At 39.2% G+C, this 144,179-nt stretch overlaps 1 protein-coding gene across 1 annotated transcript; it reads left to right on the top strand.

Annotated features, from left to right (window-relative positions):
- Positions 1-17,218: 17,218 nt before the first annotated feature.
- On the top strand, positions 17,219-17,848 carry LOC133815287 (uncharacterized). Its single transcript, XM_062248143.1, has one exon. It carries the CDS (start codon positions 17,219-17,221, stop codon positions 17,846-17,848), a length of 630 nt encoding a protein of 209 aa, XP_062104127.1.
- The last annotated feature ends 126,331 nt before the right edge of the window (positions 17,849-144,179 follow it).

Here is a 144,179-nt window from a genome sequence, read left to right as displayed (position 1 = left end):
CTAGGTGGGTACGCGGGTCTGTCCTCCCATCATATAATTCTATGTGAGGCATTTTGAAGTTATCCGGGAGGGACGTTTCCGCGATCCTCCTAATACATGGTTCCGGGTCTTCCTCCTCAGAATCTGACAGGGCCCCACTTTGCTTCCGGACCAGCTTGGTCAAGGCAGCAATCTGTTCCTCGAGCCTCTTCGTATCACTTTCCAGGAGGTCACGTCCCCGGAGCTTGTCATTAATATGATTTCGGAGGTCATCTCCGCGAGGCCGGGCTTTTTCCCCTTTGGCCTTCTCATACTTGGCCTCCAACCTTCTTCTTAGGTCCACCGTGGACCAGCTATCTTCGGAGTGCGAGTTCGCAGCCCGACCGTCCTGATTGACGGAATCACTGGGGCGGTTGTTCCTTCCCCTAGGCCTGGGTGCCTTAGCACCGGGCCCTTTAGGCACAGAGTGCCCCCTTGGGGCTGAAGGGCGTCTGGGCTTAGGAGCGCCAGAGACCTTCTGCGCGCGGGGGGGGCAGTCGGCCTGGTGATTCACGCCTTTAGGAGGTGCAGGGGCGTCAGCGCGCACAGGCTCTCCAACTTTTTCTTTGCCCTTGTTAGGGGCGGCTTTGGATGGTCCAGCAGCGGCTGGATCCGGCATGGGGGCATCAGCACCACCTCGAACAGAGGTATCCTCGTCCGAGTCGCCTAGATCTCCGAACTTACTTTGGAGGCGTTCCATCATGCGTTGCATTCTTTCGGAGACGCGCTCCTGCTCAGCAAGCTTGGCCTTAGTGGCCACTAGTTCTTCGGCTACTTGGACCAGTTCTGGGTCCTTCTCATAGTAGCAGCCGTCCTTGTAATAACCGTCTTGGACATACTCTTCTTCGTCTTCTAAGTATGTTGTATCTTCGGTACTGACCTGATCCTGGCGGGATGTCGGGTCTTCACCTCGGTAGTCTAAGGGTTCGCTCTGCACCACATCTTCCATCACGGTATCGGGGTTGACCGTAGCATTTTTGTCAACAGCAGATTTTCGCGTAGTCACCATCTCTTTAGTACGAAGTGAATACAAAAAACGTACACAGAAAAAGAGCTGACTAACAACTTCCTACAGCTCTCAATGAAAGCACCAAAATGTTTACCGAGTTTTTCGGAAACGAATAACTAACAGAATAATAAAAAGATAAGAACTGTAGAAATACTGAAATGTAACTAAACAAACAGTGTTTTTACGTGGTTCAGGCGTTAACAAGCCCTAGTCCACGAGTCGATGTTATTATACTTGGAAAAGATTACAGTAAGATGGCTGGTGCATAAGAACTTCACACACTCACAATGTTTCTCTCGGGTTCTCTTGAAGAAGATGAAGCTAGAGAGATTTTGGTAGAGTTTTTGCTATCTGATCTCTCCCTCTCCCTTCTTGTAAAAGGAAAGAGTCTTTATAGCTAGGGTTTCGGATTAGGGTTTTTCTCTACGTACATGAGTCTTAATTACACCAGCCATAAATAGGGGATACAATTACTGTAGTAGCATGGCTACCAGACTCTATGTGGGTATATTTACGTGAAAGTATGGGGAACACACAAAGTCAGCCGTCTTTTCCAAGTTGTCAGCGGAACAGTAGGCGAAAAGGTACCCTTAGGCGTGCTGGGATGTGTGCGGCTTTGACCTGACGAGCGTGTCAGGCGGGATCCTGTGTCAGACGGATATCATTCCAAATATGCCTTCTCCCGGACTCGACCGTTCGGTTTTGTTCTGTGCGGGGCACGGAACTGTTTCCGCGGAGACCACTCGAAGAGCCTCTCCTGGAAGGGGCCTCCCCGAGGGGTATCCTTCGGGAGTCCGGGAGAGTTGACGAGTTTCCGTGTTGTGCTTGTTTGGAAGAGTAATCCGGATACTAGACAGGAGAGGCGAAGCCTTTCTGTCCATCCGCGAGCTCTGGTCACCCTCCGTGAAAGACATCGATAATTCTGCTTCCCCGAGGTCATCAATCTAAACGCTATCCGGAAATCTGGATAACACCTGTAATAGCCTAGAAGATGCGTCGCCTGTTCTGTCTCAGCTAGGGTTTTGAAGCCCTAGGGAACGTGTCGCCTCCACATCGCCTCCTAGGAGGCAACACATCGCCGATGCCTTTGATTTGGCACTCCAAGACTTGTCTCAAAACACCTCCAAATGATCCCAAAATTTTGGTAATGTTTGGATACCTTATTGTATCACTTTAGACCTATAAAAGTCACTTTTAGATGCCTTCTACACAATCTCATGTTTTCACTTCTCCTTAAGTGTTTTGCACCTCAATGTGTAAACATCTTAACCATTATATTTAACCTATTTCAACATTCCCCCACTTGGTATATAATCATCTCTTCTTAGCTTAACAATTTTGGTATAAAATAAAGTATCTTTCAATTTGAACTTTATCTTAGTGAAAGTATTACAATGCCTTATCGAAGTTGTTGATACGGTTTTTCGCCAACAGTGAATTATGATAAAATAGCTGGGATGGATTAGTGCTTAATGATAATCCACAATGAGAATGATACTTATAAACACTAGAAAAGAAATATTAAGAACACTTGTCTTTTTACGTGGTTCGGAGGTTAAAATCCCCTTAGTCCACGAGTCTGTATTATTACTATTTGTCTCTCTGAATTTCGACAAAGTTTTTGCATTACAGAAAAAATAGCCACATCCTCTCCCTATCCCATGTCTTAGTATTTATAGAGAAAATCCCTGGATAGGCATTGGGGTCATCACGTGAATCCAAATCCCTCGTGTGACCTGTCTCACACTAAGGATAAATATTACAATTTATCCTAAGGTATGGTATAATCATAAGGTGAAACTGATCATGGGTTATCAGGGATAATCAGATATGTGATGTTTGATCATGCACGATAATATTACGTGTCTGGGATTTCAGGGATTCATGGACATGTAATGTCTGACCACACACATCTATATAATGTATCCAGCTTTATAAAGATCCAGGGAAGTGGCAGATCTCTAGCGCACCTCGAGCTGAGTGTAGCATTAGCTCGTATCTCGGGTGCTATGCTTTATAAACGTTCCTAGTTCGTGCCTATCACTTTGTATTCATCAGCTCGTACTATTTACCTGGGGAATCGCGCTGCCTTTACAGAGGAAATATGGACTTGTGGATCATCTATTACAGTTCTGGGCTAGCCAACTGTATCTGAGCTAACTAAAAGACTTGTGCTGAATTTTAGGACGTACATTTGCCCCCTAAGTCCCTGCTCGTGTTCTATAACGTCATCTTTTGACTTACACGGCATGGCTTTTAAACTTCTGTCGTGATTATCTAGGCTTGCCCATTACTTGAGTACGGGACACGTGGAACACCACGATTGGTGTCTGTTCGGGTTTCGAGGACTACATTAATGGCCTGGTCAACTTTTTGCCGCCGTTTCGTCTTTCAAAACACTATCCTCAGATCTTGGACTGGTTTGATCGGACGGTCGACGTTGTTTTATGCCTTTTATGTATAAAAAAGGGATAGATTAATTTCACAATTCACCACCTTTCATTTGAAAAATTTCATCATCTTCTTTCTTCTGTGTTTTCATACCATCTTCCTTTCCAGAGAAAAGAAAAGCTTTCAAAAACCCCCTGTGCTCAGAATCTTCTGAAGACCCGGCCATTCAGCTGCCCAGGAGTGAGTTTTTCGAACCGTATGAAGTACATCTCTTGCATCGACGATCTTACTTTAAGTCATAACATTCCTTATGGTTTTTTTTTTTCATTATAAATTTATGCATTTTTCTTTCTATATTTCTCTATGCTTCGCCGTAGACGATACTAGGGTGCCTTCTTGTTTTTCTAGCACATAGGTTTCAACCTTAGGATTATATGAAAATTTTGAACTTCTCCTAATGTTGCGACCCTTATGGCATAGGATATTTTCTTGGTAGTTTTTAGGAAATACCCATTTCGTGCATAGAAGATGATAGGTTAGGGTTCAAAACTTTGGTTGCTTAGGGAACACGTTTTCCTTAGTGGCTTTTCTGTAAACCGCCCCCAAGGAAAATAGTGGTCGGATTTTCTGACACTCGGATCCCTAAACGCCAGGGGTCTGCTGGGAAACCTAGGCGTGTAGCGTAGGTAGCGCGTGGCATCACGCCGCGGGCTGCGATTACCTCAGCTCGTGCATTAAAAGCCTTAGCCTTCCTTCGTGCTTTCTTGCCTTTATAAAAATTCTAGGTCACCTACTAAGTGTTCCATCATTCTTGTTCGCCAAGCGATCTAATGGCGCCCAAGAAGAGCGTTCCCAAGAAAAGTGCAGCTGGCTCATCGTCTCAACGAGCCCACAAGGGAAAAGAGGTCACCTCCGAATCCCTTATCCCTCAGTTTGGCCTCGTGGTGGAGGAGGAGGTCGTGGTCGGATCTGACACATTCTTTGAGGTAGAGATAATTGTCTCCAAGATTATGACCCAAGGAAGGGTCAACAAGATAATGTTGTCCCACAACATTGAGGTTGGGACTGGCATCCTCATTGCTTGACCTCCATACGAAGGGGAACGGAGTTGCGCGCCACTCCAGGATGACTTTTCGGCCTGGAGTGATGAGCACTTAAAGGCAGGGGTCTTCCTCCACTTGATCATTATCTTCCTGACTACCTCAATTACATGAAGTTGGCACCGTTTCAGCTCCCCCCAAACTCGTATCGACTGCTGGCGAGGTTGAAGTATCTTTTCCCGAAGCACGAGTGGGAGGTCCCCACCCCGGAAGATATCCTTTACTTCTCATGCCTCAAGGCCAGCCCAGAACAACAAGGGTGAGGTGACGAGTTTTATTATTTGACCCGATTCCCGAACTCTCCCTCGGTCATCGAGCTCCCCAACCATCCCAATGATTATAAAGATCAATTCTTTATGTCGAATGGGTTCCACAACTACGAACATCGCTACTTCAATTGTCCTAGTAATTTTTATTTCCTTTCTTAGCTCGTGAAATTATTCCCTTTGTATCTGGAGTTATCTCTCGTCTGTATACTAACTGAGTAGTATTTTCATGCAGCCATTTTTACGAGGATGGCCAAATTTGTGACCCTCGGGGGTCAGTATGATACTCTATCGAGGCTTCCGCCTAGCGAGAAGGATTACCGCCAGCTCGTGTCCGACGACACGATGTTGGCGTGTAAGTTAATTACTGAAGGCCAGACTCTAGCCTTGAGAAGAACACGGGCTAACTTCCTGGTAGTCCGTTAGCTCCCGCCAATCCTCGAAGGGGGTGCTGATGTCGATGAAGGTGAAGAGCAAGAAGAAGACGAGGTACCTCACGTGTGGAAGAGGCAAGCTCCCAAGGCTGTTCAGGAACCTGATGTAGAGCGAGCTTTATCGGGGACAGCAGTCGGCCCCTTCGGCCAAGGTAACCCTACCCCTATAGGGACTTAGATAGGGCTGTCGCCGACCTTAGGTTAGTCAGGTTTAATCCAAACCAGCTCGTCCATCGTCACCCCCATGATCTCGACCGTAACATAACCCTGCTTCAGTGCGTGGATCATTTAGTGTTACGCCATGACATGGGCCATCTTAAAGGCACTGTAGTTGTAGACAATACCCTATCCTTTAGGCAGCCCTTTTTGAAGAGTACGGGACCAACCTTAGGTCGCGGCCCTCCCTGCTCAAGGGTATCCTTGCCCCTGGACTTAGGCAATACGTAGACGAGTTCAGCCCCGAGATAGAACCTAAGCCTGCACCTCCCCTAATCCAAGAAGTTGTAGAGTTAGGCTCCCTCTCTCCTATAGTGGTTCTGAGGCCAGAGGTCGTGGCAATAGACTCCTCCTCTAGCTCGGAGGGTAGGACATTTTGTTATATCGTATACATGTATACACATTTTATGTAAACTGATGACTTTGTATGTATATTAACGTCCTTCCCTCTCTTTTTCAGGCAAGGAGATGACATAACCAGGGGTTCCCGACATCGCACGATTTTCCAGGAGGGAAAATCCAGCCTGGAGCCACTCGTAAAGAAGCCCTGGTTTACAGCAAAGAAGGTGCCTCCTGCGGCAAGGACGACCTCCAAATCCCCGGCTAAGGGAAAATGCTAGAGCTCGGCAGCTCCAGTTGCTGCTGCTCAAGAGAAAATAGGTTCGCCTCCGCCTCCTCCTCGGTTTCCACCCGCCTTTGCTCGGGATCAGGTAGCACAAGCTGATCCCCCAGCACCTATCGTCCTCGCTGCCACCGTACGCATTCCAGTCAATGCCCAGGACCTGGAGAAGATCTCGGACACCTTTCGGGGAACTCTCTACGAGACAGCTAACCATACGGTGGAGCATTTTTACAAGGCCAGTCCGAAGGACCTGAGGGTGATCGAGGAGAGGATCCCAGAGAACGTCATGGAGTCTGCGCTGGGGATGAACCTTACCGTACACCAACTTTCCTTAGCCGAACATACTCTTTTGATTTTATCCCAGTGCATGTCTAAATTGCTTCCTTACTTTTTGTAGGTGGTCTTGGCCCAGCACTGCAACATAGCTTGGGCCAGGGCTAGGAATGAAGAGCTTCAGGCTGCTTAGACAGCCTTGACTGCCACCCAGACTTCCCTTACAACTGCTCAACAAGGCAAGCTGGACGCTAAGGCTGCTCTTGCAGCGTCTCAAGAGGGCGAGCAGGCTGCCTTGGCTGCTTTGCAAACCGAGCTCACAGAGGCCAAAGCCAAGCAATTGGAGGCCGAGACTGCTGCTAAGGAGGAGAAGGTGGCCTCGTTAACCTCCATGGAAGGCATGTTGTACCATTGCTGGGCCTTCAACCAAGATGGTAACTTCTCTTTCCTAGCTTCTGAGGTGTGTGATCTATACCTCGAGAAGTTCAAGGCTCGGATCCTACAAGAGCAGTCTGAGACCGGGGAGGCCTCCACCACTGACGAGTAGGATATCGAGGAGGTAACGTCCTCAGAGCGCCCTGGAGGGTCTTAATTTTCCTTCGTCTTTATTCACCTTATATATGTTTTTTTTTGTAAACATTTGCTATTTTGGCCCGGTGAGAGGTTATTTTCCTCGAGACAATTTATTTATAATTGGAATACCTACTTTTTTATCTACCTGTCTTTTCCTTGATTTTTCTTATGTTTATGACTTGTACATTCAAAATCTTAAAAATTAATTTTAGATCGGGATAGATATTTTAATTTTGGTTACAACCAAAATTAATGTTTGATTTATATCCTACCTGTTAAGTATCAGGCCTTGGACCCGGTTATATCCGGAATTTTGAATATTCCAAACTTAGTTCTTGTTAGGTTTTATTGTTATCCCGAGCTTCTAAGGAAGCCATCAGATTTTCAATTTTGCTAACTTCTAAGTCGTGGACCTGGTCATATCCAGTATTTTTAAATGGTTTAAAACTTAGTTCGTGCTAGGTTTATTGACACCTTGTGTTTTTTGCAAAAAACATTGGTTAATCAATTTTACTAACTTCAGAGTTTTGGACCTGGTTGTATCCAGGATAGTTTTGTACCTGGTTATATCCAAGATTTTTAATGATTTAGAACTTAGTTCGTGCTAGATTTATTGACATCTTGTGTTTTCCCGAAAGAAAACCTCAGTTAATCAATTTTTCTAGCTTCCAAGTTTTAATCCTTCTCGGGTTGTATGCCCCCAAGTAATCAGAAAGTGAACTTTCTTGTTTCCTTTGGACAAATGCTATTACATGAACTAATACATAAAAGAAACTATATGAAAGACAAGAAATACACAATGATTCTTTTATTTCTTAATCAAACGACTTTTATAACTAAGCCTTACATAGACGAATGGTATCATCATTGATAATACTTCTTTAGGTGCACATCATTCCAGGTCCGTGGGACAATTTCTCCATTAAGTTGAGCTAATTTGAAGGTTCCCTCATGTACGACCTCCACTATTTTATAGGGCCCTTCCTAGCTCGGACCCAAGGCACCGTCTTTGGGGTCCTTGTTTTCCAAAAAGACCCTCTGGAGTACCAGGTCGCCCAAACCAAAGATACGCCTCCTGACCTTGGAATTAAAATAACGAGTGGTTTTTTGCTGGTAGTGCACGAGCTGTAGCTACGAATCCTCTAATTTTTCATCAATTAGGTCGAGAGATGCACTGAGCAACTCATCATTCCGCTCCTGGCTGAAGGTCTGGAGTCTGTTCATGGCTATCTTTGTTTTGACGGGAAGGACGACCTTACTTCCAAAAGTTAGGGAGAAAGGGGTGTACCCCGTAGAAGTTCAGGGGGAGGTCTGGTACGCCCATAGTACCTACGGGAGTTGCTCAGGCCAGACTCCCTTGGCCTCGTCTAACCTTTTCTTAAGGCTTGCTTTTAGGGTCTTATTCACGACTTCGACCTGCCCATTGACTTGTGGGTAGGTAATCGAAGAGAAACTTTTAATTATGCCGTGCCTCTCACAGAACTCAGTGAAGAGATCACTATCGAATTGAGTCCCATTATCCGATACAATCTTCTTGAGCAGTTCGAATCGGCACACAATACTCTTGACTACAAAGTCAAGGACTCTTTTTGAGGTGATTGTTGCCAGGGGCTCGGCTTCTGCCCACTTTGTGAAATAATCAATGGCTACCACCGCATAGCGAACTCCTCCTTTTCCTGTGGGTAAAGCTCCTATTAAATCAATTCCCCATACCGCAAATGGCCATGGGGATGAGATCATTTTTAGCTCGACTGGTGCAGCTCAGTCGACTGTGGCGAACCGCTGGAATTTGTCACACTTTTGGACATAGGAGATGGAATCCTTTGATAAAGTGAGCATATAATATCCATGCCTTAATATTTTTAAGGCCAAGTTTTGCCCCCCAGCATGATCCCCACAGAAGCCTTCATGCACCTCCTATAAAATATTTTTGGCCTCCTCTGGTAGAACACATCGTAGAAGAGGCAAGGAATGGCCACGTCGGTACAACGCTCCATCCACGATTGTAAACCTTGGAGCTTGATAGAGTATCCTCCTCGTGACTTTTCGTTCATTAGGAAACTTCCCTGTTGTAAGATACTCAACTATGGGGGTCATCCAGGTTGGCCTAATGTCGATCACCTCAACCTCCATCGTGCTTCCTGCCACGCTTGGGCTCTCCAAGAATTCCACCGGTACTATGCTCAGAGTCTCGGCTTCTTTTGAGGTAGCGAGTCTCGCCAAAGCATCAGCATTGGCATTCTGTGCTCGATGAGGCCATATTCAAATTCTGATAGCTCTGTCTTCACTTTGGCTAGGTAAGCCACCATCTTGGCCCCCCGCACTTGGTATTCCCCTGACACTTGCTTTATCACGAGCTGGGAATTGCTATAGCACTGGACGACCCTGACCTTCAATTCCTTTGCCACTCTAAGCCCAGCCAACAAATCTTCGTATTCGACTTCGTTGTTTGACGCCTAAAACTCGAACCGTAGGGCGAAGTGGAATTGATGTCCTTCTGGAGAGATCAATATGATCCCAACTCTGGACCCGTTCTCGTTAGATGAACCGTCTACAAATATTTTCCACAATGTCTGTACTGGTTCTCTCAACAGCTCCTCCTGAAACCCGGTGCACTCAGCCATGAAATCAGCCAGGGCTTGGCTTTTGATCATAGTCCGTGGTACGTACAATATTTCGAACTGGCTGAGTTCGATTGCCCATTTTAAGAGACGTCCCGATGCTTCAGGTTTCTACAACACCTGCCTTAAAGGTTGGTCGGTCATGATGTGGATTGAATGGGATTGGAAGTACGGTCTAAGCTTCCTGGAGGCCAGAATAAGGCAGAACGCCATCTTTTCCATTAAGGGATACCACAATTCAGCTCTGAGAAGTCTTTTACTTATATAATATACCAGTTTTTGAACCCGGTCTTCCTCTCGGACCAACACGGCATTGGCTGCATTTTCCGTAACAGCCAAATAAAGAAAAAGGGGCTCCCCCGCCACTGGTTTAGGCAATACTGGTGGCTCAGCCAAATGTGTTTTTAGATCAAGAAATGCCTATTTGCACTCCTCAGTCCATTCAAACTTCTTATTTCCTCAGAGCAGGTTATAGAATGGCAAACACTTGTCAGTGGACTTAGAAATGAACTGATTAAGGGCTGCCACTCTCCCAGTCAAACTCTGGACATCTTTATGCGACCTGGGCGAAGGCATTTCTATTAACGATCTGATTTTTTTGGGGTTCGCCTCTATTCCTCAAGTATTGACTATGAATCCCATAAATTTTCCTGATACTACTCCAAAAGTACACTTCTGGGGATTCAACCTCATATTATATCTCCTTAAGATATAAAAACATTCTTCCAGATCGGGAACATGGTTATCAGCAGTCTTAGATTTTACCAGCATATCATCGACATACACTTCCATGTTTTTCCCAATCTGATCAACGAACATTCTGTTCACCAATTGCTGGTAGGTAGCCCCAGCGTTCTTCAGTCCGAAGGGCATAACTTTATAACAGTAAACATTTATTGGAGTCATAAAGCTAGTATGATCCTAGTCCGCGGGGTTCTTCGCGATCTAGTTATATCCAGAATACACATCCATGAAGGACATGAGCTTGTGCCCCGCAGTGGCATCCACCAACTGATCAATCCTTGCCAATGGGAAGCAATCTTTGGGACAAGCTTTGTTTAAATCGGAGAAATCGATGCAGGTCCATCACTTTCCATTTGGCTTTGGGACCAGGACAGGATTCACGACCCAGATCGGATATTTAGCCTCACGGATAAACCCGTATTTTAATAGCAAAGCTACTTCTTCTTCCAGGGCCTCAACTCAGGTTGTACCTAGACGCCTCTGCTTTTGAGATTTTGCAGGCACACTTTTATCCAAGTTCAGGGTGTGCATGATCACACTCGGGCTTATCCCTACCATGTCTTCATGAGACCAGGCGAAAACATCTAGGATCCCTTGTAAAAAATTTATCAGCTCCATCTTCCTCTCATTGCCGAGATTTTTCCCAAGCTTAACGGCTGTAGAGGCATCTTTGGGATTCGATGTTTACTTCTTCGAGCTCTTCAATAGCTCAGAGCTCAGATTTATCTTCGCCTACTCGTGGATCAATATCATCATTGGGGTAATCCCCCTACCACTGGCTTGCTGAGGTTGTTTCACCCCAGGAGCAGCCCTTACTCCCTAGGATTCCTCGCCTTTGTCCTGTATGGCCATCCTTTGCTACCCGGGTTGTGATTTTCCCTTCATGGAAATGTTGTAGCATTCCCTGGCAGCAAGCTGATCGCCTCGGACAATGCATATTCCTGCAGACGAGGGGAACTTGATCACACGGTGGCAGACATATGTTATGGCTTTGAAGTCCATTAACGTAGGCCGACCCAAAATTGCATTGTACGCGGTCCGACAATTGACGACCACAAACTCGAGAAGCTTGGAAACAGTCCATGGTCCTTCACCCAAGGTTATTACTAATTCGATTGTTCCGATAGCTGCCGATCCCTCACCGGAAAACCCATACAACATCATGGAGGTTGCCTTCAGCTCGATTACGGACAATCCCATTTTTTCTAATGTGAACCTGAATAGGAGGTTCACAGAACTTCCATTATCCACTAGTGTCCTCCTAACCCTTCGGTTGGCGAGCTGGACGGTTATGACTAGAGGATCGTTATGCGGGAATTGGACATGGCTAGCATCTTCTTCAGTAAAACTGATTGGTTGTTTCTCCAATCGCTGTTGCTTGGATAACCGCTGCTCCGGGACAAACTCAACTCCATTGTGAGATCTAAGCTCATTTATATACCTCTTCTGGGCACCTTTGCTCGTGCCTGCTAGATGAGGGCCTCCAGAGATGGTTTTTATCTCTCCCCCTGTTATCATTAATTTAAAAACGTGTCACTAAACATGTATGAGCTGATCAAACTTGCCCTTGCCTTTACCTAGACCACGTAGCACCCGTGAGCCAAGGCCCAACAAGAAAACATAATGTGCAACACAAACATCAATAACAATTAGTAAATTCTTTAAGCATGATCATTCATTAAATATCCCACATTAACCATTCAGCACATACTCAGAATCAAAGATGCAACTAATCACAAATTACATTCAAGCCTCATAATAACCAGGTCACAATAATAGTCAGGGCCAAAAACTTAGGTCGCACCCTCTGTTTACCCCACTGACTCCAGCCCGCTTAAACTGAGCTCAGTGCATAATAAGCTGTCCTCGGCTACCAGTGGCCAAGCCGCGCCCTGTGCGCTAGTGTAACCCTTGAAACTCTTAGGTCGTTGGTTCACTGTTTACATGGCATAATACCATCCTTTCAAGTATACATATTAGGGAGCCCTTAGTCCCATTACAAATACACAACCGGGTGCAGTTTTCTTACCTTTAGCTTTTAAGTTCACTGATCACGAGCGACGCTCCTCAAGCACGATCTGTTCCCGAGCCCTAGCTTTAACACCTAGTCACAACCAAGGTATTGGGTTCCATTAATATTCAAGTAAAGGTCTTCGGGTACAATACTAGCTCCTGGGAGATCAAATTCCACCAAGCACCGTGGGGAAATCAGTCCCGAGCACCCTAGGCTAGACTCCCGAGCCTAAAATCCCCAAATAATCAAGAATGCCCCTAAGGGATGCAGCCCTTGAAGCCTAGTCACGGCCTGCCTCTAAAACAGAACCAAGCCCCCTCCCAGAGAGTAGACACGCGCCGCGGCGCTTCCCTTTGGCCGAGCCTCCTTTGCATGCTAGGGCCGCTACGCTCTAGAACAGAGTCGCGACCCTTCCCTTCGTGCCCAGAAAATTCACCATTTCTAGCATCCTAACCCCATCTAAAACCATTCCAAAGCATCCTAACTCAAGATCCATTAATCACAAAACTTTTATCATGACTCTAACAACATAATCCAACAGAAATTCAGCCCAAAAACCTACTAAAACCCCATTTTGATTCTTTGAAACCCAGCAACTCTAAACACCAAAACCAGTCATGGAAACACTATAATTCAGCCATTAAACCTTAAATTCGTGCTTACCTCAGCTGCAAAACCACTCCTCCAAGAGATTTCTGGGCTAACTTCCAAAGTTTTAACTTCAATCTAATCTTCAAATCCAAAAACCCAAAACCTCTTAGAACACACTAAAAAACACAGAATTTCAACCACAAAAAATGGGATTGAATGCTTACTTCAACCTTGATTAAGTTCCTTTGACAACCCTTGAGCTAATCCTCTAAATCCCAGCTCTAGTCTTCAGAATTCTAGCCTCAATTCAATGCTCTATTGTTGTTTGCTATTTTTTTCCTTTTAGAGAGAAAGAAAGAAAGAAGGAGAGGGTCGGTCTATTTTATGTTCCACTGTTTTCTAAAATTTTCTTAAGTCTATTCTTAAGCAATAAAGCTAATCCCAAAGCTCGAGGTACCGGAAACGTCCCCGAGGGCAAAATGGTAAATTTCCCCAATATTCCCGCCTAAGCTTTCTATCCTCAAATATATCTCTATATATTTATTTCCATAACCCAATAGTCTAAATAACTACCCGATACCTAAGATACCCCTGACTTATCCAAAGTCAAATACTAAGCCTCGTTGTGACTTTTCCCGCTATCTAGCTCCCTAGGATCGCCTCAAGTCGCTCACTGCAAATCTACCCACATAATAATCTGGTTCTAACAGATATAGTATTTAACCACATTTATATTCAAATAATCATACAAGCATGCATTGAATCAATAAATTCACTCATAAGTCAATTATGCCCTCCCGACACACAAATCAGGGCCCTTAAGCCATATTAGTAATTTTGGGTCGTTACAGTTCAAGTCGGGACTTAGTTGGAAACTCATAGAAATAGTTATGAATTTTATAAGTTTAACCTATAGTTTAAGAATATTAATTATAACATAAGATTTGATTCATATTGCTGGTCCTAGGTGTATTATTTATTATAACCTAAAGTTTAGATAGAGCCAATAAGAATATAACACTTTTCATAAGCATGATTATTAGGGAATTAGAGTTTGTTATTTTATGGTTAGTTAAGAAATTTGTGGATTAGGTTGTTATTTAGATAATTAAATAGATTTTCCCGTAACTTTAGGGTACTGTAACTTCTGACCTATTTTTGACGAAGTTGTATTATGAATTTCGAAAAATAGTATTTCTAGAAAGTTGTAGATAATTGAATTAGCTTTCTAATGGTATAATGGTCTAAATCAGAGTCCTATAGCTCCAGTTATGTTGATTTTGCTACAGGTGAGTTTAGAGTTATGAGATTTAGGAAGTTAGAAGTTAGGATTCTATTTTTTTTTTAATTTTTAAAACAAGCTTTGACTCCTTAGACCTACCTCTGAACGATTTGACCGAGTCCTAAGCCTTTAACTGAAGAATATTCAAATATTTTCAATTAAATTCATTATTTTTATTAAAAGCCAAAAAGAAGATTTTTATTCCTAGAACCCTAGAAATAGGACTTAGAACCCAACCCTTCCATTCACTCTTCAGCTGTGATCAGACTCCAAGGTGCTAGTGAGACCTTTAGAGTGATAAACACTTGGGTTGGGAAAAATCTTTGCCATTCCTAAGCTTTATAAAATACTTGGGAAGTGAGGTTTAGTGTATTTCGGTATTGGAGTTAGACCAATCTATAAGGTCAACTAATGTACTCCTATTCTTTAAGTCCAATTCTTTAAAACTCCTTAGTTTTCTTTAGTTCCTTTTATTCAGATCCTAACTTTCGTTATTGGTTCTTGATTAGGTTCTTGAAACTTAAGTTCTTTCTTGGTAAGTTTCTTCTTGATGGTTTAGTTTCCGCATTCATTCTTTATTCTTTAGAAATACTCACCATTTGTATTGTTGGTTTTAGGAGTGTTCCAAATCCCGTCCTTGTTCTCATATCTCGGTGTTGGTAAGGAAAATAGGATAGATTTTATGTGCTTATATGTTATGTTATGTTTATGTTATGTTATGTTATGATATGTTATGTTATATGTTTATGCTATGATATGTATATGTATGATATGTTTTAGTTCTTGGGTATATGTTTTGTTTAGATAACAAGCATATAATTTGTTTAGATAACAAGTCCCGATAGTATATTCCTTGGGCATATGATTTGTTTAGATAACAAGCCCCATAAATTTATATGACTTGTTTAGATAACAAGCCCCATAAATTTACATGACTTGTTTAGATAACTAGCCCTATAGAATTATGGGCATATGATTGCCTAGCTGGCAAGCCCCAAGATGTATGATGACCATTGTAATAGATGTTTTTGTAGCCATATGTTTTATAGTGTATGCTTATGATATATGATATATGTTTTAGATAGTCTTATGTTCTTTTATAGTATTTGATGTAGTCTTATGCTTATGTTTACGATGTATGTTTTGTTTTTAGTAGATTTTCCTTATTGGGCATTAGGCTCATTCCTTTATTTTAGCATGATGCAGGAAAATTATTATGGAGGCGGAAGAATTCTTGGTAGCATGGCATGTGTGTTGAGGATGAGTGGAATGGATGGGCTACGTGTCGATCGAGGATGACTTTTATTTTAGTCTTTTGAGTAATTCTGCTTTTAATTTTTTTCTTTGAACTTGTTTTTAAAGCTATGTTTTATGTTTTGTAAACAATGGGATCTCATACCATATCACATTTTATTTTGCATTTTTAATAAAGACATGCTATTTCTTATAGCACCAGTTATTTGCTAAGTTCAATAAATGTGAATTTTGGTTAGACAAAGTAGCTTTATTGGGCAATACCGTGTCAAAGGATATAGTTTCGTCGAATTTAGCTAAGATTGAGGCTGTGAGATATTGGCCTCAACCTAAGAACGCATCTGAGGTTAGAAGTTTCTTGGGATTGGCAGGATACTACAAAAGATTTGTCGAAGGATTTTCTACGATTGCAACATCCTTGAAGATTTTGACACACAAGCAAGAAAAGTTTGTTTGAATTGAACAATGCAAAGAAAGTTTTCAAAGCTTGGAAAACATATTGGTATCCGCTCCAATTTTCTGTGTGCCAATAGAGGAATGACAGTTTGTGGTATACTGCAATACCTCTAAGAATGGATTAGGATGCGTATTAATGCATGAAGATAAAGTGGTGGCCTACGCCTCGAGACAACATAAAAAGTATGAGCAAAGGTACCCTACTCATGACTTGGAGTTGGCAGTTGTAGGTTTTTCTCTTAATATTTGGAGGCACCATCTTTATGGAGAAAAGTGCAAAAATAACACAAACCACAAGAGTTTAAAGTATTTCTTCACTCAAAAGGAGTTGAACATGAGGCAACGAAGGTTGTTGGAGCTTGTGAAAGACTATGACTGTGAGATATGATACCACCCATGAAAGACTGATGGTAGATGCTCTGAGAAAGTGTAGTTATGGGAGCGCCTCTGCAATTAGTGGGATAGAGATGCCACTACAAAAGGAGATTGTTAGGGTGAGAATTGAGCTAGTGACTGGGAGTAGGTCAAGCCTCACCCTACAATTGACCTTACTGGAGCAGATCAAGGAAAAATAGAAATGTGATGAAGTGTTAGCAAAGCAAGAAGTATTGATTCAAAAGGATGGCGACAATGATTTCACTATGTCTAGTGGGGGATTAATGCGTTACAAGGACCGAATATGTGTGTCGAATGACAAGAAGCTTAAGACAAGATCATGAAAGAGGCACACACCTTACCATACTCCCTACACCCTGGGTCTACTAAGATGTATAATGACTTGAAGATACTATATTGCTGGCCAGGGATTAAGAAGGACATAGTTGAATATGTTGCTAAATGCCTAACTTGCCAACAAGTTAAGGTCGAACATTAGAGACCATCTAGGTTACTGCAACTTATTAGTAGCCCAGAATAGAAATGGGAAGACATAGCCATGGACTTTGTGGCGGGATTGTCAAGGACCACAAAGCAGCATGACTCAGCCTGGGTGATTATTGATCGAAGCCCAAAGTTTGCACAATTTCTTCCAGTTAAGACAACTTATATTGCAGATCAGTATGCATAGATTTATGTAAAGGAAATCGTGCGATTTCACAAAGTAACAAACTCCATCGTATCAGATAGAGGTTCAATATTTACCTCAAATATCTAGAAGAGTCTACAAAGGGTTATTGGTACCTGGTTGAAATATAGTACCACATTTCATCCTCAAACTGATGGGCAATCTGAACGAACAATTCAAATCCTAGAAGATAAATTATGATCTTGTGTGCTTGAATTTTTGGAGTCTTGGAGCGACTACTTACCGCTAGTGGATTTTTCTTACAACAATAGTTACCAGTCGACTATTGGGATGGCTCCCTATGAGATGATACATGGGCAAAAATACAAGTCACCGCTTCATTGGGATGAAGTAGGTGAAAGACAAAACTTGGGTTCGGAAGTAAGTACGGAAGCTAGTGAGGCGGTGGAGAATATCAGGAAAAGGATGTTGACTGCCCAAAGTAGACAAAAGAGTTATGCAGACCCAAAGCAACGAGATATTGAGTTCATAGTGGGCGACCATGTTTTTCTAAGAGTGTTGCCCATGAAGGGAGTTATGCGTTTTGGGAAGAAGGGTAAGATAAGCTCGAGATTCATAGGTTCATTTGAGATTTTGGACAGAGTTGGGTCGGTGGCCTATCGTTTAACTTTACTGCTAGCCCTATCAGAGACGCATAACATCTTTCACATTTTCATGTTTCAGAAATACGTGTCAGATCCATCCCATGTGTTGAATTACGAGCTGTTAGAGTTGAGACAGGACCTGTGCTATGGTGAGCAGCCAATGATAATCTTAGAAAAGGGAAACAAGGAACTGAGATTCAAGAAGATTCCATTAGTCGAGGTCCTGTGGAAGAGTTTGGCAAGAGAAGCTAGCTGGGAGTTGGAGGAATACATGAGAAAGCAATACCCTGAGCTGTTTGGTGAGTCGAATTTCTAGGAGGAAATTCCTTTTAAGGATGGTATATTGTAATACCCGGTCACACAAATTAAATTATTTTATTTATTTTATTATTGTTCATTGACTTATTTTAATTGCTTACTTGTCATTTGAATGTTGTTCTAATTGATTTAATTTATTTTACCAATATTAATTTTTGTTAGTTTCCATTTATATGTGATTTGCGTGTGCTTGTGGTGAATTGAGTGTGTGAGAGGAGAAGAGAAGGTGAGTGTGAACTCAATTTTGGTACAATGAATGACAAGAAAGAATCAGGGATGACATTTATGGTGACTATGTGACTAGTTATTTCCCTACAAAATTTCAAACATTGGGGAGCAAATTGAAGTATATTTTATTATCTATAATTGCTAATTTAGAATTTAATGCCATGAAGATGATGAGCTGATTTTTGGGAGCTTATTAGAGGCAATTTCAAAAATCAAAAGGAAGAGGGAATCAAGTGAGTGAAATATGGAAACTAGGGAAACATTACCATGATTGATTTGATTTAGGTTCTAATGGTCATTAAGTGTGATTGAGTGATTAAGATCTTGGGTGATTAGGCCATTAAGGGACGTGCAATGCATGACACTGTGACTAGGTTCAAGGTTTTGTGATTAGACTTTGAAAGGATTATGAAAGATTGAGGCTCATAGGAATTAATGGGAATCAATCACCATTAAGGGGATAGGTGGTACCCGCCTATATAAAGAGGTGGTTGCTTCTCATTTTTCTTCCCACACAAAAAGGAGAAGTGAGCTAGAGAGTGGCGTGAAACAAAGAGAAAAGGAAAGCTAGAGGGTGGCATGAGAAATAGAGAAGGAAGGCAAGACTGAGGCTCGGGATTTTGGGAGAAAGAATAGAAAAGTAATCGAGATTTAGTAGGCTTTTGTAATTAGTCTCTTCATGATTTCTTCTTAGATATTTGATGGTTATCTAAGATCTGCCATCTTGATGGTTTAGAGGTGTTTAATCGATACAACAAGAGGGTGTGGTTGAAATCCCCTCCACCTCACTTATCCATATCTAATCATTATATTCCATTAATTTCAATCAAGAAAAATAATACAAATAAATGAAAAGTTACCCACTCAACTCTTCTCTATAGCTCATGCTACTCTCCCTCTCTCTCCATCCTTTCTTTTCTTTTAAAAAAAATAAGGAAATTAATATGCATGGAAATCTAATGCATCCTCACTATGCATACTATGTACATGCCCACACACAAGTACACAAGTCCACCACTACTAATCATGCACTCTCATGTACCCATTCAAAGCTCATGCACAAAGTTCACAAAATAATTTAAATAAATAAAACAACTGAAATTCAATTAATACATTTAACACTAAACACTCAAATAATTAAATTAAAATTTCTATCACTTAAACAAACAATAAATTAAAAAAAAAAATTGGTGCACTACAATATACCCTCCTTAAAATGAATTTTGTCCCAAAATTCTTTCTTACTAAATAACTCGGGGTATATTTCTCTCATGTCTTTCTCCAACTCCCATGTTGCCTCACTCTCTATACTATTCTTCCACGGGACCTTAACTAATAGAGTCTTCTTGAACCTCAGTTCCTTGAATCCTTCTTCGATGATACGCTCAGGCAGCTCATCATAACTCATGTTCTGCTTCAGCTATAATTGTTCATAATTCAAGACATGGGAGGGATATGACACGCACTTACGCAACATCGAGATGTGAAGGACGTTATTTGCTGTAGGGAGTGCTAGGGCAGTGCCAAATGGTACGCAACTTGCCCAAATCTGTCCAAACTCTCAAATGGACAAATATGTCTCGGGCTAAACTTCCATTTCTTGCCAAAACTCATAACTCCTTTCATTGACGAGACTCTCAAAAGTACAAAATCACATACTCACTGTTGGTACTAAAAGTGTAAATCAGAGTTAAGCAGCGGAAATTGGGTTTTTAAAAATTTATTAATACCAGCCAGGATCATACATATATAGATATATTAAATCACATACAAATAGATTAGAGATTACCTCTTGAAGCCTATCAAATCATAGGTTCGGAAATCCCTGTGTGTGGCGCCACTCAGTGTGTAATACGTTGAGTGGCGTTAGCCATATTTGGGTTTTCCTTAATTTTCTTAATTGTTTATTTAATTAATATTTAAAGTATATTTATCCCAAAATAAATATCAGTTGATTCAAAATTAAATTTATCTTAAAATACCAGTTTTAAATAAATGAATAAATATCTTATTATAAACAATATAATTATTAATCTCTCTTTATATTAATTCAAACACGATTAATATTTATTTTAACATATAGTTTTTCAAAATAAAAACTATATAGTTAAATAATTAATTCATAATTAATCAATCCCTATAATTATCACATAATTTTTTCCTTGTCCTAGAGAATTAATTCATTTGCAATTAAGTCTTTCTCTCTACAAATCTTTCTTTTGACATTCTTACCCTTGACAGTGTAGGACAGAGGTGATCTGAGGACCACGAACCTAATCTACATAGCTCCAATAAACCAGATTATTAATTAAACTCTTTAATATAATAATCTTATTTATTAATTCTACGATTACTCCACTATAAATATGGAATTGCACAAGTATTTATAGAATTATATTTACAGAGTTTTCTCTTATAGTCCATTGATATAATCAATAAATGTAGTTTTATCCTCCATTTATTGGTTCGTTAATTAGAGCTGGTCAATGATACCATTTTACCCTTCTAATTACTTCTTGATCCTTAAGTACCACTAATTCACTAGTGAATAATTAATCTATAATCAAATTACAGATTTGAGCTCAATAACTATTCAGTTTTAGAATTAACCCTTAAGGGAACCAATATTCGACCCGTTAGGAAAGTATGGATTCCATTATTGTAAATCATGTTCCCGCCTATTCATGATATTGAATCTCCAAAAAAAAAGTCATTAGACTCATTATAATAAGAAATATTAACGAGTGAATCTAAAGATCCAATAAACACAAGCAGGAGTTCATGAATACTCATGATTTAGACTGATCTACAAATGATCATCTATTATGATAAGAATTAAATCTTTATGTGAAACGGCAAGTTTATAAAAACAATTAATTCTCATCGGTCTTGTTATATATAATCTCTATTATATACAACACATTTACTAAGATGTCTATCCACATCAGTAATCCGAATCTGGATCACTCGCATCCCGTATTCTTAGTAAACCGCACTAGTAACCATTCATTAAAGATTCCCTACTTTAATATGTTACTGACTATTTTATTCATTATATATGATCTTAATTCTCTCATACTAATACAAGATCATATTCTCATGAATGAATAAGGAATTTTCTTGATATTATTATATAATTAATTCAAACATTAATTATAACATTCAAACATAATAAAATTGTACTTTTATTTAAATCAATAAAATGTCTTTACATGCTTTTAGGACATTAATTCTAACAATCTCCCACTTTCCATTAAAGCAAGTGAGGCATCTCCCTTAATCCCATGTTGAATACATGACCCATAAATGACTCTGCAGGAAGTGTCTTGGTAAACGAGTCTGCCAAATTCTGTTCCAACGCTATCTTCATAACAGTCACATCACCTCTGTGCACTATCTCTCTAACCATATGGTATCTCCTTTCTATATGCTTTCCTCTCTTGTGGCTTCTAGGTTCCTTGGACTTAGCTACTGCTCCACTATTGACATAGTACATGATTAGCGGCTTATCCATATCTAGAACTACTTCCAGATCAGTGTAGATCTTCCTCAACCAAACCACTTCCTTAGTTGCTTCACAAGCCGCTATACACTCGGCTTCCATGGTTGAATTTGCAATACTGGATTGTTTAATATTTCTCTAGACTACAACTCCTCCACCAAGAGTGAATACTGATCCAGACGTCGACTTACGACTGTCTTTGTTTGATTGGAAATTAGAATCAGTGTCTCTAGTAGGGTTTAACTCACCCCCTGAATATACAAGAATATAATCTCTCATTCTCCTAAGATACTTGAGAATATGTTTTACTGCAATCTAGTTTTCCAAACCTGGATTTGATTGATAACGACTCACAATCCCTACTGCATAGAATATATCAGGCCTAGTACACAACATAGCATAAATAAGACTCCCAACTGCTTAAGCATAGGGATACTTTCTCATGTCCTCTTCCTCCTGAGGTGTCTTTGGACATTACTCTTTGGAAAGAGTAATTCCATGTCTGGTCGGTAATTGACCTTTGTTGGAATTCTCCATAGAGAACCTTTCAAGCACCTTATCTATATAATTAGCTTGAGAAAGTGCCAAGAGCTTGTTCTTCCTATCTCTTAGGATTCAGATTACTAGAACATAGCTCGCCTCGCCCAAATGTTTCATTTGGAACATTTTGGCTAACCATTTTTTTACGTTTGACAGTGTCTCTACATTGTTGCCAATGAGGAGAATGTCATCCACATAAAGAACTAGGAAAACCACCACTTTTCCTTTGATATATTTGTATACACATGTTTTGTCGACATTCTTTTCAAATCCATATGTTTTAATTGTTTCATCAAATGTGATATTCTAAGATCTAGATGTTTTCTTTAATCCATAAATGGCTTTCAGCAACTTACACACCTTTTGATCTTCCCCATTCTTGATGAATCCTTCTGGTTGTGCCATGTTGATACTGTCATCAAGATAGCCATTAAAGAAGGTTGTCTTGATGTAACGCCCCAACTCCAGGGACCGTTACGGTGCACATTGCAAACAGTGCCAAACTCGCTAATCTAATCGTTTGGCCATAAACGTGTAACTAAGTATGATTAGCAATTTAGGGATTAAAAATTTCGGTTAAGATATAACATTTCACTAGAACGTTTACTGTATACATTGGGATCCCAAAAAATTTAATTTAAAGGTCTATTACAACAAAATATTTACAACCAGTCGATCTAAGCGGCAAAACAGGGTTTAGCCCTGGTTCCTTTCCTTCAAACCTCGGCCGTGGCGGTCGAGCAGCTGCATATGTACACATCGTCACCTAAGCTATCCAACTCAAGGATGGTCCAGCTTTCTTTTGCCTTTACCTGCACCACATAACACCTGTGAGCCGAAGCCCAACAAGAAAACTCATATGCTCATGAACAGTCATATCATGATATCAAATCATATCTGGCATGCCTAGCAAACATAACTTTATTCAAGCATGCAAATAAGTTGAAAACAATGCTGGGGTATCTAGGATAAGAAATCCTGCCCTTTCGAATGGATGACTATCAAGTCAATCCTAATCAGATGAGTGTTTCAACACTTGAGGTTCTGGTAAACCATGCTGAGTGACCAACAAGCAAGTCACTATGGGGCTCAGCACCCAAAGCCATGCATATGATGATCAAAATGATCATACAGAGCTTATAGCTCTGAACAGATGAGTCATTATCACTTTGAGGTTCTAGAAAACCATACTGAGTGATTGGTAAGCAAGTCACTAATTTAAACAGAAGAGTGGCTGCTAAGTAAGCCACTAGCCTTAAACAAAAGAGTGGCTGCTAGGTAAGCCACTTGCCTTTCATATGAGTGATTGATAGGTAAGTCACACAAGCGCTTATAATATTCATCGAACTTGAGGTCGGTCCGGCATTAATGATCTTTGAGTCATTCAATGCAGATATCGATTAGATCTAATCTTTGCTGGCTTGCGTTGAACACACTAAGGCCGTCCTGACTTATGAGTCAGCACTGTGTGACCAGTGCCCAGTACCACTGCCGAACCTGACTAATGAGTCACAGCTTCACAGTTGATACTGACACCTTTGCCAATCCTGACTAATGAGTCAGTACCATGCACAAGTAAGCAATGCTATCAGTATGTATCATATGTCATTCATCCAAGAGTAGGACATTCAACATGCTTACTTAACAGTTTCTAGCATAATTATGATCATGCACAAACACAGAGACTCAAGCTCTGATTAATCTCACAATCAATATCCATGGCATGCCCTAATCACATGTTTCTTGTGCATCACATGCATCACACTTAATCATCCAGCATGCCTCATTAATAACCATATGCAAATGATCAAGATTGCCAAGCATTCAATATGCTATCCATGTTTACATTTAAACATCCAACATGCATCAAGAATAACCATGCATGATACAAATGGGGTGCAGTTTTCTTACCTTTGGTCCAAGCACGGGTTACCAACAAACGAGCCACAAGAACGATCCCGATTCCAAGAATCTAGTCATAACCTAGTCACAACCACAAATGGTGATCCAATGAGTTCAAGTTCTAAAACCAATCCTTGAACCAAAACTTAGCCTCCAAGACATCAATCCTCACTAATCCAGGTAGTAGGAATGATCCCGAGGCTTAAAACCATGTTCCCGGGGTCAAAACATGCAAACGGGCTCAAAAGCCTGCCTGAGCCGCGGCCCTGGAACCTTGAGCTGCGGCCCCCAGCAACCTCTGAATCAAGGGCCGCGATGCCCTGCAGGAACAACTCCTACCACCAGCTTCATTAAACCAGGGCCGTGGTCCAACTTCGGGGCAACCATTTTCCTTTGTTTTAACCTTTTAAAACCTCCCAAAAACATGTCTAAACATTCCCAAATCATCAAATCAAAGTTCCCAAACTTCCTAATGGTCCAAAACCATCAAAACCTGAAGCTCAAACGTACCAAGAACTCAACGATTCACAAAATCCAATTCAAGCTTAAAACTTTTAAAAACTTAAAACTTAAAACTTGAATTACCTCCGATTGAGTTGTTTTCAACTAAATCCTCCGGCTAATAAGCTTCTAATTTTCCTTAGGATTGCTATGCCTTGATCCTCGCTTGAATCTGAGTCCTAGAACTCAAGATACCTTCGAAAATGCGATCGGGAGACAAAAAGGGGACTTTTAGGGAGAGAGAACGTACATAACGTTCTTTTTATTTCTTAAAAGGTTACTTCAAGCTTAAGTAGCTTCCAATAAAACCTAGTGCTCGGGGTCCCGAAAACACCCCCGGGGATATTATAGTCAAAACTTCCAGAATTTCCCCTGATCTTACTAACTCCCAATTTATCACCAAATATTAATTCCTACTACCCAATAACCCGATAATGCTCTAAATACCCCTTGACTTACTCCAAGTCAAGCTTAAATCCCGTTGTGACTTTCCCACTAGCTTACCTCCTAGGATCGTCTTGTGCTGAGTAACCCTAGCATAACCAAACAATAACAAAGCACCACACACATTTCACATATATGCCAAATATGCCCGAAATGGCCAAAATATGAAAATCACCCAATTACTAAAAAATGAGTTCACATGCATATTTAATACACCTAAACATGCATATTATCATTTAATAACACAATAAATAAATTATGGCCCTCCCGGCCTCCTAATCAAGGTCCTAATCCTTATTAGGAAATTTGGGGCATTACACTTGATGTCCATATGCCATATCTCATAATCATACATGGCAGCTATGGATAAGAGGATGCGAATGGATTTCACCATGGCCACAGGAGAAAAAATTTCTTCATAATCAACACCTTCTCTCTGAGTGTAAGCTTTGGCTACTAGCCTTGCTTTGAAAGTCTCCACTTTCCAATCTACACCAATTTTCTTCTTGTATATCCATTTACACCCAATGAGCCTGACGTCTTCAGGTGGGTCTACAAGTTCCTAGACAAAATTGGAATACATGGATTCCCTTTCTTGGTTCATGGCTTCTTGCCATTTCTCCTTTTCAGGATCATCCATAGCCTCTTTGAAGGTTAATGGATCATCCTTGTTTGTATAAAAAACAAGGACATGTGCCTCATATTCGTAGCGAACAGGTTGTCTCAAAATCCTCCCACTACGACGTTGCACTGGGGTTTCCTTTCTAGGAATAGTGGTTTCCCCGGTTTGTCATTTTTATCATTTAACGATGATGATAAAAGAGATGGAATCTTATCAACTGTGAGTTCCTCCAATACTACTTTGCTCTGAGATTTATAGTTATTCATATAGTCGTGTTCAAGGAAGGTCGCATTTGTTGAAACAGATACATTTTGGTCCTTGGGACTATAGAAGTAACAACCTCTTGTTTCATGAGTGTAGCCAACAAAAATGCATAATTCAGATCTCGAATCAAGTTTCCTTGATTTTGGTCTAAGAACATGAGCAGGACAACCCCAAATGTGGAAATGGTGAAAACTAGGTTTGTTTCCATTCCACAGTTCCAGTGGTGTTTTGTTTATGGTCTTAGATGGGACTACATTCAAAATTTAAGTTACTGTTTGAAGTAAATATCCCCAGCATGAAAGAGGAAGTGAATAGGAGCTTAACATAGACCTGACCATGTCCAACAAGGTCCTGATTCTTCTTTCTGAAACACCATTTTGTTGTGGCGTTCTCGGTGTTGTGAGTTGGGATAGAATATCATGCTCCAGCATGAAATCTTTGAATTCTAAATCCAAATATTTACCACCTATATCTGATCAAAGTGTTTTAAGAGTCTTACCTAATTGCTTCTCAGCCTCAGCTTTGAATTCTTGAAACTTACCAAAGGTTTCAGATTTCCTAAGCATTAAGTAAGTATGACCATCTCTTGAGTAATCGTCAATGAAAGTGACGAAGTACTCATACCCACCTCTTGCTTGTACATTTATTAGACTACAGACATCACTATGTGCAAGCTCTAAAGGTTCTTTAGCTCTATTGCCTTTCACTGAGAAATGACGTTTGGTCATTTTTCCTTCTAGACAAGATTCACAAACCGAAAGAATTCCAACTCTTAGTTCTCTCAAAGTTCCATCTTTCATTAACCGATTTATCCTATCTAGTCTTATAGGACTAAGTCTAAGATGCCAAAGATATATGTCATCCTCATTTGAAACTTTTTATCTTTTGTTTCCTTGATACTTTAAATAATTTTGAGTTATTTAGCATTTGTTCAATAAATGAAAGCGTTAAAGTCTGAATATTCATTTGTATGTCTAAAGAAATGTTAAGAATAATAAAATTATAAATAAAATATTCTAAAGTCAATACATGCAATAAAATTCAAAATACTAAAAGAAACAAATTAAAACATTATTCAAACAACAATAAAGTTTTCTTTTAATAAAAACTAAAGAATTTTAAAATAAAAGAACTTTCTTCAACGCTTTCTCTCTCTTTGATTCATGAATATCATCATCAACCTTCTTTGAATCATAAGATTCAATTATCTACATAGTAGAATAAACATTATTAGTGGACCCCGAGTGTAAAATTCAGGATGACAAATCTTTTTCCACTAAGTTATAAGAGTGAATAAATCATATTTACCTTTCACAGTCTTCATAATTCCAGCGATTATTTCATGCTTGGCCGATAGGATTTCATTCTCATAAAACCACTTATCATATGTGTCCATATGTAGCATGGATGACCTCCCATATATCATATGCAGATTTAAAGCTTTGTAGAGTAATTTTGGTCTCTATATTTACTAATTGAAGCAAATAATACATTGCCAAATGATTTATTCTCAACCACTTGGCGTACTCAAACGGATCATTCACTAATGCTTCTATTGGTGGTTCTTGAATTGGTGGTGTTTTATTAGCTTCCATCAAATTCTCTCTTAGCAATAATATATCGATATCATGTCTCCAAAATACTATATTTTCATCATTAAGTTCAATCACTACACTGCAGTCGTTTTTAAGACATTTTAACTTTAAGAAATAAAATACAATAATAGTACTATTTAACAAATATCAATTATTCAGAAAAGTAAGTATGATGCATGAATGCAACAATTAAAATACATAAACTAACATTAACTTTTCCACGATAAAACTATCCAACAAATAAAGTGCCGCCTTAGGGTCAGTCAAGTTAGACAATCTTTATTATTGAAAACTCAAAATAACTCTTTATTTTCTCTTTTAAAAATAAAGTATCACTGGTTTGGTCAATATGCTATTATCCACTGCAAAAGCTTAATTGCATCTTTGTAAGTGTAATCTATTATTTCAGAATTCATGACTTAACTTAGAGAGTGCCGCCTTAGGGTCGATCAAGCCTAAAATACATCACTCCTTCCTATCTTCGTAAGAAGTCAACCTTGATATTAATATGTCTAGAAACTTTTCTTAGGCAGACGGAAACAAAACCGCCGCAAGGCCCTATTCATATCTCATGGTGTTGTACTAATAATGGAGACCATAAGTCACATTGAGATGTTCACCTTCTCCCACTTTCTATTTTACAAATGTTGTGTTTTATTAAACTAATCAATTAATTCCAAATTAATTACTAGTTTATTAATAACCTATGAATGTAATTAATTACAAAATACATTTAATTATAAAAGAGCTTGTTTCTACAATTAATGTGATCTAGATAATTACCCATTACATTCATCAAACTTTACTAAAACACTTTTAAATAAAGTTGGTTATCTTAAAGGCCTATAATAACTATTACATTTATTATGGTGTGAGTTACCAAGTTTTAAGTAATTTAATACTTAGTAGTTTACATGCACTTGATTTCTCCAAAACAATTCACATAACACAGTTGGGACAATCCTAAATAATCATGTTTCTAAAAGATTCATGATTAATGAAAACTGTGTGGGGTTTCATTACTAACATGTAATTGACTAATGCATAATCATGTTATCAATCAAACATTAATTAATATTTATTTAAATAAATACAATAAATAAATAATAAATGATGAGCCGAGTATTATTGGATATTTCTAAATTTACAACCTATGAAAAAATAGAAATAAAATTACAAAATAGTCTTTAGGTAGTTTTCAAGACTCCAAGGATGCTTCTCCTCTCTTTTAGGCTTTTTTGCTAATCTTTAAGAAAATGTTAGGACAAATAATTAATTAGAAACTAACTTTCTAATTAATTTATTTAATTAAAATGTACTTTTAATTAAATAACCATTTTGTCATCTTTTTAATTTAGTTGAATTTAAATAATTAAAGAATCACATTCAAATAATTAATTAAACATAAGATAAAATCTTAACCAATTAAAATATATTTTATTTTTTTTAATAAAAATAAAATATGATAATTAAACTTTTAAATTCAAACAATTTAAAATTTAATTAAATAAAATATTAATTGCACAAAAATAGGATCTAGCTTTGGGCACCAAGATTGGTGCCCTATACCACTAGGGCCGGCGACACCATTGGAGCTAAGGGCTTGGGTTGGTTGCTGCGCATGTGGCTCAGGCTGGCTACAGGCGCGGGTGCATAGGGAGCCATGGGGCTGGGCTATAGGCGTACAGGGCGCGGGTGGCCATGGGCCTAGGTGCGCAGGTGGTGGTGCACCTAGGCCTGGTGCGTGCAGCTAGGGCTCGGGCCATAGGCTTGGGTCCTTTCTCTTCTTTGTGTACAGATTTATAAAATACACATTTCAAAAATAAAATTTACAAAAATCCTATGCCTTTATGGCTTACACAAAATCTAGAAAATCAACTTCCTAACAAAATAACAACATATAATTAACGATCCATCATTCAACCATACATTCAAAAAACATATCCATCCATTCAATATCTATATCAACATAGATATAACAAATGCACGAAACCCACATAATATTTAATATATATGTAGGTTTCTCTGGTACCAATTGTTGGTATTAAAAGTGTAAATCAGAGATATGCAACGAAAATTGGGTTTTCAAAAATTTATTAATACTAGCAAGAATCGTACATATATAGTTATATTAAATCACATAGAAATAGAATAGAGATTACCTCTTGAAGCCTATCAAGTATCCATAAATCTTTTTGTATAAATAAACGATCTTCCAATCCAAATTCTAAAAGTTCACACCTTGATCTTCAAGACCAATCCACAAACACACAAGGGCATGCGTGGGCAAGTAGGATTCAAAAGGTTCATTTAGGATTCTCTAGATGTACTCAACACATGAGATCTAAAGAGGTTTGATTGAGAGAAGATGTATTGAATAGTTTTCCAGGTTGGAAAAACTATCACTTTCTTTTCAGAGAGAGAGTTTGATAGTCTATGAAATCCACTTCTTTAAAAGTATCGCTTCATTTGAGGTTTATAAAAATAATTAACTAATTTAATTAATCTTTATTTTATTTAAAATAAAATTGACCAGTTATATCCTTATTTAGTTATTTTATATAAACCATATTTAAAAAGAATAATTATATATAATTAAATAAACAAATTATTTGAACTTTAAAATTCAAATCACAGGGATAGGAAATCCATGTGTGTGGTGCCGCTCAGTTTGTAATACAGTGAGTGGCGTGAGCCACATTAGGTGCAACAACCTAAATTTGCTAAGGCTTAGTGCCTTGATTAGTGTGCCGAGAGGACAATAATTGATTTAATTGTATTATTACGTGATTAATCATGATATATGTGTATCAGTACTTGATTACTCGAGTTATATTATTTTATGATTAGATATGCATGTGTTAGGTGAATTAAATATGCATGTGGGCCCGTTCGTGTTAATAAGGGTATATTTGTAATTTTGGCCCATTAAGGGCGTAAATGTAATTATGTGTGTTATGACTGAGACCACATTGTTATGTGGGTATATTTATGCCATTGGGCTCGAGGTGGTCCTAGTTAGAAGATTAGCATAATAGTCACAACAGGGTCCAATTCCTGGCTTTGGGTGAGCCTAGGGGTATTTTGGGAACGTGGCGTGTGTTCGGGATTTACCGGGTAACAGGTAGCTATTTAGCAATCATTTGGGTATGCCAGGATTAATTGGAGATTTATAGGACTACTCAAAAAATTAGCAAGAATGTGGCAAATGATGGATTTTCCCTTGGTGGCATTAAAGGGCTAGGAATTGATCTAGGGACATTGTGGTCATTTTGGTGCCAAGGGATAGACTCAAGTTTAGTACCTTAGGAGTCTAGAACCAAAAAACAAAACTTAGTCTCTCAGCTCATTCACTATCTCTCTCTCTCGTGTAACTCTCTCTCTCTCTCTCTCTCTAAGGTTGTGGGAGTTTTGATTCTTGTAGAAGAAAAAGCTTGAGGATTGGGGGATTAAAGCTAGGATTAAGTGGAGCAACTCTGGGGGGATCAGATTCTTAGATTGAGGTAAGGTTGTCTCTGAATTTTTGGTAGTTTTCAAATGTAGTTTAAAGGTTTTCTTGAGCTTTAAACCTTGGTTTGATTTTGGGTTTTGGTGCGGGTATGGAGCAGTTTTTGTGGGTAGTTATACTGATTATGTTGCCTTGATATGGATTCTAGACACAATTCTGGGTTTGGGTGAATTTAAGTGGAATTGGCTCGAACAAACGCAAGGGAGTTCTGGGTTTTGACCTCGAGCCGCGACATTGTTCTTCAAGCACCGCGGCCGGTGTGCGTGAGAGGACCCTAAAGGGTCTCTGAAGTTGCCCAGGAACCATGGCGTAGGTTGGGGCACACTGCGGCTCATGTTCCTCATGTGAGAGCCTTAAGCTCTCTGACTTGTAGAGGGTCCCGACGCCTCTAGGGAGCGTCGCGACTCAAATAGAAAATGTAGGCCAATTAGGGTTTTTAGGCTCGGGAACTCAAACTTAGGGGATGGGGAAGGATCCTATTACCCGGTTTAGTAGAATTTAAGGTCTCGGAGGCTAGTATATTATTCAGAAAGCTTTAAATTGATTTAAATTGTGATGGTTATGTATTATTATGTTGCGACTAGGTTTTATCGCTAAGGCTCGGAATTAAGGATCGCGCTCGGGATCGCCTTGCATTGTTAGCTCAGAACTCAGGTAAGAAAACTGTTTGTGCCCTTAGAGCATGGCATGGCCTGATTATCTATGTTTAGTGTTATGTATGAATGTTTATAATCGTTATGTCATATTTATGTGTTTATGATTGATCGACAAAGGCCGAGATCGGCGAAGGCCGGGATCAGCAAGGGTCGGGATCGGCAAGGGCTGGAACGACAAGAGCCGGAAACGACAATAAGCATGCTGAATGAAGGCTGCCATGACATGGCCATCTTGGGTGTCGTACTCACCTGCTTGGTTAAGATCGTGAACCTGGTGCCTAGTAACGCACCTGGATCGGCTTAGGTCGTTGTTGTGAATTGTCTGTTATATATGTTTAAGTTATGCCTTTATTGAAATGAATCGATATATGATGTGTTTGTGGAGTTTTCTTGCATGGCCTTGGCTTACGGATGCTCTATGGTGCAGGTAAGGGCAAAGGAAAGGCTGACCAGGCATGAGTTGGAGAGCATGGAGCGGTGCGTACATGTCTGGCCTACTTGGCCGCCACGGCTGTGGTAGTTTTGAGGAACGTGCTATAAACGTTTAATTTTGTCGCCTAGGTCGACTGTAACTAACTTTTGAGTTGTAAATATGATTTAGAACAATATTTTAAGATCCCAAAGTAACACTTTCATAATCTTAATGAATGTCCAAACCCTTTCTATTAAAGGTTCATTAAATGAGTCTTCACTTTAATTTAATCACACTTTTTGGTCTAAAACCTCGATTAGCGAGCTAATGGCACATTTTAAAATCACATGGTAATGACTATAGAATAGTAGGGCGTTACATTAGGATATTTCCTAATTTTCTCATTTGTTTATTTAGTTAATATTTAAGACTATATTTATCCCAAAACAAATATCAATTAATTCAAAATTTACTTTATCTTAAAATATCAATTTTAAATATATAAATAAATATCTTATTATAAACAAGATAATTATTAATCTCTCTTTATATTAACCCAAATATGATTAATATTTATTTTAACATATAATTTTTCAAAATAAAAACTCTATAGTTAAATAATTAATCAATTCCCTATGATTATCACATAATTATTTCCTTGCCCTGGAAAATTAATTCATTTGCAATTAAGCCCTTCTCTCTAAAAATATTTCTTTTGACATCCATACCCTTGATAGTGTAGGACAGAGGTGAAATGGGGACCATGGAGCTGTAATGCGAAGCTCCAATAAGCAAGATTATTAATTAAACTCTTTAATCTAATAATCATATTTATTAATTCCATGATTACTCCACTATAAATATGGAATTTCACTCTAAGTATTTATAGAGTTATATTTAACGAGTTCTCTCTTGTATTCCATTGATATAATCAATAAATGTAGTTATGTCCTCCATTTATTTGTTCGTCAATTATAGCTGGTCAAGGATACTGTTTTACCCTTCTAATTACCTCTTGATCCTTAAGTACCATTAATTCACTAGTGAATAATTAATCTATAACCAAATTATAGATTTGAGCTCAATAACTATTCATTTCCAGAATTAACCCTTGCGGGAACTGTTATCCCTCAAAATTCAAGAGATGATGTGGTGAATGAGAAAGCGGCACGTGACATCACAAGTCATGGAAAAAAGACAAAGTATTGAAGAAAGACCGATGGACAAATATGGATAGGTCTAGGACCTATAGGAAAGTCAACCAGGCATAAACCTCCTAGGGGTGGTCAGCCTAGCCCTAGCCCCCTAAGGATGGTCGACCTGACCCCAACCCCTAGGGGTGGTCGGCCTGACATGCTCAAGAACTATATGGGGTGGTCACCCCACCCTATTCTTCATAGGGTGGTTGGCCTAAACTCCCAAATACACTTTGCTGGATAAAGTTCACGTTCGTTCAAGCTGAAATCAACAAGCCTGCACCCAAAAGGTCATTAGGCCTAGCACCCAGAAGATAAACAGGCCTAGAAACTAGAGGGTCAAAAGGCTTAACACCCAGAAGGTCATCAGGCCTAGCACCCAGAAGATCAGCATAGCACCCAGAAGATCAGTAGGCCTAGCACCCAGAGGGTCAAATGGCCTAGCACCCAGAAGGTCATCAGGCCTAGCATCCAGAAGATCAGCAGGCCTAGCACCCAGAGGGTCATCAGGCCTAGCACCCAAGCTCTAAAGGGTCATCGGGCCTAGCACCTAAGTCTCATAGACCAACCAAGACTTAGCATTTTCTTGAAGGTTTCAATCGTGCATCGTCAACCACGATCAAGAGAACCAACGAGAAGACCCATGATCTCATAATCATGGGGAGGTGGACATGTATCTCCACTCACAATGATTGTGTACGAAACCACGATCCCCAGACTTGTTGATCATGTAACAACCCCTAGGTACTATAAATAAAGGACCCATAACTTTATTTAAGGTGGGTTGATTTTGGGATCAATTTTTAGATGGATATTTTATGGGGAGAAACTCTGGGAAAATTAGTGATAAGTGAACTCTTCAGTTCATCTGTACAATTTTCTATTGAGTGATTCAATACTAAAGACTAAGTGGATTAGGTTATTACTGTTCATCAGAACAGGGCTGAACCACTATAAATTTTTGTATGTTTGTTTAGATGTTTGTACTCCATCGTATATTATATTTATTTCATTCAAAAGGTGTCGTATACTGTACATATGACTGTTGGCCAATTCCACAGGTCAATATTTTGGTGCTTTCATTGAGAGTAGGAAATTAAGAAACATACTTTCACCAGTTTTACGATGCCTCCAAAACCTAGTCAGACAAAGAAGACGACTCCCAGGGATTCCACCACTCAAGATCCCATCGATCCCGTTAACAAACCTCAGGTGGAGGTTGGAGATCAACTTGATGCAGAAGATCTACAGGATGCTCACCAGGAGGAGATGGCGCAATTTCTGGTGAGGCAGGAGGTCTTTGTTGTAGAAATTTCCCTCCAGAGGGGGACCAGGGAACGCCAATGATGGGAGATAGATAAGAAGGTCCAGAGGATGATCCAAAGGGAGCAGGAAGCTAACTGGAAGCACCAGGAGGCTGCTATGGCCCTAGAGGCAGCTACCTAATTAGCCCAAGCTAACGCTGAAGTTGCTGCTCAGGAAATGAGGGAGACTTAGGCCAAAGCACCAGGGATGTGAGACAGCAGTAACTAGGAGTCCCAGGGGAGGAGTCGAACCCCAAGGACGCTCTTAGAGCCACTTTCCCAGAGACAGGATGAAGAGGCCCAGTCCAAGATGGCCTCCTCCATGACTAAGAAGAATAACACTTCCTCTCGGAGTAAAAGTGTTACCAACCCGAAGGCCCTCTCCCAGGGGTACAGACGAAACGACACAAAAGAGTAAGGTCAGACATCTGAGAGGCATGATAGGAATTGAAATGGTCACTCAAAGTCTCATAGTCGTGTAGGAGGAGAGGCTCGGGCAAAAGATCACACCGGTAAGAGCAAGGCGGACCTACCACCCCTACACCCTCAGTCTTGCAAGGGAAAGGAACCGATGAACAACACCAATACCGTGTTCGATAGGCTCAGGAAAGATGCACAACCTCAGGATCTGAGAGAAGTCATCAACAGGAGAACCAACACTCTAGAGGGGTTACCAGGGACGTCTACCCCACCTGGAGCAGCAATCCCATTAGCAGTGCATGCTCAAATAGATGCACTCACCATGGTTGTTCAGGGCCTGACAAAGAAACCTTCTGATATCGAGCTAGCTCATAGAAGTGGGAGTCCCTTTAGTGCCAAGATCCAAGCTACTCAACCACACCAAAATACAAGACCTCGAAACTTCTAACGTACACTGGGAAGGACTCTGTGCGACACATTGGAAAGTTAGAGGATTATATGGAGTTACTCGGTGTGGAGCTTGATTATAGGTGCAAGGTATTCCCTACCATTCTCTCTGACTCAGCTCAAGAATGGTATTAGAAATTCAAACCTGGATCCATCACTTCCTGGGAGCAGTTTGGGAAGGAATTTTGCAAGGTCTTCAGTGCCGGACGGATTCAACAAGTTTATGCCAATCAGCTAGCTGACATCAAGCAAGGGAAGGATGAATCCCTGAAGGACTACATCCAAAGATTCATGAGAGAGGAAAACTGAGCATCCACAATAGGATATGAAGGGAAGTTTGTTTCCATCTCGGCAGGGATAATTTATCGTAGTCCCTTGTGGGATAGCATCCACAAGAACCCCATCAACACCTTGCAGGATTTCCTAGACTGAGCAGAAAAATGGATGAAGCTAGATGACGCTATCACGAAGGAAGAAAAAGGCATAAACCATTTGACTACTATCAAGTCAGGAAAGAATGGCATAAACCCTTAGTGCAGCAATGGGGGCAACGGTAAGAAGAGGAGTACCTTAGGGGCCAAGTAGAGTGGAGAAAAGAAGGCTAAGTCAGCACCAGCTGACAAACAACCTAAGCATCAACCCTACCAACTCAGGTTCACCAACTATACTATCCTAACTACATCAAGGACTGAGATTTACTTATCAACATACGAAGAGGTACCGTACTGATAGCCACCACCCTTACGCTCAGAAGGAAAAAGGGACGAGAACAAGTTTTGTCGTTTCCATGATGACTATGGGCACGACACAAACGAGTGCAAACAGTTGAAGGATGAGATAGAGTTTCTCCTCCGATCCAGAAAACTCTTGAAGTGTCGAGTCAATACTGAAAGCCCAAGCAGGAATCCAGAGTTCTGAAGGCAAAGGAGTCAACCACTGGAGCCAGCGACCATGGACTTATTGGATACGATATGTGGGGGGGGGGGGGAGGGGTACATAGCAGGAACCGTAACAATGCTCGTGAACGATATGCAAGGAACCTAAGACATGAAGTAATGGAGTCTTCCCAGTGCATGGCAGTCGAGGAGTGGTCTTTAAAAAATATGAAGTATGAAAGTGAAGCTCTCACTTTTAGGGAGGATGACGCCAAGCACGTGAGGTACCCCCACAATGAACCTATGGCTTACCATTCAAATCACCAATGAGCGAGTGAAGAAATGCTTGGTGGATACAGGAAGCTCAGTAGATATCATCTACAAGTCATTCCTCAAGAAGATGAAGCTCACAGTCAAGGACCTAACACCTTATTCCCAAGTGATATATGGGTTCACGAGAGAATGCCTAGCACCAGCAGGAACTATCATACTACCAGACATGGTGGGGGATGCCTCTAGGCACGAGACTATGATGACAGAGTTCCTAGTGGTGGATTGCTCATTGGCTTATAACATAATGCTTGGGAGACCCCTCCTGATGGCATTACACGCAGTAGTGTCTATCTTGCATCTGTCTTTGAAGTTCCCCACAAGCACATGACAAGGATGAGTACAAGGTAAGAATAGGGAGGCATGGGAATGCTATAATGCGTCAATGATCAAGGCAAAGAAAGGATCATGCGTAAACAACATGGTAGTAACCTACTATGTAGGGAATGAAGGAACCGACGAGGTTGTCACCATGGAAGTTGATGTTGAAAGAAACATTCTACTAGATCTAGGGGCTCCTTTTAACGAAGATTTGTTATTATAGCAAGTTTCCCAAAGTGAGGGAAACTACACCGATCCTCACTTTGGGGATGATGTCATAGGGGTAGTACTAATCGAAGAACTTGACGAAGTCCTACTAGATGAGGAGGACCTGACTATAGTAATCAAAGTCGGGAAGGAACTAAAGGTGGAAATTAAGGCTCAACTGGTAGAATTTTTGAAGAAGAACCAGGACATCTTTTCCTGGTCACATAAGGACATGGTTAGAATTTTTTCGTCAGTAATAAGCCATGTCCTCAATGTGGACAAAAACTACCCACTGGTGCAACAAAAAAGAAGTCTGCTTGACAAAGACTGATCTTAAGCCCTGAAGGAGGAGGTCGAGCGACTCAAGGAAAATAGTTTTATAAGGGAGGCCTACTACCCAGACTGGGTATCAAACCCCCTGCTAGTCCCAAAACCAAACGAGAAGTGGAGAACATGCATGGACTTCACAGATCTAAATAAGGCTTGCCCCAAAGACTGCTTCCCACTACCAATAATAGACCAACTGGTCGATGCAACTGCAGGACATGAAATACTCTCGTTCATGGATGCATATTATGGGTATAACAATATAAGTATGCACCCTCCTGACGGGGAACATACCAGCTTCCGGACAGACAAGGGATTGTACTGTTATAAGGAAATGTCATTCGACTTGAAGAACAGAGGAGCCACCTACCAACATTTTGTGAATGGCATGTTTTGAGACTTGATCGGCAAAAAATATGGAGGTATATTTCGACGACATGTTGGTCAAGTCCATAGAAGCTGGAGGGCATGTTCAAGACTTAGAGGAATGCTTTGCAATACTTAGAAAGTATCGCATGAAGTTAAATCCTCTCAAGTGCTCATTTGGAGTTGGTTTTGGTAAGTTTCTCGAATACATAGTCAATTCACGTAATATTGAGGCTAACCCCGAGAAGATCAATGGGATGATTGACATGAAGTCACTTACCACAATCAAAGAAGTACAAAGCTTAACAGGGAGAGTAGCTGTCCTCAGTAGGTTCATATCGAAGTCTACGGACAAGTGTGTCCTCTTCTTTAACTTACTAAGGGGCAGCAAGAAGATCCAATGGATCGAGGAATGTGAGAAAGCTTTCCAAGCCTTGAAAGAGCATCTCTCTTAACCTCCCATCCTAGCAAAGGCAATAGATGGTCAATTACTATTCATCTATTTGGTAATCACCGAGCATGCAATCAGCGTTGCTTTGGTGAAAGAAGAGAACAGGGTACAGTACCCTATGTACTATATCAGTAAAAGGCTAGTAGGTGCGGATTCTAGGTATCCCCCTCTTGAAAAACTAGTTTGTTGTTAAGTAATCACCTCTCGGAAGCTGCATCCATACTTCCAAGCTCACTTGATCCGAGTCCTAACCGATCAACCACTACGACAAGTTGTTCAGAAGCCAAAGGCCGCAGGACGATTACTCAAATGGGCAGTGGAGTTAGGGCAGTTTGATATTACTTATCCTTTGAGGACAGCGATAATAGGACAAGCATTGGTGGACTTCATAGCCGAGGGCACTAACCTTGAAGACCCTTCCTACCAATCAGAGAATGGAGATACTGAGAAGGAAGGAGATACTCCCCGTATGGAAGCTATATGTTGATGGAGCATCTAATGAGAACAACTCAGGTGCAGTAATTATACTGATCACTCTAAAGAATCATCGAATCCATTGCACTCTAAGATTTGGATTCAACGCTTCAAATAACAAGGCTAGTATGAGGCATTCCTAGTAGGATTACGCTTATCTCGGGATGTGCACGCACAGTCACTAGAGATATTCAACGATTCCCAACTAGTAATGTACCAGGTACTGGGGGAGTATTAAGCCAAGGGACTTAAGATGGTGCAATACCTGAACAAGGTGAAGGACTTGTTGGCACAGTTCAAGAGATACTTGATTACACAAGTCCCAAGGGAGCAGAATGCCAATGCTGATGCCTTGGCCAAGCTTTCCAGTGCCAAAGACGCGAACACCTTGAATGTCGTTCCTATCGAATACTTGGAAAAAACAAGAATAGCCGAGCAGGAGGCAACTTTATTATTTTTGAATTATCTATGTAACAACCATTATGCTTCAATGAACGAATGAATTTAATTTCTTAAGTTTCACTTAATTCTTTAAATTTCTTTCAACGAGGGTCTGGTCACTTTAGACCTGTCAACCCTATCGGATCATGTTTGATTTTGGTCCTTGAGGGACCTATTCACCCATACGATTCAAAAGAGAGACAGATCCTAGGACATTGTCATCAAAATTATCGGCTCATGTTCGATTCTGGTCCTTGAGGGACCTATCGACCCATACTATCCAAAAAAGAGATTGGTCCTAGGACCTTGTCGCCAAATTATTTGATCATGTTCGATCCTGGTTCTTGAGGAGCCTATCGACCCACACAATCAAAAAGAGAGACTGGTCCTAGGACCTTGTCATCAAATTATCGGATCATGTTCGATTTTGGTCCTTGAGGGGCCTATCGACCCATAAGGTCCAAACAAGAGACTAGTCTGAGAACTTGTCGCCATTATGGATCATGTTCGATCTTGGTTCATGAAGAGCCTATCGACCCATACGATCCAAAAAAGAGACTAGTCCTAGGACCTTGTCGCCAAATTATTTGATCATGTTCGATCCTAGTTCTTGAGGAACCTATCGACCCATACGATCAACAAAAGAGACTGGTCTGAGGACCAGTCATCATTATTTGATCAATTTCGATCCTAGTTCTAGAGAAACCTCTCTACCCATACGATCAACAAAAGAGACCGGTCCGAGGACCAGTTGCCATTATTTGATCAAGTTAGATCATAGTTCTTGAGGAATCTATCGACCCATACGATAAAAAAAAAGACTGATTCGAAGACCAGTCGCCATCATCGGATCATAATCGAATTTGTTCCTTGAGGGACCGATCGATAATTTGATCTAAGACTCGTTACAGGCTCGATTAGCCCATCAAGAACTGATTGTTCCAACTTAGACACTTCTATCTACAATAATTATTATGAGCACACGAGAGATTATGTAGAGGTATCATTACTACTGAGTATGAAACCATCACCCGACTACCAATGAGGGATGGACATTTGCTACTTGCATCATTGGGTGAAAAGAATAGTACTATGTGTCTAAATGCTCAAAGCAAGGCATGGTCAAGTATCAATTGACTAAGGCTTTTAAACCCATGATCACTTGGGGGGCATATAGTACATATCGATCATGATATACACAAGCAATGAGGATGTGACCTTAAGTACTAAGCAAGCTCAAGTTTTTCTAGGACATTTGTTCAACATATGTTCCGAAAGGCATTGGTAAGGAGACTCCTAGCCATGTCCTTTATAGGGTGGTCGGCTTATCACCCATGGGGTGGTCGACCTAGCCGTTTTATTCATGGTACTTTGTGAAGTATCGTACTACCCACATTACCATGGTCGTTAGCGTGAAAAATGTAAAGGAGTAAGGTTAATATGACGCGTGAAACACATGTGTTCAGAGTATACTGATACCTGAACCAATGAGGGTTGTGAGTTGATATACTTAGTAAGCATTGGAAATAAAAAATTCAATCAATACACTAAGTACTCATAACAAAAAAATATAAAGGCATAAAATGTCATACGTAAAAACTATCAAGTACAAGGTGCCCCACCAATGGCACAAAAGAAAAGACAAAGAATTGAAGACCAAAAGAAGACTAACTAGGGTGAGGAGTATCATCTAAAAGAACGCTCCTGAGGGTGAGTAGCTTTGCGATGAGAGCCCTCGGTATACTCTCGCTGAGAAGAAGAGTGATGGGGAACTCGACTGGTATCCTGGTGCAAAGGGCATTGCGAGGAGTCTTGCTGACAAGACAGACTTCGCTGAGAAGAATGACTTCGCTGAGATGTGCCCTGAGAGCTATGGAGAGTACTATGCTGAGAAGACATCTGAGAAGAGCTGTAATGACCCAACTACTCTAGACTATGGACCATTAGTGAAAACTTAAGCATAGACACTAATCCCTAACAATACTTACAAGTGAAATAATTATACTTTATTAAAAACTTGTAAAACTAATGTTAAACTTACATAAACTCAAAGCAGGATATGGGATCCCATTGTTTAAAAAAAAACATAACTTAATTGTAATGAAAAGAGACTACATAAATAGGTGCGGAAAAATACACATAAACCATAAATAAAGACTACATCCTCGAAACCGAAACTCTCGACCCCTTGAATCCATTCCGCCTCAATACACATTCCCCAAGCATCCATGAACCTTTCCCGCCACTATAGCTATTTTCCTGCACATATAAACATAAAAGGAATGAGCCTAATGCCCAGCAAGGAAAATCTAACATATAGCCATATACATAAAAATTCATAATGCAACATAAAAACATACCATAACACTTATGTCACATACATACTATAATGGCGATTATTACTTGGGGTCCCATAAACTAAACAAGTCATATGCCAATTAGATTAGTGGGGTCTTGCTAGCTAAGCAAGTCATATACCCATAATCTATTTGGGGCTTGTTAGTTGTATAGGTCATATGCCCAAGTCTACAAACATACTTAACATAGCATTTTTCATAACACACATTCATAAGATAACATATAAAATCATATAGCACATAAATCCTATCCTATTTTCCTTACCAAAATAACCGGGATATGAGAACTGACTTGGGACCTTGGAACACTCCTAAAAACCATTTAAAAATATGGTGAGTATATTGAAGAAAAGGGATGAAAGTGAAGAAGGAACTATACTATCAAAATATATCTTACCAAAAACCTTGTGCTTAAGAACTTGGGTTTCCTAACCAAGAATAAGAATAAGGTTAGAATGAGTAGAAGACTATGAGAATCATAATACAAAAATGGACTAGAGTTTGGAAATACCTTGAAGACTTATATGACCAATCTAAACCTTGAACCGAAATGTGAATAAACCTTACTTCCTCAAGTGTTTGATAAGCTTATAATGATCAAGCTTATAATTCCCAACCCAAGTGTTTACACTCTCACACTCACCTAGCAACTTGCAGCCTCTGAACTTAGAGTAATAGATGAATAAATGGCTGGGTACTAGGTCCTATTTATAGAGTTTAGGAATGAAAAGATCTTCATTTAACTTGAATAAAAATAATGGCTTTTTAAGTGAAAATAATTTGAATTATCGTTCAGCAGAGGCTGAAGACTCGTTCAGAAAGGTGCTGGACTTATCAAGAGGTTGAAGGTTTGAATGGAGAACGTTTTTGAAAACTTTCAAAATATGCTGAGAGGGGCGATATATTTCCCCCTATAGGCGATACATCGCCTGGGCCATTATGCTCGAGGAAATCGTGCAACGTTTCGTGTTTTCCGTATCTTCGTACTGCGATATATCGCCCCCTATAGCTGCGATATATCGGCATACGCTGAATATTTAAACACGAAATTACACATTTTTAGCTTAATTTGAATTGAGTAAACAGCTTTGACTAAGCCCTCTAACGTTTTCAAAGCTGGTGACTGATCTTAGAGTATTCAAATTTTAACCTTAATAAATTTAATCCTCAAAATACTTAATCTTTAATAAACCTATACATAACATGTGCTATTATCTAATTGGTTCTTATCTAAACCTTATAGTATAATAAATATTATCCTCAATATCAGTCATATTAATCAAATCTTAGGTTAAAATTAATATTCCTAAACTTTAGGTTAAACTTAGAAAATCTACAAGTACTACTATGAGTGTCCAAATAAATCCAAGTCTGAACCAAAAATCCACAGTCATAAAGATAATACTACTATTACTATTATACTACTATCTAACTTAGCTAAGTAAACTTCTTTGGACTCTACAAGAGCCAGGCGAAGAGCCTTGAGTAATGTGCCTGACAATATGAGCATTATCTTTGGAGGGTTGCCGAGTTATCTGTTTTACTCTTGCCATTCTACTATACCTTTTCAAGAAATCTTCATCACTGAATAAATATAGAGCAGAACGGGGGAGAGTCCTTTTCACCCTTTCCAACAGCACTTGGGGAGTATGCTCGCTCAAAGGCTTGTCAGACGAAGAGGAGCTGGACATTTGCAACAAATAAAGGAAAAAAAAGTAAAGTTAGTATATCGACGTAATGAAACTCCCTACCATGAACCATATAGCCCAATGGCTAGGGCATATCCATTACTAAGGAGCAAAAGTTAAGAAATCAAAGGAAAAAAGAAAATTTAGGGTCCCGGGTGGTCGACCTATGGTTGTGCCAACCACCCTAGATCTTGGATCCCTGGAAATCGCCCAGGGAGCATGGTGGTCGGCCTATGATAAGGTTTGGGTCGGCCACCCAAGTTTGGAATCCTGGAAATTGCCCAGGACATGGGACTGCAGTCTAGAGTTGGATTTTGTAACTCTAGAAATCATCCAATCATAGGATCTATAAGCCTGGAAATCGCCCAGGCTAAGGAAGCCCTAGGGTTAGTCAACCCATGATGGAAGCCCTAGGGGTGGTCGGCCCATGATGAACTTCACAAGCCTAGAAATCGCCCAGGCTAAAGAAGCCCTAGGGGTGCTCGACCCATGATGGGATGTGTAGGACTGGAAATCGCACAAGGCAAGGGAACCCTAGGGGTTGTCAGCCCATTATGGAATTTACAAACCTGGATATCGCCTGTGCTTGGATCTTAAACCCTGGAACTCACCTATGCCTAGATGTGAATCCCTGAAAAATCGCCCAACCCTAATTTTTATAAGCCTGGAAATCTCCTAGGCCAAGGAAACTTAAGGGTGGTCGACCTAGGGTTTTACAAGCCTGGAAATCACCCAAGCTAGTGAATCTGAAGGTGATCGGCCTACTTGCCTCTAAACCCTAGAGCAGCACGCAAAAAGAGGCAATGTTCAAGCCAATTTTTTATTAAAAACAAGTTTTTGGTTCAAACAAGTCAGTTGTTTTGGATACAGTAGAGCAAAGCAAGGAAATTAAGACAGATTCATCAAAGACATAAAGAATGGGAGAGAATACTTACCCAAGAGAAGATGCGCAATGTTGATGAAGAATTGGAGAATTCCACAACTCAGAATTTCCTGAAGGAGGCTTATGGGTCAGAGATCTGATAAGTGAGGCCCCACTTATAGCCTCTCAAGCTAACCATATTTTTAGGAATTCAAATTCCTTGAAAAATATTTGGTATTGTTAAAAATTCAAATTCCTTGAAAAATATTTTGTATTTTTAGGAATTAATATCCTTGAAAAATATATTATATTTTTAGGACTTCAAAACTCCTTGAAAAATGTATTATATTTTTAGGACTTCAAAATTCATTGAAAAATATATTATATTTTTAGGAAATTAATTTTCCTTGAAAAATATAATTATTTTTAGGAATAACAATTATCCTTGAAAAATATGTGTTGGGCAAATTATCGATAGTTGATAAAAGTACTACGTAATGTCCCGAGGGACTTTGCTGTTAGAGTACTGCTACGATATGTGTCTTGGGCCATATAAAGTATACCGTAATGTTGAACACAATACGATAAACTTGGGGGGAAAATGTTATCCCTCAAAATTCAAGAGACGACGTGGCAAATGAGAAAGCGACAAGTGACAACACAAGTCATGGAAAAATGACAAAGTATTGAAAAAAGTCCGATGAACAAAAATGGATAGGTCCAGGACCTATAGGGAAATTGACCAGGCATAAACCTCCTATGGGTGGCCGGCCTGGCCCTATCCCTCTAGGGGTGGTCGACCTGACCCCAACCCCTAGGGGTGGTCGGCCTGGCATGCTCAAGAACTGTGTAGGGTGGTCTTCCCACCCTATTCTTCATAGGGTGGTTGGCCTAAACTCCCAAATACACTTTGTTGGATAAAATTCACACTCGTTTAAGCTGAAATCAACAGTCCTAAAACCCAGAAGGTTATCAGGCTTAGCACCCAAAAGATCAGCAAGCCTAGCAACCATAGGGTCAACAGGCCTAACACCCAGAAGGTCAGCAAGCTTAGCACCCAGAAGATCATCAGGCCTATTACCCGAAAGATCAGCAGGCCTAGCACCCAAAGGGTCAACAATCCTAGCACCCAGAAGGTCATCAGGCCTAGCACCTAGGAGATCAGTAGGCCTAGCACCCGGAGGGTCAACAAGCCTAGAACCCAGAAGGTCACCAGGCCTAGCACCCAGAAGATTAGCAGTCCTAGCACCCAAAGGGTCATCAGACCTAGCACCCAAGCTGTAAAGGGTCATCGGGCCTAGTACCTAAGTCTCATAGACCAACCAAGACTTAGCATTTTCCCGAAGGTTTCAATCATGCATCGTCAACCACAATACAGAGAAACAATGAGAAGACCTAGGATCTCATAATCATGGGGAGGTGGACATGTGTCTCCACTCACAATGATCGTGTACCAAACCACGATCCCCAGTCTTGTTGATCATGTAACAGCCGCGAGTTACTATAAATAAAGGACCCAAAGCTTCATTTAAGGGGGTTGATCTCAGGATCAATTTTTATACGGGTATTTTCTAGGGAGAAACTCTGGGCAAATTGGTGATAAGTGAACTCTTCAATTCATCTGTGTAATTGTCTATCGAGTGATTCAATACTAAAGAGTAAGTGAATTAATTTATTACTGTTAATCAGAATAGGGCTGAACCACTATAAATTTTGTTGTGTTTGTTTAGATATTTGTACTATATCGTATATAATATTTATTTCGTTCAAAATGTGTTGTCTATTGTACATACAACCGTTGGCCAATTTCACAGATCAACGGGAACCAATATTCAACCAATTAGGAAAGTATGGATTCCATTATTGTAAATCATGTTCCCGCCCATTCATGATATTGAATCTCCAAAACAAAAGTCATTAGCCTCATTATTCTAAAAAAACATTAACGAGTGAATCAAAAAATCCAATAAATACAAACAGGAGTTCATGAATACTCAGGATTTAGACTGATCTAGAAATGATCATCTATTATGATAAGAATTAAATCTTTATGTCACACAACAAGTTTATAAAGATAATTAACTCTCATCGGTCCTGTCATATATAACCTCTATTATATACACCACCTTTACTAAGATGTCTATCCACATCAGTAACCTAAATCTATATCACTCGCATCCCGTAATCTTAGTAAACCGCACTTGTAACAATTCATTAAAGATTCCTTACTTTAATATGTTACTGACTATTTTATTCATTATATATGATCTTAATTCTCTCATACTAATACAAGATTATATTCTCATGAATGAATAAGAAATTTTTATAATATTATTATATAATTAATTCAAACATTAATTATAACATTCAAACATAATAAAATGTCTTTACATGTTTTCAGGGCATTAATTCTAATGTAGACAACACGATGTCCCTTCTCTTAAGGTTCGTGTATCACCTTTTCGCCTACTTTTAGTAGTAAGCCTTTCCTGGCGAATTTTCTCAATTGCCTTACTGGCTTCCCAAACTGTCTTGGGGCCTATATCTATTTCTCCCCAACTTCATCTAGTTCAAGGGAGATCTACACTTGCGCTCTTATAGCATCTCGTAGGGGCCATTCCAATAGTAGTATGATATTGTTGTAAAGAACTCCATTAGGGATAGGTATCAACTCCAAGATTCTGGAAAAATCCAAAGCACAGTACCTCAACATCACTGCCAAAATCTGGATGGTCCTCTCAGGTGGTCCATCTATCTGAGGGTGAAAGCGGTACTGAATTTCAATCTTGTGCCCATTGCTTTTTCTTAATCCTTTCCAAAAGTTCAAAATCCTATACCACCCGAGAAATCCTATACCACCCGGGAAAAGCAAACGTAGTTGCTGATGCGCTAAGCAGAAAGAGTTACAGGAATCTAGCAGCAATATCCGGAATAGAAAAGCCTCTTCAGCAAAAGCTGATCAATGCTAGAATAGAAGCAGTCATTGGTAAACTAGCTAACTTGTCCATCTAGTCTAGTCTGTTAGAAGATATACGGATCGAGCAAGGGCATGATGACACATTAGTATCTCACATAGTTGTAGTCAAAGAAGGCAAGGCCACAGATTCTTTATTCGAACAGGGGTTCTTGAGATATAAAGGCCGGGTTTGTGTGCCGAATGACCATGGAATTAAGATGAATATTTTAGAAGAGGCACAAAATAATCCATACTCAGTCCACCCAGGGTCGACCAAACTGACTCATGACCTTAAGGAACTATATTGGTGGTCGGGAATGAAGAAAGACGTAGTAGCATATGTGGCTAAATGCTTAGTATGCCAGCGAGTGAAAGTAGAACATCAGCGGCCTGCAACCTTATTGCAACCGCTTAGTATCCCAGAATGGAAGTGGGAAGACATATCCATGGACTTTGTGACAGGACCACCACAAACAAATAAGCAGCATAACTCAGCTTGGGTAGTAGTAGATAGACTAACCAAGTCAGCTCACTTCCTGCATGTCAAGACTACGTTCACAGCAGACCAGTACGCAGACATCTATGTTCAAGAAATAGTACGATTGCATGGAATCCCTAAGGCCATAGTATCTGATAGAGGATTGGTGTTTACATCGAGATTTTGGGGAAGCTTGCAGTAAGCCATGGGTACCAAGTTAAGTCTTAGCATGGCATTTCATCCTCAGACCGATGGTTAGTCCGAGCGTACCATACATATTTTAGAAGATATGTTGCATGCTTGTATACTTGACTTTGGAGGATCATGGAGTAAGTATTTGACACTTATAGAATTCTCCTACAACAATAGCTACCAGTCAACGATCGTGATGGCACCCTATGAGTTACTTTATGGAAGGAGGTGTCGATCGCTGTTACATTGGGACGAGGTAGGAGAAAGGCAACTTCTTGGACCCGAAGCTATTAGAGAGGCTCAAGATGCAATAGCGCTGATTAAAAAGTGTATGCTCGCTGTTCAAAGTCGACAGAAAAGTTATGCGGATGCCAAGCAGTGTGATGTGGAATTAAAAGTCGGAGATCAAGTCTTCTTAAAGATATCTCCTATGAAAGGTGTGAAGCGGTTTAGGAAGAAAGGAAAACTTATTCCCAGGTTTATAGGTCCTTTTGAGATATTGGACAAGGTGGGAACAATTTCATATAGATTAGCCCTATCACCAGCTCTAGCAGATAGCCACAATGTGTTTCACATCTCGATGCTGTGTAGATATGTGTCAGACCCATCTCGCGTCCTCAAGTACGATACGATAGCACTCCAGAAAGACTTGAGTTACGAGGAACAACCGGTTAACATCCTAGATAGAGGGATGAAGGATTTACGGTTTAAGAGTATTCTGATAGTCAAGGTCCTATGGAGTAATAGTTTTGAACGGGAGGCAACGTGGGAGTTGGAGGAAGATATGTTGGCACGGTATCCGGAATTGTTTGGTAAGTAAATTTCGGGGACGAAATTCTTGTTAGTAGGGGAGAATTGTAGTGTCCCGGAATTTTTACTTCGCTAGATAGTAGTAGTAGTTAGTATAGTTTGTAGTATGTTAGTTTCCATGGATTTTGGTTCAAGTCGGGACTTAGTTGGAAACTCATAGCAACAGTTATGGATTTTATAAGTTTAATTTATAGTTTAGAAATATTAATTATAACATAAGGTTTGATTAATATTTCTAGTCCTAGAAATATTATTTATTATAACCTAAGGTTTAGATAGAATTATTAAGAAAATGACACTTGTCATAATCATGTTTATTAAGGATTTAAGTAATTTTTGATGAATAGTTTAAATAAAAGAAAGATTTAGAAGCTCTAGAACCTTCCAGCAGCTGTTAGGATCATATTTTGACTCAATCAAAGTTGTTTAATCAATTCAAAATCTGCTGAAAAAGTGCAATTACGTGTTTGATATATCAATGTAAGTCGAAATATCGCAGCTATAGGGGCCGATATGTCGCCTACGGAAGATACAGAAAACACGTCGACTTCGCACGAACAAATGAACGGGGCTCGGGAAAGTGGTCTAGGCGATATATCGCCCCTGGTGCATTTTCAAATAAAAAAGTTTGTGGTTTTTAAATTTAAAACCAGCCTTAACAACTTGGACCTGCATTTGAACGATTTTGACCGAGTTCTGGGCGTCTGTTGAACAAAAATTCAAATCTTTTTCATTTTATATTCATTTATTTGTTCAAATTAAAAGGGGTTAGTTTCACTCCTTGACCTCTATAAATAGGACCTAGTACTCAGCCATTTTCTTCATTCTTCAAGTATTCCTTAGAGCCTTCAAGTTGCTAAGGTTACTATAGAGAGAAACACTTGGGTTTTGGGTTAAAAAGCTTTTCCAAACACTTGGGAAGTGAGATATAGTGTTACTTCGGTATCGAAGTTAGATCAAGTCATAGTTATCCAAGGTATTCTTATCTTCAAGTTCAATTCTTCATAGTTATTTAGTTTTCTTTTATTTTCTGTCAGATCCTAACTCTTGTTTATGATTTTTGATTAGGTGTTTAAGTTTCTTGAAACTTAAGGTTCTTTTCGATAAGTTTCTTCTTGGATGGTTTAGTTTTCTTTTAATCTCTTTTTCTTTAGAAACTCACCATTCTTACTGTTGGTTTTAGGAGTGTTCCAAATCCCGTTCTTGTTCCCAAATATCCTGGTTGTTGGTAAGGAAAATAGGTTAGATTATATGTTTATGTTATGATAGGTTTTATGCTATGATATGTATATGTATAAATATGTTTTGTAGTCACTTGGGGCTTATAGTTGCTTAGATAGCAAACCCCAATATTTTTATGTAGCTTGGGGCTTATAGTTGCTTAGATAGCAAACCCCAAGATTTTTATCATTTTTGTGGATTTAGTTATGATTTACCCTACCTCGATTAGTAGACAGAGGACCTAGATGGTGTAATGACCCAACTATTTCTAAGACCTTGGACCATTAAAACTACTAGACATAACTACTATTTTGATACGATCATAAGAAATAATATATCTTTATTGAAAACCCAAAATACTGTACTAATACAAAATAGATTAAAAAATATAAAATAAAATGTGACATGTTATGGGATCCCATTGTTTACAACAAATAGAACATAACTTTCAAAAAACTAAAAGAAACATCATCCTCGATCGACACGCAACCCATCCATTCCATTCATCCTCAACACACAAGCCAAGCTGCCAAGAATCCTTCCGCCTTCCATATTCATTCTCATGCATCAAGCTAAAAATAAAGGAGTGAGCCTAATGCCCAGTAAGGAAAATCTAATGTCAACATACAACATATATCATAAACATAAGACTACATCATATTCATATACTATAAAACATATGACTATAAACATATATCACATATGACTACAACATTAATGGCCAATATAAACTATTGGGGCTTGTTAGCTAAACAAGTCATATGCCCAATATAACTTCTTGGGGCTTCCTTATCTAAGCAAGTCATATGCCCAATCATCCATTCTTGGGGCTTTTTATCTTAACAAGTCATATGCCCAATCATAAATTCTCGGGGTTTGCTTGTCTAAGCAAGTCATGTGCCCAAGCGACTGAAAAACATACTAATCATAACATAAACATATCACAAACATACAAACACATAAAATCTATCCTATTTTCCTTACCAACACCGGGATATGAGAAAAAATGTGGGACTTGGAATACTCCTTAAACCAACAATAAGAATGGTGAGTATTTCTAAAGAGTAAAGAATAAATGTGGAAACTAAACCTTCAAAACGAAACTTACCAAGAAAGACCTTAAGTTTCAAGAACCTAATCAAGAACCAATAACAAAAGTTAGGATCTGAATAAAAGAAACTAAAGAAAACTTAAAGAGTTTTGAAGAACTGGACTTAAAGAATAAGAGTACATTAGTTAACCTTATAGATTGGTCTAACTCCAATGCCAAAATACACTAATCCTCACTTCCCAAGTATTTTATAAAGCTTAAGAATGGCAAAGATTTTTCCCAATCCAAATGTTTATCACTCTATGGTCTCACTAGCACCTTGGAGTCTCTGATCACAGCTTGAAGAATGAGAGGAAGAGTTGGGTACTAGGTCCTATTTATAGAGGTAAGGAGTGAAACTAACCCCATTTTGATTTGAATAAAAAAAAAATGATTTTAAAATGAAAAAGAATTGAATTTTCTTCAATCAAAGGCTGAAGACTCGATCAAAACGTTCAGAGGTAGGTCTAAGTAGTTAAGGCTTGTTTTTTAAAATTAAAAACAAAAAAAATGAAAAAAAAATGTTGCTAAGGGCGATATATCGCCCCTATGTGGTGATATATCGGCTCTGCCCTAGTCCTAGTCTTCGTTCGTCCGTTCGTGCAACGTCAACATGTTTTCCGTATCCTTCGTCAGGTGATATATCGACTCCCATGCTGCGATATATCGGCATACGTGAATATTTGAAACACGTAATTGCACTTTTTCAGCATAATTTGAATGGGATAACTACTTTGACTGAGTCATACTACGACCCTAACAATTTCTAGTGAATACTAAAGCTTATATTTCTTTATTTTATCATTAAAATACGTAATTCCTTAATAATCATGCTTATGACAAGTGTCATAATCCTATTGGCTCTATCTAAACCTTAGGTTATAATAAATATCATATTTATGACCAACAATATTAATCAAACCTTGTGTTATAATTAATATTCTTAAACTATAGGTTAAATTTATAAAATCCATAACTATTGCTAGGAGTTTCCAACTAAGTCACGGTTTGAAACAAAATCCACGAAATCTAAAATACTACAACCACTACTAACTAGCTAACTAAGTAAACATTCTGAGACTCTACATATGGGTTATCATATACTACCTTGTGATCTAACCTACCTCGATTAGTAGACTGAGGACCTAGATGGTTTTATCACATGCCATGTTAATGAGTTAATGGCCATTAATATTGTAGTCCTATATGATATAAGTTTTTATAGTCATATGTTTTATAGAATATGTATATGATATAGTCTTATGTTTATGATTTATGATATATGTCTTTAGTAGATTTTCCTTGCTGGGCATTAGGCTCATTCCTTTATTTTTAGCTTGATGTAGGAAAATGAATATGGAAGGCGAGAAGGATTCATGGCAGCTTGGCATGTGTGTTGAGGATGAATGGATTGAATGGGCTGCGTGTTGGTCGAGGATGGCATTTTTTTAGTCTTTTAAATTATGTTTTGATGTACTTCCGCATTTAGTATTTAAACAATTAAAGTTTATGTTTTATGTTTTATAAACAATGGGATCCCATACCATATCACATTTTATTTTATATTTTTACCTTATTTTGTATTTGGTACAATATTTTGGGTTTTAAATAAAGTTATGTTATTTCTTATGTATGTATTCAAATTAGTAGCTATGTCATAGTAGTTTTTAATGGTCCGAGGTCTTAAAAATAGTTGGGTCATTACATTTATCAAAGTGAAGAACACCATTGTTCTACTTGGGTTTGCATGTTCTTTCTCAATCTTTTTTAAGTCTCTGTCAATCCAAATTTTGCGTAGATTCTATTTCATGTGCTAGTGGTGTTATCTCACTCTCCCTCAACATTCTAATAATCTATAATCTGAGATAGCATATCATGGAAGAATCTAACTCTCTTTCGGCATTGAGATTCATAATTCACTACTTTGAAAGTTTTCTATGGCTTGGATAAAGACCTAATGACCTTGGAAGAGCCCAAGGAAGATGATACACAAGAAGTTGTCAAAGAAAGGAAAAAGTACGAAGAAGATGAGTTAATTTGTAGGGGTCACATCCTCAATGCCCTCTTGGACAAGCTATACAATCTCTACACCAACACCAAGACCGCCACGAAAATTTGGGAGGCCTTGGAAAAGATGTACAAAGCGAAAGAGGAAGGTATTAAGAAATTCCTTAGTACTCAATATATATGTTGATGGTGAAATCTCGTCAATGATATAAGGTTAGAAAACTAAGACTGTATTGCCAAAGGTATCTTAGAAGAAGATGGAGACAACTTGAAAGAGTAAATATGCAGAACTACTAGGAGTCAAAATTGTATATTACTTAACAGCCTTAGCATACAATCAATTTTCCAACCCCTTTTCTGGAGGGGTGATGATCTATTTATACTTGAGCTCTAATGACTCCCCATACATTGTGGTCCCAGGGGAGAAGATTGCACATAGTTACATTGTCAAGGTAGTGGCACAGGTCATGGTGGAGCAGAAGGTTGTGGTGTCGGCCTGGTACATAGTCAGAGGTATGCATGTAATTCTTCCACTCTCTGTAGGACACAGATGTCAGAGTCATGCCTTTGCCCTTTTTCAGGGTTGTACATCCCGTGCTTGTACATTCATCTCATGCCTAGTGGTCCCGCTTACCTAAATATCTTCTCTAGGTTTCTTCATATTTTAGTAAGTGTCGAACCATACTTCTTTTATCCCGACCGTATTTCCATGTATGAGACCTTGAAATAGGCATGTACAAGGCTAGGGGATGGATCTCTCAAGGCGAGTACCCATGTGTGACTTGGGCACTCACGAGGCTCGGGGATGGGTCCCACAAGGCGAGACCCTTGGAGCTTAGGCGAGTACCCATGTGTGACTTGGGCACTCACAAGGCTCGGGGATGGGTCTCCCAAGGCGAGACCCTTGGAGCCTAGGCGAGTACCCATGTGTGACTTGGGCACTCACGAGGGTCGGGGATGGGTCTCACCAGGCGAGACCATTGGTGCCTAGGCGGGTGCTGACACGGGACGGCTGCATACACACGGTGGCCAGCCTCACATAACGAGGCCCTAGGAGTCTTGGTAGGCACGCGCACACGATGGGCAGCCTCGCATAGCGAGGCCCTAGGGGTCTCAGCAGGCGCGCACACACGATGGGCAGCCTCGCATAGCGAGGCACTTGGGTCCTTGGCAGACGCGCGCGCATGGTGGGCAACCTCGCATAGCGAGGCACTTGGGTCTTTCTGGGAACCTTTGCTAAGGCCTCCTATGAGGCATGGGTCTCGTGTGGGGCAAGACTTCAGGTTGCTTGGTTTGCCCGAGGCTAATGAGGGTAACCCTCACTTTTTCTCTTAAGAGTTGACTATGGCTATGGTCAATTTTTGGCATTCACACTTGCCCCCCAGTCTATAAGGAGGCCTTTAGGCATCCTTGTAGACTCATCATAGGGCTACACTTACTATGCACTGGTGGTATTCCTGTGCAATTTCTTGTAAACCGAGTTTTTGGCAGTGAGAGGTTCCCTTTGGAACCCTTCTTCTGAGTCGTGCCTGTTGGTGCACCTTGAACACTTGTAAGGATATGTTGACCCTTTAGGTTCTCTCTATCCTTTTATATATTTTTGCGCGCGCCTATTATTTTGTTGCGAGAAGCGTCCTTCTCATCATTAGGCATAGTACTATTTTTGCAAGCGTCTTCTTTGAGACCCTTTTTTGGCAAGCGCCTTCTTTGATACCCTTTTTATAAGCGTCTACTTTGAGACCCTTTTTGCAAGCGTCTACTTTGAGACCCTTTTATGATTTTTGAGGTGATCTCCCCTCGTGTCGGGACTTTTATGGATAGATGGTCCTCGTCCAATTTTAAACTTGGTCAGCGACCCCTCTAGCATGACATCCCCTTCTATATGGACTCTTCAGATGTATCAGTAGTAGGGCGACTGGAGGAAGGTTAGCTTTCTTCAACATGCGAGTCCTTATGGCCCTCTTCCACCCGTATGTACTTCTGTGCTCTTTCGAAGAAATCATCTAAATTTGAGACTTCTCTTTTGAGCATGCTACCCCATAACTTGCTTCCTGGACGAACTCCGGCTGTAATAGCCATCTTGAGCTCCACTTTGGTTAAACTCCCCACCTTTGTTGCTTCCATATTGAACCTATGGATATAGTTCTTCAGACTTTCATTTTCACCTTGCTTTATGTTAGTGAGGCTGGTAATTGGCATAACGTAATCAAAGACCGCATGGTGCTTCTGAAGAAATTCACCAGAGAATTGCTGCCATGATTTGATTATTCCTAGCCTTAACCTTTTGAACCACTTGTATGCAACACCTTTTAGTGTAACAACAAAGAGATGACATTTTGGTCTATTGTTGACCCCTCTTAACCTCATCAAGTTATTGAAGTAATCTAAGTGATACTTTGGGTCCGTAGTACCCTCGTATGGAGTCATGCGAGGCTCTCTGAGGTTGGCGGGGATTTGCTCAGCCTGGATCTCCCTTGTGAAGGGAGAATCACGGTCAAATTCTTCATCATCTCTGTGCCCCCCAGGTGGGGTGATAATCTTGCCACGAGGGTGCTGCATTTTGATGTCTAGTTCCCTCCTCTTTTTGCATAAGGAGTCTTGCGGGTTCTCAGGCTGATCCCTTGCCTTGGTTGTGTTCCTTGGGGGAGCTGCGGGGGGTGCGTTTCTTACTTCTGACCTCTTCCCATGGAGCTCTTCTCTTAGGCCAGGGAGCACCTCTTTTGAGGTGACCTCTGCTTCATTCTTACGACCATCGTCTTCCCTTCGCCTTTGCTCCCGGGGGCATTTCGTCGGCCTAGGTCCCTCATGGTACTTTGTTTTGGGAGTTTTACTGCTGGAGAGTTGGGTTCTCCCATCGTCTGCGGGGACAGTATTTTCCCCTTTTTCACGCTCCTTCTCTTTATGCTTAGGAAGGGGTATGCTTGACCTTCCTTGCAGGAGGTCATTTAAGACTTCGTGCATGTTCTCTATCGTGGTTTCTAGCCTTCGAGTCTTTTTATGCAACTCGCGAATCTCATCCTTGTAGAAGCGAGCCCTTGAGCTGGAACTTACCGAGTATACTCGGGGACTCTTGCCTGGCCAGTGCGTCGAGGGACCCGGGTCTTGGTAGCCTGAGCATGGTGCCACCGAGGACTGGGGATGTGGCCACTCTGACGGCTTTGAGTAACCTCCGTCGGGCTGGACAGCCGGGGACGATGCTTTTTTCTCCTCCCCTAGGGGAGGACATTCCACTAGCCTATCTCCATGCCCATGCGGAGGAGGGTCTTTCCTGGAAGCCCTCATTCGTTCTTTTTTCAGGTGAACCTCAACGTCTTGTAGCTGTCGCAAGCGTTGTGAACTCCTTGGCATCTCTTTTTTCTAGAAGTGATGAAAGAACGTTGGCTTGATGCTTGTTCTTCCCACAGACGGCACCAAACTATTGACTGTGAAATCTCGTCAATGATATAAGGTTAGAAAACTAAGATTGTATTGCCAAAGGTATCTTAGAAGAAGATGGAGACAACTTGAAAGAGTAAATATGCAGAACTACTATGGAGTCGAAATTGTATATTACTTAACAGCCTTAGCATATGTTGACGGTGAGAACTCGTCAACGAAGTTAAGTTGGAAAAATTATCAAATTGAGATCACTAATCGGAAAGCTGTAAAAACTTGAACAATAACTCAAGAACTAGGATGGAACAATAATGGAGAATTCAGTCTTGCATTCACACTCAAAATCCCTGCTACAGTAAAATTTCCAACCCCCTTTCAGGTGGTCTTAGAGTTCATTTTATAGTAGGCTCTAATGGCCTTAGGTACATAGTGGTCTAGGGGACCAAGTGGTACATACGTACTGTGTCAAGGGAATGGCTTCAGAGGTCGTGGTTGTACAACCTGTACAGGAGCGGGTGTCAGGAGGATGTCTCCACTAGTTGTCTGTACCCATGTCTGATGCGTGGTGGCAGGCGTAGTGGCGCAGGAGGTAGTGGTGTCGGCTCTGACCTATGGCCGTAGACGTACGGACCATGATCCTTACCCCAGCAATCTCACTGGCACTGGTATCTGTACTTAGTGCTTGGTCGTACAAATATGTCCCATTCGACTCGTACTGGATCTCCTAAGCATAGGGATCTAAAGGTGCAAGGGATGGGACCCTTGGTGTGTAGTCGAGATCTTGGGTCTTTGGTATGAGATGCTTGAAATACCCCGAGGCCACCCACGGGCATAGGTGATAAGCACGTGGCCTTGCCAGGCGTCTAAGTGGGTGAGGCGAGATGCCTCCCTCACAGGCCTCCTTCGTAAGGCCTCCCTTGTGGTGCGGCTTGGACCCAGATGCATGGGGGGACAGGGCAACGACCTCCTAAAAAGACGATGGCCCGAAGGGCCTCGTGGGGGCGTGCGCGCGAAGGGCCTCGCACGGACCTGCACAGGAGGTGCCGTGACATCTCCGCTTGGCGCTAACCCCTACGCCGAGGGCCTTGCGAGATGGCAAGGCAGCCGAGGACCTAGCATGGCCTCGCGATGAGGGCCTCGCTGGTGGCCTTGTGCCGAAGGCTTCACAAGATGCATGATGGCCTCGCGACGAGGGCCTCGCTGGTGGCCTCGTGACGAAGGCCTCACAAAATGTGTGGTGGCCTCGTGATGAGGGCCTCGCTGGTGGCCTTGCGCTGAAGGCTTCGCGAGATGCAGGCGCACAAGGGCCTCGCGCATGGGCGCTGCGGGTGACCTCGCGAGATGTAGGCGTGCAAGAGTGTGGATGCAAGCATCTGATGGCCTCCCGTATGGGCGTGCCTCACGGACTCTATGAGCGAGCGACGGGCATAGAACCTAACAAAGGTGTTAGCGCATTGGGGCCCGAGCGCGTGTTTTAGATCTCTTACATGCCTGAGATTTTGAGCATTAACACTTGCCCCCCAGTCTAGGAGAGTACCTTTAGGTGCTTTTGTAGACTATTCACCTTGATTCCTATAAATAGGCCCTCATGCATGGCTTGATATTCTCACCTTACTCCCTTGGCTTAGTGGTGCATAGACCCTTATTCCTTTCAAGAGGTAAGGGGTTCAATCCCCCACAACCTCACTTTCACCATAGTTCCCTTCATTTGTTTTGCATATTTTTTCACTTCATTTTTTTTTTTTTTATGAACTAATTTCTTGGTGTGTATATTTTATAACTAACACACATTTCTGGTTAATTCTTGCAGACGCGCATTTTCGACGCTTTGGTGCTTTTCGCCCCCCGACCTTCTTTGGACCCCAACTTCATTCTTTTAATCGCTTGAGGTATATTTTCTTTCCTTCTCTCTTTTATTTATTTATTTTGTCGGGTCTAAACTAGCAGTACTTGGGATGGGGTACATTAGTCTGAGCTTGTAGTGAGTTTGACCATATGCACGTCTCTCCTCCCTTTTTTTTATATATACCCTGTAGTAGTCCATTTAGGGCGTTTGCATCTAGAGGTATTAAGCCTATTCCTTTGTGTTTTGTAGCCTTTTCCTCTATTGTACGTGAGCCCCTTTTTGCCGTTGGGACGTGGTTTCATGGCCAGTGACGACCCGTTCGATATACCCCCAAGGGCTGAGTTTATTGACCTGTCCTCAGACTCAGAGTCCCCTGAGGGCAACCCTCACCAGGACTATGACTCTTTAAGACAAGCCCGCATCCGCCACCTTGAGTGCATGGCCGAACTTAGACGTAAAATTTGGGTGGTGGAGAGCAAAATTGACTCTGTGTCGAGAGGGGATGGAGGACCTTCACCCCTGGGCCTTAGTGACCATATAGCGCGTCTTAGGACGACCCTTTTTGAATTGTGGTGGGATTTAGAATTTATGGAGGGACACATTCCGCCAGAACCTCTTACTCCCTCTTCGCCTGATGACAGTCATGGGGCTGCTAGCTCCTCTCCCCAGCCCCTAGTCTCAGTTTATCCTAGCTTAGTGCTTCCGCCATCGCTCCCTTGATGGAAAACTCTTGCTAGGAAGAAAAAATGGAGGGTTAAGTGTTCTGCCCCTTCCTCACATATTTCTTTTGATTTTTCAGATATGTCGAAAGCACGCAGACAGGTGTCCGCTCAGGAAGAGGACGACGCCCCCCTACTGGCGTCCAGTCTAGTGTCACATGTGTCTTCGAACAAATTGAAGGCAATCGTGAAGCACTATCGAGCTCCTTCAGAATACGCCCTGCATGCTCCTCAGGAGGCCTGCCGGGCCGACCGCCCCGAGAAGGGCTTTGTGGCTTTGAGTGAGCAAATTTTGAAGGCGGGTGGCACCATTCCTCTGCACCCGTTCTTCGTGGTGGTTCTCAACTATTTTGATTTGGCCCCTCTTCAACTGTCGCCCAACAGTTGGTTGACTTTAAGTTTCCTCTTCATTTGGTTCAAGGATAACGTCCAACGCGCCCCGACGGCGCAGGAGGTGCATTCCTTGTATAACCTTATGGGAGTGCCCAAGTCCAAGGGCTTCTACTACCTGCAGAAGGCCAACAGTGAGCTTCCCTTAATAGAGGGCTCGGTGTCCAACACAGGGCCTTGGAAACAAGACTTTTTCTGGGTAGAGGGGCCTCTCTCGGTTCGTGAAGGCTTCGCGCCGGCCCTAGTAAGTATCCTGGTCTTTCTCTTTTTCTTATTAGAACTTACCGTTTTGCACTCTTGCTTGTACTGACATTGGCGTGGTTCTTGTAGGGCAATTTGCTGATCCCTCGGTCATTGGGCCGGAGGCGGAAGCCATAGGCAAAATCCTTGCTCCAGACTCCGCCCTGAAGAAGGCAACAGTCCTATTTAATGTGGTGAATCTCAACCGCCACCAACTGTCCCCTGTCTCTAACCCCAAGTTCCTGTGGTCAGTTACCGGGTCTAAGAAGGCTATGGCTATGCCGGCTGGGCCGTCCCTACACGATGGTGGGGCTGAGGTGGAGATGGAGGATGTTCCCCTCGAATGTGGGGGGTCTCATCAGCGCCCCCTGTCCCCTGGAGGATGCCCTCCTTACGATTCCCATGACCAGGACATGGCCTGTCAATCTCTGGACCCGCAGGCCGCGGCGAGATGTTACGCTCCTCCTGACCTTGATGGCAATGACGCCTTCCCTCAGGTCCCTCATGATATTGGCTTGCCGGATGCTGATTATGTCGACCTCGCGGAGCCCCCTTCTAATGCAACAGGGTTCCAGTTTTTCCCCTTCCCTGCGCCTCCTCCTACTTCGGCGAGTGGGTCATCCGTTCCTGTCCAACCAGATGTTCCTAGCGTGGAGGCGGAGCCTTGGGTGACCAGGATGGCCTCATCCTATGCCCAGCGTTTCATTCAGATTGCCTCGGACCTCCCTACCTCCGACTGGAGAGGTCTAGGGAATGTGACCCAACCAGATCTTGGGGAAATCCTAAGGCGTGCCGCGGCCTGGGTGAGGTCTTGCACCTTGTGTTGATTAATATTATGTATAGGTGTATATGTGTTTTCCTTTTTGTTACTTATTCCTGACGCCATTGACTTTCTTGTGCAGGTCTACATCGTGTCTCTTTGGCATGCTGACTCGTCCGGTGTCCTCTCTGCATCTACTGCTGAGAGGGATGGCCTCATGGCCCAGGTCTAGGAACTCGAAAATGAGCTTACCGCAACCAAGGTCCAATTGTCAAAGGCCAGAACTAAGTATGCCAAGTTGGACTCGAAGAGGGAGAAGCTGAAGGCCAAGATCAAGGAGCTAAAGGGCAAGACTAGATGCTTAGAGCGCGAGCTCCGGGGGGCCAAGGCCGCTGCGACCGCATCGCAGGAGAGGGTTACTCAAATGGGGACTGAAGTTGAGGCCCTTAGGGCTGAACTACAGTCGGCTCAGGAGAAGGTCGCTTCCTTAGAGGCGGAGAGGGCTTCCTGGGAGGCGGCGAGAGCTTCCTGGGAGGTGGCGAGGGCTTCTTTGGAGGCGGACAGGGTCATAACCAAGTGCAAGTCTATAGACCGTGCTCTTTACAATGTGTGGAACCAGGATCCCAACTTCGACTTCTCCTCTTTTGGCGAACAGGCTGTTGCCCGAGCGGCCTGGTGGAGTGCCCACTACGGGAGACCTTGAAATAGTCTCGCTCCTTTTTTGTTTTCTTTTTCTTTTTATTTTGTAACATCATTACCAATGCTGCTTTTCTGTTAGTAACTCTTGTACTATCCCGAGAACTTTTTTTTTTTTTTTAAAATGTATAAATACATATGTTGCTGTTTATCTCTTGTTCTATTGCATTCGAGGCCCTTTTAAGCCCGGGGTTTAGTTGGTTCCCCTCTTTTATCTATCAGGCTGGAGGTCCTTTGGAGCCCATGTGAAAGGGTTCGCTGGGACCTCTTTTGGTGCCTCTTGGTTGCTTTCATAAGGATATTTTGACCCCTTGGGTCGTAGTTATCCTTTTATGTTTTTCTTGCGCGCGCTTATTATTTCTTTGCGAGAAGCGTCCTTCTCGTCGTTATTCATAGTACTATTTTTGCAAGGGTCTCCTTTGGGACCCTTTTTGGCTAGGTGGCTTGGTGGCCGCTCTAGACTTATTATTATTGTCGTCACCATGCATTTTTTTTGTAAGTCCCTATGGCCTCCCTTGGTGTTCATAAGGGTAGATAATCCTTACGATCCCAAGGGGTGCTTTGTAAGGACTTCGTTGAAGGCCCTAGTATAGGGGGTCTTTTTGGTTTTGGGTCACTTCCTCTTGATAGAGGGCCCTTTTTTAGGATACTCTTGGTAGAGGGTCCTCTTTTTTAGGAAGGCCAGGGGTCCTCTTGGTAGAGGGTCCCTTTTAGGGGTTTCGTTTTTAGGAGGGCAAGGGGTCCTTTTGCTAGCTGCCTGCTGTCGCCTCCTATCCTGCCCCCCAAGTGTCTGGTGAAATTTATTTCGGCAGGCACTTTGGCTGATGCCCACGTAGCAAAGGAAAATAATACATGAGGTTGAACGGTTTTACCCACAACACGCAGTTCCATTCATCACATTCATAATAAACGGTCTCATACAAATAGTTGCAATGGTACATATGAAGTTTTTATATAAAACAAAAATAAAAGACTCACACCTACTTAGGAGGCTATCTAAGTAACCTCTTTGATTTCTTCCTATCATATTAAGGCAGTATGCAACACTTGTTCTCTTTCCATTGAACATGGGCGCCTTACTGGTAGTACTTCCTCAGGTGTTCCGCGTTCCATGCTCGGGGTATGAAGGTGTCGTCCATGCGAGCCAGCTTGTAAGTATTCGGGGGGATGTACTGAGCAACCTGGTAGGGCCTCTCCCAATTCGCCCCCAACACTCCTGCGCTTGGGTCTCGTGTGTTTGGGAGTACCTTCCTTAGTACCAGGTCACCAACTCTGAAAGTTCTCTCTCGCACCCTCGAATTGTAGTATCTTGCGGCACGCTGCTGGTATACCACCACCCTCATTTGGGCCTTTTCTCTCTTCTCTTCCAGCATGTCTAAGTTTTCAGTCAGGGCTATGCGGTTGGCTTCGTCTCCATATGCCTGTACCCTGTGGGACTCGACTTGCATCTCGACTGGGAACACGGCCTCGCACCCATAGGCCAAGGAGAATGGGGATTCCCCAGTAGTCGTGCGTGGGGTGGTTCTGTAAGCCTACAACACGTTTGGTAGCTCATCTATCCAGGCTCCCTTCATCTTTTCCAGCTTTGTCTTCAGGTTCTTCTTAAGGACCCTGTTTATGGCCTCCACTTGCCCATTGGCCTGGGGGTGCACGACCGCGGAGAAACTCCTCCTTATGCCTCTTTCCTTACAATACTCATCGAAGGCTCCTCCCTCGAACTGGGTACCATTGTCGGAAATAATCTTGTAGGGTACTCCATATCGACACACAATGAATTTGTTGACGAAAGAGGTGATGTGCTTGGCTGTCATCTTCACAAGGGGTTCCGCTTCTGCCCACTTAGTGAAATAATCCACTGCCACCACCGCGTACTTTGCTCCACCCCTGCCTGTAGGAAGAGCACCGATCAAGTCTATCCCTCAGATAGCGAAGGGCCAGGGGCTGGTCATGCTGGTCAGTTCGCTTGGGGGTTTCCAAGGGTAGTTGGCGTGCCTCTGGCATTTGTCGCATTTCGTGGAAAAGTCATGCGCATCTTTCTCCATGGAAGGCTATTAGTATCCTTGTCTCATGGCCTTCCTAGCCGTAGAGGGTCCGCTCTCGTGGTTGCCGCACTCTCCCTCATGTATCTCCTGTAACACTTTCAACGCCTCCTCCTTTTCTACACACCGTAGGAGGGGCATTGAGAATCCTCTTTTGTAAAGGGCCCCATCTACCAGAGTGTATCTTGCGGCCTTGTACACCAACCTCCGGGATTCGTTTTTATCCGCAGGCAAGGTTCCTTCTTCTAGGTACCTCTTGATTGGTTCGGTCCATGATTTCCTCGGGACACTAATCATGTGCACATCCGCGCCTTCGATGCTGGGTTTTGGTAAGTACTCTACGGGTATTGATTCCAAGACATCACTGTCCTTGGTAGATGCCAGTTTTGCGAGTGCATCGGCATGGGTGTTCTTCTCTCTAGGGATCTGCTCTATAGTATATGCCACCAACCGTCCCAGATGGCCCTTCACCTTCTCCAAGTAGGCTGCCATCTTGGGTCCCCTTGCCTGGTACTCCCCCTTTACCTGGCATACTACCAATTGCGAGTCGCTGAAGATATGAAGGCGCGTTACTCTTAGTTCCTGGGCTAGACGCAGGCCAGCCAGGAGCGCCTCGTACTCCGCCTCATTATTGGAGGCCTCAAACCCAAATCGAATTGCGCAGTACATTCTGTGTCCCTCGGGCCTGGTCATCATGATGCCCGCTCCTGATCCTCCTTCATTCGACGCCCCATCAACGTGCAAACTCCACTCCTCTGAACCTCCTAGCTCCTCCTCCGTAACAAGCTGCTCTCCTTCTTCATTCCTTCCTTCATTCGGTTGATGGGTGAGCTCTACTATGAAATTTTCCAGCACCTGTCCATTGATGGAAGCCCTTGGAGTGTATACAATATCAAACTGACTTAGCTCAATCGACCATTTCATTAGTCTCTCTGAAGTCTCTGGCTTATGTAAGACTTGTCTCAAAGGACTATCTGTTAAGACATCAATTGTATGTGCATGGAAGTAAGGCTTCAACTTCCTCGACGCCACTACTAGCGCATAGGCCAGTTTTTTGATCTCTGGATACCGGCTCTCCGCGTCCACCAAACGCTTGCTGACATAGTATACGGGTTGTTGCTGCTTCTTCTCTCCCTTAACCAAGGCTGCGCTGATGGCATGCTCAGACACTGCCAAGTACAGGTACAGCCTCTCGCCCTTCTCTGGCTTTGCTAGTAGGGGTGGCTTCCCCAGGTGCTCTTTCAGCCTGACAAATGCTTCCTCACATCTTTCATCCCAAGCGAACTTTTTGCTCCCTTTGAGGATGTCAAAGAATGGGAAGCACTTCTCGGTGGACCTTGAGATGAACCTATTAAGGGCCGCCACCCTTCCTGTTAGGCACTGCACCTCCTTCTTATTCTTTGGCGGGCTCATCTCTATGTGTGCCTTTATCTTGTCAGGATTGGCCTCGATGCCTCTGGAATTGACCATGAAGCCCAAGAATTTTCCTGAGGATACCCTGAAGGTGCACTTGACTGGGTTCAACTTCATCCGGTATTTCCTGAGCGTGTCAAACATCTCACCAAGGTCTTTGTTGAGCTCTGCTGCTACTTTGGTCTTCACTAGCATGTCATCCACATACACCTCCATATTCCTTCCTATCTGATTGGCGAACATTTTATTCACCAGCCTTTGATAGGTGGCTCCCGCGTTCTTGAGCCCGAAGGGCATCACCTTGTAACAGTATAGCCCTTTGTCTGTGATGAATGACGTGTGCTCTTCATCTGCCGGGTTCATTGGGATTTGGTTGTACCCTGAGTAGGCGTCCATAAAACTTAGTAACTCATGTCCCGCTGTTGCATCTACTAGCTGATCTATCCTGGGAAGTGGGAAGCTGTCCTTAGGACAAGCTTTATTCAAATTCTTGAAATTGACGCAGGTTCTCCACTTCCCATTTGGCTTTGGCACGAGTACTGGGTTCGATACCCACACAGGGTAGAAAGACTCACGGATGAAACCGTTGGCCTTCAACTTGTCAACCTCCTCCTTTAACGCGGCGTATCTTATTGGGTCTAGCGCCCGCCTTTTTTGCCGGACGGGCCTTGCTTCTGGGGAGATGTTCAGGTGGTGACACATCACACTGGGATCTATGCCCACCATGTCCTCATGATTCCATGCAAACACATCTAGATTGTCTTTAAAAAAATTTGTCAACTCCTCTTTCACGTCACCTTGCAGGCTTCTCCCTATCTTCAATTTCCTTAATGGTTCTTCCGTCACCGTAACCTCCTCTACTTTTTCCACCATTTCTGCTCTTGACTCATCTACGACCCGAGGGTCCAGCTCCTCCGGACTCCCCGTGGGCATACATAGCGCCGCATGCACCACCATGGCCATTGGCTCACGCAATTTTACAGGCGTGCGGAGTGAGGTGTTGTAACACTCCCTCGCCTCCTTCTGTTCTCCCTTCATGCTTGCGACCCCTCCTGGGGTCGGGAACTTGACAACCAAGTGATATATTGAAGTTATGGCTTTCAATTCTCTCAGGGAGGGTCTCCCCAATACCGCGTTGAAAGCTGATGCACAATCTACTACAACAAAGTTAGACATGACTGTAGTCTGCCGGGGTTGTTCCCCCATGGTAAGTGTCAATTCGATCATTCCAAGGGGTTGCACTAAATCCCCTGTAAATCCGTATAGGGACGACTGGCACGGCTTCAGGTGACGAATGCCCAGTCCCATCTTTTCCAAAGCAGGGCGATATAGGATGTCCATTGAGCTCCCGTTGTCCACTAGGACTCGATGCACACGCATATTTTCCAATTGGACTGTCAACACCAGCGGATCATTGTGGGGAAAGTGTACCCCCCGTGCGTCCTCCTCAGTGAACGTTATCAAGTCGTTTTCCCCCTTGAAACTCTTCGGGGGTCGTTGTTCTAAACTCATGACGCAGGGAGGCGGACTTTGCCGAGCCTCTCTCGCATATCTATCTCACCCCTTCCTAGAGTCTCCCCCAAATCCTGGACCTCCAAAAATGGTTCGGACCTCCCCCTGTATTTCTGGGGCTCGCTCTTGCGCCTGGGGTGCTGTGGGCTCGCCCTCCGGCCTTTGCCTTTCTCTCCTGACATAGCGGCCCAAGTGCCCCCGGCGGATAAGCTCCTCAATTTCCTCCTTCAGATGGATACACTCTGTCGTGGTGTGTCCGATGTCCTTGTGGTATTAGAAGTATCTACTGGCGTCCCTTTTGGACCGATCCTTCCTCATTGGTGGGGGCTTCTTGAAAGGCACTCGATCTTCGTTGGTGATGTAAATATGCTCCCTGGTGTCCGTGAGGTTCGTATAGTAAGTATAAGCCGTTGGCCTATGATCACCCCCTCGTTTGGTCATCCTCTGCTAGTCATCCCTCGACCCATCGTACGTCCTTTTCTTTTTTGCTACATTCGACCCGTCGTTAGTTGGGGGCTTCACGTGGGGCTCCTCCTTCCCCGCCTTCAGGTTTGCGTGGCCATCCTCCACACGGATGTACTTCTGTGCTCTTTCATAGAAGTCATCCAAGTCGGTGACTTCCCTCTTTAACATGTTGTCCCACAACTTGCTTCCTGGGAGCACCCCAGCGGTAATGGCCATTTTTAAATCCCGGCGCGTTAGGCTCCCCACTTTTGCGGCCTCCATATTGAACCGGTGAATGTAGCTCTTCAGGCTCTCCTTCTCCCCTTGCTTCACGTTGGCTAGGCTGGTACCTGACATTTTGTAGTCCCGCACGGCATGGTGCTGTTGGAGGAATTCCTCAGAGAACTGCTGCCAGGACCTGATGGACCCTGGCCTTAGTCTTTTGAACCATTTGTAGGTGGGTCCTTTCAGAGTAACAGCGAAGCAATGGCACCTGGCACCACTTCCGATCCCTCTCAATTTCATCAGATCATTAAACACATCCAGGTGGTATTTCGGATTCGTGTTTCCTTCGTAAGGGGTCATATTGGGCTCCTTAAAATTGGCAGGGAGTCAGATTTCCTGAATTTCTCTCACAAAGGGCGACTCATGGTCGAAGTCCTCCTCAAAGGCCTGGCCGCCTGACGCGGTGACGATCTTGCTCCGCAAGCTCCTCATCTCCGTGTCTAGGTCCTGCCTCCTCTTCCTGAGAGTATCCCTTAAAGCGGATGGGCTGAGGTCCGCCTTTCCCTTGCCTTCTCGAGGTGCCACAGGGGGCGTGGTCCCTTTGCCCGCCCTCTTCTTATTAAGCTCCTCCCGCAAGTCTGAGGGTGTTCTTTTGGAGGTGACTTCATCCTCATGGCGATGGGCAGCGTTGGTCCTCGGCACTGGCCTCGGGGCTTGCTTAGGCGGTTCGGGGTGATCGCGTTGCTTCGCGCGGGGGGTGTTACTAGTTGAATGTCGGGTTCTCCCATCATCTACCGGTACCGTGGTCTCCACCCCATCCTTGCCCTTCTCCTTCCTCTTAGGCAAGGTTACGCTGGACTTACCCTGCAGCAGGCCGTTAAGGACCTCTTGCATGTTTTCTAAGGTGGTTTCTAATCTTTGGTTCTTGCGGTGGAGCTCACGTATCTCCTCTTCGTAAAACTGGGATTTCGAACTCGAGCTCACGGAGTGGACCCGTGGGTGCTTGTCAGGCCTACGGGCAGAAGGGCCCGGGTCTTGCCGGCCGGAGTTCGGTGCCTGCGGTGGTTTTGGAGGAGGGAACTCATCAGCGTGTACCGGTGGTGCTCTTGAAGGACTCCCTCCAGGTGGAGCGGCTGGCGATGAGGCCACCCTATCACCTCCGTGAACTTCAGGGTCTTTCGGGGGCTCCACGTCCCTTGGTGGAGGAGCGTCCTTCATGGAGGCCTTCAGCTGGACTCCGTTCAGGTGAACTTCTACCTCCCGCGTCTCCCTCAGTCGCTTCAAGCGTCTTGGCATCTTCTTCTTGTCGAAAACAATGGTGGAACAGTAGCTTGAAACTAACTTTCCCACAAACGGCGCCAAACTGTTGACGGTGAGAACTCGTCAACGAAGTTAAGTTGGAAAAACTATCAAATTGAGATCACTAATCGGAAAGCTGTAAAAACTTGAACAATAACTCAAGAATTAGGATAGAACAATAATGGAGAATTCAGTCTTTCATTCACACTCAAAATCCTTGCTACAGTAAAATTTCCAACCCCCTTTCAGGTGGTCTTAGAGTTCATTTTATAGTAGGCTCTAATGGCCTTAGGTACATAGTGGTCCAGGGGACCAAGTGGTACATACGTACTGTGTCAGGGGAATGGCTTCAGAGGTCGTGGTTGTACAACCTGTACAGGAGCGGGTGTCAGGAGGATGTCTCCACTACTTGTCTGTACCCATGTCTGATGCGTGGTGGCAGGCGCAGTGGCGCAGGAGGTAGTGGTGTCAGCTCTGACCTATGGCCGTAGACGTACGGACCATGATCCTTACCCTAGCAATCTCACTGGCACTGGTATCCGTACTTAGTGCTTGGTCGTACAAATATGTCCCATTTGACTCGTACTGGATCTCCTAAGCATAGGGATCTCAAGGTACAAGGGATGGGACCCTTGGTGTGTAGTGGAGATCTTGGTTCTTTGGTATGAGATGCTTGAAATACCCCGACGCCACCCACGGGCATAGGTGATAAGCACGTGGCCTCACCAGGCGTCTAAGTGGGCGAGGCGAGATGCCTCCCTCGCAGGCCTCCTTCGCAAGGCCTCCCTTGTGGTGCGGCTTGGACCCAGATGCATGGGGGGACAGGGCAACAGCCTCCTAAAAAGACGATGGCCCGAAGGGCCTCTTGGGGGCGCGCGCGCGAAGGGCCTCGCGCGGACCTGCACAGGAGGTGCCGTGACGTCTCCGTTTGGCGCTAACCCCTACGCCGAGGGCCTCGCGAGATGGCAAGGCGGCCGAGGACCTAGCATGGCCTCGCGAGATGCATGATGTCCTCGCGACGAGGGCCTCGCTGGTGGCCTTGCGCCGAAGGCTTCGCAAAATGCATGATGGCCTCACGACGAGGGCCTCACTGGTGGCCTCACGTTGAAGGCCTCGCAAAATGTGTGGTGGCCTCGTGACGAGGGCCTCGCTGGTGGCCTTGCGTTGCAGGCTTCGCGAGATGCAGGCGCACAAGGGCCTCGCGCATGGGCACTGCGGGTGACCTCGCGAGATGTAGGCGCGCAAGGGCGTGGATGCAAGCATCCGATGGCCTCGCGTATGGGCGTGCCTCACGACCTCTATGAGCGAGCGACGAGCATAGAACCTAACAAAGGTGTTGGCGCATTGGGGCCCGAGCGCGTGTTTTAGATCTCTTACATGCCTGAGATTTTGAGCATTAACAGCATACAATCAATTTTCCAACCCCTTTTCTGGAGGGGTGATGATCTATTTATACTGGAGCTCTAATGACTCCCCATACATTGTGGTCCCAGGGGAGAAGATTGTACATAGTTACATTGTCAGGGTAGTGGCACAGGTCGTGGTGGAGTAGAAGGTTGTGGTGTCGGCCTGGTACATAGTCGGAGGTATGCATGTAGTGCTTCCACTCTCTGTACAAACCCATACCTCCACTACTTGTAGGACACAGATGTCAGAGTCATGCCTTTGCCCTTTTTCAGGGTTGTACATCCCGTGCTTGTACATTCATCTCATGCCTAGTGGTCCCGCTTACCTAAATATCTTCTCTAGGTTTCTTCATATTTTAGTAAGTGTCGAACCATACTTCTTTTATCCCGACCCTATTTCCATGTATGAGACCTTGAAATAGGCATGTACGAGGCTAGGGGATGGGTCTCCCAAGGCGAGACCCTTGGTGCCCAGGCGAGTACCCATGCATGACTTGGGCATTCACGAGGCTCAGGGATGGGTCTCACAAGGCGAGACCCTTGGAGCCTAGGCGAGTACCCATGTCTGACTTGGGCACTCATGAGGCTCGGGGATGGGTCTCACAAGGCGAGACCCTTGGAGCCTAGGCGAGTACCCATGTGTGACTTGGGCACTCACGAGGCTCGGGGATGGGTCTCCCAAGGCGAGACCCTTGGAGCCTAGGCGAGTACCCATGTGTGACTTGGGCACTCACGAGGGTCGGGGATGGGTCTCACCAGGCGAGACCCTTGGTGCCTAGGCGAGTGCTGACACGGGATGGCTGCATACGCACAGTGGGCAGCCTCACATAGCGAGGCCCTAGGAGTCTCCGCAGGCGCGCGCACACGATGGGCAGCCTCGCATAGCGAGGCCCTAGGGGTCTCGGCAAGCGCCCGCACACGATGGGCAGCCTCACATAGCGAGGCACTTGGGTCCTTGGCAGACACACGCGCATGGTTGGCAGCCTCGCATAGCGAGGCACTTGGGTCCTTGGCAGATGCGCGCACATGGTGGGCAGCCTCGCATAGCGAGGCACTTGGGTCTTTTCTGGGAACCTTCGCTAAGGCCTCCTATGAGACATGGCTCTCGTGTGGGGCAAGACTTCAGGTTGCTTGGTTTGCCCGAGGCTAATGAGGGTAACCCTCACTTTTTCTCTTGAGAGTTGACTATGGCTCTGGTCAATTTTTGGCATTCACAATATGGAATTTAAATTTTATGATGATAAACCCTTTATCCCTTAAATTCATGAGCTGCAAATTATTGTGAATAAATTGTATACTCTTAAAATTGTTTTGCCGTAACAATTTCTTGTGGGTGTCATTATAGCCAAGTTACCTCCTTCATGGAGAGGCCATAGGAAAAAGATTCTCCATAGAAATGAAGAGATTTCTTTGGAGTAAATTCTCAAACACTTGAGAATTGATGATGAATCTTGCTCTAGAGATATGAATGAAGAGCATTCCAATGGAGAGACTTCTAAGGCCAATGTTGTGGAAAATCCTCCTAACAATGGGAAAGGAAATGGCAAGAACAAGGGCAAGGGTCAAAAACCCTTAGGGCCCAAGAAGAATGAGGGACAATACAAAAGTTCTAAGGGACCTTGCTTTTTGTGTGGAAATAATGGCCACTTAGCTGGATATTGTAGGTTCAAGAGGAGCCATAACAATGAGGCCAAAGTCAACTCATCCCAAGAGGAGCTAGTAGCAACACTAAGTGAGGTTAATGTCATTCATAGAAAGGTGAGTGGGTGATGGTATGATACTTGTGCCACCATTCATGTAACCTATTATAGAACTCTATTCAAGACCTTTGAATCTTCAAAGTTAGGGCATGAAATCCAAATGGGCAATGAGAAAAGGTCCAAGGTTGAAGGAAAGGGAACCATTGACTTATTCTTCACATCCGGCAAAAACGTTCTACCCACAAATGTTTTGTATGTACTAGAAATGAGTAGAAACCTTGTGAGTGGCAACTAACTTGGAAAACCAGGAATCAAGGTTGTGATAGATTCTGGCAAGATTATTTTAACTAAAAACAATGTGTTTGTTGGAAAGGGATATGCTTGTGATGGCATGTTCAAACTTTGTACTTCTATTGAAAATGTGAACAATAAAATTTCTTCCTGTTGTTATATGTTTGACTCAATTTCTATTACTTTGTGACATGTTAGGCTTGCACATATAGGATTTAGCACAATTAAAAGGGTTGTCAAATGTGGTAATTGATTGTGACAATGTTGAGAATGAAAAATGTCAATTATGTGTTAAATCTAAAATGGTAAAGAAACATTTTCCTAGTATTGAAAGAAATTCTAAGTTGTTAGATTTGATAGATAGTGATTTATGTGAACTTAATGGAATGTTGACTAGAGGAGAAAGTAGATATTTTATTACTTTCATTGATGGTTTCTCTAGGTTCACATATGTATATTTGCATAAAAATAAAGATGAAGAATTTGATGTGTTTAAAGTCTATAAAGCAGAAGTTGAAAATCAACTTGAAAGGAAAATTAAAATACTTAGAAGTGATAGGGGTGGTGAATATTTTCTAAATGAATTTAACTTGTTTTGTAAAGAACATGAAATAATTCATGAATGTACAACCCCTTATACTCCACAACAAAATGGTATAGCAGAAATAAAAAATAGAACATTTATTGAGATGATTAATGCTATGCTATTATACTCTAAATTGAATTTTAGTTTGTGGGGTGAAGTCCTGCTATTCGCTTATCATATTTTGAATCGTATTCCCGTGAAGAAAGATAATATATCTCCATATGAGTTATGGAAAGGAAAAAAAACCAAACATTGGTTATCTTAAAGTGTGGGGGTGTCTTGCTTATTGTAAGAGCGTCGATCCAAAAAGGACCAAGTTGGGTCCAAGAGCTATAAGATGTGCTTTTGTAGGTTATGCCCATAATAGAAAAGCTTATAGATTATTAGACTTGGAGTCTAATGTAATAATTGAATCTACAGAGGTTGAGTTCTTTGAGAACATGTCATGCGATGACAATAACTTAGAACCAACTCAAACTAGAGAGCCTCAAGATGAGACTCCTAGAATAGTTGGCGAGCAACCTCAATTGCCTAGAAGGAGCCAAAGGCTCAAAGATTTTGGATCAAGTGAGAAGTTTTCTCCAATAGAGACACTATACCTTATTGAATGTGATAATGAGGAAGTTACTTGGAAACATCTAGTAGTGTTTCAAATAGAAGATGATCCCAAAACCTTCAAAGATGCAATGTCCTCAAGGGACTCCGCTTTTTGGAAGGATGCGGTTAAAGATTAAATGGATTCAATTATGTCAAACCACACTTGGGAATTGGTTGGCCTTCCAAAGGGGTCCAAACCAATTGGGTGCAAATGGGTATTTAGAAAGAAATACCATACCAATGGCACCATACAAACCTTTACGGCTAGGCTAGTATCCAAAGGAATCAAACAAAGAGAGGAAATAGATTACTTTGACACAAATGCACCGGTGGCAAGAACTACTTCTATAAGGTTGTTGTTTGCCTTATCATCTATATACAACCTTTATTTTCACCAAATGGATGTCAAAACGACATTCCTAAATGGGGATCTCGAGGAGGAGGTCTATATGGAACAACTGGAAGGTTTTGTTCTTCAAGGAAATGAACATAAAGTGTGTAGAGTTGCCAAATCATTATATGGTTTGAAACAAGCTCCAAAACAATGGCATGAGAATTTTGATAAAGTCATTGTTTCTAATGGATTTAGACACAACAATGCCAACAAGTGCTTATACTCTAAGACTTGTGGTGACTATGTCATACTTGTGTGTGTATATGTAGATGATATGTTGATTTTGAGTAATGACATGAAAGGAATAATGGAAACGAAGAGGTTTCTATCTTCTAACTTTAAAATGAAAGACCTTGGAGAGGTGGATATCATTCTAGGTATCAAAGTTACAAGGAATAGTGGGGGTTTTGTGTTGAATCAAACCCACTATGTTGAGAAAGTGCTCGACAAATTCAGTCGTCTCAAAATCAAAGAGGCGCATGCACCATTTGATTCAAACATGAAGTTTGACAAGAATGAAGGAAGATCAGTGGCTCAATTGGAATATGCAAGTGCAATAGGAAGCCTAATGTACGCCACTCATTGCACAAGAGAAGATGTTGCATATGTGGTTAGTAAACTTAGTAGGTTTACTAGTAATCCAAGTATCAAGCATTGGAAAGTTATTGAGAAAATTCTTGGTTATCTTAAGCGTACCAAAGAGTATAGTCTTCACTATACAAATTTTCCAAAGACACTTGAAGGATATTCCGTTGCTAAATGAATATCAGGAGTTAGAGATAATCTCTCCACCACTAGTTGGGTGTTTACTCTTGGAGGAGGTGCAATCTCATGGGGCTCCAAGAAGCAAACATGTATATCACACTCAACCATGGAAGCAGAGTTTATAGCTTTAGCAGCAACTGGCAAAGAGGCCGAGTGACTTAGGAATCTCATGACGGATATTCCTTTAACCACGGATAAGGTATCAATAATTTCAATATATTGTGATAGCCAATCCGCACTTGCTAGAGCATATAATAGTGTATATAATGGAAAGTCTAGACATATTAGTCTAAGACATCAATATGTGAGACAATTGATTCAAGGCGGAATCATATCGATCTCATATGTTAAGACAAGTGAGAACTTGGCGGATCCATTTACAAAACCTCTTGTTAGAGGGTTAGTAAGTTCTACTTCAAAAGGGATGAGATTGAAACTCCTAGAACAATAGATTCTCCAATGATGGAAACCCAACTCTAAACTTGTACAAATCAAGGGAAAGAGTTCAATGGGTAAGAACAAGTCATTGATAAGTGAATAGTTTCAACACTAAAATTTATGATGAGTTCCATCCGAGATGATTAGTGTTGGTTGCTACTGAGTTAAGGTTAAGTCTAGGGCTTTAATGAAGTCCAGTTGAGTGCAACAAGCATCTATAAAGGTAGCTAAGATGCTATAAGAACTTCACCTATGTGGACTTAGAGGTAGTGCCGCCTCTCATGGGAGTTGGAGTTTCTCCCCGAAAAGTCCATGAAGAGATGAGCACATGTCCATGATAGTGCTAAGTGAGAAAGTGGGAAAACAAAAGATGTGGTGGAGGTGTGTGAGATATCACCAGTATTATCATATGGAATACTTGGTTCAAGCTTTAAGCAACTGATGATTTTGATAAGACTTTGTGGTATTTTCACTAAGGTGAAGTTCAAATTGAAAGACACTTTATTTTATGCACCAAAAATGTTTAAGCTAGAGAAATTGGCTTGTATTTAACCAAGTGGGGGATTGTTATGATTTGTTAAATACAAATAATAAGTGTTAAAATACAAGCAAGGTATAAACACTTAGTAGAATTCACATGATGAAGACGTGAATTTGATCTTCAATTGTAGTAACTTATAAAATGCAAAATTGGGTCCAAAGTGATACATGAGAGTATCTAAGGGTTCTCAAAAAGTTTGGTGGCATTTAGAGAAATATTGGGACCTTTGGTAGTGTCCAAAGTCAGATAGGGTGGTGATACGTCACCAACCAAGAGGCGAGACATCGCCTGATTGCTAGGGCTTCCAGAAACTCTAACAGGCGATGCATCGCCTGCATGCAAGCAACGTGTCACCTGCTATATTATGTGAAATATCGTAAATGCTCTAAATGATGTGTTTTTCAAGTCTAATTCTATTGGTTAGACATAATGATGGTGCATACTCTATATAAGGGTCAAAAATAGTGATTTGGAAGACTTGATCACTCTCTCCAATCTCTCTCTACCCCCCCCCCCCCCCCTCTCTCTCTAGCTCCAAGAATCTCTAGTTTTCTCCAAGAACTCTCCAAGAAAGTGCTTCACTTTGAGAGTTGAAGGCTTTTTCAATCGCAATCCTCATTTCCTCAAGAGAAGGCCTCAAGCATCAATGGTGGATGGGAAATAGAGTATTAGGAAAGCGTTCTACAATGTGTATAAGTCTTGGTTTGTGTTTGTTTGCTCAAGGGTTTGGTCAAAGGATTTTCTCAAAGTGGTGAACTTGCCTAGGGTTTGAAGCTTTATCAAAGTTGAAGAACATCACTGTTCTACTTGGGTTTGTATGTTCTTTCACAATCTTTTTTAAGTCTCTGTCAATCCAAATTTTGTGTAGATTCTATTTCTTATGGTGGTGTTATCTCACTTTTCCCCAACACATCTCCCCCTTCCCTTTAACTCATGGTACCCAGATCACAGGTCAATCTTGGATAACATTGTTGCCTCTTGCAGTTGATCAAAAAGGTCATCTATCCTAGAAAAATGATACTTGTCATTGATTGTGACCTTATTGAGTTCTCAATAATCGATGCACGTTCTCATACTCCCATTCATTTATAAAAGTAATCCAATATTGAAAGGATATATAGGATATAGTAAATACTTAAAAAAAATCTTAACATAGGTTCATAACATCCAAATATCCCAATAATATACAAACATTTCAAAAGAGAATCCCATTTACTTAAATAATAATACTAGACTAGGGATTTAAGTAAAAATGGCTCTAATCCTTCACTATCGACTCGTCCCCGGAGTTGTAATCAAAGATGTCCTCAGAGATAGGGAAGTAATTAGGGGCGTTAGCCCTTTCCCTTAGCCTGTCGCTAACTTCCAGTATAGCGAGTAGTGCCTCTTGTTGCGCTGCTTCTCCCTCAAGGTCATGCACCATCTCCTCGTGCTCCTCCACATCCCCATCCTCATTTGGAGCAAGGATCGTTTCTAGTTGATAAAATTCATAATTGTCCATGAGATCATAAATAGTGTACCAAAAGGTAACAAATCCTAGATCGTCCTGGATTATGTCATGCCATGCTTCAGCTAGTAGGAGAAAAGCCTCGGGTAACGTGGCTAGTGACTCCTTTAGCACCCATTATTTTTTGATGGGCAGAGAAGCGTTCCCCTTTTATTAATTATTCCTTGCATGCACTTGTATACCGCCTTGGTCTTTCTAAGCTCAGCAATCCTCCAATCTTCGTCATCCTTGTCAATCTGGACCCTCAGAAGTTCATGGATCTCGTTAAGAAGTTGCTTTCTAGTTGTCTTAATAATATGAGGCATATTATCTCTTATGCAACCATAATACTAACTACTTAAAAGAAGATAAAACAAAGTAAAAAATAGAGAATATACTTACGACACAGTGATGTGAGGTTTTCTTAGTCTTTAGCATGTATGCAAAGGGTTTCTTTGAAACACGAACTACCATCTCTAAAAAACACCATTTTCTACTATCTCTTGCAAATGAATACTAATTGTTACTTATTTAGAAAAATACCACAATTGTTCAAAAAGTTAAGCGGGGTCTTACTAAAACATGCATTACGGGCCCATTTGTTAAAAATAAAATATAAAGTCTTTCATGCAATTTTAAAATAAAATAGTAAGGACCCACTGAGATTATATTTAACATAATAAACTCTTAAATCGTTCATTGGCGTTTCTAGATTGTTTTACGTTCATCCACACCCCACGACTTACATACTTAGACCATGGAACGCTCCACATCACCATGCCTGCCAAATAGAACCTACCATCTACCTGAAAGGGGAAAAGTAAGGGGGGTGAGCTAAAAGCCTAGTAAGGAAGTACAAACAAAGAAGGAAATTACAATTATAAAAGCATAAGCGAAATTTTTACATACTATTCTTATAGTAATCATTATCAACGTAAGTCACAATCATAAACATAAGATTATAGGCAACATAATCATATCATACATCATAAGATCATATTCATAAATATACAACATAAGCATAATCATACATCATAAGAACATATTCATAAATATATAATCATAAGAATAATCATACATCATAAGATCATGACACCCTTATTGTCCAAGATCACATGATAAGCATTCAACATAAGACCATTTACAACATAGGCATAAACATACAACATAAGATCATGGCACCCCTATTGTCCAATGATCAACAACATAAGCATACTGCATAAGATCATGACACCCCTATTTTTCAATGATCACATGTGACTCCCTTTTGGTCACTTCCACGGCACCCTTATTGTCCATGGTTTACCTAGCACCCCTATTGTCTAGACATTAGGCACATCTACCTTTATAATGTTGCAGCACTAGGTTGAGCAAACATAAACAAATCCATACATGTTTCATAACTAGAGTCCATTCAGAAACAAAACAGAAATCTAGTTAACTTCTTTACATTCATAAAAAACAAAAAACATTCATAAGACATTCATGACACCCTTTTGGTCAATTTTTATGACACCCTTTTGTTGTAACCTTAGCATTAGTTGTTAGAGAATGTATATTATTGCTCAATGGAATTATGGAAAAACCAAATACAACTCTATGCAAAAATACAATGGACAAGATAATATTGATTAAATAAGTATTACAACTCAATTGCTCAAAATACAAGTAAATAAAAAGATGTAGAAGAAGAAGATTACAAACTCAATACTATAACAATACATGTAAATAAAAAGATGTAGAAGAAGAAGATTACAAACTCAATACTATAACAATACAAGTGAATAAGAAGAACAAGAAGAACAAAAGAATGAAAACACAAACAAACTCTCACACAACCAAAGTGTAGAGTAGTGGGGATCACCAACTTGAACAAGGTTCAAGACCTTTGTCCAAAAGCTTATTTCCCCCTATTCTCTAAGCACTAAGGGATCTCTCTAGGAAATAGCTCTCTGGAATTATCAAGCCTTTTGGTGTATTTTTCATCCAAGTGCTTTGTGGATGAAAAATGGTGTGTCATACAAGTGAGCATTAGGCTCCCATTTATAGAGTTTGAGATACCCCTTTGAATTTCAAATTCTACCAACCCCCATGGGTGTTACCAATGATTAATTGGATGTTTTATGGAATTAAAATAGAGATTTGGGAGTTACTTGGCTGTTGGAAATGTTCAAAATTGGATAAAAACTGAAATTCAAAGAAGTTGTCAACCACCAGGGTCGCAGCGCTTGTTCCAGGTGCCGCGGCGCTCAGTCAAATTCAGCAACAAATTTTTTCAATTTTTTCCAAAACGTTCTAATTTATTCCTACTTGATTTTGTAACTTCCATACACAATATGAGAGTTAAAATCACATCTCTATCAGCCATTTCTCAAATGGCTTTATGAAATCCAATCTCAAATGTGTAACATATAATATACACATTATTGGGTAATATTTGGGAGTTACAAATTTGTAACTGATTTTGTAACTCCAAAATATGTCACATTTGGACACACACATGTGTCCAATTTTGTGACTCTCAATAATATGTTACAAGGTGTGACAAATCACATTTGTGTGACAAATCACATTTTGTCACATTATTTAATCTAATATTATATTATATGAAATAATATAACATTAGTCACATAAACATATACATTATTATAAAACATTAGCAACATTATAGCAATCCAATAATAAGTACTATCTAACTTCCTCACCTCAGTCCAAGCTTACAAAATCTGAGATGGCTTTCACAATGCCTAGAAAAGTCAATCAAATACTTGTCTTAATATCAAATAAAACTAAACACACCTTACAAATATGCCCCCACGTGTGCATGGGCCATGCACATGTGGCACAAGTTATACCATAACTTAATCATATTGTAAATTCACATAAAATCATAAAAGAATTATTTCAATTCTACTAGTAAATCCTCAATTTTTTCAAAACAAGAATCATGCATTTAATTAAATGGCATGTAATTGAACATAAAAATAAGCTTGCATGTAACATGCACACATGGGATGGTTCTTTGTAATGACCCAACTATTTCTAAGACCTTGGGCCATTAAAACTACTAAACATAGCTATTATTTCGATACAAACATAAGAAATAACATGCCTTTATTGAAAACCCAAAATATAAGAAATAGCATGTCTTTATTAAAAATGCAAAATAAAATGTGATATGGTATGAGATCCCATTGTTTACAAAACATAAAACATAGCTTTAAAAACAAGCTCAAAGAAAAAAATCAAATGCGGAATTACAAAAGAGACATATTTCAAAAGACTAAAATAAACGCATCCCGATCGACACGCAGCCCATCCATTCCACTCATCCTCAACACACATGCCATGCTACCAAGAATCCTTCCGCCTCCATAATCATTTTCCTGCATCATACTAAAATAAAGGAATGAGCCTAATGCCCAATAAGGAAAATCTACTAAAAACAAAACATACATCGTAAACATAAGCATAAGACTACATCAAATACTATAAAAGAACATAAGACTATCTAAAACATATATCATATATCATAAGCATACACTATAAAACATATGGCTACAAAAACATCTATTACAATGGCCATCTTACATCTTGGGGCTTGCTAGCTTGGCAATCATATGCCCATAATTCTATAGAGCTAATTATCTAAACAAGTCATATAAATTTATGGGGCTTGTTATCTAAACAAATCATATGCCCAAGGAATATACTATTGGGACTTGTTATCTAAACAAGTTATTTGTTAATAAAACAAATTATATGCTTGTTATCTAAACAAAACATATACCTAAGAACTAAAACATATCATACATATACATATCATAGCATAAACATATACCATAACATATCATAACATAACATAAACATAAACATAACAGAACATATAAGTACATAAAATCTATCATATTTTCCTTACCAACACCAGGATATGAGAACAAGGACGGGATTTGAAACACTCCTAAAACCAACAATATAAATGGTGAGTATTTCTAAAGAATAAAGAAGAATGTGGAAACTAAACCATCAAGAAGAAACTTACTAAGAAAGAACTTAAGTTTCAAGAACCAATAACGAAAGTTAGGATCTGAATAAAAGGAACTAAAAAAAACTAAAGAGTTTTAAAGAATAGGAGTACCTTAGTTGATGTAACGACCCAAAATTACTGTTATGGCTTAAGGGCCCTGATTAGTGTGCCGGGAGGGCATAATTGGTTTATATGTGAGTTTATTGATTTAATGCATGATTATATGATAAGCATGCTTGAATGATTATATGAATGTAATTGTGGTTAAATATTATATCTGTGAGAACCACATTATTATGTGGGTAGGTCTGCAGCGTGCGACTTGAGGCGATCTTAGGGAGCCAGTTAGCGGGAAAGTCACATCGAGGCTTAATATTTGACTTGGGGCAAGTCAAGGGGTATTCCGGGAACCAAATGATTATTTGGGTTATCGGGTTATGGAAATAAATATATGGAGATATATTTGTGGTTAGGAAGCTTAGGCAGGAATAATGGGGAATTTTACCATTTTGCCCTCGGGGACATTTCCGGCACCCCGAGCCTCAGGATTGATTTAATTAACCAAGGTTAGGCTCAACAAAACAGAAACCAGTGGAACAAAAGAGATCAACTGACCCTTTAATAGTTCTTCTTCTCTTCTCTCTTCTCTCTCAAGAAAGTTATAGGGAGCTAAGGTGAATTCAGTTGGAAATCTTGTGATTTGAGCTGAAGTTTGAGGAATTAGCTCAGCTCTAACCAAGGAGCACTCAACCAAGGCCAAGGTAAGAATTGAGTTTTGTTTTTGGCTGTTAGAATTCTGAGTTTTGGCTAAATATTAAGGGTGTTTAAGGTTTGAATATTTAAGGACTGAATTGGAGCTGGGAAGTTTGGGTTTTGGCTCAGAAGTTGTTAAGGAGGTGGTTCATCAAAGAAAGTAAACTTCAATTTGTAATCTAGAGGTTAAAATTTGAGTTTGCATGACTAGTTTTTGTTTTTTGAGCTGCTGGGTTTCAAAAATCAAAATGAGATTTTAGTGGGTTTTCAAGTTGTATTTCTGTTGGGTTATGCTGTTAGAATCATGTTAAAAGTCTTGTGAATAATGGGTTTTGGATTTAGGGTTCTTTGGGGTGGTTTTGAATAAGGTTAGGATGTTAGAAATGGTGGATTTTCTGGGCATGAAGGGTTGGGCCGGGGCTCTGTTCTAGAGCGCTGCGGCCCTGCGAAGCAAAAGAGGCAGGGAGGCTCGACCAAAGGGGAGCGTCGCGGCGCCGCAGGGCAGGGCCGCGGTGTGTGTCTGCCTTCAGAGGGGCTTGATTTTTGTTTCAGGGGCGGGCCATGGCTAGGTTTCAGGGGCCACAGCCCTTGGGTGCATTTTTGATCTTTTGGGGTTTTTAAGCGCGGGAACCTAACCTAGGGTGTTCGGGATCGATTCCACCACCGTGTTTGGTGGAATTCGATGTCCCGGAAGCTAGAATTGTACCCGGAAACCTTTATTTGAATATTAACGGAATCCATTACCTTGGTTGTCACTAGTTGTTAAGCTAGGGCTCGGGAAGCGGATCGTGCTCGAGAGTCGTCGCTCGTAGTCGGTGAACGTGGAAATTAAAGGTAAGAAAACTGCATCCGGTTGTGTATTTGTAATGGGACTAAGGGTTCCCTAATATGTATGCTTTTAAAGGATGGTATTATGCCATGTAAACAGTAAACCAACGGCCTAAGAGTGCCAAGGTTACACTAGCGCACAGGGTGCGGCTCGACCACTGGTAGCCGAGGACAGCTTATTATGCACTGAGCTCGGTTTAAGCGGGTCGGAGTCAGTGGGGTAAACAGAGGGTGCGGCCTAAGTTTTCGGCCCTGATAATCATGTAACTTGATTGTTATTAATGCCTGGTTGCATCCTTGATTCTGAATATGTGTTGTGTGATTAATATGAGTGCTAAGTGTTTGATCATGCTCATGGCATTAATCAACTGTTATTGTTGTTTGTGGTGCATATTGTGTTTTCTTGCTGGGCCTTGGCTCACAGGTACTACGTGGTGCAGGTAAAGGCAAAGGCAAACTTGATCAGCCCTGACTTGGAGGGCTCTGTGAGCTGAATGTACATGACCAGCTGCTCAGCCGCCACGGTTGTGAGGACGACAGGAACAGGAGAGCTATAAACATTTGTTTTGCCTTAGAATGGCTGATGGTTGTCTATATTTTGGAGATTCTGTAAACCGGCTTTTAAACATTGTTTCTTTTTGGGATCCCATGTGTAAAACTGCTTAGTTATATAAAATGTGTCTTTTGAGACCAAAACCCCTTTTAAACCCTAACACATTTATGGTTAGTCACACGTTTTCAATTAAATGACTTGATTAGCAAGTCCTGCACCTTTATAAGTACACAGTGTAGCAGTCTTGGCTATCCAGGGCGTTACAATTGACCTTATAGATTAGTCTAACTCCAATACCGAAATACACTAAACCTCACTTCCCAAGTATTTTATAAAGCTTAGGAATGGCAAAGCTTTTTCCCAACCCAAGTGTTTATCACTCTTAAGGTCTCACTAGCACCTTGGAGTCTTATCACAACTGAAGAGTGAATGGAATGGCTGGGTTCTAAGTCCTATTTATAGAGTTCTAGGAATAAAAATTTTCTTTTTGGCTTTGAATAAAAATAATGAATTTAATTGAAAATATTTGAATAATCTTCAGTCAAAGGCTTAGGACTCAGTCAAATCATTCAGAGGTAGGTCTAAGGAGTCAAAGCTTGTTTTAAAAATTAAAAAAAAAAAAATAGAATCCTAACTTCTAACTTCCCAAATCTCGTAACTCTAAACTCACCTGTAATAAAATCAACATAACTAGAGCTATAGGACTTTGATTTAGACTATCTTTATACCGTTAGAAAGTTAATTCAATTATCTACAACTTTCTAGAAATATTATTTTTCGAAATTCATAATAAAACTGCGTCAAAAATAGGTTGGAAGTTACAATACCCTAAAGTTACGCGAAAATCTATTTAATTATCTAAATAACAACCTAATCCACAAATCTCTTAACTAACCATAAAATAACAAACTCTAATTCCCTAATAATCATGCTTATGATAAGTGTCACATTCTTATTGGCTCTATCTAAACCTTAGGTTATAATAAATAATACACCTAGCACCAGCAATATTAATCAAACCTTATGTTATAATTAATAGGGAATTTACTCATTTGGTACCTTATGTTTTTGCAAAGTATCATTTTGGTACCCTCTGTTTTCAATAATGCTTATATGGTACCCTGTATTTTAAAATTATACATATTTGATACCCTAGACTCAGATTTGATAGATAAAATTTTGTCAATATGATCAAACTGTCATCAGTTATATGTAATTAAGTAATTAAATTTAAATTTGGAACTTGCATAATTGACAGCAGTTTGATTAAATTAGTAAAATTTTATTAATTAAATTTGAGTTTAGGGTACCAAATATGTACGATTTTAAAATACAGGGTACCATATGAACATTATTGAAAGCATAGGGTACCAAAATGATATTTTGCAAAAACACAAGGTACCAAATGATTACCTACCCTAATTAATATTCTTAAACTATAGGTTAAACTTAAAAAATTCATAACTATTGCTTTGAGTTTCCAAACTAAGTCCCGACTTGAACTAAAATCCACAGAATCTAACATTCTACAAAATAATACGAACTACTACTACTACCACTACCACTACCACTACCACTACCACTATCACGCTAGTTAAGTAAATATTATGGGACTCTACATTCTTAAAATGCGCTTTGAAGTCGGTAAATTTATCCATTTATTTCTTGTAAATTTCATAAAATTACCAACTTGAATAATACCATATTACTTCTTTAAAATCATAACATTTCACCCAAATTTTTTTTACAAAAAGTTATTTTAATTTAGCCTTAATTGTACCTAATAATAATTTCACTTATTATTTAATATCCATAAAATGTGTCAATATTATAATTTCTCATAAAATAAAAACTTCACAAAATTAATTATTTTCATAGAAGTATTCTTTTTAATTTGGCAAAATTAATAAATAGTACCAATGAAAATGTGACATAAATCAACCCTTTAAAGAAAATAAAATTTATAGGTCACAAAATTCATATTATATCAAAATTATCTATAGCTTGGTAAAAGGATTAATAATACGCGCATTTTTTATAAACCAATTTCTAAACATATTTTAAAATAGTTTTTCTCAATCTTTAAACAATAAAAATCTGCATGTATTTCATTGAAGATAACTGCATAATTAAAATGTGAAAATCATCCTTTTACTTTTATTGGTTCTAAACTATGAATTTTAAGACATAGATTGTTCTCTTTTAATTTATTTGAGAATTACCATAAGATATAAACCAAAAATCAGCAAGCATTATTTTAGTTAAATATGCTCATATTCATTTTAACCCGTTAACCTCGCATTCTTCTATAGTTTCATGCATTCCAAAATATAATTAGCATGCACCAATAATTAAATCATTTCAAGGATATACACTCCAAGAACAAAGCCTTGGCCGAATACACTATCAAAAATAACAAAATATACAATCTAAATTATGCATCCTTTTTCCAAAAAGATACATCAACTCATCATGCTTATAAATGAACAATTAAACAACAAAATAAAAAGAAACCCTAAGCCTATAACAAGCCATGGTCGAAACCCATATAGCATTTTCTAGCGTCAATTTCCATTCTTTAATTATTACAATACCAAGATTTGTTGGAGCAATAATAATTTTTATATATAAGCCTTTAATCTCTGAATAATAATAAACTTCCTTTTTAAAAAAATATTTTTGAACAACCGTATTCCAATATTAAACTTAAAATGAAAATTAAAACTCTTTAAAAATCCACATGAACCCTAAATTGCAAGGTAAAAGTACAACTCAAAACAACACTAACATGCTTTCTATTAAAAGATAAAATCAAAATTTAGCAATAGCATGCATAAATTACCCTAGCCGAAACTTATAGGCTTAGAACCTCAATCAATCTCTCAAACCCATAAACAACACCCTTAGCATGTTTCTAAATAAAATACAACCATCAAAACTAAAAAGATCCAAACATAAACATATATTATCAAACATCAATCAATAAAACAAAACCATAACCCAATAATCAAACCATAAAGTCAACAAGAAATTAGGGAAAATCTCATTACCTTCCTTGATTGTGTTCAAGAACACAAAAGCAAAATAACATTGGGCACTCTATTTCGTGCTCTCTCTCTCTCTCTCTCTCTCTCTCTCTCTCTCTCTCTCTCTCTCTCTATGTTGTCGGCCACCAATGAGTCCCAAGGCTCATTCGTTTGCATTTTAAATTACCCTAGGAGTATAAAACCTAGCCTAATGTGAATGGGAAATCTTTCCCTCAATTCCCTCTCCCAATCATGCCTTTGGTTTTGAAAGAAAAAGGAAACTTCCTCCTCTTCATGGCCGACCACCCTTACTCTCTCTCTCTCTCCATCCTTTCTTAGTTTCCAAATTTACAGTGTTCTAGAATTTTCCCTCTTTATACTTTTCTTTTCTTTTCTTTTATAAAAAAAAATAGGAAAATTAATATGCATGGAAATCTAATGCATGCTCATTGTGCATACTTGTACATGCCCACACACAAATACACAAGTCCACCTCTAATCATGCACATAATCAATGCTCATGCACAAAGTTCACAAAATAACTTAAATATATAAAACAACTAAAATTCAATTCATACAATTAACACTAAACACTTAGATAAATAAATTATAATTTCTAACACTTAAAAAATCAATAAATAAATCAAACACAATTTGGTGCACGAAATTTTAATATCTTTCATAATAAAATGTAATTTCATAAGATTTCAGGACATAAACTCTAACAAAAATAATAAATAATATTCAATATAGGGTGCTCTTCACGCAAAGACAAAACGTTTAAGAGGAGGTAACAACAACATCAATATCACAAATGAGACCTATCTAGTCTCCCACATTGTAAAAAAAATATCACCCACAAAGTAACTGATGGTGGAGACCATTTTTTCAAAAAAAAAAAAAAAACTGATGGTGGAGACCTAATGTCAAATAAGACACATAGAGTGAACTGCAAGTCCCAACAATGTAAGGAGGCAAAGGCTACTATCAAATAACATGAAGATGATGACATTTTATTTTAATGATAACTTAGATGATCTTATAGATTTGAAATATTAGTAAACAAATTAGGATTCTATTGTCTCTAAAGCAAGGTTAGGTGTTAGATATTGCTTCAAGATTGCACGTGACTTTTATGTTTTATTTTAAAAAAAAATATTATTGGTTTAGATATTTTGTTTCAAGTTATTCAATAAGAAAATCCTAGTCTTTAGGATTTATTAGACGTAGTAGTAAGATAAGATATTTTGTTTATGTTTCAGCTCTATTTAAAGAGAAATGCAGTGAATATAAATACGTATTAGCATTAAGTTAATTAAAAATCTCTTCCTTTCATTATTTTTATATTTTCTTTTATTTATAAATATTTTATTTTCTTTGATATACAATAGCTTCAAATCAAACAAGCCACAAGCATTAACCCTGTGAAAATAAGAAATTGTCCAAGGTGCAAGGACCTAGTTGTGAAAACCGTTTAGTAACATCTTATCGAATTAGTAATCCCTTTGCAACATCTAAATTTTAAATTAACAATGTAATGACATGACACTAGCATAGAGATTAGCTCTTCAACAAGCAATATTTCATTGTAAGTCAAGTCAAGTTTTATTAATTACTTCAAGTTTTGTCCTAATATGTAAACCATGCTTCTTTTGTGAGCCCAAAACTCATAGCAACCCTAAGAGCCTTTAGGCCTTCACCATTAACAAGGGAAAAACTTTCAAGCATAATGTAACACCATCACTTGTATAAATTAAAATCATGCTTGAGGTGTTACGTTTTAAACAATTTCATTATCACTATTTGCAAAAGTGTGGATTTTTTTTATAAAACTTATTTCACATTATTTATGTTAAACATAAATTGTGTCTCAAACATATTATACATAAGTATCAAATAACCCAATTTATTTTCAAAACATAACCTCACACTTTATTACAGACATACACACTGATAAACTAAAATAACCCACATAAGGTCGATATGTTCATATGTACAAATCAGGGTCAGAACCATGCTTCAGATTTCCTTTGTCATTCACTCATTTCTTTATTTACCTGCAATACAAGACAAATATGAGCCTAAAGCTCAGTAATCAAAGTAATGCATACATTGCTAATGATTACCCAATGTCAATGTGCATACACAATTTTTTTTTTAAAAAAAAATTCTTATCACAATTTCTTTTTCATCTTTGGGCCCCTTAATATTGTGCACAATGTTTGATTTGGCCAATGGATGCAGGGCTTGATACACATATAAAATAAAATCCCATGGGTTCTCCTCCATCCAGCCATCACCACAATAGGGCGCATTAAAAACATTATTCCATCGTTGCCTCATCGAGCTCAAGAGTTAAGGCAGCCACACACTATGGTATCAATATATATGACATAACTTATATGGAGGAAAAATAAAAACAGGAACATGACAAACAATATAATTGGTTTACTAAAACCTGGCCCAAACTATTGGGCTGCCACGATGAGCCTAACTATAGGTAGTCGTTTACACTTACTGACACTCTTATTTGCCTTTTCAAAACAGTGGCACTAAACTTAAACTTCTTATTACAACTTGTTTTTATGTTGCATAAAACTTGTTAAGGCATTGCATAATTAATCATCATGATATCATGCATGATTTTTTACAATAAATCTCCATATCATTATTATGCCATGCATAAAATTTATGATGAAATGACAATGTGCATGAATACAACTCACTCACAAAATATTCATACAATGTATACTTTCACATAACATGTAATTCTTGTGTTGCAATTGAGTACTTTACTTACCTTGTGTCCAAAATATATTTCACCGTGCAACAAGTGGTGTCTTGGGTGTTGATGTGCTTATCCTGACAAGGGCGTGAATATTATGTCGTTTTAAGCTCATAGTTCACTTGGTATCCATATATCATTTATAAACTCAACTTGGTGGTTTAAATCTATACCCAACAACCTCATAATGTCCTAATCATGACCATAAGAATTTTCATCACTTAATTAGGTCACTATCTCCCAATCCACATAATTAATTTCATACCATTATAATGGTAGAAAAGGCATCAAAATACTATTTACAATATCCACAAAATATCATATCAAATTTATATCCAAATCATGCCTAAATACCTTAAACCACTTAGATCGAGCATTAGATTTTTCTTAGTCACTTGGAGAAATTTTGACAAATTTTTACCTATCCCCAAATGTCAAAATCATTCAGTAAACATCATCAAGTAACCTGCTATGACAATATATCCCAAATACCAACATAATTCATCACAAAATTATCGTATACCGATTTTGATACAAATCTAACTTTCAAAACTATCACTCAAATTAAATGAGTCTTCACGTCTATTAAATGAGTTTCCCCTTAATTTTTACCTATCCTCAAATATCAAAATCAATCAGTAAATATCATCAAGTAACCTGCTATGATAGCATATCCCAAATACTAACATAATTCATCACAAAATTACCATATACCGATTTTGATATAAATCTAACTTTCAAAATCATCACCCAAATTAAATGAGTATCCACATCTATTCTAGCATTTATAAACATATTAAACCTCTTATAAAATCTATCAAATCATCAATAATCAATTTGTACTCGAAGAACTACAAAATCCTCATAAAACACAAAATTTCACTTACTGAGCAACTTTTTGGTGAAAACAATCTCTTCTAACTTCTCTAAACCCAAACCACTTGGAAACCACCAAGAAATATCTTAAACAAGATAAAACACCATAGTTAAGCTCTCAACAAAATTTAAAAACGTGATATAAGTTCCAAGTACAAGAACTTACCGTTAAAAAGCCAAAACCAAGCTTTATTCGCTTCTTCAGTTTGATTTTCACTAAGATCTCCTTGGAATCTATTTACTCCATCCAAGGAACATTGTTGGTTTTTTTCCTCTCTCTATTTTTCAGAGTCTAGGTCGTGGTAAATTGGTAAGGATGATGATAATCATTTATTTTCAATGATTTTGCCTTATTGTATCAAAATTTGACACCTTTCCCCTTATCACCTAACTTTTTGACTTATGAAAACCTTATTACTTCAATAATGTCGACCTAATGATTAGATAGACACATTTCATTGTGTATGAAATACTCACACGAAATCTTAGGTCCATACCCAATAATTATGCTTACCCGATTGAGCATAGCGCACTTATGCTAAGCTCGTTTTGACTTTGTGAAAACACCACTAGTTATGTATACCAGCAAGACTTGATCCAAGGATTCTAAAACCATTTTTATTACATCAAAAAGACCCTTATCATACCTTAAATCCATTTGGTAAATCCACTAATACTTAATTTTACCTCGAAATGCTAGTAATCGGCACTGTACTATTTTTCACTGTTTAACATCTTTTGACTTCTTTATCTCAATTTTCTCACTTGATTTCATGCCTTGTCTATGCTTATCATAATTTCTCATATCTTGAACACATATAACAAGACAACTCAAATGTTACAAGGTTAATAATATTGAACATACACATAGCAAACATACACACAACTTTTAGACTTATGCATGAAAACACTTATAAAAATATGCATATGCTCAAATTATAAATGTTGTATGATATGTAATGCAATGCAATCATGTAATTATTGGCTATATGTTATCAAAATAATGTGGGTGTTATACATAAAACTTGAAAGGGTCTTGAAATTGACCAAGGTAGCCAAAAGATGGTTATTGTTAAGGTCAAGAGGCAAATGAAGACCTTTTTTTTTTCAAACTACAGTGGCTGAAAAATCTAGGCCGACTTTCCCTACTACCACCATCATAAACCAAAAGAGACATAAGAGAATAAGAATACTCAACAAGTTTAAGAATAACCCTGAAATTATACTCATATAAGTTTTGAGCTCCATTTATTGAATTCCCTCCAAGCGTGATAAAAGAAGAAAATGATCCTCCATCTCCAATGCTTTCACAAATCCCTAACTGCGATTTCTTCACCTTATCACACGTCCTCCATGGCCAACCCAACCCCTAATCTTTCATGCGAATCCCAAATAACTCTCTATGCCCAATTCATCATCAAAATTATCACTTGAAGAAAACTCATAAGACTATTTCCAATGAAAGATACAAATATAGTGTTAAATTTAGCATAAAAATATATATATATATATATTTGGCACAACTTTTACAATTGTGCGTCAATGTACATAAATGAAAATTGTTGTAAAAATGAATCTTCAATTAATGATCATTTAATATTTATAGAATATATATAAAGAATTCGTTCTCATTTTTTTATCGTCCAAAAGTCTACAATTAATGTATATAATAAATCAGATTCTAAAATTAATAATAAAATAATAATTGATGACAAAATTGTAAGTAAAAAAATAATTATTTATTGTTGATCCAAATTTAGATCATACTATCTTTTGTGTCAAATTTGACATAACTTTTATAATGTGCCAAATTTAGCATTATTTTTAACACAACATTGGAGTAGTTTTTTTTAAGTGTACTATAATATAGCAATCCATCTGAGATTTGATACTCCATTGAAGATACTCTAATATATGAAAAATTATACCCCAAAGGAGATCAAGGTGAAAGAGGCGAAGACATGTTTTTTTTTTTTTTTTTAGGGTGATCATGTATGAAATATGCTAAAATAAAATTAACTTGGTACAAACAATAATTTTCTAATTCATGAAGTCATAGGTACCTAGTCGTTAAGTGTCAGGTAAATGCCTACATGGCAGCCTATGATTTTTCTAAGTTAATTATTATTTTTTTTTTAAATAATTTTATTATTTAATAAATTCAATTTAAAATATTAAAAAACATATTTAAAACTCATTTTTCAAATCGTTTAAATTATATCTCCTAAAAACAGTAAAATTATGAAACTATTTTTTAATTTTACATATTAAGGAAACTTTTTTCGTCAATACATTAAGAAAAATTGTAATGGGCTTTTTTTGGAAATACATATATGAGGAACTTTTTTTGCAAAAATACGGTTCTTATATGTTTGTTTCATTAATATATATTTTAAAGTGTATTCAATACTACGGTTTGCAAAGTGGGTCTGCCACTCTTCCTTCTACACAATCTCCATCTCTCCCATCTTCATGATCTCATCTTTTCTTCTCTGCCAGCCATTGCTGAACTGTATAGCTTCAACAAAGCAACTAGAAATCACCTCCCGTCAAATCCAAAACACTCAAATCCGCAACAAAAAATTGAAATACCAACAAAATCTCATCAAAATCTACAATTAGGTTGAAATCCTATTGAATTGTGACTTCAAAAACAAACCCAACCACTCAAATCTTTGCAACTTTCAGGTAAGTTCTTATTACTTTTGTTGCTTTGTTTTTTGTTGTTTGGTGTTTCAAAGGTTGCTCTGAATATTGAATAAGTTGCTTATGGTTGCTCTGAATCTAGTACATATTGCTGAATAACATCTACAAAATTTATGGGCTCTGAATATTAAATAAGTTGCTTATGGGTTAAATGTTTAGGTTGCTGCAAACAAGCAATTGGCAGTGAGTAGGATAAGAGAGCTATTGTCAATTTCATGAAATGAGGTCAAACTGAATTTCTGGGTTCCTGATTATGTTGCTGACTAGTTCCTTTAAGATTAATGAAGGTTGATGACAAGCCTGCTTAAGAGATTCTCTATTTTTTTTATATATTTTCTTGATTGATTTGGTTGAATCTGAATGGGTTGCTGTAAATATTTAGGTTGCTGCAAACAAGCGATTGGAAGTGAGTAGGATAAGAGAGCTATTGTCAATTTCATGAAATGAGGTAAAACTGAATTTCTGGGTTGCTAATTATGTTGCTGACTAGTTTCTTTAAGTTTAATGAAGGTTGCTGACAAGTCTGCTTAAGAGATTCTCTATTTTTTTTTTATATATTTTCTTGATTGATTTGGTTGAAACTGAATGGGTTTTTGTAAATATTTAGGTTACTGCAAACAAGCAATTGGAAGTGAGTAGGATAGGAGAGCTATTGTCAATTTTATGAAATGAGGTCAAACTGAATTTCTGGGTTGCTGATTATGTTGTTGACTAGTTTCTTTAAGTTTAATGAAGGTTGCTGATAAGCCTGCTTAAGAAATTCTCTATTTTTTTATATTTTCTTGATTGATTTGGTTGAATCAGAATGGGTTGATGTAAATATTTAGGTTGCTGCAAAGAAGCGATTGGAAGTGAGTAGGATAAGAGAGCTATTGTCAATTTTATGAAATGAGGTAAAACTGAATTTCTGGGTTGCTGATTATGTTGCTGACTAGTTTCTTTAAGTTTAATGAAGGTTGCTGACAAGCCTGCTTAAGAGATTCTCTATTTTTTTTTTATATATTTTCTTGATTGATTTGATTGAATCTGAATGGGTTGCTGTAAATATTTAGGTTGCTGCAAACAAGCGATTGGAAGTGAGTAGGATAAGAGAGCTATTGTCAATTTTATGAAATGAGGTGAAACTGAATTTCTGGGTTGCTGATTATGTTGCTAGCTAGTTTCTTTAAGTTTAATGAAGGTTGCTGACAAGCCTGCTTAAGAGATTCTCTATTTTTTTTATATTTTCTTGATTGATTTGGTTGAATCTGAATGGGTTGCTTTAAATATTTAGGTTGCTGCAAAGAAGCGATTGGAAGTGAGTAGGATAAGAGAGCTATTGTTAATTTTATGAAATGAGGTAAAACTGAATTTCTGGGTTGTTGATTATGTTGGTGACTAGTTTCTTTAAGTTTAATGAAGGTTGCTGACAAGCCGGCTTAAGAGATTCTCTTTTTTTTATATATATATATTCTTGATTGATTTGGTTGAATCTGAATGGGTTGATGTAAATATTTAGGTTGCTGCAAACAAGTGATTGGAAGTGAGTAGAATAAGAGAGCTATTGTCAATTTCATGAAATGAGGTAAAATTGAATTTCTGGGTTGCTGATTATGTTGGTGACTAGTTTCTTTAAGTTTAATGAAGGTTGCTAACAAGCCTACTTAAGAGATTCTCTATTTTTTTTATATATTTTCTTGATTGATTTGGTTGAATCTGAATGGGCAATGGGATCAAAACAAAAACTATATCAACTTTGATGTTTGTGGAATAGTAATTAGAAATGACTGCAACTACAACAACTTGATTGGTATGATATGCAATGAATTGAAGCTGCAACTTGAATCTACACTTTTGACAATACATTATCAAGTTAAAGATGGATACCCTCCTTTAAAAATACTTGATGACTCATAATTGAAGTTCTATATAGAGTTGAAGAAAAAGGAAACGAATATCACAAAATACCCTTTGTGTCTCACAATTGAAATCAACTCAATGCAGCAATCTTTTTTCTCAACTAGGAGTACAACAACACATAATCAACTATGCAATGAAGTTGCACAAACAGAAGAAGCAGCATCAAATTCAGATGATGAACCAATTGATTATTCTGTTGCTAAAGACCATTATCCTTTGACACATATTCATTTTATCAGTGGATCCCAAACACCGTAAACCAGTGACCAATGCAAACTCCCTCATCCCAAAACAAAGCTTCATTCCATTTACACCAACCAAAATCTCTAGTTTGTTGGGTTGTTGCAACTCTCTTAGCAATAGATTGTGGATAAGTTGATGTTGCATTGTGAACTTTGGCAGAGTTAGGAAATGGCCAAAACATGAATCACCAAAGTCACTAACTTGCTTCGTTGAAAGCTTTTCATAGATAGCTTGAATCTGAGAATATTTGATTGTAGAAGCAATTTTTGAAGAACAATGATTATCCGGATGAATTAGGAAATTCATACCCTATAAAACATAGCAAAAGAACACACAAATTTAAATAGAAATATACAAATATTAATAAAGTAAGCCACAATCAGCAATCCATAAAAAAAAACGTGTTAATTAACCATAGAAACTACAAAAGCAACCCAAACAACTTCTTACGCAAAACACATCAACCTATTAAGCACACAAAGAACAACCAATTAAGCAATCGTTAAAACTATTAAGCAACCCATAATATGCATTGAAAACATATAAAACTAATAAAGCAACCCTATAAAATTCAAAACGTCATAGAAAATCAACACACAACAACTAATTAAGCAACACAAACAGCAACCATTTAAGCAACCCTTGAAACAATACAACAACCCTACCTAGTAACCCTTTTCTAGCAACAAATAAATCAACCCTATAAACTTTGAATCAACCCATAAACAACATAGAAAGAAACCTCACAGAGCAACCTCTTATGCACCAGTTAAAGCAATACAACAACCATTTAAATATGCATAGAAAGCAATGTACAAAAGCAACATACACAGCAACCAGTTAAGCAACCTTCAAAAGACCTAACCACCTCATAATACTAATCAACAACATAAAAAACAACATATTTAACAATCCTATAAAATCCTAAGAAATTCATAGACAACATTTAAACAATAAACTCACAAATTAATTAATTTAGAAACCATTGAAAATATATAACAACATAGAAAGCAAGCAATAAATAACCAACCTAAGCAACCTAATAATACCTACTTAACAATAAACGCAAAACAGTAAAACATAGGAAACTAAAGAATCATTGCTGAAGTGAAAGGAATTGAAAAAATACCTTAGGAGCAGATTCACAAGGTTCAATAATTAATTGGCTTTTTCTAGTTCTTTTTGCTTTCCTAGCTTCATGCTTGCAATTATAGAGCCTTTTCTTCACTCTTGCTTCACTAACAGAAGCAACTGCAGATTTCATATTTGTTTTAGAAGTTGGAATATTTGTTTGGGATGCAGGAGATGCGAACGAAAACCTTGTATGAACCATGACTCCTAAAAGGAGCAACAACCTAAATTTTTTTGGTTTCGCAGGGATGCACTGTCGTGTTAGTTAAGAGGGGTACATAAATCTCTTCTCCATATCCCAATCCAAAATTGATGACTTCTTGAGTTGGTTAAGAGGTAATCAATCGTTAGTTTCCTACTCCTTCCCTTTCACATGTCCTTCTCGTTTTCTATGCAATTCAATTATATATGTGTTAGGCAATAGAATATGTTATGTCAAGTAACACATGTGATTGTTGTTGATAATAAACAAGTGAGGAAGAAGGTTACAACAATTAAATACTAAGTAGTTAAAAGGAATAGAATAAAGAAGCAAAATCCAAACTAATCCAACAAGGAATCCAAGAGCAAGAGCAACACGCTACACTAAAGCAACATTTCCCTTTTATTTATTTATTGATTTGGTGCAATGAAATCAAATCAACAGGGCAAATTCAAAAGAGAAAATAAATTTTGGATCAACCCCAAAGATGAGAAGCTGCTATCCTAAATAATAGACATGGCAATGGGCTCCTTGTAGGGTTACATAAGATCATCAACACCATATGTTATTGTTCAACTTATGCACAAATGAGATGTACTTACAATAAAAATAAAAATAGCCTTAAGAGCCAAGGTTGGATGTGTGATTTCTTTTTTAAAATGAGAAACTGAAGTTAAACAATGTGTCACCTAAGAGATCCAAACTCTGGCCATGTACGTCATTTATGAATTATTTGTTAATTCAGTGCAATCCAACTAGTACAAAACCACCTTTTCTTTTCTCTGAGCAATAACACAGAACGTGTATATGATAATCCGTAGTCACACCTGCGTCTTCAAATTTGTACAAGAAGAAAATAATATCAAACTTGCAATAAAACAAATGCTGGATGCATACCCCAATGCTGGATCTCTTCCCCAACTCTTTAAATTCATTCGAAAGCAAGGGATTAGACATTTGGGTTTGGTTATGCATACAGAGAAGAGAAGAGGAAAACACATTCCCAAAACTAAAGAGAAAATGTGATTTTGAGAAAGAAAAAAAAGCAGAAATCAAACTCAAATACACAGCCAGAAATCTTTATCTTAGGAAACAAACAAAAAAATATAAGTGCAGTGGGGGCCAAGAAATTTCTTGATCTAGAGTAGCTTTGGAGCTTGGATTTGGACCAAAACCAGTCGGTGATAGTTATGGTTCGGAGCTTTGATATGGACCAAATCCAATAGATTTTTGCCGACAAAATGAGCTGCAATCACCGTGTGGTTTGGCAAGAAAAAGCTTATAGGTTACTGCAGATAAGTGGAAGAAAGGGTTTAGAAATTTGGGTTTTGTTATGCATACAGAGAAGAGAAGAGGAGAACGAAGGAGAGTGTTCTGAAGATGTATTGAAAACGTAAAAATGAAATAAAAATAAAGTATTAACATAAATGTTAAAAAGAACAAATATAACAATGGGAATAAAAGACAAATACCGTATAAATGAAAAAAAAAAAGTAAAATGACGTATATGCGGTGATTTCTCAATTGTAATTAAACTAATTAATCAAATAAAAAAAGAAACAAAAATCTCAGCCTCTCGTGTTTCGTTCTTCACCTTCTTACTCTATTCGTCTTCTTCTTCTTCTTCTTCTTCTTCTTCTTCTTCTTCTTCTTCTTCTTCTTCTTCTTCTTTCTACTGAGATCTTCATCTCCATTTGTTCATCCACCTAGATTTAGAGAGTACGCACATGGTTACAGATGGGCTGCGTTGATCATGGCCGGAGATGGGTATGGTGCTTGCAGACATGGAAGGACCAGAGATGAGCTGGGTTCATTGGTGGTTGACGGAAAACAACGAGACGAAGAGGACAGATCTACAAAGGGGATAGCTTGGACGCAAATATGCAAGATGTTCTTCATCCTCTATAGCCTTTGTAGTTTTATCAAATCTCGCCCGAATAATCTGATTTTTTTCATTATTCAATCCCATTTTTCTATGATTTTTTTTTAATTATTCATACCCATTTTTCTAGGTTTTTGTTCATGGGTGGCAATAAGTCTTCCTTCTCAATGAATAAATGTCAGATATGAGTTTTGTTTGCATATAAAATATGAGTCCATTGATTTAATCAAGGTTTAAAATTTTGAATTGTGAAAGTTTTCGATTTTTTTTTTTTGAGTTTGTTCTGGAATGTGTTAACCAATCATTTGGCTGATGACACTGAGTCAAATTAAATGACAATTGAATAGAAAAATGAACTTAAATAATAAAGAACACACAAGATTTATAATGGTTCAATCCCAAGAGTTGGTAATTATCTATGTTTACTTAGACACTTTAATTAATGTAGAAAATCTTAAACTCATGATCAAATGAAAAATATTCAATTGAGTTTCACATGTTTGAGAAGATACAAAGCTTTGTGCATAAAAGTGTACAAATGTAAGCTTGAAAAATAATGATGCACTTAGCCCTATATTTATAGGCTTAAGGATCTTACAAAATGGGTCGTAGGTCTTACAAAACTTGCATGTCAAGTAATAAAAAAATAATAAATAAACAATACATTTCAAAATAATAAATATCTACTTAAGCTGGTCGTTCTACGTGTCTTTACCAATGCATCCGACCAGCTCATTTTGAGCATACTAAAATTTCATATTTCGGCAAGGTATTTATAGCTGAGAAAAGCGTCCAAGACCAATCTTCTGAAATCTTGCAATTAATACAAGAATATTTGCAAATTTATTTGATTGAAAAAATCTGCCAACCAAGTTAATTCTGCTTTGAAAGAATAGGAAACTGCCGAGTCAGCATGATCTTCAGTCTTAACTGGTTGTGACGAATTCGGTAATTTTTCATGAACATATTCATTTTTTATTCTTGCTTATCCCAAAATACTCAATCTTTCAAAATACTCAATCAGAATAAGTCAAATATATTATTCTTCCAATAAAATCTATTTTGTGATAAACACGGTAGGAATAATACATTCACACTAATTAAGATATTCACATTAAGGACAACTAATTTCAAATGTCAATCTCAATTAGAATTTTTAAAAATTAATTCACAAATCAAACAATATATTTCACCCGATTTTCTTCATGAGTTGTAAAAATATTTTGTCTAAATTAAGTTAGCCAATCACGGGTTTCAGAATCCCCCCCTTTGGCAACTTGTTAGACAAAAAAAAATTAGCAACTATTTTGAGAGTTCCTAGAAGGCATATTGGTTAATATATCAATAGAGTATAGCAACTAGTCCCCCTCCGAAAGACATATCAAGCCAATATCACAAGTAATGTTAACTTTTATCAAAGTTTAACATTTAACCAACAAAATAGCATAGGACTCCCAAACCAAAAAAATAAGATGGGACCCCCAAACCCCAAAAATTACTCCCCATTTTTGTCTATCAATAAGCCAAAGGAGTAACTACAGACAACATAAAAATAGCCAACATAAAGGAAAAGACAATTCAATTGTTATTTTACAATTTATTGAAAATGAAAACAATAGAAACGAAACATAAACAAGGAAAGATGATATCATTTGGAAGGACCAGCAGTCATTTGATTCAGGATGGTGCGCTACAGTTTCTCAATGGCTGAGAGACAACTCTAAAGGTTGCGAACATCTGTGTGAACAACTTCCAGATCTGTCTTAACAGTAGCGAGTCCAGTAAGGACAGGATTAGAAACATCGAATTTGAGAGCAATTCCTTTGGTCTTCTTTGCAGTGGAAGAACTGGACTCATCCTTCACTTCGTAGTTGAGGCCAGCAGTTGGAGGAACCAAGGTTTCATATTCCAATTTGAGAGGCCTTTGAGAGTCAAACAATTTGTAGATCAAATTTGGAAAAACAAGATATTGTCCATTCTTTTTGGCATTTCCTAGAGCAATAATCTGATCAAATATATGAGTAGCTAAATCAATTTTGACTCCTGTCCCAACCTTCAACAGAAAGAAAGTCATCTCATAAGTGATGGTTGAGGTGTGAGTAGTGTGCATCCAGTTGTTGATAGCGAACTTGTGAAGTATAACATAGTAGTGAGTGAGATCGATGACTTTGAGAATAGTATTCGACTCCCAAATCATAGTTTGATGAACCAACTCAGACAAAACTTGATCTTCGACAAAATCAATTGAGGCATTTTGACCACCAAGAGGCAGCTTGAGCACTTTAGCTATTTCATAGGAGTTAAAAACATACCAATGCCCACGAACATACACTTTTTCAAACATAAAAGAATTTTCGCAAATATTTCATCATTAATATTTGCATAAAATTCTTGAACTACTCTTGAAACAAAATCAGCGAGAGAGCCCAACCAACCTCGTTCCTCAATATTTTTTAGAACACCAAACACACGATGGGAAGAAAAAGAGAAATTTTTCTCACAAATAAATACCCTATGCAAATAATGTTTCAAATTTTTCTCATTCCATTGAAGCAAAAATTCAGAGAATGGGCTTTAAATGCCAAACCTAAGTGGGGCTGAGATGCAACAACTTTCTTTAGAATTGGATTTGGAAATTCCATAGCTTTCTTGCCCTGTGATTTTGAGGAAATGGGTATGTCCTCTAAGGGATCAGAATTAGTTTCAGAAATATCTTCCAGGTCTGCTGCATTCTCTTCCTCATTCTCTTCTTGGTCTTCATCAATTGAGGGCTCATATTCCTCCTTGGGGTTCATCCTCAGAGGAATTACATGATGGGGAACTATTTTAGCCTTTTTCTTATATTTTGACAAAGGAGTTCACTCAGTAGGAGAAGATATAGGGATAGTACCTTTACCCCTAGTTGAACTATGAGATGCCACGACTTGAAACTGTCCCTTGGATTTTTTCTTGGGAGCTAGAACATTAGGTGACTGAGATGAGTCCTATTTTGTCTCAAATGGGGTTTTCTCCTCTTTGGACGCAGTTGGTTCAAGAAAAGTTGAAACAATCTTTGATGCAGCTTGAGTAGTGGCGAGTGGAGCCAATGCAATAGGACATTTGGCTTTAGCCACAGCGAGTGAAGCCTCAATGAGAGGGGCCTTGGAGACCGTAAGGTCCAGAATCACCACCACGGTGCTAGTGGTGCTGCCAGGAGTGAGACCTCCAGAGCTAGATTTTGGAAACACAGGCTTTCGAACCTTTCTTTTGGTTACGCCACTGGTATAGGCGAAGAGGCTAGGTGGAGTAGCCTTCAGAAGAGTAGCAAACCCACAGGTCTTCATAGTATCCTACATAAAGTGCTAGACAAAGAAAACAAAAGAAAAAAAGACACGAATTGCATAACTACCCATAATGCCACAATAATAGCAAAATGAAAGAAAATGACAACTTTTTGGGCCAATGAATATATAAGGAAAACAAAATCAAATGACGAAAATCCCTATAAGTACATGATCAGAATAACATTCTATATTTTTTTTTATGTAAATGCAAAAATATCCCTTTTTGATTGAGCTCTAATACTATGACATGTCCATTGAGAAAATAACAAGTATTAATTTATAACATATATTTTTCCTGTAAGGTTAGAAAATATATTTATCATATATCATATTTGAGAACAAGAATTCATCACAAAATATTTAGACCTGTCACAAATAATATGTTAACCAAATCAATAAGTGTGTATGAGTCTTACAAAGATTTCTCTCAACATTAATTCTCAAGCATTTGTGTGTGATTTTGAAAGCAAGGGTCATTGCCCTGTGTGGCAAATTTTTCTTTTCGATTAGCCTTTTTCTTAAAAATAGCAAAAAGTAGCCAAGTTAGACGCTTTCATACTACACTAAAGGTAGCCATTTTCAATGGCAGCGTATCCTCTAAATTTTAGTTACATAGTTCCAACTTACTCAAAGACGACTTTCAGACACCAGTGTAGGTAGCTCTATTCTAAATTGGAGCTTGAGAAAATCTTTTTAATATCCTCATACATGATATGCACTATTGATTTTTGAAAAAAAAAAATTAAATGGAGTGACTATTTATTTCAAATTTTATTCCTAACAAAAATATGATATATTCTAACTATAAAATCTAACTAGTAGTAAAAATGCATGATAAATTAATGTTTGGAAATTTTCTCTTTGGACAAGATCAAGAAGATATTTGAGCAACTTTTCATACAGGGATATAGAAAAAAGAAAAAATAAATAAAATAACTTAATTGTGAAAACCCCCAAGGATTTCCTTAGGGAGGCAAACCTGATCGTATCAAGGACTTTGGTGAACATATTTGCAATTTATTTGTTAGTCTCAATATATTCCAAGACCAAAGTTTTATTTACAACAAGCTCCCTAATGAAATGATGGCGAATATCAATGTGTTTTGAGCGAGAATGTTGGACATAATTTTTTGAAATATTTATTGCACTAGTATTATCACAAAAAATAGTCAAAGTATCCAAATCAAACCCATAGATGCCCATCATTTGTTTCATCCACAAGAATTTAATACAACAGCTTCATGTAGCTATGCACTCACACTTGGCAGAGATTGAATTTTTTTCTTACTATGCCAGAAAACTAAATTGTTTCGTATATAGAAGCATTAACCATTTGTGCTTTCCTGTCATCTGCATTTCCTACCCAATCAGCATCACTAAAACAGACAAGGTTAGAATTAGTTTCTTTAGAATACCAGATTCCATACTCAAGAGTAACATTCACATAGCGAATGTGTAACGATCAAAATTTACTAATAAGGCTTAAGGGCCTTGATTAGTGTGCCATGAGGGAATAATTGGTATATGTGTGATTTTAATGATTAGATGCATGATTATATGGATATGTGAAATGCATGTTTCTGAGTATTAAATATGTTGTGGGCCATGTTTAGCTTATAAGGGCATATTTGTAATTTTGGCCCGTTGAGGGCATAAATGCGATTATATGTAATAAATTGTTGAGACCACATTATTATGTGGATATATTTGCAGTATATGGCTCGAGACAGTCCTAGTGAGCGGATTGGCGAAATAGTCACGGGGGGGATTTATACCTAGCTCGAGGAAGCCTTGGGGTATTTTTGGGAATTTAGAAAATATATCGAGGATTATTAGACATTGGGTATATAGTTGTAAATTAATTGGATGATGAGATTAATTTGTAGACATTATGAACACTTGAGGAATTTGTAATGCCCCAAATTTCCTAATAAGGTTTAAGACCTTGATTAGGAGGCGGGGAGGGCCATAAATGATTTATTATGATATTTAATGATTATATGCATGTTTACGTGAATTATATTATTATATGATGGTGAATGCATGCATATGGGCTCATATTTATAATGCAAGGGCATTTTGGTAAATTGGCCATTGTGGGCGTACTTGTTTATTTTGGGTGCGTGATTGTGAGTAATTAATATAGCCACATTATAAGGTGGATTGGCTCGAGCTATCGACATGAGACGATCATGAGGTGTAAGTGTTCGGTCTAGTCATAACGGGTTTAAGTTCGGGGCTCGAGGTGAGTCTCGGGGTGAATTTAATGATTAGAGCATTACCGGGAATTAAAGGGTAATGGGATATGATTTATTGGTATTTGGGAATATTGAGAATAGCGGGAATTGAGAGCGTTAATTATAATTAACGAGTAGGGCGAGAAAGGACGGTTTTACCCTCGGAAGACTTTAGAGGGGTTTATTTGGCTTAGGGGTATTTTGGTCTTTTGGCCCTAAGGATATATATGACATAAAGGGCTGTGGAAAACAGAGTAAAAACAGAGCCATCCTCATCCTCTCTTCCTTCCTCTCCCATACAAGATTTTCCCTTCTCTTTTCTTTGAATTTTGAGAGCCCAAATTAAGAAGTTAAGCTTGGAAATCAAAGGTGGTAGCTAGGAGACTTGTTTCAACCATTAAAGGGGATTCAAAACAGGTTTCAAGGTGAGCTTTAGACTTTGGTTTCAGGTGTTGCTCTGTTTTCAAGTTTTGGTTTTCAGTTTTAGATACTTGTGGGAAGTTTGGATTCAAAGGGGTTTTGAAGGATTATAGGATTGGGTTTTGATGAAGGGAGGTTATGGGTGTTGTCTAGGGGTTTAATTGTATGTTAGGAAGAGGTTTTATGAAGGTTTGAGGGGCTGGTTCTAAGGGAAAACGCAGGGGCAATTCTGAGTTCGCGTGCTGGTTTTAGGCTGAACTGGGCTCGGTGCCACGGCACGGCTTTTGCGTGCCGCGGCCCAAGCGTGTCTGGCAGATGGGGCTTGGGGGCGTTCTGCGGCACAGCTTTTGGGGGCCGCGGCCCTTGAGGCCAAATTTGCTAAAAAGTGGTTTTTAGCTTAGGGATTCTTACCATAGGCCTCGGGGTTGGACCTGGTACCCGGTTGGGTAGTATTTGAGGTCTCGAGGGCTGGGATTTGGTTTGGGAACCCTCAGTTATCATTTTTATTAATGATACCTTATATTTGGTTATGACTAGGTGACCGCTAATGGACTAGAAGTTGATCGTTCTCAAGGGTCGTTCTTTTAATCGTTCTAGCTCGACATTGAGGTAAGAAAACTGCACCCTGTGTATATGAGACATGCATGGTTATTATGATGCATGCTGGTTGATTAATGAGTACGTCATGCGTGGTTATTATTGATGAATGTCGGTTGATTATTATGTATGACGTGCATGGCTATTCTTGATGCATGTTGGTTGGTTATTAAACGTGACATGCATGGCTGTTATTGATGCATGTTAGATTGCTGGATTTATTGCATATGATGCATGAGAAACATGTGTTTGGGACATGATTTATATACTGAGTATGACACTGTTCAGAGCTTGAGCCTCTGTGTTTATGCATGGCCCTGATAGCACTGCTACCTGTTTGGTAAGCATGCTAAATGCCTCGTTTATGGATGTGGAACATGTGATATGTGATTGGTGGCATGTCTTACTAGTGAAAGACACTGACTAGTCAGGGACCAACTCTAGAGTCGAGAATTATGCATTGAATGGCTCTATGGCGTTAATGCCAGACCGACCCTAAGGTCGAAGAACTTATAAGCGCTTGCCTGGTCTACGACCAGATGACTATAGCCAAGGTATATGACCCCGGTGACCGTTTGTCACATGGCTAAGGGACGTTGTCCATAGTTTCGACTCTAGAGTCGTGAGGAAGGTTATGTTGGTGACTAATCACCTTGCACCTGTCCTAATCAAGCTTAAGTCGAGAATCATGCATTGAATGGCTCTATGGCATTAACGCCAGACCGACCCTAAGGTCAAAGAACTATTAAGCGCTTGCCTGGTCTACGACCAGATGTTTATGGCCAAGGTATATGACCCCGGTGACTGTTTGTCACATGGCCAAGGGACGCTGTCCATTGCACGACTCTAGGGTCGGGAGGAAGGTTATGTTGGTGACCATTCACCATGCACCTGTCCTAATCAAACTTATGAAAGGATCACTTGTCAGTTAAGCCCTGGTGACCCTATCGTCACATGGCTAGAAGGAGCGATGCTCAGTATTGTGACTTTTGGCTATTGTCACCTATTTGTTTGGACTGATAGTCTTGAATGGTTACTATGATCGTTGTTGACATTATAGCATACTTTATTGGGTTTTCTTGCTGGGCTTCGGCTCACGGGTGCTACGTGGTGCAGGTAAATGCAAGAGGAAGCTGGACCATCCTTGAGTTGGAGAGCTTAGGTGATGACGTGTACATATGCAGCTACTCATCCGCCACGGACGAGGTTTAAAGTGGAACTAGGGTTGAACCCTGTTTTGTCGCTTAGAACGGCCTGTTGTATATATTTTCTGTAATAAACTCTGAAACTTTATTTTCGGGATCCCAATGTATATATATTAAACGTTCTAGTGAAACGTTACAACTTATCCAAAATGTTTAATCCCTAAACCGCTAATCATACTTAGTTCACGATTTTGGCCAAATGACTCGATTAGCGAGTTTAGCACTGTTTACAAGGCACACCATAACGGTCCCTGGAGTTGGGGCGTTACAGAATTAGCGGGAATTGGGAGTAAAATGACCATTCTATCCCTAAGAGCTAATTGAGGATTAGTAAACTTTGGAGGGACATTATGGTCTTTTTCTTAGGTGATATATTCAAAATTTGTTAGAACAAAACAGAAGGTGGTAGATTAACTCAAGGAAAGGAAGAAAAAGGATCTCAGCTCACTCTCTCTCATCTTTCACGTTCTTCTCTCTCTCACTCTCCCTTGAGGGAATTTGAAGCTAAGGAACAAAGGAGCCTAGGCTAGTCTTTGGGACTGGTGATCTTTGAAGGAATTGGAGAGGAATCAAGTTGGAATTGGAGCTGGAAAACAGAGGAAAAATTCAAGGAATTAACCTGAGTTGGTGTGAGGTTTCTGCTGGGAAGTTGGGCCACAATTTGAGGTAAGAACCTTGCTTTAATCTTTGTGTTTTGTTGAGTACACTACAAGAAAATGGGGTCTTTACCTACCAATTATAAGTGTAGGTAAAACTAGCCTAATGGTGGGTAATATGGTTTACCTACCAATATTGAATTGGTAGAGACTGGTAGGTAAAGGTTAGTGGGGAAAGAGTCTTTACCTACACTTATTAATACTGGTAGGTAAAAGAATCAGTGGACCCCACTAAGTTATAAATCAATTGATGAGTCATTAGATGACGTGTTTGATGACTTGTCATCCTACGTGTCTGATGACATGGTTTCCATAGTAGCATACACGAGGCATCATTTTATTAGTCCACGCGGCATCATTTTATTGGTCTATGTGGCACAATATTATTGGACCACGTGGGGTCATTTTATTAGCCCACATAGCATGATTTTATTGGTCTGTTACACAATTTATATTTTGGTCAAATTTAATAGTTATGTGTAGGTAAAAAATAATAACAGTTATTTATAAATGTTCTATATTAGAAATAAACTAGAAAAAAACCATACAATCATCTTGTGACTCCCGAACCGAAATCAAATAAATTATTTAACATTAATAATAAAATAAATAAATATATATTATAAAATATTCATTGCTTATTAAAGATGAGTGTTACACTAATTACATTTCATAAAAAATATCAGCAAGTCTATTCTTCACTTTGAGATTATTACACGAGAGCATCCTTTTTCTCGAACTTGTGAATGTCGATGATGGCTTTGTGAGGTGGACAACGACGATGGTTGGAGGTGGGGTTCGGGTTGGAAATAATGGAAATATATAATTAATCTCAACACAATAGTTATCCCCAATTTAATCATCATAATGATTTCAGAAAATATGACTTATTATTATGGGCATTTATGACACTTGATATACCAGCATATATTAAAAACAAATATATGAGCACATCAAGTCCCATAATCACCAACAGAAAATAAAATCATTTATCAACATCACAGGCAAAAAAAATAAAAATTCAAAGTAGCATATGATCCAAATCGGAAAAAGAAAATATAATTCAACATTCCAAACTACATTTAATAGGCAATATGCATCGAACATTTGAAACAATAATCCAGACAATGAAACAAAATTCTAGAACACAACTTAATACATCAATCCAATAAAGCACATAAACCTCATTAAAGTACTTAATATATCAGCATAGCCAAAATAGGCAATTGAGTCTATACCAAATTTATAAATCTAAATCATATTTGAAAAGGGGATTGGACTTTGGATATGCCATATATCTAAATCATATCCAAACTTTTAATTTCAAAATCACACAAAATGCAAAGAACTGATAAATGTTCACCATCGCAGTAGGCAATATTACACAGATTATAAAAACTCATCAAAATATCTAGATTATAAAAACTCATCAATATTAATAACTATTGCTTTCAAACAAGATAAAAATGAAGATATACAAGACATTCTAGAGCCACAAACTGTGACATTTAAATCTTTTCATTTTATCACAACATAGCTTGTAATTCATAAATACAAGAAGTATCCAAAGCCCAAATGAAGAAAATACAAACCAGAAAGCAGAGTCTCTAATCTGAATACAAATCATTTAAAGTCCCTTAAACATGTTCCTTAGTTTCAATTTTTGTTGTCCTCTTTTAATTATATTGTTTAAACTTCATTGACTATGAAGGTAATATGTTCTTAAAAAAGTATGACACATTAAGGTAATATGTTCTGAAAAAAGATTGATCATATCCAAAAATACTCAAGCACTGAAAATTTAATCTCATAGAGAGATCAAAGACCATATCTAAATAAACCAAGACACAAGCTGCAAAGCATTGCTAATAGACACACATATATACAAATTCAAGCTAATAGACATTTAAGGAGAAAGAAGTATTGCTTCACTAGAAAATAGTACCAAGCTGTGATGCCACTGTCAGAAGCAAAATGCCCAAAACCAACATCATAGCAAGATGTAAACAGAATCACTCGAACTAATTGTTATATCAGATCAAACACTTGCACACAATAAATTTGAATACAAATATCATAAACAAAGTACCAAACAAAATAATTAAATCAAATCCTTTCTCAAAAGAGATCCATTTAAAACATATTCATTGCTCAAAACAGAACCATACCTTAAAATCAAAGAGCAACACTAAATATGAATACAAATATCATAATCAAAGTACTAAACAAAATATAATATATCAAATCCTTACTAAAACAGACCCCTTCATATATAGACATTGAAATAGATTCATTGCTCAGAACAGAACCAAACCTTACAACTAAAGTGAAACACTGAATTAGAATACAATTCAAAAATCTCAAATCCAAAACATATGGCAGTACATAAACATAGAAAAAATATGCCCCAGATCAAATAACAGAACCAAAACATACTCAAACACATAAAAATTGCCTCAAAAATTACAACCCATCATTAATCATTCAGATTTAAGGGATTTTCATAAATAGTATTATGAATATACCTCAACCAACAACCCACCCAGTCGGTCAATCCATCAAGCCTCATCAATTCGCTACCAACATTTGTAAGCCTATTCTTGCAACAACACCATCTGAAGAAAAAAAAATTAACAAAAGTAAAATACAACAATATTTTGAGGCAAATAACACAATAAAAATAAAATCAATGGATTTACAAATTGGTAATGGCTGAAGCAGAGAAGATCACGAGAAAAAATCAATGGACTTACAAGTCGATAAAAGTAAAGGCAAAGAACGATGACAAAACCAATAGCAAGTATTGTTGCATAGACTACAACAACTGCGACAACAAAGAGCAAGAGGGATTTGACGAAGAGCGAGGCGGTGGAGGTGACTGGGTCTGGCGAATAGGGAGGTGGATGGGTTCATCGATGGGGAGGCGACTGGGAGTGACAGTGTTCATCAATGGGGAGGCGGCTGGGAGGGACCTGGTTGCGAGGCGGCGGAGGTGACTGGGTTTGACGAATAGGGAGGCGGATGGGTTCATCGATGGGGAGGCAACTGGGAGTGACAGTGTTCGTCGATGGGGAGGCGGCTGGGATGAACCTGGTTCATCGATGGGGAAGCAGAGAAGAAAGGCGAGTGCTGAAGAGAAAGAGGGATTCGAGATTTTGAGTGATAGTGTTTTTAGGTTTAGGTTTATAAAAGATTTTTTTTTTTTATTAAATAATATTTATATTTATATAATTATATTTGTGTTTTTTTATATATAAATGTATATGATTATATTTTTATCAAAAGAGATTGAGTATTATAATGTTAATGTTCTCCACATCAACATTAATTTTAATTTAAAAAAAAAAAGAAAATTTTAAATAAAATTGGTGGGAAAAATAAGCTCCAAAATCTGAAAATTTTCCCTCCAATATATTCGTAGGAAAAACTCATTACCTACCACTATTATTGGTACAAAAAATATAACTCTAGAAAATTTTATAATTACCAATATTTACCTACCAATAGTGCGGACAATTAAATTTTTGGTAGGTAAAAGTAACTTTACCTACCAATATAAATATGTATGTAGGTAAGAAATTGGTAGGTAAATGTCAGATTTCTTATAGTGGTAGTTTAGGTTGAATTTTGAGTTCTTGAGTATGGATTTAGTGATGAATTTGGTTGAGTTTATGAGGTGATATTAGCTGATGAATTGGGGTAATGACTTCGATTTTGTTGCTAATGTTTTGGGGATTAAAAATGGGTGTTATGGTCCTGAATTTGTAACTGATTTGGGGTTGAATTTAAGAGAATTGTTGGGGAAATTATGGGTTGGTTCTTGGAGTTCTTGGCTGGGAAAAATGGAGTGAAAACCCATATTTTCTAGGCTTGAAGGGGCACGCCACGACCTAGCCTGGGGGGCACCGCAACGCGTGTGGCCCTTCAGGCCTGGGTTGCTCTCAGACTTGGGGGCGCGCCACGACTTACTAGGCCAAGTCGCGGCCTGCCTCCCCTTTTTGGCTGGTGTGCTTGCTCTCTGACTAGGGGGCAAGTTACGACCCTCCTGTGGTTTTTAGCCTTATAATTATTTCAAGAATTGTTAGGGTTTGGGGGTTCGAACCTAGGCGCTCGGGACAATTTATACTACCCGGTTTAGTAGAAGAAGAGGTCTTGGAGGCTAGCATCTGTCTCCTAGGTATTTTATTTTGACTGGAAATTGATGGTTACCATTGACCCTTGTGACTAGGTTTATCGCCAAGGCTCAGGGCTAAGGATCATGCTCGGAACCATTTCACCTTCTCCGCTCGGAATTAAAGGTAAGAAAATTTCACCCTTTTGTGTGGCTGTGTTGGAACTAGAGTTCCCTATATTTGAATACAAATGTTGTATGATTATGATATGACATGTGAGCATGAAATAAATGGCCTAAGAGTGTCGGGACTGATATTTGCGCACAGGACAAGGCTCGGCCATTGAGAGCTGAGGTTAGCTAAATAATCATTGAGCTCGGCCTAAGCGAGCCAGAGTCAGTGGGTTAAATAGAGGGTGCAGCCTAAGGGCGTCGGCCTTGAGTATTGTATGATGAGTATTGATAAGTTTACCATTGCTAATATGTTGCTTATAGCTTGTTAATTACTGGGATGAATGGCTTGTGAATAATTGATTGTCCACTTTGATTAGATGATCGTTATGACATGTTGAATAGTTGGTTAATTATTTTTATGGATCATTTGATTGTCTGTATTTTTCATGCTATGATTTATGGTTTTCTTGCTGGGCCTTGGATCACGAGTGCTATTTGGTGCAGGTAAAGGCAGGGGTAAGGTGGACCAATCCTGAGTTGGAGAGCTTTGGGGGCAGGATGTACATAGTCAGTTGCTCGTCCGCCATGGCTGAGGGATAGTCCAAGGACAAGAAAACCTAAAATGCGTATTTTGCCATTAGAGTGGCTTGTGATTGTATATGACTTTTGAAATTTTGTAAATTTTCCTTTGACCCTGTTTTTGGGATCCCATGTACCAAACGTTTATTTAAATGAAAATGTATGTAGTTATGACCAAAATCTTTAACCCTAACTCGATTATGACTTTAGGCTCACGTTTTCAACTAAATGGCGTGATTAGCGAGTCTTGCACGATTATAAACACAGTGTAACGGACTTGGTTATCTAGGGCGTTACAACTTTGTATTAGAGCGATCTAGGTTTAAGGGTTCCTTAAGATTGACTGGACATGTACATTCGCCACTAAAGACAAGCTCGACTCAGGGTTCGGTAATTGTATATTCATGTTTATATGCTTAAGTGTTTGAAAGGAATATGAATGCTTTATTCTATTTGATTAATAGGGAGGATGAGATACTGATAGGGCTGGCCCTTGACTACTGTGTGTGGATATTGAGGCGTGTTGATTAGCATTACTGTTGCTTGTGGATAAATTTTTGGATAATTGTTATATCTTGATTGCTTGTGATTGGTTGTGTTCCAATGGTGGATCATGGAAAGATTGTTACCCTGTCATCATAGTCTGACCACCGAGTCATTGATTGTAGATTAACTTGGATAGCTATGCATCTAAGGCGATCTTTACAACTAGCCGGCACTGGGTCCGAGGCTAGAAATGATGACCAGGGCTAGAACCCGCCGCCAGCCCCTGAGAACTGGAAACAGATACTTGCATACATGCAGGCCTAGCTTCAGAGTCAGGAAGAATAGATTCGATTATTGAGACAGCGGGCTCCGTCAGGGAGTGCTGCATCTATTGTGCCTCCTGTTATGGCACCAGCTGTGCAGGTACCTGAGATTGGGAATAGGTGGGAGCCATTGTATGAGCAGTTCAGAAGGCAGCATCCTCCAACCTTCGAGGGAGGACCAGATCCACTAAAAGTCAAACATTGGATGAGTATGATTACCTATATCCTAGATTTCATGAGGGTAGAAGGTAATGACAGGGTGGCTTGTGCCACCTATATGCTGAGAGAGGATGCCCGCATTTGGTGGGAAGTGGCATCACAGACCAGGGATGTGTCTACGCTGAGTTGGGATGGGTTCAAGGATTTTTTCAGATATTATAACGTAGCCATCAGTGCAGCGAAAGTGAATGAATTTGTGGGATTGGTACAGGGCAATATGATAGTTACAGAGTACGCCCTAAAGTTTGACAGACTTGCAAAGTTCACACCAAACCTTGTGCCTACTAATGCAACAAGGCAGGACAAATTCATTAGAGGGCTTAATGCTATGATAGCCCGAGATGTGAGAATTACAATAGTACCTGGGGGGACGACTTATGCCCAGGCTATTGAGAAGGTCTTACCGCTGAGGAAGCGAAGAACAAGATTTGGAGGGAGAACGCTGTGAGACGGGAGGTTCGCATGTTGGTGCCTTCATATTCAGGTTCCGGTAGGGGTGGAGGCCCCAGTGATCTGAAGAGGAAGATCCCTGACACTTTGACCACTGTTGGCCATGATAGGAGGGGTCGGGGTGTTCAGGGTGGCCGCCGGGGAGGCAGTGACACATGAAGGAGCTACCTAGAGTGCACGAGGTGTAGAAGACGCCATCAGGGTGAATGTCGAGCCAAGGCCTGTTATGTGTGTGGGGTGGTGGGCCACCTCAAGAAGGACTGCCCAACAGTGAAGAAAGGGGAAGCAAGGAAGATGGACAGCTTGACTCTAGCTCGAGTGTTTACCTTGACGCACGCAAAGGCCGAGGCTAGTCCCTCAGTGGTGACAAGTCAGATTTCTAGGGCTGGCTCTCCTTTTACTGTGTTGATTGACTCTAGTGCTACACATTCATTTGTTTCTAGTAGGGCGATTGATAGATTGTGTAAACCTAGTGAGTATTGTACTGCGGGGTTCGGGACTATATTGCCTACAAGAGAACTAGTAGTTTCTAGGAGATGGATTAGAGTATTGCCAGTGATGGTAGATGGTAGGGAGCTATCAGTTGATTTGATTGAGTTAGGGATGGAAGACTTTGACATGATTCTAGGGATGGATTGGCTGGTTAGATATGGGGCTACTATTGATTGTAGGAAGAAGATGGTAACTTTTGAGCCTGAGGGAGAGGATCCCTTTGTTTTTGTGGGGGCGATATGTGGACACCGTATACCCATGATTTCAGCGCTGAGGGCCAGGGACCTATTACAGGGGGGATGTATGGGTTTTCTGGCTAGTGTGGTGGATACTACCAAAGTTTTACCAACAGGGCCTGGATAGTCTAGATTAGTTCGTGAGTTCTTGGATGTGTTCCCTGAGGATTTACCAGGGTTGCCGCCACACAGGGAGATTCAGTTCATCAATGAGTTGGCGCCGAGGGCAGAGCCAGTGTCGAGGACACCGAATAGAATGGCATCGGCAGAACTGAAGGAATTGAAGATACAGTTACAAGAGCTTCTTGATTTAGGGTTTATCAGGCCTAGCTACTCGCCATGTGGTGCTCCGGTTTTGTTTGTGAAGAAGAAGGATGGGACTCCGAGGATGTGTATAGACTATAGGGAGTTGAACAAGTTGACCATCAAGAATAAGTATCCTCTACCAAGGATCGACGACTTGTTTGATCAGCTGCAGGGAAAGACGATGTTCTCAAAGATTGATCTTCGGTCTGGTTATCACCAGCTAAGGATCAAGGACGAGGATATATCAAAGACTGCCTTCCAAATGAGGTATGGGCACTGTGAGTTTCTAGTTATGTCATTTGGTTTGACCAATGCCCCAGCAGCCTTCATGGACCTAATGAACAGGGTGTTCAAGAACTTCTTGGATCAGTTTGTGACTGTCTTCATCGATGACATCCTAGTGTACTCTAGTTCAGAGGCAGAGCACGAGTAACATCTTTGACAAGTCATGCATAGATAAGAGAGCACCAGTTGTACGCCAAGTTTAAGAAATGTGAGTTTTGGCTAGCAGAAGTAACATTCCTTGGATATATTGTTGGTGAGGATGGGATTAAGGTGGAGGAAGTTAGAGATTGGCTGAGGCCAAGGAACGCCTCAAAGGTTAGGAATTTCCTCAAATTAGTGGGTTACTATAGATGGTTTGTGGAAGGGTTTTTGAAGATTGCTGCACTGATGACAGAATTAACACGAAAGAATTTGAAGTTCATCTGGTCAGACAAGTGTGAGAATATCTTTCAGGAGTTGAAGCGACGACTTATTACAACACCTGTGTTGAGTCTTCCTTCGGAGGGAGGAAAGTTTGTGGTATATTGTGACGCATTGAGGTTGGGTTTGGGTTGTGTGTTGATGCAGAATGAGAAGGTTATAGCTTATGCATCATGGTGGCTGAAGGAGTATGAGCAGCGATACCCTACCCATGACCTAAAATTGGCAGCAGTGGTGTTCGTACTGAAGGTATGGCTACATTATCTGTATGGAGAGAAGTGCGAGATATACACCGATCACAAGAGCTTGAAGTACTTCTTCTCCCAGAAGGACATGAACATGAGGCAGAGGCATTGGCTGGAGTTGGTAAAGGATTATGAATGTGATATTCTTTACCACCCCGGGAAAGCCAATGTAGTGGCGGATGCATTGAGCCGGAGAGGCCCGAGACAGTTGTTTAGTTCTACTCAGATATCGAGAGAATTGGAAGAAGAGATGTCCAGAGCAAGGATAGAGTTGGTGGTGGGCAGGTTGGCCAATATTACTTTGTAATCAACCCTACTAGATTGGATTAAGGAGGGTCTGTTGGTAGAATCACAGTTACAGGAAGTTAGAGAGAATGTCTTAGCGGGAGCGACTAGGGACTATTCTATTTCTGAGGTTGGTTTGCTACATTATTAGGGTCATATCTGTGTTCTGACTAATATGAGGATTAGACGTGAGATATTGGATGAATCCCATACTACGCCGTACTCACTTCATCCATGCACCACGAAGATGTATCAGGATATGCGGACGTTGTATTGGTGGCCTGGGATGAAGAGGGATGTCGTTGAGTACGTGGCCAAGTGTTTGACCTGTCAGCAGGTGAAGACTAAGCATCAGCGACCAGTGGGGTTGCTACAGCCTTTGGGTATTCTCGAGTGGAAATGGGAAGATATTATGATGGATTTTGTGGGAGGTTTACCCAAGATAGTGGGGATACATGACTAGGTGTGGGTGATAGTAGACAGATACACCAAGTCAGCTCACTTTTTGCCAGTAAGGACGACTTATACTATGGATCAGTATGCAGAGTTGTATGTGAGGGAGATTGTACGTCTCCATGGGGTTCCCAAGTCTATAGTGCCAGACTGGGATCCTATCTTTACCTCCAAGTTTTGGGGTGGATTGCAGAAGGCTATGGGGACTCGGTTGAAGTTCAGCACGACCTTTCATCCTCAGACTAATGGACAGTCTGAGAGGATGATTCAGGTGTTGGAGGATATTCTTAGAGCATGCGTGATAGACTTTGAGGGGTCTTGGAGTAAGTATATCGCATTGATTGAGTTTTCATATAACAACAATTATCAATCAATGATTGGAGTAGCTCCATATGAGATGTTATATGAGAGGAGATGTAGATCGCCCATTCATTAGGATGAGATGGGTGAGAGTAGGTATTTGGGACCAGACATGGTTCAGAAGACTAATGAGGCTATCGAGAAGATTCGAGTTCAAATGCTCACCTCACAGAGCAGACAAAAAAGCTACGCTGATCTTAAGCATAGGGACGTGGAGTTCCAGGTATGGGACCACGTGTTTTTGCGAGTTTCACCACTGCGAGGGGTGAGAAGGTTTGGGAAGAAGGGCAAGCTAAGCCCTAGATTCATTGGACACTTTGAGATCCTCGAGAGGATCGGGCAGGTGGTGTACAGATTAGCTCTGCTACCATCGTTGTCGGGAGTTCATGATGTATTCCATATTTATATGCTTCGAAGTACGTCTCAGATACAACGCATGTGTTGAAGTATGAAGACTTGGAATTGCAGACAGATTTGTCTTATGAGGAGCAACCAGTTCAGGTCTTAGACAGGAAAGATAAGGTTCTAAGGAACAAGACAATTCCTCTAGTTAAAGTGTTATGGAGGAATAGCAAGGTCGAGGAAGCAACCAAGGAGCTTGAGTCAGCGATGCGAGATCAGTATCTCGAGTTATTCAAGTAAATTTCGAGGACGAAATTCTCAATATGAAGGGATAGTTGTAACGACCCAAATTTAATAATAAGGCTTAAGGGCCTTGATTAGTGTGCCATGAGGGAATAATTGGTATATGTGTGATTTTAATGATTAGATGCATGATTATATGATTATATGGATATGTGAAATGCATGTTTCTGAGTATTAAATATGTTGTGGGCCCTGTTTAGCTTATAAGGGCATATTTGTAATTTTGGCCCGTTGAGGGCATAAATACGATTATATGTAATAAATTATTGAGACCACATTATTATGTGGATATATTTGCAGTATATGGCTCGAGACAGTCCTAGTGAGTGAATTGGCGAAATAGTCACTGGGGGGGATTTATACCTGGCTCGAGGAAGCCTTGGGGTATTTTTGAGAATTTAGAAAATATATCGAGGATTATTAGACATTGGGTATGTAGTTGGAAATTAATTGGATGATGAGATTAATTTGTAGATATTATGAACACTTGAGGAATTAGCAGGAATTGGGAGTAAAATTACCATTCTATCCCTAGGAGCTAATTGAGGATTAGTAAACTTTTGAGGGACATTATGGTCTTTTGCTTAGGTGATATATTCATAATTTGTTAGAACAAAACAGAAAGTGGTAGATTAACTTAAGGGAAGGAAGAAAAAGGATCTCAGCTCACTCTCTCTCTTCTCTCACATTCTTCTCTCTCTCACTCTCCCTTGAAGGAATTTGAAGCTAAGGAACAAAGGGGCCTAGGCTAGTCTTTGGGGCTTGTGATATTTGAAGGAATTGGAGAGGAATCAAGCTGGGATTGGAGTTGGAAAACAAAGGAAAAATTTAAGGAATTGAGCTGAGTTGGTGTGAGGTTTCTGCTCGGAAGTTGGGCCATAATTTGAGGTAAGAACCTTGCTTTAATCTCTATGTTTTGCTGAGTAGTTTAGGTTGAATTTTGAGTTCTTGCATAAGGATTTAGTGATGAATTTGGCTGAGTTTGTGAGGTGATATTAGCTGATGAATTGGGGTAATGACTTCGATTTTGTTGCTAATGTTTTGGGGATTAAAAATGGGTGTTATGGTCCTGAATTCGTAACTGATTTGGGGTTCAATTTAAGAGAATTGTTGGGGAAATTATGGGTTGGTTCTTGGAGTTCTTGGCTGGGAAAAATGGAGTGAAAACCCATATTTTCTGGGCTCGAAGGGGCATGTCGCGACCCAGCGTAGGGGGCACCGCGGTGCGTGTGGCCCTTCAGGCCTGGGTTGCTCTCAGACTTGGGGGTACGCCGCGACTTACTAGGCCAAGTCGCGGCCCGCCTCCCCTTTTTGGCTGGGGTGCTTGCTCTCTAACTTGGGTGAAAGTCACGACCCACTAAGCCAAGTCATGACCCTCCTATGGCTTTTAGCCTTAGAATTGTTTCAAGGATTGTTAGGGTTCGGGGGTTCAAACCTAGGCTCTCAGGACAATTTCTACTACCTGGTTTAGTAGAAGAAGAGTTCCCAGAGGCTAGTTTCAGTCTCCTAGGTATTTTATTTTGATTGGAAATTGATTGTTACCATTGACCCTTGTGACTAGGTTTATCGCCAAGGCTCGGGGCTAAGGATCATGCTCGGAACCATTTCACCTTCTCCGCTCGGAACTAAAGGTAAGAAAACTGCACCTTTTTGTGTGGCTGTGTTGGGACTAGGGTTCCCTATATTTGATTACAAATGTTTTATGATTATGATATGCCATGTGAGCATGAAATAAATGGCCTAAGAGTGCCAGGACTGATATTTGCACACAAGACACGGCTCGGCCATTAAAAGCTGAGGTTAGCTAAATAATCACTGAGCTCGGCCTAAGCGAACCAGAGTCAGTGGGTTAAATAGAGGGTGCAGCCTAAGGGTGTCGACCCTGAGTATTGTATGATGAGTATTGATAAGTTTACCATTGCTAATCTGTTGTTTATAGCTTGTTAATTACTGGGATGAATGGCTTGTGAATAATTGATTGTCCTCTCTGATTAGATGACTGTTATGACATGTTGAATAGTTGGTTAATGATTTTTATGGATTATTTAATTGTCTGTATTGTTTATGCTATGCTTTATGGTTTTCTTGCTGGGCATTAGCTCACGGTTGCTACATGGTGCAGGTAAAGGCAAGGGTAAGGTGGACCAATCCTGAGTTGGAGAACTCTGGGGGCAGGATGTACATAGTCAGCTCCTTGTCTGCCACGGTCGAGGGATAGTACAGGGCTAGGAAAACCTAAAATGCGTACTTTTCCATTAGAGTGGCTTGTGATGGTATATGACTTTTGAAATTTTGTAAATTGTCCTTTAACCCTGTTTTTGGGATCCCATGTACCAAATGTTTATTTCAATGAAAAATTATGTATTTATGACCAAAATATTTAACCCTAACTCAATTATGACTTTAGGGTCACTTTTTCAACTAAATTACTTGATTAGCGAGTCTTGCACGATTATAAACCCACAGTGTAATGGTCTTGGTTATCCAGGGCGTTACAGAATGATTCTCTTCATAGTTGTCACATGGGATTCCATAGGATTCCCTTGATACCGAGCACACACCCCAACACTGTGGCTAATGTCTTGTCGACTAGCCGTGAGATACAGAAGACTTCCAATCATGTTTCTATATAGTGTTGAATCTATCTTTATACCATTTTCATCCTTGGTCAGTTTAACCGTGGTCCCCATTGTTGTCTTGGCATGTTTGGAAGACTCCAAACCATATTTTTCACCAAGTTTTTGGCATACTTACCTTGAGATATGAAAGTTCCATCTTGTTATTGTTTGACCTACAAACCTAGAAAGTAGTTCAACTCCCCTACCATGCTCATTTCGAACTTAACTTTCATTTGCTTGAAAAATTCCTGCACTTGAGAGTTAGAGGTGGAACCAAAAATAATATCATCGACATAAATTTGAGCAATACAAATGTCTGAATCAATATTTTTAATAAACAGAGTCTTATCAACTTCACCTCTTCTATAACCATTAAACACAAGAAATTGTGTTAATCTTTCATAACAGGCTTTAGGGACTTGTTTTAAACCATAAAGGGCCTTTTTGAGTTGGAAAACATGTTAAGAAAAATGGGGATCTTCAAATCCCTTTGGTTGTTCAACAAAAGCCTATTCTTTTAAAATGCCATTAAAAAAAGCAGACTTAACATCCATTTGATATAGTTTGAAATCAACAATGCATGCCATAGCTAACAATAGCTTGATAGACTTAAGTCTAGCAACAGGGGTAAAAGTCTCATCAAAATCCACACCTTCAACTTGAGTGTGACCTTGTGCCACTAGCCTCGCCTATAAGTATTTCTTATTATCATACCAAATTCATTAGTTTTATTTTTAAAGATCCATTTGGTACCAATAACATTGGTATGATTAGGTCTAGGCACAAGAGTCCAAACATCATTTCTTGTGAATTGTTCTAACTCTTCTTACATTGCATTTATCTAGGATTCATCACCCAAAGCCTCTTTTACATTCTTAGGCTCAAGGGATGAAGTAAAACAAACAAATTTGGCAAGATTCACATACCTTCTTCTTGTGACCATACTTTCCTCAATATTACCAAGAATGAGGTCAGTAGGTTGATTCTTTTTTGCTCTAGTAAAAGGTTCTCTCTGAATTGAGTTTGTGATAATTTATGAACCTTCCTTCACTATTTGTCGAAAAACTGTTGGAACGGATTCAACTTCTATTACAACGTCTTTCTGAAAATGTGGGCACAGAATCACTTCCAAACACATCAAATGATTCTGTTTGAGTGCTTTCATCGATTAACATGTCAATTTATCCTTCATTTGAATATTCAAAAAAATCATTCAAATCAGCAACAACAACATTGAAAGATTCCATGACAGTTTGAGTTCTCATGTTATAAACATGATAAGCTCTACTATTAGTGGAATATCCAAGAAACACTCCCACATCACTTTTGGTATCAAACTTTCCAACATTTTCATGATCGCTAAGTATATAGCAAATACACCCAAAAACATGAAAATAACTTACATTGAGTTTTTTACCTTTCCAGATTTCGTAAGGAGTTTTGGTAGTACCTGGTCGTAAACACACTCTATTGATTGTGTAACGAGTATTTATTGCCTCTCCCCACAACTATCTTGATAGTTTTTTACTGTTTAGCATCACTTTTACCATTTCCTGTAGGATTCTATTTTTTTCTTTCAATGATCCTATTTTTCTTAGGAGTTTTAGGAGCTAAAAACTCATGAGAAATATCTATAGATTTACAAAAATCATCATAAATAGTATTCTCAAATTCCTTACCATGATCACTTTTGATTCTCACAATCTTACCTATATTCCAATCTTTTTCAACTCTTAACTTTATGCAAAGAGTTTTAAAAACATAAAAAGTATGTGATTTTTCTCTCAAAAAATCAACCCAAGTAAAGCGAACAAATTAATCAGCACACACAAAAATTCTACATTTTACCATTAATACTTTCAACTTGTATAGGACCCATGAGATCAATATGCAAAAGTTCAAGAGCTTTTGAAGTATTAATTCCTGTAACACCTTTGTATGAATTTTTCAATTGTTTCCTCAACTGGCAAGATTCACATTTACCTGCAGATTCCTTACCAAATTCAGGTAACCCACGAACAAGCCCTGCACTCGCAATTCATTTCAAATTTTTGAAATTAATGTGACCAATTTTTGATGCCATAAGTCAGTTGTATTACCTATGGTCGAATGACATGTGAGTGTTTGTGAAAGTGTATAACAATTGTCAAGATATTTATATCATTTTAACACACTCATACCATTTTGGTCAACAACATTACAATCATCACAAGAAAATTTTACTATGAAGCCTTGATCACATATTTGACTTATTCTAATCAAATTAGCTTTAAGTCCTTCAAAAAGTAAAAAAAAAATCAATTTTTGCAACCCATCAAGATTTAGGGTACCTTTTCCAACAATATGTCCTGACATACCATCACCAAAAGTGTAGCACACCAAATTTTTATTTTATTTTATTAATTTGTGTGCTTTATATTTTTTTGTTATTAAATGTTAATTGTTAGAAATTTATTTTTAATTGTTTGGTAGAAATTATGTGAATTAAAATTGTTAATTGTTTTAATTTGTAAGTTCTTGAGTTTTGGTTGTGTGCAACAAGGTGCATGGTTAGTAGAAATGCACCCCAACACTTGTGTGTGTGCATGTGCATGGTATACATGGTGAGCATGCATTAATTTCCATGCATAGTGTATATTTTCCTATTATTTGATTTTTTTATTATTAATTTAAGAAAAGGGAAAATGGGAAACAAATGGTGTGAATAGAAAGATGAGGTGGCGTGTGAGTGTAGGCCAAGGAAAGGGAATTTTTTTTTTTTTTACTATGTGTTGACATTTTATTAGCATTTAAAATTAAAGGAAATCAAAATATTAGTATGAATGGATATCATAATGTTTTGGGAAAGTGTTAGTGGATGACCTTGAACATATTAGGTAAGTAAAATAGAAAAGATTGAAAACTGAATGGGGTGAGTTGGCTTGGTGTCCGAGACAGATAGACAGGGAGAAGGGCTTGAGTGTGGTCGGTCAACTAGAAGAAGAGTTTCCTTTCTTGTTGAGTCAATTACTTGATCTTGGGAGATGGAATCAAGGGAAGAAATTGGGTCCATTATTGGGTGATTTCCCTTAGGGTTTCGGCTAGGATAAGAATGAGGAAACTACTGAGCTTGTGGCTCATTTGAAGGGGTTGGTTGAACCTAGAGAGAGGAGAAGAGAGAGAGTGCTCGTGAGGCATAGAGAGAGAAGGAAAGAAAGAAAGAGGAAGAGAAAGGAGGGTCTCAAATCCCTAAGGTATGTATTGAGGTTCATGGTCTTCTTCTTCTTCTTCTTCTTCTTCTTCTTCTTCTTCTTCTTCTTCTTCTAAGCTTGTGAAATGTTCATGGTGATGCTAGGTGAATTTCACAAGCACAATTGTTGAGGTCTTGGCTTAGGGTTTGGTCTACAAGGGTAAGATCATTCTTCGTAGATTCCTATGATTGGTTGATTTCATTTTCGGTTGGTTGGCCTAATAGTTTAATGTTTATGCTAAGGTGTTGGAATTGACAAATCAAGAAGAGGTAGTTTGTATTTCATCTTGTGTGTACTCAAGGTGAGGAAGGACTTTGCCTTGATGTGTTGTTTAGAATTTTTATGATTCTATGTGTGTTGATAATTGTTCTCCATGTTTCATTATTTTTTTTATTATTTATAGAAACATACTAAGATGACATGTGTAGGACATGCGTAAGTATTTTCTATGGATAAAAATCCATTTATGTATATGTGTAATCATGCATGTAGGAATTATTTTTATGCTAGTTAATATTCTCTCAACTTGTTTATGATTTTTGGAAGATGAGAGCATGTTAGGGTTTTGATTTCTTAATTGTTGAAAGATAATATTGGAATATTGCTATATCTTTAAATCATGATTATTTTGGGTAATAAAAAAATAAAATTTGGAAATAGAAACATGCATAGGGTTTCGGCCTACGGGGATTCACATTCTCTATTTTTTTTATTATTATTATTTTATTCTATTCTCATTTCACATAAGAAAGAGACATAATGGATCTTGGAAAATTATTTTGATGAGGGAACATGTGTATTTTCAGCCTAGGGTGGTGTATGTTTTAGAATAGTTTAATTTTATTAATTGATTTGTTTTGCATGCTAATTCTAATATTAAAATGCATAAAGTATAGAAACATGTTAGGTTAATTTGTTAATATTGTTAAAAATAATTATGAGTATGTTAAGAATGTTGTGTGAATATATGATTGCTAATTTTATTGTTTTTAGAATGGTGAGTTGTAACAATAATTTAACGGGAAGCAAAATATGTCTTGAGTTCATATTTTAAGACTAAGATGAGAAAATGTGTAATTTTGTACATGGGTCTTGCATTTTAAAATAAATATGACACATGCTGAAATTTTAGTATTTAAAAGTTGTGAAAGTTGAAGTTTAAAAGTGCTTAAATTTTGGTTTCTTGAAAATGTACATAATATGAGTTCTTTTACCAAATTAAATAATAATGAATAATGTGATTTTATGACCTAACAATCTCTAGAGAAGAAAATAAATATGACACATTTTATTAGTCTAAAGAAAAATATTATTTCCTCAATTTTGCTAAATTAAAAGAGAGCTTTTATAAAGTTAAATAATTATTTTGAAAAGTGGGTTTCCAAAATAAGTTATTAAATAATATTTATTATTTTGTACAATTTAAGCTATGATCATTATGAATAAATAAATTTTTGTAATAAAATTTATATATGGCATCGATATGATTTAAAAGAATAAATAATAGTAATTAAGTTGGTAATTTTTGCTAAATTTTTGTGAAATTGACAAGAAAATAACTGAGTTAATATAACCAACTTTAAGCAAGTTTTTAAGAATAGTCTCACGTATGCATGTTACATGCAAGTTTACTTTTACACTCAAATATATGTTATTTAATTAAATCTATGGTTCCTGGTTTGAAATCAACGAGAATTACTTAGTAGAATTGACATTATTTTTTTGTTATTCTATGTGACGTTGTTGTATGAATAGAGTTGTGGTGCAACTTGTGCCACGTGTGCATGGCCCATGCACATGTGGGATATGTATGTTGGGCATGTGTAATCTTACATGAATTTTAGACGAACGTTTGGTTGTGATTTTAGGCTCGTTGTGAAGTACCTCGAACTTTATTTTGCTTGGACTTGAGGTAAGGAAGTTAGCTAGAATTTATATGAATCATGTTATGAAAAGTATGCACTGATATGATTGCAAGAATTATGGTGTTATGGAAAGTATGAGCTATGGTAAGCTAAGTGTTATGAAAAGTTTTAATTATTATGTTATGATATGAGTTGTGTATGTCTGCTTGTATGTTGTATGAAATGTTGTAGGTTGTTAGCGTGCTGAACGCGACACAACAAAAGAGTTACTAAGGATTTGACATAATTCATAGGGCAGACGCGCGAGGTTATTCGAGGACCTGAGATCCTATTTTCCTCATAGAGGAGGTCTTACCAGTTTATGCTTTTGTTGGTTACCTCATGAAGTGACATGGACAATAGTGGTGCCATGATCACATGATGTATGATTATGATTATGAGTATGGATTTTATATGAATATGAATGACTATGATATGGTTACGATATGTTTTTCCATGAGTTTATGATACAAATATAGTCTTCTTGTGTTTTCTTGAATATTGTTGCATTTGTTTGTACTTCCTTAATGGGTTTTTAGCTCACCCCCCTTACTTTCTCCCTTTCAGATAGACAATAGGGTATCTCTTTGGTACGCACAGTGATGCGGGAGGTTCCCACGTCTAGGCATGTATGACACGGGGTTTCCTATGAGCGAATAATAACCAAGATGAGCGCCAAGAATAATTAAGAACTTATGTTATGGTTTATGTTTCAAATTATGTTAGTGGGACTTATTATTTTATTTTATTTCCAAATACTGCATAGAGACACAATATTTTTATTTGAATAAATAGCATTTTTTCCCCCCGAACTATGACCATTGTATGATCGTGCCCCTTGAATAATTCGCGATGTTAAAAATTCCCCCCGAACTATGCACGTTACTAAAATATGGGACTTCTGTTAGATTTCGTCCTATGTGGCTAACAGATTGATGACGTAGCATATTGTCTGTTGATGTGGTAGTGCCATGTGTAGAATAATTATCAATTTTGCCCCCCGAACTTTGACCATTACCAAATTATACCCATTTTCTAAAAAATTATATATTTTTTCTTAAAAATAATAATTAATTCCTTAATAAATAAAAAAATTTAATTATCAACAAATAACTCTTTTTTAATTTTTCTTAAACAATATTAATTAAAACTATTTTAGAATGAACATTTAAAATAAATACTAAAACAAAGAAAAAACTTTTAATTAAAGAGGTGGACAAAAGACTTAAATAAATAAATACAAATTTTAATTTAAGAGGAGGACATAGGGGAAAAACTTTGTTTTAGGATTTATTTTTTAATTTTTATATTAACATATATACTGTAAAAGAAAATAAAAAGTAAAAAAGAAATATTTGTTATTAATTAGATTTTTATTTTTTGAGTATTTGAATTTTATTTAATTAATTTGAAACTTTTAGTATTGATGATTTTCTTAATCTTTTTTATTTTTAAGGATTTAATTATCAATTTAAAAAAAATTAGTCTTAATAAAAAGGACACAATTTGGTAGTGGTCAAAGTTCGAGAGGCAAACTTTCTAATTATTCTACACATGGCACTGCCACATCAAGAGACAAAATGCTACATCATCAATCCGTTAGCCACCTAGGACGAAATCTAATAGAAGTCTCATATTTCAGTAACGTGCATAGTTCGAGGGGAATTTTTAACATCGCAAATCATTCGAGGGGCACGATCATACAGTGGTTATAGTTCGGGGGGCAAAAATGTTATTTATTCTTTTTATTTCAAACTATTGGGACCAAATTGCATGTTTTATCAAGGCCCCACTGAACTTTTCCTTGAAATGGTATTTTTCTAATACATGTGAGTTGAGTGACGTTTTTATAAAGTAATAGATTAGGGCGTTCTTTACAAAAAGTTACAGCACCACATTTCAAAGATTTGAAATTGATGAGTAAACTTGCATCACCTGTCATATGTCTAGAACATCCACTATCAAAATACCAAGAATTAGAATCACGAGTTTTATGACAAGTAATAGCAACGAAACACTGTGATTCTTTTTTCTTTACCCAAATCCTTTTGGGTGCAACATTTCTTGTCTTACTATAATGATTGAAATTAATTTTTTTTAAATTCATCATAGTAAAACACTTAGGTCGAATGTGTCATTTTACACCACAAAAATGACAGGTTGGAATAAAATGACTAATTTTTCCTTTTTGAAAAAAACTTGGTTTGTTTTGCAGGTGTTGTGACAGACTGAACATTTGTAGCATCAGGCACCTGAGATGTACCTGGAGAAGTGTCAATTGTTGAAACAGTAGCAAAAATTCCAGATTTTACAAAAAATGGTTTTGCTTTTGGATTCGGATCCATCTAATCCTAATCTAGAAAAGTTACCATTTTTTTGTCCTACACAAATTACATCATCCAAGATCATAGAATTTGGATAAAGAATTTTCACACATTTAACCATGTGATTAATTTCTTTAGATAATCGCTTGATTTCACAATCTTCGGCAAGAATATCATTCTTAAGATCTTTTACAATGCATTCAAGTTCTTCATTCTTTTCCCTTACAGATTTGTTATTACTTGTGTTTAAGCGATTATTCAAACATACCTTTAACTACTGATCATACATGTCTTTGTAAGACTATTTCAAAAAAGCCTCATCCAAATCAGAATCATTGGATTCACATTCAGAATTATACCCTTCTTGAACTGTGTTGTTCAGACAAACAAGATTTTTATTAACCTACAATTTTTGGTTAATCCAGAAAAAATAGAAGTCAAGGAAATATTTGAGTTATCCTCTTCATCACTACTTTCAGAATCTTAATCACTCCAAGTAGCTGCCATCACTTTCTTATTTTTCTTTAGCATATTTTTCTCCTTCGAAGTTCTTAGAGCAATTGATTTCTATTTAGAAGCACTTGGATTCTCCTTTTCACGAATTTATTAATTTAGTTCAAAAGTTTGAAGTAAACCCATCAACTCCTCTACTTTCATTGTGTCAATATCTTTTGCTTCCTCAATTATCGTGAGTTTAGTTTGAAACCTGCGAAGAAGAACTCTAACAATTTTTTGAACTAACAAATTATTTTGCAATTTTTCACCCAAGGCAAAATATTCATTAGCAATATCGAATAATCTTTCATAGAATTCAATGAGAGTTTCAGTTTCAGTCATCCTAAGATTTTCAAACCTTGTTGTCAACATTATAAGCCTAAAGTGTTTGACATCAGTAGTTCCTTCAAATTGTCTTTGAAGAATTTGCCAAGCCTCTTTGGCAAACTCACATGATGAAATTAATTTAATGTAACCTTCACCAAATCCATTGAAAATAGCATGCAAGACTTTATTATTGTAACTGGACAATTTATCTTCAGCATCAGTCTAGTTAAGTTCAGATTTTACCTTTGTTAATTTATTAGTTTCAATAGGTAGTGTAACGCCCTGGATAACCAAGACCGTTACACTATGTATTTGAAATAGTGCAAGACTTGCTAATCAAGTTTGAACAAAAATGTGATCCTAAGGTAAATCATCAGGTTAGGGTTAAAAGATTTTGATCATAAACGGTTAATTTTCATTAAAACGGATGTTTAATACATGGGATCCCAAAAATAGGGTATAAGTGATAATTTACAATCTCCAAAAGTTAATACAACCAAAAGCCATTCTAATGGAAAAACACAAGTTTTAGGGCTCTGTCCCTATACTTTCCCTCGGCCATGGCGGACGAGCAGCTGACTATGTACACTTCTTCCATAGAGCTCTCCAACTCATGGTTGGTCCAGCTTCCCCTTGCCTTTACCTACACCATGTAGCACCTGTGAGCCAAGGCCTAGCAAGAAAACCATAAACAACAAACACATTTAGCATCAATGGAATTCAATCAATTTAATTATATAACATAGTACAAGCATTAAATTAACCAATTTCAAGTTCATATCTTAGCCAATTACGCAAGTATTCAGGGTTGGTGCGCTTAAACCAAGCCCTCTATTTATCTAGATGACCCTGGCTCGCTTAGGCCGAGCTGTGTTCAGTGCGCATATCATCAGCCTTGGCACCCTTAGGCTGTTCATTCTCATATATCATAACAATCGTACAATCACATAGTACACGTATTCAAATATTGGGAACCTCAGTCCCATTTACAACCACAAGGGTGCAGTTTTCTTACCTCGAATCCCAAGTAGAGAATTAAAAGAACAGTCCCGAGTATGAACCTCAGTCCTAAGCCTTAGCGATAAACCTAGTCACAGTATCAATGGGTGATCATCAATTCATAACTGAACTAAATGTTAATGAAACAATAACTAGCCTCCGAGATCTCAAATTCTACTAAATCGGGTAGTAGAAATCGTCCCGAGCGCTTAGGTTTGAACTCCCGAGCCTTCCCAAACCTAAAACTAACCTAGGCCAAGGTTCCCTAGGTGGGCCGCGACCTAGCCCTGAGGGTCGCGGCATGGCCCAAGTCAAAGGCGTGACCCCATGCTTTTGGGGGAAGGCAGGCCGCGACTTGCCCCCCCAGAGCCGCGGCATGCCCTAAAGATAGAGAGCCCTCCTAGGTCATTCTGGGCATGTGGGCCGCAACGCCTATGAGCTGGGTCGCAGCACACCCCCACGTACCCAGAATTTCTTGGATTTTTTCAGCAACCTACCCCACCATAACCTCAAAAATCCTTCTAGCTACATTCCCTATCCATACCAAACTTAGACTCAAGCCTAGAAAGCTTACTCCTATAACCTAAGCATCATGTTCAATCCACAAACAATTTCTTACTCCCCTCTAACACCCAGAAATCAGCCCCTACATTCAGTTTATGAAAACTCCAAGTCCCAATATCATTTCAAAAAAATTAAGTAATCAAAGAGTGAATTTTACCTGAATTGCTAGTTTAAACTCCTCGGGAACCTTTGTCAGTCTTTCACCTTGATTTCCTCAGCTTGAACCAGCCCAAAACCCAGCTTAGTCTTGAATTTCCCTTCAGCTTGCTCAAAGTCTCAACACAAGAGGGAGAGGGAGAGAAAATCATGAGTGAGAGGGGGTGAGAGAGAGCTAAGAGTCTTCCACTACATTACAGTTATTCCTTAGAATTTTACTGAGTATATAACTTAGTTAGAAAAGACCAAATTGTCCTTTATTATTAACCCATCCCTTCAATTACTGCTAAAGGTAGAATGGTCATTTCCCCTCGGTTCCTGCTAACTCCTCAAGTGTTCCTATTATTAACCAATTAATCCCGTCGTGTCCAATTAATTACCAAATACTTATTCATTATCTAATAAATCCCAAAATATTCACTAAATTCCCAAAATACCCCCAGGCTCCCCCCGAGCCGGGTATTTAAACCCCGCTATGACTATTTTGCTAATCTACTCACTAGGACCGTCTTGAGCCAAATACTGCAAATATATCAACATAGGAATGTGTTCTTAACCACTTATCACATATAATCACATTTATGCCCTTAACGGGCCAAAATTACAAATATGCCCTTATGAACAATAAAGGGCCCACATGCATATTTAATACTCATAAGCATGCATACAACAAACTCACATAATCATATTAATCATGCATGCCGCATAGTCATGCATTTAACCAATTAAACATACATATATCCAATTATGTCCTCCCGGCACGCTATCAAGGCACTAATCCCTATTAGCAATTTTGGGTCGTTGCAAGTAGTGTCCAACCAATTAAGATCGATCTCCAGGCCTTTTCATCTTGTGATTTTATAAAGGCTTTCATTATCACTTTCTTGTTGGGATAGTTAGAATCATTAAGCAACGGAGGACGTGTTATGGAGCCCCATTTCACAAAGAACAAACAAACAGAATACCACAAGAACACACTAAGAGTTTATTGAACCTGACTCTGATACCAATTGAAATTATATATTTTGTACTTACCATGTGATTAGAATTAAACAACTTGTTTAAATGTGAAATATAGATTAAGTTGTTTAAAAAAAATTATGTGTTGTTACCACAACTGTGATGAATGTTAAAACAGAAACAGAAAGAAAGTAAAAATTGACACAAGGGAATTTTTATGTGGTTCAGAAATCCTTTCAGATAACCTACATCCACGGGGACACGTCTAGAGAATGAACCAATTAGTAAAGAACAAAGTTGTACAAAAACATTGACTTAAATAACATAAGATTCCCTCTTAAATTATTGCCACAATCTTGTTGTACTTTTCTTTACGTATCTAGTTTTGATGAAACACTGAATCTCTTGAACTCCCTTCAAAGATTAGTGAGTGCTATCTTCCTCCCGAAGTGAGACTTGATGGAATCTTCTCCCAAATATCCTTAGGAACATGTTCACAAGAAACAAAACATATTACAAAGAACGAGATAGATATATAGAAAAGTGCACTTGGCACAACCACAAAGGTTAAGGTGAACAACTTAATCTTTACAAAGAAACAATTCCTCAAGAAATTAACAACAAGTGTTTTCAAATTCAAAATGGAAGAAATAATCTTTCCAAAGGCCTTAGCAAGGTATTTATAGTCGAGAAAAACTTCCAAGGCTAGCTCTTCTGAAATCTTGCAATTAATACAAGAATATTTGCAAAATTTTTTTATTGGAAAAATCTGCCAGCCAGGTTGATTATGTTTCAAAAGAATAGGAAACTACTGAGTCAGTATGATCTTCAGTCTTGACTGGCTGTGACAAATTTGGTCTTTTTTCGTGACCATGTTCATTTTCGAATCTTACTTATCCTTAAATATTCAATCCCTGAAAATACTCATTCAGAATAAGTCAAATATATCAATCTTCCAATAAAGTCTATTTTGTGATAAACATGGTAAGAATAATACATTCACACTAATTAAGATATTCACATTAAGGAAAACTAATTTCAAATGTTAATCTCAATTAGAATTTTCAAGAATTAATTCACAAATCAAACAATATATTCCACTTGATTTTCTTCATGAATTGTGTTGTACCCTAATTTTAGCACGAGTTCATTCATTCAGCTTGGGTACAGCTGGCAGATAGATACACGGAGAGATAACCGAGGGGAATAATATATGCTTGTTATCTACATGGACAGTTTTAGATTCATAGTGGGCATACGTGAATATAGTCGTCCTGAGTTTATCCCGAACTAAGGGTGCAATGGTTGTGAAGCGCGAGCTCGGAATATTAAAATAGCTGTCGAAACACAAGCTTGGAGGTGATATCCAGATCGTGATAATTCTAGTATATTGCATACTTAAGGATCCCCAGAGACTCGGGATCCCTATATACATTTATTAATGACCAGGCTGTAATATTTATTATCTGAGATGTCAAGAACTTGTTTATTTTATTATTAAATCATATCCCAATATAAATGGAAATTATTTGTATTAAATGTAGATATTATGTAAATGTGTGATTGACTCACGCGGTTACCCAAACTTGTCCATGGAATTACCCTATAAATACTCGGAATATTGGACAGGAAAGGGGGACCATTGTTCCATAATGCCAAAATAGAGAGAGAAACAGCAATAATATTGACTCGTGGACTATGTGGATTTTAACCATTGAACCACATAATAGTTCTGTGTTCTTGAGTGAATTTTTTTTATTGTTCATTACGGTTTACCATTAAGCATTAATCTGCCATATTATTTCTTAATACACTGTAGGAGAAAAACCATGTCAACAGTTTGGTGCTTTCATTGAGAGCAAATTAGTGCTTCATCAAAATCCTAGTCGATTCTCATCATGGTGCTTACTCACTCAATGCATGATAATGAGATAGAACAGCCAGGTGGGTAGAAGGCCCATCATACTGCTATTCCGAATGAATGTGGCCCTGAGATTCAGCATCGTTCGGGAAAACAGCTGGCGAGTCATGGAGATACTGGGAGTCCGGCGTCATTGCGCCGAATCCAAATCCAAACTACCTAACAGTCGTTGAGTTGGAAAACATGCAATTGAGAAGCCGTCACGCTAAGGCAAATAGGTAGATTGAGGAGGTTTTGGCCCAGTTACCCCCTCTTGCAACCGACGTTAATGTCGGAAAGAGGCAAAGTGGGTCTCACAAGTCCCATAGGAATAATCGATCCAAACCAAGTCGATCAGTCAAAATCGCCACTCCAAGTTCTGTACCTACGGAGCAAGATCACTAAAATGCTCGACCCAGTAGCCATCATAAGGGTCGTCAGCATGTCAGTCGGCCAGTTAGGACTACAACCCAAAGTTCGGTGCCTTCTTCACAGGTCCCCAGGAATGCCCATGGCAATCCATGAGGAGGGGCTGGGATAGGCTCACAAAGACCAAATGTTCCAACCAACCCTCCTACGTTCGATCGGATTGCCAGGCACAGAGAACCAGAGACATTGGAGTAGAACATAGGCGAGCTAATTTAGTCCGCCCTGATGGAACGAGGATAGCCTCACCGATAAGGCATCCCCGTCGCCTATAAGACATATGACACCACCTCATCCTCAACGGGACATTCCAGCTTATGGAGATAGTAGAAGGAATCCTCACCCATCTGCCAATACTTACGTCCCACGAACACGTGTCAAAAATCCAGATCCTCGGTCACAACTGCGAGCTGTAAGTTTTGCAAACGGGAATTACTAAACTGAAATTTGTAGTAGCGGTAGGTCCGAGGGTGACATAAGAAATCAGTTGAGTTCAGTACAAAGCCATCGGTATGATCCACAACCCGATTTTCGCAATCGTCTGAATTCGCATAGAAGAAATCCAGCTCGAAATGAAGATATTAGTTATACTCGACAGGAAGGAGGTTCGTCCATAGTACGTGATAATGGGAATGCCCCACAAAACCAAGCTTGAACTTGGAGGGACAATAACTCATCAAACACATATGATAGGATGGAAGCTGCTGAACAGCCCCAGGTAACCTAAGGACTAGGGACCAAACCCTCGAAAGACTAGCCTTAATGGAAGAGAAAATGAAGAGACTTTTATCGGGAAAAGAAAAAGATGATTGCGACTCAGAAAATGAGCTCGAGCCTTTCACTCCAAATATTTTGGCGACCACATATCTGGTAGGCTTTAGAATGCCACACTTGTCAAAATTTGATGGAGAAGGAGATCCGTCAGATCACCTCGGAATGTTTAACACCATGATGATGGCTCACAATGTCGGGCTTGATCTAAGGTGTATTTTATTCCCTGCAACTCTGGTCGAGCCAGCCAGGTAGTGGTTTAAGCAATATAAGAGGCATTCCATAAGCTCGTGGAAGAAGTTTTCCTCTGATGTCAAAAAAGCATTATGAGCTTCACAGGCAGCTCGAGTTGATATTGATTCATTGGCAAACGTAAATCAGCAACCTGGCAAGACGTTGAAGGCATATCCAAGTAGATTCACCAATGTCGCTACACGAGCTAGGGATGCCGATGACAGCTCTAAGCTAATGGAACTAAGGATTGGAATCCTCGTCGGGGGCGACCTGTGGCAAGAACTCCAAAGAAAAGGAGTTAAGAGTGTGGATGAATTCTTAGCCCGAGCTCAAGAGTGGATTAACTTAGAGGAGGCGCGAGCTTCCATCGCGGGAACTAGCCAGACCCATATCCAGCCTGTTGGAGCGGAAACAGAAGTTGTAGCTACGATTCAAACTGTTACCCAGAATAACTAAGAGGGAAATAACAAAAGGAAGGGAAATGGAAAGGGCGACCAGAGCAGGATGAAGAAAAATAAATCTGTGGAGAAATTCAAACATGTTTACGCTACTTATACCGACCTAACGGACACTAGGGAGCACATATTTCTGGCAAATTCTACTCACCTTCCATGGTAAAAGCCAAAATCATTGAAGAACCAGAGGGCAAAGAGAGATTCTTCAAAGTTCTGTCGATTCCATAATGACATTGGTCATAACACTGATGAATGTCGATAGCTAAAGGATGAGATTGATACTCTTATTAAAGCTAGACTATTGGCCTAGTACGCTCGAAATCGGGTGGTCCCTGGTCAGCCCGCTGGACCAAAACCTCAATCAGTCCCCGAAGCTCCAGTAAGTCACACTGGAGCTCAAGCAAATCAGGTCGAACCTCCTCCGATAGTAGGGGGAGATATAACTACCATTTCGAGAGGACCTCATTTGGCAGGCACGAGCAGCGGGGCCCAAAAGAGGTACATTAACGAATTGAAGTCCCATAACAGAGTGGAGTTTGTCCCAGAATAGCGATTATCGAAACAGCAGCGATTGGAAAAGCAAACAATCATTTTCACAGAAGAGGATGCTATCCACATCCAATTCCCACATCATGATCAGTTGGTCATAGCCATTCATCTCGCCAACCAGAGGGTCCGGAGAACACTAGTAGATAATGGAAGTTCTGTGAATCTACTGTTTAGGTCCACCTTGGAAAAAATGGGGTTATTTGTAACTGATTTGAAGGCGACCTCAATGACTCTGTATGGGTTTTCTGGTGAAGGGTCAGCAGCCATCGGGACAATCGGATTGGTGGTGACATTGGGAGAAGACTCGCGAACTGTTTCCAAGTTACTTGAGTTCATAGTAATCGATTGTCAAACTGCGTACAATGCAATTTTTGGCCGACCTGCGATGATGGCGTTTGAAGCCATAACCTTTATCCGCCACCTAGCAATAAAATTCCCCTCAGCCGCAGGAATATGCACCGTCAGAGGTGATTAGCTCACTGCCATAGAATGCTATAGTATTTCTATGAAGGGAAAATCATAACCCGGGCAGCAAGCAATAGTCATAAATGACGGAGGTGAGGAGTCTCAGGAAGTAAAAGCTACTTGCAGGACGGAAGAACCTCAGCAAAAATAGGATAGTGACGTCACCCAACGCAATGATATTAACCCACGGATAGGCGAAGACAGTTCAGAACTCCAAGACATAGAGGAGCTCGAGGAAGTAAACATTGACCCCAAAGAGGCTTCAAGAGTTGTAAAGATTGGGAAGAATCTTGACGATAAAGGGAAAAAGGAGTTGGTCCATTTCTTACAGGAGAATCTGGATGTTTTTGCTTGGTCACATGAAGATATGGTGGGAATAAGTCCGAATGTAATCATGTACACCTTAAATTTGGACAAGAACGTGCCTGCAAAATCCCAAAAACGGAGATGCTTGGGGACGGTCCGAGCTGAAGCTCTTGAGGAAGAAGTAGCTCGGCTATTAAAGTTCAGATTTATTCACGAGGCAAGATACCCGATCTGGGTCGCCAATCATGTGCTGGTCCCGAAGCCAAATGTGAAATGGAGGACCGTATCGACTTCTCCGATCTGAATAAGGCTTGCCCCAAGGATTGTTTCCCACTGCCAAGGATTGATCAGTTGGTAGATGTCATGGTAGGTCATGAGCTCATGTCCTTCATGGATGCATATTCTGAATATAACCAGATCGCTATGAATTCTGCGGATCAGGAACATACTAGCTCCATGACCGAACATAACATTTATTGTTATAAAGTTCTGCCCTTCGGGCTGAAGAATGTCAGAGCTACATATCAACGCTTGGTCAACAAGATGTTCGCTAATCAGATCGAGAGAAGTATGGAAGTGTACGTCGATGGCATGTTGGTCAAGTCAAAGGCTACCAATAACCATGTATCTGATCTAGAAGAATGTTTTGGAATATTGAAGAAGTATGACATGAAGTTGAATCCACAGAAATGCACTTTTGGAGTGGCATCTAGAAAATTTTTGGGGTTCATAGTCAACACGAGGGGGATAGAGGCGAATCCTGAGAAAATCAGATTGTTGTTAGAAATTCCCTCGCCCAGGTCACGTAAAGAAGTTCAAAGCCTAGCTGGAAAGGTGGCAGCTTTGAACCGTTTCATTTCAAAATCCATTGACAAGTGTCTGCCATTCTACAACTTGCTCAGGGGAAACAAAAAATTTGAGTGGACTGAGGAATGCAAACAGGCGTTCCTCGATCTAAAAATGCACCTGGCCGAGCCCCCAGTGTTATCTAAGCCTATGTCTGGAGAACCTGTATTCCTTTATCTGGCCGTGACAGAGAATGCAGTCGGTGTCGTGTTAGTTTGAGAAGAAGACCATGCTCAAAAACCAGTATATTATATCAGTAAGAGACTTCTCGGAGCTGAGTCACGATACCCATTGATAGAGAAACTGGCATTCTGTCTGATATTGGCTTCCAGAAAGCTCCGACCATATTTCCAGTCCCATTCTATCAACGTCATGACCAACCAACCTTTAAGGCAGGTTTTGCAAAAACTTGAAACGTCGGGACATCTTTTAAAATAGGCTATCGAACTTAGCCAGTTTGAGATATCGTACGTGCCACGGAACTCAATCAAAATTCAGGCCCTTGCTAATTTTATGGCTGAATGCACCGGGTTTCAAGAGGAGCTCTTAAAGGATTCAGTGCAGGAGTTATGGAAAATATTCGTGGATGAACATCAAACGAGAACGGATCGAGAGCTGAGATAATCTTAATCTCACCAGAAGGGCATCGATTTCACACAGCTCTGACATTCGGATTCAAGGCATCCAATAACGAAGTCGAATATGAGGCCTTACTAGCAGGGCTGAGAGTGGAAAGGGAGCTCAAAGCAAAAGCTATCCAATGCTATAGTGATTCTCAGATCGTGGTCAATCAGGTATTAGGATAATATCAAGCTTGAGGTACCAAGATGGCGGCCTACCTAGCTAAGGTAAAGGGAGAATTGTCTGAATTTGAGTACAGTTCTATTGAACATATACCCCGCGAGCAGAATTCTAATGTTGATGCCTTGGCACAACTTGCCACCACAAAAGAAGCTGAAACATTGAATGTAGTGCCAGTGGAGTTCTTGGAAAGCCCGAGTGTGACAGAAGGAATGATAGAGGTCGAAATGATCGACGTAAGACCGACCTAGATGACTCCCATAATAGAGTACCTCGCAACAGGAAAGTTACCTGACGATAGAAAAGATGCAAGAAAAATACTTTACCAAGCTCTGAGGTATGTAATAATAGATGGAACCTTGTATCGACGTGGTCATTAGTTGCCTACCCTACGATGCGTTCTGCCCGAGGTAGCCAAAAACATTTTACGAGAAATACACGAAGGCTTTTGTGGAGATCATGCTGGGGGGCAAAACCTAGCACTGAAGATATTGAGGCAGAGCTATTTTTGGCCCACTTTAACGAAAGACTCAATCGCGTATGTTCAAAAGTGTGACAAATGCCAGCGTTTTGTTACGATTTCTTGAGCTGCTCCGGTTGAGCTAATGATGATTTCATCCCCATGGCCATTTGCGATATGGGGAATCAACCTAATAGGCTCCCTACCTATGGGAAAGGGGGAGTTTGTTACATGGTGGTGGTGATTGCCTATTTCACGAAGAGGGTAGAAGTCGAGCCTCTAGCAACCATCACTTCAAAAAGAGTGCTGGACTTCGTGGTGAAGAGTATTATATGTCAGTTTGGGCTTCCTAAAAAGATCGTGTCAGATAACGGGACACAGTTCGACAACGATCTCTTCACTGACTTCTGTGAAAAATATGGCATCACTAAGAGCTTCTCCTTAGTTTCATATACCCAGGCCAACAGACAAGTCGAGGTTGTAAATAAAACCCTTAAGGCAAGTCTGAAGAAGAGGTTAGATGAAGCCAAAGGATTATGGCCCGAACAGCTCCCGCAAGTACTTTGGGCCTACCGAACTTCTCACAGGACCTCCACGGGGCATACTCCTTTTTCCCTGACTTTCGGAAGGGGGGACATGCTTCCAATCGAAGCAATGGTAACTACTCACAGGAAAAAGACATTTGATCAAGAACAGAATGATGGACTACTTAACGCATCTCTCGATCTGATTGAAGAAAAACGAGAAGAGTCGCAGTTACAGCTCGCCCATTATCAACAAAAAATCACTCGCTACTTAGACTGGGCGACCTGGTTCTCAGAAGGGTCTTTTTAGCAAATAAGGTTCCCAAGGACCGTGTATTAATCCCGAACTGGGAAGGACCATATCAGGTTGTTGAGGTTTTGTGTGAAGGAACTTTCAAGATAGCTTGGCTGAATGGTGAAGTAGTCCCAAGGAGTTGGAATGTTCTACATTTGAAAAAGTATTATTAGTAGTACCAGCATCAATGTAAGGCCTATTTATAAAAGTTGTTTTTGATTAAATAATAAATGGATTGTTAACAAACTATTGCCTAGTGTTGTATTAGCTCGTGTTCTCATATTTGGAGAAGCAACCAAGAAAGTTTATACATTCTGGTTACTTGGAGGGCACATAACCGAGATTGGCAAAAATTAAGCCTGCTCGGATAAGATTAAGAAACTTAGACGTGTGGTTTAATTGATTATTCAATGGCTTTTTAAAGCTTGAGTTTTCAATAAACCTAGTGCGAACTAAGTTTAAATCATTTAAAATCCTGGATATAACTAGGTCTGAAGCTTAGAAGCTTGGATTAACTGATTAATTAACGGCTTTTTAAAGCTCTAGTTTTCAATAAACCTAGCGTGAACTAAGTTCAAATCATTTAAAACCCTAGATATAACAAGGTCAAAACTTGGAAATCTAGGAAAATTGATTATTCAAGGGCTTGTTAAAGCTTGAGTTATCAATAAACCTAGCACGAACTAAGTTTAAATTATTAAAAAACCCTGGATATATCCAGGTTTAAGGCCTGATTCTTAATAGGTATGATACAAATAAGCAAACAAAAACTTGGATATAACCAAGTTTGATAAAATCTATCTCGATCTAAAAGTCGATTCCTAAAATCTCGAGTGTACAAGAATCTAAGGATTCATAAGCATAAGAAGATAATAAAGGAAAGACAGATGGATCAAAAGTTAGATATATGTTGAAATAAAACAAATAAATTACATGAGGAGAAAAACCTCGTACTGAGCCCGAAGGCAATTGTTTAATATAAAAAAATTGTTAAACAATTACAAAGGAAATAAAATAAAAAAAAAAAGATCATTGGGCTCCATCAGCTCGCCCAACAGAAGTGACCTCCTCGCCGTCTCCCTCTGCCGCTCCAGAGACCTCACCAGTTTCTAAGGGTTCTTTCAGGAACTGAGCCTTGAATTTAGCAAGGTATGGATCCCACAACTCGAGCTCCATAAATGAGAAGTTTCCATCCTAGTTGAAGGCCCATCAATGGTATAACATCTCCACCATGGCTGATGAAGATGCCACCTTTTCTTCCTTGGCCTTAGCTTCAGCCTCGAGTAGTTTTGCCTTGAGCTCACCAATCTCGACCTGAAGACATTCAGTAAGATGATTCGCCTCAGTGGTTTGATCTTGGGAGGCAGATAGCGCAGTCTTCACGGCCTGCTCGCTTTCCTGGGAAGAGGTGAGAGCAGCCTGGGCAACCTGCTCATTCTTCTGAGCATTTTTCAAGGCGGCTTTGACGGCCTACTCATTTTCCTTGGCAGCGTCCAACTCCACCCGAAGTTCGTCATTTCTGGCCCTAGCGCGAGCTATGCTGTGGTATTGGGCCAGGACGGACTACAAAAGGACAACAAGTTACAAATATATGGTGAGCATAGTAAAAAAAAAACAACAAAACAAAATCACCACCAAGTATGGGAAAGAACTCATGATGAGATTCATCCCCTTGGCAGACTCAAGAACGTTCTCTGGGCTGCGCTCCTCAATGGTCCTCAGGTCCCTCAACCTGGATTTATAAGCCGCGCAATCATCTTGAAAGGGGGCATAGCTCTGCTCCCCCTCAAATGCAGGTCGGGCAAGAAGAGTGCTGGATCCTACTTCTATATTGTGACTTAATAGGATTTTGACTTGCCCTTGAGTTGTGATTTTCAAGACTATACGCTCAGCCACGAAATACGCGTTGGGATCAATCATGAGCTCTTTCTCCACCACCAGACCGAAGTGCGGAATGGGAGATTCGAAGGTGACCTACTTCCCTTTGTTCTTCTGATGAGAGGACGAGCTCGAGGCTTTCTTCTTCGGTGCGTTCTTCTTTTAAGGAGCCATCAGATTACCTGATGACAAAGCGGCCTAATTAGTAGGCGACCTAAGATGATCCATAACTATGATGCGATAGTACGAAGAACGAAACAGTTTATTTTGGTTATACGGGCTAAAGTTAGCATCATCCCCATCGCGTGATGCCACACAATTTCCTAGGCCACACGCCTCAGTTTCTTAACAGTCCCCTGGTATTTAGGGATCCGTGTGTCAAAAACGTCAGGCCACTACTTTCCTCTAAAAAATAGTTTTGTGCAAAACTGCTTAAGGAATCGTAACCCTTAAGCTATCTGGTTTTAAACCCAGAAACCTTACGATTTTTATGCCCCAAACAGGTATTTTCTAAACATATTTGATATTAGAACTACCCCAAATTAATCCTGAAAATTACCCAGTTTTATGAATACCAACATATTTGGTTTCACTTATGGAATCTAAAGTCGAAGCTCATTCCATATTGACGTTAACAAAAAGCCTAACAATACCTAGCGATTAACATTACAAAAAGAAAAAAAAGTTTTTGGATCATTAAAGATTGAGATACTTACAGGAAGTGTGTTCGTCGATGGGAGGATGTAGACTCGGATCACGAAAAGCTCTTGGAAAGCTTCTGGGAATCTAGGCACGAAAAATCGTTATGGGAATTCTGGGAAAGAAGGAGGAATTTGAAAATTTGTATTTTCTTGAATGCAAAGGTGGTAAGGTCTGAGAGTGGTCACCCTATTTATACGAAAACCATGAAAATTGATCTAGACCGTTCGATGTGATTGATTCGAGATCCAAGGGTCAAGGTCAAACAGACCACATGGCGGCAAAAAGTTGACAAGATAATTATTACAATCCTCGAAACCCGAACAGACGCTAATTACAAAAGGCCACATATCCAGTACTCGAGTAGTGGGCAGGCATGGTTTTACGGAATAAAAGTCAAAAAGTCCCTACTGTGTAGGTCAGAAAGTGACGACATCAAACACAAGCAGGGACTTGGGGGGAAAATGTTGTACCCTAATTTTAGCATGAGTTTATTCGTTTAGCTCGGGTACAGCTGGCAGATAGATACACATAGAGATAACAGAGGGGAATAATATCTGCTTGTTATCTACGTGGACAGTTTTAGATTCATAGTGGGGATACGTGAATATAGTCGTCCAGAGTTTATCCTGAACTAAGGGTGCAATGGTTGTGAAGCGCAAGCTCGGAATATTAAAATAGTTGTCGAAGCATGAGCTTGGAGGAGATTTCCAGATCGTGATAATTCTAGTATATTGCATACTTAAGGATCCCCAGAGACTCGGAATCCCTTTATACGTTTATTAATTACCAGCCTGTAATATTTATTATCCGAGATGGCAGGAACCTGTTTATTTTATTATCAAATCATATCCTAATATAAATGTGAATTATTTGTATTAAATGTAGATATTATGTGAATGCGTGATTGACTCACGCAGTTACCCAAACCTGTCCATGGAATTTCCCTATAAATACTGGGAATATTGGACAGGAAAGGGGGACAATTATTCTGTAATACCAAAACTCTGAAAAAATAGAGAGAGAAGCAGCAATAAGATTGACTCGTGGACTAAGTGGATTTTAACCACTGAACCACGTAAAAGTTCTGTGTTCTTGAGTGAATTTTGTTTATTAATTGTTCATTACAGTTTACCATTAAGCACCAATCTGCCTTATTATTTCTTAATACACTATTGGCGAAAAACTGCATCAACAAGTTGTAAAAATATTTTGTCTGAATTAAGTTAGCCAATCACGGGTTTTACACATACCACCAAGCCAACCAAGGTTGTCTTCTTGGCAGCATCAACTACATTCCAATTACTTTGTATACTCTAGTCGAGACTCGATCCGAATTGATGGTGTCATTTGTTCTCTTTTCATTGCCATGTTTTGATATTCTATGCCACATCATCACGCTAGTTTTTAGGAAAAACTGAATGCATTGTGTGATAATTAATTTGAAATGTAATTTTTTTTTTCTCTTTGTTGGCTGAGATTGAAATTGTGATATTGAAACTCACTACAAGAAAAAATTCTTTTAATAACACCGAAAATGTGTTATCAAAACATACCATAACACTTTTTGATGTGTTAAGAACGACTATGTTATCGTAGGTCAGAGTACTTTACATAACACTTTATCAGTGTTATACAGATGTGTTATTTTACTGTCAACTATAACACACTTTCTGTGTTATTTTAATATATAGATAAGTGTTTAATTATGTTATTTATAGTCGATTATATAACACATTTCAATACTTATAAATTTGTATTATACTACACTTTGTATAACACTTTTTTTGTGTTATACTACACTTTAGTATAACATTTTTTTGTGTTATACTACACTTTAGTATAACATATTTTTTGTGTTATACTATACTTTAGTATAACACAGTTTTTGTGTTATACTACACTTTAGTATAACACATTATTTGTGTTATATAATGAAGTTTTCATAACATAATTCTTTGCATAAAATGTGTTATTTTAATAGATATTATAACACAATTTTCGTATTATTGTTATATTTAGATATGTTTAAATTCTCATTATATATTTTATTTATATAACACTAATTTATTCTATTATATTTTAATTTTTTTTATATAATTAAAATTAGCTTTCTAATATATACTAGTATCATCAAATGAACTTGATTTTCAAATAACAAAAAGTAAGAACATTCAACATTGTATTAATAATCCACAAATTAGTTTAAAACATTCAACATTGTCATCAACAACAAAATGTTCTTTAAGTATTCAAAGAGTCTTAAATATTCAACATAGTTAAAAGTTACTACTTTCAACACAAAGAAATAAATAAAGTTACTACTTTCAAGGAGTCTTAAGTATCCTTTTCTACTTCGCTTGTCACATCTGCAAAATAAACAAAGAAATATTTTATGGTTATTATCTAGCATCACAAATTACTTCGAGAAAAATGCTATGGAAATTATATCCAAGAAAGGACACCACATACAAAATAATGAATTCACAACTACCAAAGCAAACAAAAACCATTCTACTTCGAAACTACTCGGAAATGAGCCTTTTACTTAAGAGTGTCAAAAACCATAATTTCCAATTCTCCACTTAAGATATAAAGGAAATACTAGCAATTTTTTCTTTTTTGGTTTCATCAGGTTATGACAGGTGGGCAAAAGAAACAATTAACTGAAGTCACACAGAATAGATTAGCATTTGCTAGTTTGGTAAAGTTGAGTTCTTTTCACCATTGTCAAATCTATCAATAAAGATAAGATCAAAATATTTATACAATTCTAACTAACATAGCTAAAAGTCAATAGTTCTATTGTTACTATCACAGTATATTCATTAGCAAAGGAACCATAAGCTTCTGATGAATGTTAATTAAGAAGGTCAAAAGCACCATCACGAACTTCATCATATGCCATACAACCTTTAATGCATATACAACTCCAAAAGAAAACAAAGCAAAAACTGGAGAAAAACAGTTCCTCTACTTTCACATCTCTTAAATTTCTTTCACTGTATTGATGTAATAATGTGTTGATTTATTTTAAGGGTTCCTTAGGAAGCTGTTGCATATTATGATAAATATTAAAAGCCAATAGCATGAAGAAGAGAAATTGCAAGATCAGAATCTTCTATCGACCCTAATTTTTTTATGTTTTCTCCTTAAGGAATCAACTTTTTAGATGATGCCAATACCTCATAAAGCTTAAACTAGTACTTAATATATGAAGATAGGATCTTTCTCCTCTATGATCATCGCTCCCAGGCTCAGCTGTGCCAGAAACAACTTATGTTTCTTTAAAATACAAAAATGACCATTATATAGATGAAATTGCATAGCTAACTATAGCATTATATATATATATTATATGATAGGGAGCATATGAGTTAATGCAGAATTAAAAGAAGTCAAAGAATTAGAAGAGAGGAGGAAGACACTTGATGCTCTGGCAAAAACAACAATTAGTTACTCCTATTGCCACTGCTAATAAACTTATGTGTGAGATATGAATATGAGAGAAGGCATAGCTCCATACCTAGGGAATCTGTAGAGTGCTAGAGGTGTTGTTGCCGAAAGTCTTAACTTTAAAGTGAATAACAAGATTACTACAGTAGATTGTTGCTGCAGAGTTTTATATAATTTTTTTCTTTCTGATTCTTTGATCCCTGAAAGTGAATAAGAATGACCATAACCAATTAACCAACCAAATCAGAATGCATATGAGACAAAAAAGCACAGAAGAAAATCTTACTATCAATCAATATCAGCTTTACCATTCTTAGTAATAGAATAGGAAACAGACCTATCATGTTTTGGCCCAATAAAGCTCCATGACTTAATCGATTTTTAATAAACACATCTTCTCACCAATTTCCAAAAATAAACTACCACTAACTATTATTATTTTACTTATGCCAAATACATAAACCATCAAAAGGAGCATGTGCACAAACCAGTACAGTTAACAAATTCTATGGAAAATAAAATAGAGAAGATAACATCTTGAATACATATTTTCCCCTACACTGTTTCACTTTCAAAAAAGAGAAATCAAGTTAATAATCGATAAATGACCCTGAAAGACAATCATTATGCAGCCAATACATCCTATGCTCCAAATATCTATTGCAGGAGTGTACTGAAGACAAAAAGTAGAGGTCTTAGACTCTTAGTATTAGAAAAAAGTACTAAGCAACCATATACTTGATATTTTTTTTTTTTTAAATCTGAACACTGAAAAATGATCTTCATTATGAACAATCATTATTCAAGACAATAATCAGAAAACAAACCAGCAAAATAAAAAAACAGCAAGCAAACAAATTTTGTAGTCTGAGAGCATAGCATTAACTAATAATGAGAGAATAATGAGAAATTGATTCTTATTATTGAAAATGAACCAAGTGATGAGTACAATTGGGTTAGCCAATTAGCTTTATTTATAAGCTGGCTAGCCGATCAGGAGAATTCAATCAAGATAACCTCAAAAACAATTACAGGTCTTACATGAGCTCAAGAACAAGTGAAGAAGCTCCCCCGCCACCGTTGCATATGGCACCAACCCCGTACTTTCCCTTT

The sequence above is a fragment of the Humulus lupulus genome, chromosome 2 (assembly GCF_963169125.1).
Source record: "Humulus lupulus chromosome 2, drHumLupu1.1, whole genome shotgun sequence".
In the NCBI taxonomy this organism is placed as follows: domain Eukaryota; kingdom Viridiplantae; phylum Streptophyta; class Magnoliopsida; order Rosales; family Cannabaceae; genus Humulus; species Humulus lupulus.
Note: the sequence above shows the minus strand (reverse complement) of the source record. Positions and strands in the feature narration are given on the sequence as shown.

Excerpts from the sequence above, each read along its gene's own strand:
- LOC133815287 (XM_062248143.1), top strand. The coding sequence starts at position 17,219 with ATGGCTCCCTATGAGATGATACATGGGCAAAAATACAAGTCACCGCTT.